Source organism: Mya arenaria, chromosome 4 (assembly GCF_026914265.1).
Source record: "Mya arenaria isolate MELC-2E11 chromosome 4, ASM2691426v1".
In the NCBI taxonomy this organism is placed as follows: Eukaryota; Metazoa; Mollusca; class Bivalvia; order Myida; family Myidae; genus Mya; species Mya arenaria.
The window spans coordinates 46,066,894-46,211,072 of NC_069125.1; the positions used below are offsets into that span (position 1 = coordinate 46,066,894).

At 35.5% G+C, this 144,179-nt stretch overlaps 9 protein-coding genes across 28 annotated transcripts; 3 read left to right on the top strand and 6 right to left on the bottom strand.

The window, feature by feature from the left end:
• Positions 1-13,608: 13,608 nt before the first annotated feature.
• LOC128232977 (GPI ethanolamine phosphate transferase 1-like) lies at positions 13,609-33,438 on the bottom strand. The gene is made up of 27 exons (XM_052946804.1): positions 33,251-33,438; positions 31,182-31,458; positions 30,609-30,730; positions 29,241-29,339; positions 28,305-28,408; positions 27,871-27,995; positions 27,414-27,544; positions 25,295-25,414; positions 25,070-25,110; positions 24,792-24,851; positions 24,219-24,367; positions 23,884-23,905; positions 23,343-23,479; positions 22,903-23,078; positions 22,577-22,649; positions 22,138-22,231; positions 21,668-21,760; positions 21,142-21,233; positions 20,369-20,416; positions 20,099-20,168; positions 19,751-19,859; positions 18,840-18,942; positions 18,168-18,414; positions 16,918-17,069; positions 16,466-16,541; positions 16,123-16,239; positions 13,609-15,572 (listed from the first exon to the last, which is right to left on the bottom strand). Exons 2-27 carry the CDS (start codon positions 31,406-31,408, stop codon positions 15,429-15,431), a joined length of 2,931 nt encoding a protein of 976 aa, XP_052802764.1. The 5' UTR covers positions 31,409-31,458; positions 33,251-33,438; the 3' UTR covers positions 13,609-15,428.
• Positions 33,439-41,674: 8,236 nt separating this feature from the next.
• On the bottom strand, positions 41,675-57,739 carry LOC128229818 (cilia- and flagella-associated protein 251-like). Of its 6 annotated transcripts, none has more exons than XM_052941638.1 (24): positions 57,332-57,739; positions 56,792-57,052; positions 56,452-56,606; positions 55,753-55,899; positions 55,077-55,180; positions 54,565-54,679; positions 53,710-53,868; positions 53,144-53,312; positions 52,657-52,689; positions 52,078-52,168; positions 51,731-51,868; positions 50,514-50,699; positions 49,712-49,851; positions 49,151-49,290; positions 48,584-48,757; positions 48,163-48,306; positions 47,864-47,946; positions 47,473-47,706; positions 46,898-47,026; positions 46,118-46,135; positions 44,111-44,216; positions 43,844-43,934; positions 43,389-43,526; positions 41,675-42,169 (listed from the first exon to the last, which is right to left on the bottom strand). In XM_052941638.1, exons 1-24 carry the CDS (start codon positions 57,594-57,596, stop codon positions 41,955-41,957), a joined length of 3,435 nt encoding a protein of 1,144 aa, XP_052797598.1. In that variant the 5' UTR covers positions 57,597-57,739; the 3' UTR covers positions 41,675-41,954. The 6 variants fall into 6 exon arrangements, with proteins under 6 accessions (XP_052797598.1, XP_052797599.1, XP_052797597.1 ...); XM_052941639.1 differs by lacking the exon at positions 46,118-46,135 and adding an exon at positions 45,810-45,821 and having other exon boundaries at positions 56,452-56,609; XM_052941637.1 differs by having other exon boundaries at positions 56,452-56,609.
• A 4,508-nt stretch (positions 57,740-62,247) lies between these two features.
• On the bottom strand, positions 62,248-66,921 carry LOC128232216 (ketohexokinase-like). Of its 5 annotated transcripts, none has more exons than XM_052945650.1 (8): positions 66,894-66,921; positions 65,692-65,981; positions 64,744-64,860; positions 64,349-64,492; positions 63,999-64,071; positions 63,687-63,813; positions 63,237-63,351; positions 62,248-62,983 (listed from the first exon to the last, which is right to left on the bottom strand). In XM_052945650.1, exons 2-8 carry the CDS (start codon positions 65,790-65,792, stop codon positions 62,698-62,700), a joined length of 963 nt encoding a protein of 320 aa, XP_052801610.1. In that variant the 5' UTR covers positions 65,793-65,981; positions 66,894-66,921; the 3' UTR covers positions 62,248-62,697. The 5 variants fall into 5 exon arrangements, with proteins under 5 accessions (XP_052801610.1, XP_052801608.1, XP_052801607.1 ...); XM_052945648.1 differs by having other exon boundaries at positions 66,836-66,906; XM_052945647.1 differs by having other exon boundaries at positions 65,692-65,845; positions 66,756-66,903.
• Positions 66,922-67,673: 752 nt separating this feature from the next.
• On the top strand, positions 67,674-71,514 carry LOC128232029 (vacuolar protein sorting-associated protein 29). Its single transcript, XM_052945369.1, has 4 exons — positions 67,674-67,761; positions 69,052-69,243; positions 69,477-69,712; positions 70,716-71,514. The coding sequence occupies exons 1-4, from the start codon at positions 67,759-67,761 to the stop codon at positions 70,831-70,833; spliced, it is 549 nt and encodes a 182-aa protein (XP_052801329.1). The 5' UTR covers positions 67,674-67,758; the 3' UTR covers positions 70,834-71,514.
• Positions 71,515-73,596: 2,082 nt separating this feature from the next.
• On the bottom strand, positions 73,597-99,834 carry LOC128229969 (serine/threonine-protein kinase PRP4 homolog). Of its 8 annotated transcripts, none has more exons than XM_052941902.1 (14): positions 99,662-99,834; positions 97,381-97,547; positions 89,092-89,200; positions 87,394-87,443; positions 85,249-85,274; positions 84,746-84,877; positions 84,296-84,433; positions 82,756-82,867; positions 81,722-81,852; positions 80,810-80,824; positions 80,329-80,497; positions 78,796-79,217; positions 76,687-76,722; positions 73,597-75,051 (listed from the first exon to the last, which is right to left on the bottom strand). In XM_052941902.1, the coding sequence occupies exons 2-14, from the start codon at positions 97,491-97,493 to the stop codon at positions 74,363-74,365; spliced, it is 2,142 nt and encodes a 713-aa protein (XP_052797862.1). In that variant the 5' UTR covers positions 97,494-97,547; positions 99,662-99,834; the 3' UTR covers positions 73,597-74,362. The 8 variants fall into 8 exon arrangements, with proteins under 8 accessions (XP_052797862.1, XP_052797863.1, XP_052797868.1 ...); XM_052941903.1 differs by lacking the exon at positions 99,662-99,834 and adding an exon at positions 99,318-99,362; XM_052941908.1 differs by lacking the exons at positions 84,296-84,433; positions 99,662-99,834 and adding exons at positions 84,052-84,066; positions 99,120-99,310.
• An 8,538-nt stretch (positions 99,835-108,372) lies between these two features.
• On the top strand, positions 108,373-117,484 carry LOC128232599 (vacuolar protein sorting-associated protein 37C-like). Of its 2 annotated transcripts, none has more exons than XM_052946259.1 (5): positions 108,373-108,496; positions 113,379-113,588; positions 114,303-114,474; positions 115,199-115,281; positions 115,748-117,484. In XM_052946259.1, the coding sequence occupies exons 2-5, from the start codon at positions 113,412-113,414 to the stop codon at positions 116,042-116,044; spliced, it is 729 nt and encodes a 242-aa protein (XP_052802219.1). In that variant the 5' UTR covers positions 108,373-108,496; positions 113,379-113,411; the 3' UTR covers positions 116,045-117,484. The 2 variants fall into 2 exon arrangements, with proteins under 2 accessions (XP_052802219.1, XP_052802218.1); XM_052946258.1 differs by having other exon boundaries at positions 108,383-108,637.
• Positions 117,485-122,006: 4,522 nt separating this feature from the next.
• Positions 122,007-127,595, bottom strand: LOC128230000 (derlin-2-like). The gene is made up of 6 exons (XM_052941969.1): positions 127,404-127,595; positions 124,505-124,570; positions 123,875-124,042; positions 123,278-123,473; positions 122,960-123,050; positions 122,007-122,615 (listed from the first exon to the last, which is right to left on the bottom strand). Exons 1-6 carry the CDS (start codon positions 127,491-127,493, stop codon positions 122,498-122,500), a joined length of 729 nt encoding a protein of 242 aa, XP_052797929.1. The 5' UTR covers positions 127,494-127,595; the 3' UTR covers positions 122,007-122,497.
• Positions 127,596-130,119: 2,524 nt separating this feature from the next.
• Positions 130,120-136,048, top strand: LOC128232332 (sin3 histone deacetylase corepressor complex component SDS3-like). The gene is made up of 9 exons (XM_052945829.1): positions 130,120-130,257; positions 131,195-131,261; positions 131,414-131,561; positions 132,300-132,359; positions 133,086-133,215; positions 133,974-134,072; positions 134,925-135,093; positions 135,394-135,478; positions 135,855-136,048. The coding sequence occupies exons 1-9, from the start codon at positions 130,188-130,190 to the stop codon at positions 135,948-135,950; spliced, it is 924 nt and encodes a 307-aa protein (XP_052801789.1). The 5' UTR covers positions 130,120-130,187; the 3' UTR covers positions 135,951-136,048.
• Positions 136,049-136,535: 487 nt separating this feature from the next.
• LOC128230466 (amiloride-sensitive amine oxidase [copper-containing]-like) lies at positions 136,536-140,524 on the bottom strand. 3 transcript variants are annotated; one of them, XM_052942742.1, is made up of 3 exons: positions 139,801-140,524; positions 139,258-139,339; positions 136,536-138,755 (listed from the first exon to the last, which is right to left on the bottom strand). In XM_052942742.1, the coding sequence occupies exons 1-3, from the start codon at positions 139,839-139,841 to the stop codon at positions 136,656-136,658; spliced, it is 2,223 nt and encodes a 740-aa protein (XP_052798702.1). In that variant the 5' UTR covers positions 139,842-140,524; the 3' UTR covers positions 136,536-136,655. The 3 variants fall into 3 exon arrangements, with proteins under 3 accessions (XP_052798702.1, XP_052798700.1, XP_052798701.1); XM_052942740.1 differs by having other exon boundaries at positions 139,796-140,524; XM_052942741.1 differs by having other exon boundaries at positions 139,258-139,349; positions 139,796-140,524.
• Between the last annotated feature and the right edge of the window lie 3,655 nt (positions 140,525-144,179).

A 144,179-nucleotide genomic window follows, 5' to 3' on the forward strand; every position in this document is an offset into this window, starting at 1 on the left:
TCAAAGTATCTTGGTATTCGGTATCCGGACTCTAATACAACGTGTTACATGTCGCAGAGATTAAAGTATCTTGGTATTCGGTATCCGGACTCTAACACAACGTGCAGCATATCACAGAGATCAAAGTATCTTGGTATTCGGTATCCGGTCTCTAATACAACGTGTAACATATCACAGAGATTAAAGTATCTTGGCATTCGGTGTCCGGACTTTGATACAACGTGTTACATGTCACAAAGATCAAAGTATCTTGGTACTCGGTATCCGGACTCTAATACAACGTGTAACATGTCACAGAGATCAAAGTATTTTGGTATTCGGTTTCCGGACTCTGATACAACGTGTTACATGTCACAGAGAACAAAGTATCTTGGCATTCAGTGTCCGGACTTTGATGCAACGTGTTACATGTCACAGAGATCAAAGTATCTTGGTACTCGGTATCCGGTCTCTAATACAACGTGTAACATGTCACAGAGATCAAAGTATCTTGGTATTCGGTATCCGGTCTCTAATACAACGTGTAACATGTCACAGAGATCAAGTATCTTGGTACTCGGTATCCGGACTCTAATACAACGTATTTCATGTCATAGAGATCAAAGTATCTTGGTATTCGGTTTCCGGTCTCTAATACAACGTGAAACATGTCATAGAGATCAATTATCTTGGTATTTGGTATCCAGTCTCTAATACAACGTGTTACGTGTCACACAGATCAAAGTATCTTGGTTTTCGGTATCCGGACTCTGAAACAACGTGTAACCTGTCATAGTGATCAAGAATCTTGGTATTCGGTATCCGGACTCTGATACAACGTTTTACCTGTCATAGTGATCAAAAATCTTGGTATTCGGTATCCGGACTTTGATACAACGTGTTACATGTCACAGAGATCAAAGAATCTTGGTATTCGGTATCCGGTCTCTAATACAACGTGTTACCTGTCATAGAGATCAAAGTATATTGGCATTCGGTATCCGGACTTTGATACAACGTGTTACATGTCATAGTGATCAAGTATCTTGTTATTCAGTATCTGGACTTTGATACAACGTGTTACCTGTCATAGTGATCAAGTTTCTTGGTATTCGGCATCAGGACTTTGATACAAACAACTTGTAACATGACATAGTGATTAAGTATCTTGATATTCGATATCCGGACTTTGATACAACGTGTAACATGTCATAGAGATCAAAGTATCTTTGTTTTTGGTATCCGGACTTTGATACAACGTGTTACCTGTCATAGTGATCAAGTTTCTTGGTATTCGGTATCAGGACTTTGATACAAACAACTTGTAACATGACATAGTGATTAAGTATCTTTATATTCGATATCCGGACTTTGATACAACGTGTAACATGTCATAGAGATCAAAGTATCTTTGTTTTTGGTATCCGGACTTTGATACAACGTGTAACATGTCATAGAGATCAAGTTTCTTGGTATTCGGTATCCGGACTTTGATACAACGTGTGACATGTCATAGAGATCAAGTATCTTTGTATTTGGTATCCGGACTTTGATACAACGTTTGACATGTCATAGAGATCAAAGTATCTTGGTATTCGGCATCCGGACTTTGATACAAACAACGTTTGCATGACATAGTGATTAAGTATCTTGATATGCGATATCCGGACTTTGATACAACGTGTAATATGTCATAGAGATCAAAGTATCTTGGTATTTGGTACTAGGACTTTGGTACAACGTGTAACATGTCATAGAGATCAAAGTATCTTGGTTTTTGGTATCCGGACTTTGATACAACGTGTAACATGTTATAGAGATCAAATATGTTGGTATTTGGTATCCGGACTTTGATACAACGTGTGACATGTCATAGAGATCAAAGTATCTTGGTACTCGGCATCGAGACTTTAAGGCAACCTAAAAACATGTAACATAGGTAAACTTGAGTACGACAAAACATCATAAAATCAAAAACAAGTGAGTAGATATGCCGAGAGTCAAACATAGAATTCAATTTTAACTTGCAATGTTTGCAAAATTTACCGTAGTGTACATAAAACTAACAAGGAAAAGTATTATCCTGGCGCTTTTAGTACACAATTCAGAGTGCGAAAAGTAGTACCAAAAGAGATCAAGTTTACATGTTTGTAGTAAATAATATTATGCGACGCATCGCAGACGCCCATGGTACACATCAAACCCTTCAGCTCTTCAGCCCTTCAGTGCTTTGATAAAAATGTAAGAATATTTTTGAAGTTCATAATTTAGTTTGGTAGCAATACACATATAGAAATAAACAAACAACCATGACTTAGAATAAAACAATGAGGAGCAAGTTGTTTTTCTATCCAATCAATACGACTTAATAATTTATTTCATTCACACAAGACATAATATTATGATGGATCAGAAAGTAACCGACTACGTGTGTCCAAGTTCTCTCTGTGTAAATGATAAAAAACTTTGATTCTATCATGAGCAGTTTCCAATGCACATCTAGAAAGAAACTTGCACACTGCAGTTTTGAGTCCTTAGTCTTAACCCAGACTTATAATTGAACGTAAGCATGGGCCTAGGACTAGACGACTAGAATGTGACCATACACAAACAATTGTTTCAAAATAATCAGCTAATACATTTATATTTCGGTTTATTCACAGCAGTGATACAGCCACTCAAAACAGACTTAACACGATTCAATAAAAAAATCATAGTTTGAGTAATAGGTGTAACAAAATTCATTAACTCGAATAACATTTACATGCCCAGTCCGCCACGCGCGACTCTTCTAGAGGAAGTGTGTGACAAACGCAACTACTCGGCAAATTCCTGAATAGCCCTGATCCTTGAGTGTAAGAAAAGCAGGGATGTTCCGAGTGAAGGCACGTGCGGCTTGTGCTATATAGATCTTAAGAGAGATCAAAATGTAACATATTCCAAACTGGAAGCTTCGATTTCGTGCTGAAATTTAATTTCCCAAGCGTAAAATGTTATCGTTTATTTACTGAGAAGATTATTTCAGGCTATATACTTAACTAAATAGCGCGAGTATTTTGAAACTCAAGCCCCTTATACTGGATCAGCTTTCAAGCTGGGCACCTGACAACATGCTGCTAAGTTCCTTTCTTTCTCGCGTTATGATACTTTGCGAACTAACAATTCTTAAAAGGCGAGGAACGGGTAAAATTGCTTTGGGCAAAAATTAATTGCACGACGCCATCTAAACTTTATTCTTGTTTTAACTAGCTTGCTCTGATTTCATTAGTTTTCCTCACAAAAGTAATTATTGACTATTTATACAAAAAAACTGTTTGTGTTCATTTCAACAAAAACATTTCAATCCTATAAGAATGTGCACACAATTTAAGATCGGAAAATTATCATTATCATATTAGTATATTATATGATTGCTGAATTATAATGACAATATATAAATTTGTTAACGTTGATGTCAGACTTAGTTTTGCAAATTAAATTTCAATGCAATACCAAGAGCTGACGATTGGGGTCACATTACAAATTCCGTTACGTGAGGATGGTCACTTTTGAAAATGATGTATGTGGTCACAATGGTCATTTATTCCACTGGTATAAGTGGTGAAGATGGTAAGTTTCCCCTATATTATATGGGTTGGGTGGTCACTTTTCTAAGTGGAACACCCACGTGAGAGTGGGTCAGTAAATTTACAAACACAGTCAAAAATATTTCAAAAATAAAATGTTGACGAAAACATACATCGTTAAGAAAAAGGAAGCACTTATGTTTCAAACTTTTTTCTGTTTCAATAAGATGTATGCACTGATGCAATCACATTAATGACTTCTCTCCTCTATAAGAACAGCCTTTTATATCGCAAAGCAGTTAAATCGGGATATCAACAGGGTGTCTATGTTGATTTGGACAAGAAACCAAAATGATCTTTCGGCTGCCATTTTGACCGAAGCCAGTGAGCTATCTAGTATGTACAACAGGTCGTCTTTTGTTTCGGACAGTAGATGTAATTAGTTATGTGCTAATGGTACACTTGTTTGATACTTGTATTTAACTGCTGGTATGCTTTTTAAATGAAGTACAATTTGTTTATATTATGTTTAAATTCAACATTACTTAGATTTTAAGCTAAAATCGATATTATTAAATATTCTACAATATTTTATATTAATAATTTTTGAGGACGCGGTGTGTGAACGGTCAAGATTATTTTGAACACGTACTTTGGTATAAGGAGAAGTCAGGGCAATTCTGATCTTATGACCTGAAATTTGCTGGAGCATTTGCTTTAGGATATATGGAGCATACTTTTATACAAGATATATGAGGATTTTATATTGCAATGTACAACTATTATCGAATCTCAGTTCATTTCTCTTATATAACCTAAAAAGTGACTCGGAGTTTAAAAACCCTTGTTTAACATGTTAAGGATCTCAAATGATTCATCAATTAGAAGCATTGCTACAAACGATTGTCGGTCAAACGGGAGAAAACAGAAAAAAAGAAGCGATCAATGATAAGTAATTGAATAAAACGCCAAAAAAATGAAGACCTACTTTTGCACCATCTTGAACTGTTGAAGATTTATGACTCCTCACAGCCCATAACCTTCAAACCAGTATTTAGCTTCTCGGTGCATGAGTAGTCGTATAATGTAAAATGTTCACGATATAGCCATTGTGCTCAAACCCCGTTCAACAGCATTATTTCCTCCAATAAGCAGTCAGATGTTTTGCGAACAACAACTGGTGGAAAAATAGAGAAATCAGACAATGAACAGTCTTTATCTAATGGCTCGAAATCAGTCGTTGGATGTAATTTAGAACTGATTGAATATATTTCTACTGATTAGGTAAGTTAGTTTTTGTCGATATTATCTTAAAGCTCATGGAATATATTGGAACAATTTAATGGAACATAACAGACATAGAAACCCCTGGGGTATTAAGCAATACGATTATTTTTATATTTATCAAATATCATATTGTTTTACTTCTGGATCGTTGATTTTAATAGACAGATTGCAGAAATCGATGCCACTAATATTTGCAATAAAAATTATGTGAAAGAACATTATTATTCATATATTCATTCCAACGTTCAATTTAAGAAAATCACTTTGTCTGAATTTGAAATTGAAATTTCACCAATCTTTCTTTATGTCGTCAATTATCGACTAGAATGCAGAATTTCAGATTTACAGAAAACCATTTTCGTTTCAAAGGAGTGTTCATAAACAGCCCTACAGAAGAAAACAAGTGCACGCCCGAATACTGAGATTGACATTATTTTGTTCCTTCCAGCGTCATCTGGAATTGTTGCAGATGTACAGGATTTGACCACGAGTTGTCATTTAATACAATATTTTTAAACGAGTTCATGTTGTTAGTAAGCGAGCACGATAAGTACACAATTTGATGACGTCACACTGAGAGTATTCATTCACATATATATTCACAATATAAATGTCTGATACGTTATCTTACACATGTGTACGATAAAAAATATTCGTAATGGGTATATTACACGGAAAACAAGGGTAAGCATGTGATAAAAATGACTCATCAGTCAGCAAAAGAGTTATTAACTTAACGTCATTATTTAAGAGTAGAAAATTTATGTATAGGGCGCCATCGCGATTGTTCAATTTATTGTGGATATGTGCCAAACCTGGTTGTACGGAAAGAAATTAGAATTGCAGATTTCATCCGGGTTCCCGGATTTGTGGAGATTGGCATGTGACACCGACCTAACATTATATATATCGAATTGTGTTACAGCGTTTACTTTTCTTTTTAGCTCTCAGATTTACAGTTTAACCCTTGCAATACGAGAAACGGATGAATGTCAATTCTTTATGTTGTCATGGACGACGGTTCATGTCCTTCACGCGGGCTATATTAATGCTTGCTCGGATTTCACTTTATTTTATCTGAAAAATATTCATTGGTTATTTATTACAAGCAATGCAAATAACCTTAGAGTGATGATTGTGATCATTTCAATTAACTTGCGTGCTGAATAATCATTATCATTTAAATGTGTTGCATTATTTGCTGAGTTCTTATGGAAAAATACCTAAGCATTCATTAAAACACAGATCAAAACTTTAGATTCTTCTCATGCTCAGCGTTTATTTTTTTAATTAAACAAGGCCATACTATTAGAACGTGAATTGTTTAACATTGCTAAATATTTGTTGTTCGGACAGTTACTTTTCCAAATGCAAGATTGTATCTGAGATGTCGATGGTCATCTTTCCAAATATATTAAATCAGTTTTTGGGTATGGTTAATTTGGAAAAAAAATGTATTTGATCCGGAAGGTCTTTGTTCTTAATGCTATAATGTGGTGATGCTGGTCACTTTCAAAACGTGTGACGAATATCCCTCGAATACTTTCGAACTGTCTATCTTTCCACAATATAAATCAAATTACTTATCAATTTCCTGCCGAAAGAACGATAACTATCGACATGTTGATACATCGTATGGTACTCGGTATTTTTATCATCTGGTGAATGTCGAAGAAATGTCTGAGTTTAGAAAGTAACAATATATTTCGTGATTTTAAAGGTCTGAACTACGTCGTAATGAATCCCTTCATAAAAACAAATCAATTAGAAACGTACAAGGCTTAATAAATTTTAAAAGATAAGGTCGTACGAGAAACAGTTATTCTGAAGTTCAATTAATTAGTTCATCGTTAACAGATTTACGAAATGTTGACGCATAGGTTTCTTTTTAATCTTTCTAATAGAAACATTGAATGAGGCAAATTAAAAAAAAAATCAATTAGATATCCGTGTTCAAAGTAGGTCAAACAACATCTGGCATTGACATTGATACACCAAAATACCATGGTGATTTAAACATACCATTTTAAACTTTGACTTTCCTTTCATATTTGCAAAACTGTCTTTCAAAGAGTAATATGTAAATTCCTTATGCTTGACCAGCTTTCAAGCTGGCTCTGAGTTATTCATTTCAATCAATTCAAATAGCCTAACTGATTTGGTCTATTATGCTAAGCAAGTTTAATCATTTAATACGGTGGACAACGTTCAAGATATTAAAAATATCATTATCATTGTTTGCTTAAGTTTTATGGCAGTTAGTCAATTGGTAACTGTTTATGATGGACCGAGATTTGCAAATTAAGTAACAAGGGCATACTATTTCACATAGGTTGGGTCGAAAATTAAATGCGGTCACTTTTCCCAATGTTATGATAATGTGGTGAGGATTGTTTCTTTTCCAAAGGCTATTCGTGGTTACAATGTCACGTTTCCAAATGATGTTTTTAAATGAAATAAGCTAGTTTTAAAATAGTAACTAATAAGCCTATATGTACAAGGACATAACAATTGTTACATCCAGCCGGGATTGTCAATAAATTTTTGACAAAAAAAACAACCTTCAAATACAAGACGATTGACATGCATTAAATACGAAATAGAGACACTTTGGGGTGGCGACGAACACATTTTACGTTTTTACTGCATCTATAAGATGGTCGTTCTGTTTCCCATTGTTTGTATAAATTTACTGCAGGAAAAGTCTTATAGAACACAGATCAGCTTAATGTGGAATTCAACATATAATATTTGACGTTGATATGAACAAGACATTTGCGTTGTTGAACCTCGTTATTATTTTCAAAGACAGTGAGTTATCTAGTTTGTAAAACATGTCATTCTTTTGTTTTGGACAATACATGTTATCATTGTTTGCACCCACCTGTGGATTATGGAGAACCGAGCTTTATTCAAACGTTCACCTGTTAATTAGTCGGCGCCCTTCTGTTGGCGCCCAGAAGGGCGCCGACTATATTTGATATTTCTGTAGAAATTAAGGACTAGTTCATAAATTGCTGAACAATGCTTTCAATAGTTTCCACGTTGCATGATAAAATATGAAGTTTAGTTTTTTATTAAATTTTACACTTTAATTGATAATGAAACCTTAAATTATAATAGCCCTGCTGATCATTATGAAAATTTTGATTTTAAATACCAACTCAATCATAACAACTCGGCCATCTCCGAGATGGATACAGGCCGAGGTGCTCCGATTGATATCAAATAGATGAAGGTTACACGGTACTATTAAAATATGCTTTATGTTTGTAAACCTCCTACGCAGTAATCTCCCTTGGTGACAGCAAAAATGCCGAGTTTTGAAAAATTAACCTTGAGCTTAATTGTTTGTTTTGAAAATGTCATTCGAAAGAATGAACTCCAGATAATTCCCCTTTGATGTATAGTATTTTTTATCCTCGTTCTATATACTCATATGAGTGAAATGTGTTACAAAAACTTATACAAAATATAAAGCAAGTAATTCACATAACATGCCGGTACAAATAAAAGGTGAATTTCATGCTATTGAAATCTATGTATTAGACCATTGACTCTATTTCATCCGAAGAAACGAATGTATATTTTTGTTATACTTTAGTTTAAATCGGAGGATTGGCTTGGGGAAAAAACCCAGAATATCTATAATTCCGGGCTTAAACTATTGCAACAATATTATTAACCATAATGTCCTTCGAGCATATGTACACCCAACATCAACTTTTTTCTTGTATTCCCTGGTGCAAATGATACATTTTTGTAATGTGTATTGTACTATCATCAAAAACATGTGAATGTTATTGATATAGTTTAAAAGCACACCATCGACATGACATTCCCTGCGGTAATGAGAGATATAATCATTTCAATATAATAACACATCGTTTAGTGCGACAGAGACTGCTGGATATGATGTTTTTCATTTTTTCTGAAAATATGGCCTAATTGCAATGTGTGTGGAGAGAGAGAGAGAGAGGGGGGGGAGGGGTAGAGAGTAAATAATTGCACTGAGGCCGAAGTATGAGCAACTCATTACAGCACGTTGTATGTATGTTTGTGTTTGACTGAGGCAACGTAAGAACAAGTCTCAAAAGTCAAATTATCCTGGAATAACGGTATGAGATAATTCGGATAATTTGGGGCAATATACGAACACTCTACCGAGGTAAAAAATATTTTAAAGAAAACGACATTCGTGACATCGAGGCAACGCAATAGCATGTTTCCGATGTCATTTTATCTTGATATAAACGGTACCGAGAATTTTGGCAAAGTATAACAATTAACGATGTCAAGTTATAAATGGCATTTACGGTTTCGCGTCACAAATATACGGAATGAATGATTCATTGTTTATAATCTGCTGTTGACATTTGAAATTCACCGCTTTCTTTCAAGAACAGGGTCTTGAAAAACAACATAAGAATACGGTTTTGGGGTAGCGATTTCTTAAATGTTTTGAGTATTTATAATCAAAGCGCTTAAAGCGTTGAACGGCTTTCGGCCTGCAACATTTTGTGAGTATAGTCATGTCATTGAAAAACATAATCATTAACATAAACATCTAAAGATAGTTTATGCTCGCTCATTATTTCCTTCGCAAAAACGTTTAGAGATTTATGTTGATTCTCAATTAGATATGTAGTATAAGTCACTTGAAATGTGGAATACGACAAATAGTAACTTATAAGGTATGGAGTAATTCTCAATATAATATAAAACCTTATCTGGAGCTTTGGTTTCATAAATAATGCACTGCCACAGATAAAGCATTAAGAAATTTTAGTAAAATCTACTCTACACTTCAACCTTGACTAAGGCGTATTTAATTTACTACCAGGCTATGCCAGCTAAACCAAATGCATCCAAAACATACACTGGACATATAAATCAGTTTAATGTTTAAGGGCTCTTTCTACAACGCCATATACCTCTGGATCGAATCACCCACATACTATATATTCCCTGTATGTATTGATGTATCTTAATATTGCCCTAAACCTATGTCACTCGTGGACAAAATGAACAGATATATATCAGTGGTTTATCAATATGCATATGGATTATGCTACATGCTCATGACTTTGGAAATTAAATTATTGAGACAAACTGTGAGAAATATTCACAAACTTTCCGTTTCATTCGGCATTACATGACTATATTTGACGCAAATTGTAGCAGGTCGATAGCCTGTCAACGCTTTACGCAATTTTATTTGAATGGTTCAAGTGTATAATATACATTTAGTAATGGTAAAAGGTTGTTAGTATGTACCTACACAAGAGAATGGTTTATGCGACACACATTTTACAAACACAAGTACAAACTAGCAATCTAAATAAAAAAATATCAATTAAGAGCCGATTCAGGCAATTCAAATCAGAAACTATACTATGTTCCACTAGGTTGTCGTGCGGTATGCTTCATTGTTCTCGTTTGCCGTGAAATTGCACACAGAGCGGACAACTAAAAGCTGCGACGGATAGTGTTCCACTAGGTTGTCGTGAAGGATGCTTTATTGTTCTCGTTTACAGTGACATTGCACATGCAGGAGACGACCTTAAGCCGCGACGGGTAGTGTTTCACTAGGTTGTCGTGCATGAAGCTTTATTGTTCTCGTTTAGACTCTTTAAACTTTAGAGTGACATTGCACACAGAGCGGAAAACTAAAACCCGCGACGGGTAGTGTTCCACTAGGTGGTCGTGCGAGATGCTTTAGTGTTATCGTTTAGAGTGACATTGCACACACAGCGGACAACTAAAAGCCGCGACGGGTAGTGGTGCGGGATGCTTTATTGTTCCTATTTAGAGTGACATTGTACAAACAGCGGACGACCTTACGGCTCAGTGGGTATTGTTTCACTAGGTGGTCGTGCGGGATGCTTTACTGTTCTCGATTAGAGTGTAATGGCACATACAGCGGACGACCTTACGGCTCAGTGGGTATTGTTTCACTAGGTGGTCGTGCGGGATGCTTTACTGTTCTCGATTAGAGTGTAATGGCACAAACAGCGGACGACCTTACGGCTCAGTGGTTATTGTTTCACTAGGTGGTGTGCGGGATGCTTTACTGTTCTCGATAAGAGTGTAATGGCACATACAGCGGACGACCTTACGGCTCAGTGGTTATTGTTTCACTAGGTTAAAGTGCGCGATGCTTCATTGTTCTCGTTTAGAGTGACATTCCACTTACAGAGGACGACCAAAACCCGCGACTGACAGTGTAATCTAGGGCACAGGATGCTTAACCGTTCTTAGCTAATTATTGCGCTCAGTAAAAACAAAGACAAATGTAAAATATAAATTTAATTTGGCCGAAATAATGGGCTGCTAGATTGGAAATGAAATTAACATAGATATAAAGTTTTGTCAAAAGCGGCCAAAAATCCTCCATGCAAGGATACACCACATCAGAAAGCATAATAAAGTGAAAAACATAATATAATATTCAATATCCTTAAATAAAAGAGGGAAGAAAAGGGTTAACTATGTAAGCGAAGATAAAATTGAGAAATTGTCCGACAAAAAGAAACAAGAGATGTTTGTCAAACATTATGCCCCCCCCCCCCCCCTTAGCGCCATGTTGTCAGGATTATATGGACAATTGAATGAAATATGCATGGACCGAAATGACAGCAGATTTGTTGCTGTTTTAAGATTATGACCATTAAAGTGTGAGGATAAAGTGTGTTATGACCGTCATGACCTTTGACTCTATGAACTCAAAATCCAGAGTCATTAGCTGGTCACCAGAAACCTAAATGTCAAGTTTGAGGGCCATGGATGCAGGCATTGTCAAGTTATCAAAAGACAATTTTTTTTCGTTCAATGTCACTGTGACCTTGACCTTTGACCCGATGACCCCTTAAATCATAAGGGGTCATCTACAAGTCAGATGCAACTCCAAGTCAAGTTTGAAGGCCATGGGTTCAGGCATTGTTGAGTTATCACTCGGACAACCTTTTACCATTCAAGATCACTGTGACCTTGACCTTTGGCTCTATGAATCCTAAAATCAATAAGGGTGATCTACTGGTCAGGCTTAACATCCATGTCAAGTTTAATGATCATAGGTTCAGGCATTGTCGAGATATCATTGGGGGAAGATTTGTTAACTTTTTTGCATTAAAGGTTACTGTGACATTGACCTTGGCCTGATGATCCCCAAAGTCATAAGGGGTCATCTACTTGGCAGGCCCAACCTTCATGTCAAGTTTGATGACCATAGGTCCAAGAATTGTCGAGTTTGCTTTCAAGGTCACTGTGACCTTGACCTTTGACCCCTAAAATCAATAGGGGTCATCTACTGGTCAGGCCCAACCTCCATGTCAAGTTTGAGGGCCATGGGTGCAGAAATTGTTGAGTTATCACTTGGACAACCTTTTATAATTCAAGGTCACTGTGACCTTGACCTTTGGCCCAATGACCCCTAAAATTAATAGGGACAATCTTCTGGCCAGGCTCAACCTCCAAATCAAGTTTGAGGGCCATGGTTGCAGCCATTGTCAAGTTATCACTCGGATAACCTTTTACCATTCCAGGTCACTGTGACCTTGACCTTTGCCCCAATGCCCCCTTAAATCAATAGGGACCATCTTCTGGCCAGGCCCAACCTCCAAGTCAAGTTTGAGGGCCATGGGTGCAGGCATTGTTGAGTTATCAATCTGACAACCTTTTACCATTCAAGGTCACTGTGACCTTGACCTTTGGCCCAATGACCCCCAAAAACAATAGGGGTCATCTACTGGTCAGGCCCAACCTCCAAGTCAAGTTTGAGGGCCATGGGTGCAGGCATTGTTGAGTTATCACTCTAACAACCTTTTACCATTCAAGGTCACTGTGACCTTGACCTTTGACCCATTGAGCCCAAAATACAATAGGGGTCAGATACTGGTCAGGCCCAACCTCCATGTCAAGTTTGAGGGCCATGGGTGCAGGCATTGTCACGTTATCACTTGGACAACCTTTTACCATTCAAGGTCACTGTGACCTTGACCTTTGGCCTGATGACCCCCAAAAACAATAGGGGTCATCTACTGGTCAGGCCCAACCTCCATGTCAAGTTTGAGGGCCATGGTTGCAGGCATTGTTGAGTTATCACTCGGACAAGCTTTAAAATTATTTTACCATTAAAGGTCACTGTGACCTTGACCTTTGACCCGATGACCCCCAAAATCAATAGGGGTCACCTACTGGTCAGGCCCAACCTCCATGTCAAGTTTGAGGGCCATGGTTGCAGGCATTGTTGAGTTATCACTCGGACAAGCTTTAAAATTATTTTACCATTAAAGGTCACTGTGACCTTGACCTTTGACCCGATGACCCCCAAAATCAATAGGGGTCACCTACTGTTCAGGCCCAACCTTCATGTGAAGTTTGATGACCATACGTCCAGGAATTGTTGAGTTATCACTCGGACAAGCTTTGGTCTACCGACGGACCGACCGACCGACCGACCGACCGACATACCGACATGCCTGTGCAAAGCAATATACCCCTCTTCTTCGAAGGGGGGGCATAATAAAAGAATCGGGCGGGAGGGAGGGAGAAAACACACGTCCGAACCGGATTAAAACTAGAGAACAAGTGAGAAAGGCGCCAAAATAAAGAAGGGCGGACAATTAAACATTCGGCGCTAAGAAAGAGTTCCCTCCCTTGATAATTATTAAATTTTCTCAAAATTAGTTACATTAGCTTACAAAATAGAAACTCAGCACAAAGTATAGAAATGTCGATAAGGAAAATCGCTAAGATATGACAACAGCGTTGAAAATTCATTATAAAAAGTTTATTATTTTAAATACAAAACTAAGACAAATAGATTTGATAATATCAATGACTCATCAGTTTCGCATATTGGGATATATACAATTTCATCATGCAGTCATGTAGTCATAATAAAATAAACAGGGTTAGGAATGTTTTTACTCAAAAGTGAAGTCATATACAAATGGACGGAGGTTTACTGTGTGAAATAAAGATTCATACAGGGCTTTATCGAGCAAGATGTATGTTTGAAATGGAATACCCATGGATTTATAATAAACAGTACAACGACATTTTCCCCTTTCCTCCGCTTACAAATGTATAACAAAAATAGTTGAACCATTAACCGAGAAACTTGGACTGTCTTAACAACGAGTGTATGGCAACAACTGGTATCATCCGGAAAATGGGTTGAATACCGAGCGTGTATCCATCATTTAATAAAAATTTAAACTTGCATAATCAAAGAAACTTGGTGTTCGCACATATTTGTGGGCCAATGACAATCGAGGAATTACCCTTCATACTTTAGCTTCATATTAGGAAGAGCAGTTATGGCGGTGAATACCAATTTATTTTCGTAGAAATTGTTTTGTCTTTACAGTCGTCTATTTTCCATAGTTCGCTGTTACATCCAAATTTTGTTCGACCAACAATTTGAGTTTATTTGCTATTATGAAATATTAATAAAGCCGCGACAATTTACCATCGCATTATACACTTGTTATTTAACTTTCGCGCCAAAATACCACGTGACTACCTAGAGGGCGGAGCTAATGAGTTAAATAAGTGCGAACACCAGATAAGTTTGGCGTTCTACAGAAAATATTGCGAGCTTTATCGACCTGCAGCCTCGCTGCGCTCGCTCCATTTTCTGTAAATCGACAAAACTCCAACCTATATAAATTATAAAATGAAACCTTTCCAGCCAAACGATTTTTTGTTCAAATATATCTCATTACAACTAAGAATAAATTTCAAACAATCGTTCTTACGATACGCTCTGTAACAAGATGGTCCCAGTGTATAAAAGCGTTAAAGGCAACATAAATACTATCCGGGCGCTTTGAGTTTGGCAAAAGCCAGTGTGCGAAAAGTAGTTCCAATATTCAAGAGTTAATGTGCTAAATGAGTTAAAGTGCTTTGATATAAATGTTAGGATATTAAAACTATGTTATTTGGTTAGGAAGGGAATGCACAAATCATACAAAAGTACACAAACAAATATGAATGAAGGCCCTAAATATCCACCTTTCATTTAACACGCCCCCATAACATATAATCAGTGTATTGGAGCCAAACTTTATCGAGTACCTGGAAGGGCACATGTTTACAAACAGCCACAAGTCTGACTCAGACTCAGAAAAGCAATATTTTAAAAGACACAAAATAATCCATATTAAATGTTTTTACATAATTTATGTGTAAATGACGATGAACCGTTCAATTAACATCATCAATGCTTAGCTAGGAAGAAATTTACAAATTAAGAGTATGGAATCTTGAGTATGAGCTTAGACTTGAGACTGTTAAGAAAACATGGACACAGGGCTAGCACGTTAGCAAACAAAAATCGTTTGCACGGTACCATCTCTAAAAACAGACATAACACAATTGAATAAATTACATAGTTTGAGCACTGTGTATAACAAACAAAATCATTAACTGTCATAACATGTCCATGAACAGTCTGCCACAAGCAATTCCTCTTAAGGCAATGTGCGACAATCACAACTTCGCGGAAATTTCCGGATTGGTCCGGATGTTGATTCTTAAATGTGAGTTCCGATTGAAGGAACGTACGGTTGGTATTATACAGGTCACCTGTCAGACCTTAACGGAGGTGAAAATATATGAGATCCCGAACTGAAGGCAGAAGAAGGCGCCAAGGCACTGCGTTACCACATAATGGCTCACACTCTCCCCCACAAGTGTCCATCCTCCCACGTCCGTCAACCACAGGAAGTTCACCTGGAATAGAGCAATTCAATAACTAAGAACCCGAAGTATGTAAGCACAGTGGTCAATTTTCTGAAACAAGGCTTGTCCTTTGAAACAAGGCTTGTCCTTATTGTCATTATAGAGTATACAGTACCATTGCGTAAGGTAGCAGACATAAGTGCAAATGTTAGTTTAACGAAACACTGCGGGTTATCAAACAATTGATTCACTTCATGGGATCTATACAAACAGTGTACAATGGAAAGTATATTTGTCTTTGAACACAGGCTTATAACTAAATCTCAGAATCCACAAGCAATTGTCCACGACCGTTTGTTTGTTTCGGTTAAACAACGGAAATTAAAACTCTACAAGCCCAAAATAATTTGAGTCTTGCTAGAATTCATATGGGTTTTACCATTGGTCTCAAATAAGTGGAATGAATGTTAAAAAGATAAACTATTTGCAATGAAGCCAAATAGGAGAAAACACGAACGCAGTGAGAAATTTTCAGCTGTTCTTCTACACAAAGACGAACTAGAAAATACAATAGCATACATGACGGACAGAATATACTTACAAATACGAATGCATTTATGATGAGCATGAGGATAACGCTGCAGTTTTTAATGGAGGTAAAAGTGACCATATTGACCACTCGCAGAAAACAGCCCATTGTTATTCCCGGTATTATCAACTGAAATAAAACACACGAAAAGGTATAAATAACATGAACTCTTTTGACATACAGTTTGCGGTCTGACTCTTTTATTTAAATCACACAATGTTTACATACATTTTCCAATATACAAAATTTCAAGGTTTACTTTCTTTCCAGGAAAATTGTATTTGTGAAAAAAAATGATTACTAGGTTGACTCGCGTAGACGTCTGGAATGCCGCAAGTTATTTTATAAGCCTTACCTTGAATACCATTAGGGGACCCATCTTTGGAGGATTCTGTAGAGATATGAAGCAGAACACATCTTGGCAGTCAAAACTGTTAAAAAAATTGTTTTGTATTAGTAATTCGCAATAAATTTACAAAGTATATGGAAAGGACCCAATTCTTTTTCGGCTTACAGCCATATTGCATGATAAATTTAAATCAAACAGTATAAAATAAGTCCATTACATCAACAGCAGTAATGCTATTTTGAAGCAGTTGAATGGCTATTTAGAAAGCTTACTGTCGTTGTCTGAATTATTGGAGATCGTTCTTCCTAGTAAGATAAACCGACGATATAAATAGTTACAAGACTCATTTTTAAAATTATTTTGGTTGGCAAATGAATAATTTAATCAATTATCATTTATATAAACTGAAAATCCAGAAGAAAGATAAACACTAAACATTTTTACGGGTTTGTTTCTACCTAGCTATACTGCACACGTTGCCGGTTCCGAACAACGTGGCTACACCAAATACAAAGAAGAAGAGCTGCCTGCGGACGTCTCCCGTGGTGATCACGCGCTTCGACTGCATCTCCGTGCCCCCTTCGTCTGGGCTGAAGTTAAGGCTCGCCCACTGAAGTAAGGTAGTGGGGTGTGATTAGAGGGACTGCAAAACACTACACTTTTGCGAAAATCAATGGAGGGCAGTTACATAAGACTTCTGACAAAAAAACCCGCAGATTTTATATACAAGTTCAAAAATTGATGTTTTATGCCTATTTCTTAAACCGTTAGTAACGATTTAAGCCATAAAACATTAATTTTCGAACGGAAATATGAATATCTGCGATCTGATCTTTTGTCAGCAATATTAAATCATTGGTTTGGAGATACTTACGCAGAAATTTGCTTTTTCCAAGACAAAAAATAAAAAAAAATTGTAAAATGGTAAATCTGTGAGAGTGCAGCTTTAAAGTGTGATATTGATGTACAGGACACATAGTATGTGTGTGATTTCCACTGTAGAGATATGAGTAGATTCATCCAAGGTGAACGGTTATGGCATATACACAGTCACGAGCTAAATGTTTTATGGGAAAAACCCGTACACGTGACAAGAGATAGTTTGCTAATTCACGGTGTAACGAATAGACACACATAGGTTTTCGCAACAACTAGAATAACGAAAGGATAAACAATTCCAGTTACAGTCAAACCCAGTTGCCTCGAACTCCCACGGACCGGCAAAAATACATCGAGCCTCGGAAAATTCGAGCCAAGCGGAAATGCTTACATTTAGTGTAAATAAATCGGTTCCTAACATCCAGTTCGAGCCAACAATGAATTCGAGCCAAGCGACTTCGGCAAACGGGGTTCGTCTGTATCTTGTAGTTTGTTTGAACGATTAAACTTTGAACTCATACTAAGGTTGATATGGGGTGGAAAAAATGAGGTGTGTTTTTATACAAATATTTTGTATTAAAGTATGTTTAACGAGTATGCTTATAGGAAAGAACTTAATATCACATATCAAGCGTAGAAAAATAACAAAATAGCATTGCCACATATCAACGCATGGAAAAAAATACATATCTACGCAACATGTTTACTTTGTTATGTTTATCAACCACATAAATATTGTTCTAGCACCACCTTAAAAAAATACTTCAATTATTCAAATATTCTGAACTCGCAATATGACAGTACTGCTAAAGTTAAAACAAGTTCGTACCTCAGTGACGGTAGGCTCCATGATGAGTATGTCATTAGAGCGCGTGTGCTTGTGGTGCTTTACAAACGACTGCCCATTGAGGCCTTGTTTCGCACCCGCAGCCCCACCCTTGCTGGACACCCTGTTGGCGGGTGGGGCAGAGGAGGACCGGGGAAGGAAGATGGGCTGGGATTTGGTCAGGTTCCGCTCTACTTCGATTAACAGGTACCCGCTCCACAACACGAAGAAGTAATACAGCGTCTCCCACGTGACAGTGGTCAAGGAAATAACCCACGCAATCAATAAGTTAAAACAAAACTTTACACTAAATCGATAAAAGTAAATGTATAAAAGGACCTGATGCGTTTTAGCCTTTTGTAGGATGAGAAAAACTAACAAGAGTACCGTAGACGGGTCAACGCTTGTCTGTTATTCTCAGTCAATCAAGGAGCATTTTTCAACATAACTTATATTCAGACGGTGTTATGGAACTTGCTATGCGTGTGAGCATTGTCCTTGTGAATATGTCTACAAGTATCGTGTAAAATGATAAATTTGCATTCTTAACGGTTTTCCAGTAACAATCAACATTGAATGTTATGTGCGCCGCCGAAGTCGACACAAATAATATGACAGTATCTCAAGAGTTTTACAAAAGAGAGCTACAAATAGCGCTGTATTTTGAAAGGATATCCAATGCTGAGAAGTATGTATGGTGAGACCATGGCAAAGGCCACTGCAATCAACCGGCTTTGGACATCTGTGTTGACAAAAACCGGCTCCACGAGGGAAACAACTGGAAAACAGGTAAACGTAGTTATAAATGTCTATAAGTATGCTAGTATTTGACTTAATTTGAATTAGAAAGAAAGAAAGTATACTAAAGAAACTGGCAAGTCCTTTAATAGATCATTGCACTTCATAACATCATTTTCTTTTATATTAAGTTACTATTTATTTTATAGTTTTCGATATGCGAGTAAATTGATATATTTAAACACAGAACAAACAGGACCAAGGGACATGAGCGACAAATCATATATATCGTAAACTCGTGAGCCCTCATGTTGCAAATGAGTTTATGTTTTGGCCAAGAACTAAAAACTAATGAAAAACAGAAGTGTTTTAAAAGGAAAACCTGACTCCTTATTGCATCCGAGTTTCAGAATCGGGCTCAGAAAATTGAAGGCTTCATTTTTCAAAATATGTATAGATATTATAACTAATCTTGAGAAAAAGATTTGTTCCTGATTGTAGAACAGATTATTTGTAACATACAATATACATCATGTTTGAGCATCTTTGCTCATACAATAGCATTTTAACAACAACAACAACAACAACAAAATGCCAAACTGTCTCACTCTCAGATTCAAAACGTTAGTGGAATTGGCCCAATCATTTAGATTATGAAACAAGTTGCAATGCCATGCACATGTAAACCAACACATCGTCGGATACACTTCCGGTCCGCACGGCCATCACGAGCTTGTGACGCTATGAGTGACAGTATGACCCGTTTTATGACTCTCCATTTATGGAGGATGGGATGCAGATTTCCGACGACGAACAAAACATACTTCAATAAAACTTGGCTGAGTTACCGAATATAGTCCAGCTTGTGGCCTGGTTGAGGAGTGGTGTCCTTATGTTGAGGTTGGAGAGATAGGCGGTGTAGTAAAGGATAAACGTCGACAGCACCATCACACATATCTGCAAAATATCACACAAACACGAGTTTAACATTGAGATTAGGCTGGACACAATGAAATAAGTTTTATTCTTTGAAACAGATAGTTGCGTCTGGTTGGTCCCTTTTGCTGTATGTACAGACGAAACAATGGCTATACTTATGACAAAGAATATCCTCATAATTATAAACATTATTTTAGTAACTATAAACGCCAGTTTAAAAGATGTGAAAGTTTTAACTATGGGCTTGATAGACTGACCTGAAATATTACGAACTTCGATGACAGAAACTTTAACCGCCTCGCCTTCACTGTAAAGTCTGGAATTTTCCTGAAAATGTTTTTGAAACGTTTTCGGTTCCAGTGCCTTCAAAATAACCACATTACAACAACGAAAACTGGAAAGAATAACATTCCAGATACTGTTATACATTAATAATAAGTTGATATAATCTATAAATACTTATCAAAAAAGTTATATATGTGCTTGAGTTAAAAACGAGTTTGTTCTGTTGTGTTCCGTAATCTTACCAATATAAAATTGAAGCTGTTGATACGACTAGGACTGCACCAAAGAGTCTAAAATAAATAATACACATTGATACATCTATAATAATGAAACGTGAAAACAGACCGAAAACGGATTTAGAGAAGATATAGGTACAGAAAATATTTTTTTCTGAACAATTTCCATTTACCTCGGTTGTACTTACTTTCTTCATTGAATCATACACGGATGAATTTAGATACACATGTACTTGAATTCCGAATTTGTTGTATTGGAATGTACACCTTATGCACTAGTCAATTGTAACCACGACCCCCCAGGTCCGGGGGTATACCGGGGATAGCCAGGAAAATGGGCCGTGTTTTTACCTTTCAGGTGGCCCCGCAGTGCCGGATGAATGCGGTGGTTTTGTCTTCGCTTTACATATAGCGGGGAATGGGCCTAACCTAGGGTCCCTGGGGGGCGGGGGCATTTTGCGGGGATTTTACCTTCTGTTCGTCCCCGCAGGGCGGGGATTTTAGCTGGGGTTGGCTGGACCAAAAGTCAAAGTCCCCGCTATTCCCCGGATCTGGGGTGGCCGTGGTTTCAATTGACTGGTGCATTACCGGTCCACACTTAAAGTATTTGCAATTTGGCTGAATTCGTAAGCATTTCGACTTATTTATTCAAAATGCACACCAACTTGCTTATACTTGCAAAACTCGCACTACATTGTGCATCTGAAGGTTATTATCTTAATTGCGAAAAGATGAATAAGGCAACATCAAACTCAAATGTTCTTCTACTCGTGACCTACACAAGTTCGTAGTTGAGATCCCTGGTACCCACGGGCCGGGCCACCAACAGGATCATGACTGTTATACACGCCGTCCACTTGACCATCAAGTCCTGCAAATACAACAGTCAGTTTGTATAGAAAACACGAGTGCTTATGGCGGTCAAACACACTGCACGTTTTTCTACCTTGAAATACAAATACAAAGGCAGCAGGTATGACTAGAATTAAACCGTTATACATATCGTTTTTAAAAGTAAGTCCTGTTGTTATTGTATGATTAACATTATAACTACCGTGTTGTAACTAATTGTCAACGTTGTATTGCTTAAACCAATTTTTAAGTTATTAATCTTCGATTGGATGGAATTTTAAATGAAGAACAAATTTTTTTATTGATGATACAGCTCGGATTTAAAAGCTAAACACTTAATTTTAAAATTTAAAGAACCAAAACACTTTGTTGCAGTTATTGAAATGTTTAAAGAACACATCATGCAGCATTGAAGGATGTTGTACAGATCTAAGAAAGCATTATGAAGCATACCTGGTCCAGTTTATTGGCCTTGCCCTTGAACAGCCACGCCACAAATCCAAACATGCATATGGATATAATTCCTCTGTAGTACAACCCATACGCCTGCAAACAACGCATTGGAGTGTTCACAAAATTATGATCATTACATAGTCGATTTGAAATACACGGTTCGATGTTAAGCAATATGGAAACCTCGGGCTTCAGTAATAAGGCACGAGGACTGATAGATTTGTATACTGAGTATTTGAATTACGACTGAGTTATACAAATATTCAAAATTAGTCAACGATACCAAATTGAATTTAAATGTCCAATACCATGTTGTTACAGTACAACACAGTACTGTATATTGTATAGCATATTGCTTTATATATCTAATTAGAGTGGAAATAATATAATCTTTCATATCCCCTAAGTTCGAACGCATTTCTCTTCATGTTTTGTACACATGTATTTTCGTGAACTAAAAATTGACCCACCATCATGACAACCGTAATTAAAGCCGCAGCGAAAATTCCTGCCATTTCTTTTTGTTGTCGTAATATTGGCTTGATGTCACCGATTTCATACCATCTGCAATGACAGAATATGTATACATGTAACCACCCGAACTAACCACAAAAACAAGGGACTGAAAGTGGAATTTACCACATTTTAGCCTAAAATGTTATAATTATGGGAACTACTTTTATGCGCAGTCACCCATATTCGCTTAGGTATAAATCCGATCTGGTCATTGTTCAGTTTAATTTCGTCCCGTCCAGACGTCCAGTATTTGACTTAAAAAAATAATGTTGACAAAACAATGCTTTATGTGTCCGATACTTGTAATTATTGACAGGGTTCCGGGGATTAAACTTTTAGTGCGATACTTATTACCATATGGGCTACAGTTCTAAGGCAGGACAATTAACGTACTTGATTATTACAGCCGTCCATATGGGTAGAGGAATCATATACTGTAGCACGTGGGTCCACTTTGTCGTTTGAGCTGAAACAGTAAATCACGGGTCTGAGTTTTGGGGAAAAAACGACTGCAGAACCATTCGATATTCAGCTGTGTAAATCGTTTGATAAATGATATTTCACTTGATTAAAACATGGTTGCACACTTAACTGTTCGCATTAAGAGGACATTAGTGCATGTATTAATACACCTTTATGTAACATTGTTCACATGCCAAATTACCCATAGACTGATGAATCGTTTGCTAAAAAATGAAAAAGTGTGTCGAGGAACTTACAATACAAGAATATAAGTTGAAAGACAGCGAATGCGGCAGCGCACTGGAGGAGGATGTTTTTGGTGTTCTGTGCGAGGGGTGAAAGGGCCGCGTTGTCCTCCCAATGCATCTGGGCCTGCAGCAGGTGTAGTACCAGCACTATGAACCAGCCAATCATACTCATCGCCACCGCAAACCTGGAAACATTGCGAAACATGACTGAATTATATAATTTAGTTTATGTTTTAGTTGAACAGCTATGACCACCACCTTGAAATAAGACTTGTCCAAAACCGATTCCTTAAGCTATTCGAGCATACCATAAAATGTAACTGCCAAGGTCTGAATATCGGCGCTGATATAAAGAAATGCTTGACAGATAATGTTGCACATAGACTCCAGATATACACTAGAAATGTTCGTAAATGCTCTATAGAAGAACATGGATGGCCTTGTCTTACCTAAGTGTTTGTGTGTTATAGTGTTGATAGTGGCGCAGTCCGTCTACAGCAAGTTGTATTTTCTCTCTGGTTACTGAGATTGCCTGCTGGTATTGCTTGGATGCTAGAAATGCCTCTATGTCGGTCTTTATGGACGGCTGAAAGAGAAATAGTTCATTTTACAACGATTGTGAAAAATTATAACATCAAGATATTATAAACTCTCGTTCGCACTGTTACGTGAGAGTGTGGTCTTGTGTTGTGGGGAAATCCGGAGTACCCGAAGGAAACTCACTTGTGCGGCTTAGTTACCACAAACCAAACTCACAAGCGCCCAGGGTCGCCTAAATGAAAAGCGAGTGCGCTTACCAATGCACTAACCGGATAACTTTTTCTAAAGAATTTAGAAGCTGAAAGAGGGAATATCATATACATACATAAGTTAGTATTGTATATGTGCAAACTTTCAAGAATTGAAATTGTTGCATTTATTAAATCATTTTTGTCTATGTTTATATGTGACAATTTATTGAAAATTAAACATAATAATAGCTAGACTTACAATGAGTTCTGTTGTCACTTTCCTGCAAAATATAAACATAATCATTACAGTACATGTAATCTGACTATCAACAGTCTAAAAATTAAGGAAGTTACAGCTAATCAAATGACTAAGAGCGGTAACTAATAATTAAACAACCCCTTCATCAAATATACATAGTATGGTCTTATTTTAAAAGTGAGGCCAGCGGACTTATAACTTACAGTATATATTTATTAGCTTGATTAAAGACATTTATAAAATCTCAAGCATTTAAGAAGAATTAACCCCTGGTTGACAGAGAAGATAAAACTCCATAACGGAGAACACAGTACACCAGCCAACGAATCACTCACCCGTACGCCCGGAACTTGAAGGCCAGTAGGCCGTGGTAGATGTCCCGCTCCACTGCGACAAAGTTGTCGAGCAGTTGTTTGAGGTTGGCGTACAGCACGTGCGCGCGGGATTCGTCCGGGATGTCCAGGAACTCGTCGGGCACTGGCATCTAGTAAAAAAGTATTTTAGTAGCTTATTAAATCATGTAAATGTAGGTTGTAATTTATAATGTCTGAGGTTTGCGACCAGCGGTTCGCCATGTCCGGGTACTCATCGGCAGCTGGCATCTAAATGTAGAAGTGTTGGGGTTGTGTTTAATTGGTTTCTTAAGTCGAGTCTTACAATTATCATAAAGATGTAGGAAATACCATCATGGCATCCTAAATCAAGCTGTGTGTGCTTTCACTGTTGCAATCTAAGTTCGGTTTGTTTGTATTTCTATAAAAGATAAATAGTAGTATGTGCTTATATAAAACGAAATATAACTACCACAGTTTCTGATTTTTGGTAGCAGTTGGATGGTTTCATTGCTTATTACATTAAACATTTGTATCATATTTGGATATCTAGTATAGTTCGAATATTATACTTACCACGGCGTTTTGGGGAAATGGTACGCCGATCATTGATGCTAGCAGTCCTGCCATCTTTCTCTACAGAGGAAAAATACTGTTATTTGATAGTTTATTCAGAATTGAGAATATCATGAAAAATTAAAACGTCCGTTTCATTTGTGACTTTCAAGATATTTCTCATAAAAGGTATAAAACAAAGGTAAGCATCAATTTACACATATTCGTAATATGAAGTGAATAAATGATTGTAACAGTGACCTGGTCAATGTCCCTGCGTTAATTAACACAACACTTACCTGGTCAATGTCCCTGCGATACCACTTGTCAAGGCCCCAATCTGCACAAAAAACATCACTCCGTGTAAAATATAATGTTCAAGAACGTAATAATATTGCCGGTAAAATATTTTAATCAGATGCTTAAAAGAAGAAAAAAAGAATTTCCGGCAATTATCTGTGTGTCTATTATATTTTGTTAATCTGCTTAAAGCCGCAGTTTTAAAGGAATCTAGAAATCGCTACCTTGTGAGATGGTGTCTTTGAACATGTCTAAGCGTGTTTCCGGTGCCGCCTTCTGGATGCCAGCGCCCCAGACAAGCAGCGGACACTGCACTTCATCCGGGGAGCCGTCACCGTGTGCTCCTGAAAGAAGAAATTTACATATTTAGTATTGGTTCCTGTGCGACCTTCTAGATATCGGCTGCCAAGTCCACTAACGGACACTGCACTTCGTCCGAGGAGTCGTAACTGTGCACGCCTTCTAAAATTAACGGTAATAGGCTGATCATTTAACACAGACACCGTAAGATTTCATAGGATCTTGAATCGTATCAAACATGAGGATTGTCAATAAATATCAATTATTGTTATGTCAAGCGAAAGTTGAGTTGAAACCAGTTGAGCTGAGTTGAGTTCATTGAAATGCCTATAGCCGTATATGGCATGGTAGATATGTTAACCTCTCCCTCAAGAGGTCGTGGGCTCGAGCTCTACCAGGGACACATTGTCATGCCCGCCAGTGTCTTAATAGTACTAGGGCCCTGATTACAGTCTCGAGGGTGAATTCAGACCCAAGACATAAAGTTGAAAATCTTCATTCCATTTTAGCATTCGTTTAAGAATTGAAGATTATTTTTCTTCGTTCCATTGATGTATTAAGTGTCGGGGGAAATACACCTAATTTGCATAAACACCGAATACTTATAATTACAACTAAAAAAATAAAAGATCATTTTTTGCTTTTATCCAAGAACCGCAATTCATCACTCGATAATTCCAAGTAGCATGTGGCCTTCCTAAACGTTTGAATAAATCATTGACTTGGAGACACGTGGAGCTCAATTTAGTAACTTTATTTTAACCCCAGTATTAAGAAGGAAAATGCACATGTTAAATGCGCTAACTAATGAAAACAACTTTCTACTATGACGTTACGTCATAGGTTGTAAAAAGAAAGTAGTCCGGTTATGAATATTGCTAACACGAATATTTCATGGGGATACGAATGAATATCACATAGGTTGATTTAAACATTGACTCGCACCTGCTCAAAGTTGTAATTATTACACATCAAAGCATTGACGGTAAACTCTGCTGAAATATTTTACAAATACAGTCCAACCGCGTTGGCTCGAATTCGCTTGGCTCGAACTCCTCGTTCGCTCGAACTAGATGGAAAGGACCGAATTATATATACTGAATGTAAATTATCCTGCTTGGCTCGAATTTTTCGAGGCTCGAGTTATTTTCGCCGGTCCCTGGGAGTTCGAGCCATCGAGGTTGGACTGTAGAATGTTTTACTATTGTTAAATTGACACTCTTATTCAAAATCAATACAAACCTATATTTTGAGTGATAAACCTTTAACTACTTAGTTAATAATGCATTACTAAAAAATATTAAATTCTGAAAACAAGATTGTAACCATATAGTTCATAGCTGAAAACGCAAAATATTAAATGATTGGTGAATACTAAAATATTTACAGTGATTTACTATCGTCGCATAGGTTAGAATACTGTGTTTTCTGCACTTTTCTTTCAAATTAAACTCGGTTTCCTTCATATAAGAACTTATTGACATGTATTTACTCTTTTTGGTATTTTTAAACAATTGTATTAATTGTGGAAAATCTAATTTGGGAGTAAGAGTGCATCTTTAACATATCCTTTTTGTAAAAGAAATGGAACAAAGATGACTGTTCGTTCATTCACGACTACATCTGAGTCCTTGTCTAGATTCAGGCTGTCTGAGTCTAGACTCAGACTTGAGACTATTCGTAATCATGGCACCTGGGGCAGTGATTACGAATAGTCTCAAGTCTGAGGGAAGACTCAAGACTCATAGTGGCAAAACTTCATTTTATTGTAATTTTCCTTCTATCAGATCATTGATGGTAAAAATTGCTAAAACATATTCATATTTGAATGTTTTACTATTCTTAACATACTTTTTTGTAAAAGAAATGGAATAACTGTGAATTTTTGTTCCTTCATAAAAATGCTTTTCTGAGTCTGAGTCTAGACTTGGACCTGAGACTGTTCGTAATCATGGACACAGTTTCAATCCAGGAACCGGACTCAAGTAAGATTCATATTAGCTGACAGCTGCCTTCCCAATCCAACTAAGAACCAATGCATACCCCAGTCGTTCATGCCGTGGTCTGAGGTGTAGAGGTAGGCGGTTTTGCCGTCATGGTTGAACAACTCCTCAAACATCTCGACTGTATGCCGGATCCCGCGGTCCAGGAACGCCACGTGCTGCAGGTACTCACTAAAATACACGCAGACGCGCCTGAAGGACTCTGTTCCTTGATTATTTCAATGTTAAGCGTTTAATCATTGAAACCAAAATAACAAATAATACATAAAACAGATAATTAAATCGGCAGTGTTGCGATGTGGTATGAGCAGTTTCAAACTACTTATCATTGCGAAACGTATTTACTACACAAAAAATGTTCTTTAGTTCATGAAAACTTTGCTTCATTTTCATATTCCATGAACAAGAACATAAATTTTACAGTAAATGCTGGAGGAAGATGTAGTAATACTGTATACCCCATGCATAGTAAATGTTGGGATAAGCCACAATCTTACGGTGATTGGGGGCGCACGATGTAACCGGCGTGGTCAATGCCGCCCAGGTGGAGGAAGAAGAGAAGCTTGTCCTGGTCCAACTTTTTGCGGAGATCCTCGTCCGTCTTCGCCTGATCCATGAATTTCTGCAGACCGAGGTTAGAAATTTATAACATGTATTGACATTTGTGGCCCAAACTTTTGAAACGTTTGATATGCAAATATGTCTGTTTTAATAAGGGTCAGCCTCGATTAAGTGGGGGTCGACCAGATATCATACCTTAATTGGTACGAGAAACATTATTCCCAATTACGCCCAAGTGAGGCTCAAACCTCTTCCTAGATCATCATCCTATCCGATGATTACCAGAGTGAGAGTCGTTATTTTGAAGCATATTGACATAGAAAGGCAACTCGTGCCGGGTTTGAAAGATTATTTGGCTGATGATTCTTACCTTGACTTCATCGAACACCCAGCTATCCATGTCTTTTGGGTCGATACCAGCCAAGTACTTCTGCTCGCTGGGGAACTGCTCAGAGAATATCCTCTCCGGGTGATCTACAAAACATAAAATGAACGCTTTTATAATGTCTATGTAATGACAATGTACATGTATTTGCTAACGATCCTTAGAAATTAATACACATACAAAATGTAGTATACACGGGTTATGCAACAACACTTATGCACGAGCATGATGTGCAATAATAGTAACTCTTGCTCAAATAATGACAGTTTCGGTAATTTCATGATCAAAATGTACTTTCTTTCTCGCACTAAGTGAAATTTAGATCCGATCATTTTCTGAACTTGCACTTTTGCAAGAGACTCGTTCACGTTTAAAATGGCCAGACATTGGAAATATAAATTTCGTGTTAACTGTTAAAAAAATGTTTGTAGCAATGCCAATTTGTCGTTAAACTTTCAAATTAGATATCTTATGTTCATATTTATTTAAAAAGGTAACTGAAAACTCTTTATTTACCGAAAAGCGTTAGTTACACTTGAATTAATTTTGGCTTTGATTTCCAAAATGTGTTAAAGTGAGCATCTGCTAGATGCTGTTTGGTGTCTGTTCATTGAAGTCAGTAATTTGACTCAATTTCATCAAAATTGCCAACATGAAATATATACGTTCTGCAGCAGTGTTTCAAGTGTTCTTGCCGATTCTTAACGTTTTGAAAATAATGTATCATAATCATTTTAAAGTGAGGAACCATGTTTCGTTTCAGATCGCTCATACTGAGGCTTTTGACCTTGGACTCTGCTCCAGATACCAAATGATGTTGACCATTTGGCCATTAATATGAATATACTTCAAATTCGTCAAAAGCTTAAATGGTCAAACAATACAACTATGGTGAAAGTTTGCCATTGATAAGTTACTCACAGTCTGCGACCTTATTAAGGAACTTGGGTGTGTCCCAGGTCCACGTGTATCGTGTCTCCGCGAACACCGTGTCAAAATCGATAGCACCGCCGCTGATGTCTGCAACAATAAATTATCATTCATACTTTATAATAACGTCTATTTTGACCATTGAAAAAAGAGTTTGGGTAACTGTTTCAACCTTGTTCCCATATACAAATAAAGCGTTATTAGATGAAAGGAAAACCACAGGAATTTTACTGTGGTAGTAGATTGTTTATTATAGTGACATGTGTATCATACAAATAAATAACATAATTTATACAGTGAGAGTACACCCGGCCCCATGGGTCTATAGGTCACCCGGCCCCATGGGTCTATAGGTCACCTTTAAGAGTGCGTTAACATAATTCGATATATAAGTTACAAATGATTTTCAAACATATATAGTAACAACATAAGATATAATTCACGATTCAGTTATGTACATAGAAAATAGGCAGAATTAAACGTAAGTATTTTAGAAAAAAAAATTGACTGTGTGTGGTCTGAAATTATATATGAAAGTAATTATATCACCAAATACTGACAAAAAACCCAATTTCGGACAAAGACATGGTCACTAATACTATCATTAAAGAAAGCACACGCACTAAGGACTTGCCCAAAAATCAGGTTTTCTCTGTTTTCTTTTACAAAACCGTCAGTATCTAAACATACTGTACATTTTTGATAAGCTCCATCTATAACCTTTGCAATGGTATACAACACTTGACACTTCTTTCGCAAATCAATAAGAAATCGAGCAAATAATTAATCCTGTCAGTGCGATTTTCAAACGTCGGAAATGTTTATAGGACAGTAAAACGTTGTGATCAGAGTCAAGATCATGCACAGGTGGCATATAGCAACAATTCATGGACAGTCCGAACCATATATAAACAAAGTTTGGTAAATGACTTAAACTGGTCAATAATGGTCATATTCCTCAGAGGAAAAAAAGACAACCAATGTGCATAATACATGAATGAAAACGAAGTTGTTATTACCAAAAGCCATTGCGCCGACAGTGTGGAAGCACACACTACTGGAAAATGGGAGAGCAAATATTGTATTTGTTTTTCCATTAACTTCAAATAATCTATCACATCAAAGTTCGATTAACGTTGAAACCATCAACTTGAACTGATCTGTGACATCAAAGTTCGATTAACGTTGAAACCATCCAAGATGTTCCAAACTGCCATACATTGTTGCTATAGATCTCGAACCTGTGACCTCACGACATTCTCCTCAAGTTGGGGTTTGTCTAGAGGACCAGCACTGTCTAAATATGTTCTATTGTTCTCTTAGGGTGATAGTATTGAATAAATTTAATTAAATGCGTACCTTTTGCGACGGAGGTTGGGTCCTCGAAGAATCCTGCGGTCATGGCAACGTGTCCAGGGCGGGTGGCAGAAGGCATACCGGTCCAGGAGACGCCCCATGAGCCTTTCTCCTCACACACAGATCTGCGGAGAGAGGAATAACTTATGGGAGGGACGAATACAGAAATTGGTAAATTGTAGACTCGTATCTTCATAGTATTTTCTACAAAACGTTACATAGAGCACTGGTCTATTAAAGTGTTGATATTGAAGTCAGGGGACAGTCAACCCGAAATTTGCACTTATTAGGTTAATATTTTAGGGGCCAAAGAAATCATAATAACACATATAAAAGAATGTGTGCTAGTGGCATATGCCTTCCCATTTTGGTTTGACCAATTGAACAAAAACAGTTGATATGGTAGCCGGTGATACGTTCAATGATATGGTAGCCGGTGGTACGCTCAATGAATACTCCCTACAGTTTGTTTAGATCTTTTGAAGAGGATATTCTTGTTAAAACACAAGAGGTCACCAAACAACTAGGTGAGCATTTAAATGGTAGAAAATGAAACATAGGGAACTGAATAGATACCTAATAAATGGTGCTGGCGTCGAGCCATCTGGCTGCAGCATAAGCATCTTGTCCGCCCGGAGGCCGTCTGCCACTATGTAGACGACGCGCTTGGCGGGCGGCGGGATCGGTGAGTTGTGCTTGGTGGAGAGTGGCAGAATTGTGGTCATGAAGTAAATGTCAAACACGGCGATCATCCAAGCGACATGGAGCAGAAAGCCCGCGGTGATCAGCTGCCAGGCAGACATCCTTTTCTACCCTGGCTGGAGATAAGGGTTGGGGCGGGATGTTTTTTTTTCTGTAACGATCAATAAAGGGTTGATATGAGTTGATATTAATCGTTTGAGGTCGATGTTCAAAGCGTAGAGGTGGTGGTGGTAGTAGTAGTGGTGGTGGCGGTGGTAGCGGTGGTGGTTGTGGTGGTGGTAGTGGTGGTGGTGGTAGTGGTTGTGGTGGTGGTAGTGGTGGTGGTAGTGGTGCCGGGGGACGGTGGTGGTAGTGGTGGTGGTGTCATTGGTGGTGGTGGTAGTGTTAGTGGTGGTGGTGGTAATGGTGGTGTGGTGATAGTGTTGGTGGTGGTAGTGGTGTTGGTAGTGTTGTTGTTGTTGTTGTTGGTGGTGGTGGTAGTGGTGGTGGTGGAGGTGATGGTGGTGGTGGTGTAATAGAAGTAGAATTAAAAGTAGTAGTAGTTGTAGCAGTAGTTGTAGTAGTAGTAGTAGTAGTAGTAGTAGTAGCAGTAGCAGTAGCAGTAGCAGTAGCAGTAGTAGTAGTAGTAGTAGTGTAGTAGTAGTAGTAGTAGTAGTAGTAGTAGTAGTAGTAGTAGTAGTAGTAGTAGTAGTAGTAGAAGAAGTAATAGTAGCAGTAGTAGTAGCAGTAGCAGTAGCAATGGCAGTAGCAGTAGCAGAAGCAGCAGTTGCAGTAGTAGTAGTAGAAGCACGTACTGTTTATTTTGGTAGTCAATTTTTGTTGATGCTCAGTCTTTGTTATTATCCAAAGCCAATTAAAATAAATGTCTAAATACAGCTGTTAGTGATGTTAAAGTGGTTCAGGTAAGTAAGTTGTTTCAAACCTTTTCCTTAAACATATTAAGTATTTATGAATGATCATCGTATTTAAAATATGTTATAATTGTCTTAGTAATTTAGCCTATCCATTTCTGTGCTAACTCAAAACAGTCGCGTTAATAGAACATATTGGAACATTTTTGCATTGTCCAATTGGGATTGGGTTCAGGATTTAGTACAAATGGGTGGATTTTGGTGCAATTGTTTAAAACAATTTTTCTTTTTTTTTATTGATTGTAAAAAAAAAACGGTTCGCTGTTCGCTTCGGATTTTATGAAGAATGATAATATTGTATTTATTTTATTCGCTAGTTCGCTCCAATATTTTTGGCAAAATCCATGTAACAAAACACTATTTTGGTGTGGCCTAGAGATATGTTTAGTTGTAGAAAAAATGGTTGAGGCGATGTTCTGTTTAAATAACCCTATCAATAAGCGAACTTCGTTACAATAGATATTTTATGTAGTAGTGTCTCCTTTCATCCATGTTAAAGTTGATTCACCGAAAGTACATAGCAATAACTCGTATAGTGTTATGTATGCATTACACTAGTATTTAGTATGATCTTTTTAAAATAAGAAATATTATGGTATGTAACGTTATTATTCCAAATACTTTCAAATAAACGAACATATAGCTCATATCCAGTATAATCTCCACTAATCTTAAATTCTATATATCGAGCGTTTTTTTATCATTGATATGACTTACCTTGAAGATAATGAATGACCTGAATGTTAACAGTTGTTGACAATTTTTGTGGGAGCACAGAAGATTTTTATAGTAGACGTTTCACACAAAAAATGCTTTTATCTTGACCTCCTTGTCAATCATAAAAGTTAATAAATCACATCAGTTGCCATGAACGATTGCTACCATGATAGGCAATGATATATCAAACATTAAAAGACTATGGCCTTATGATATTTTCCTGCTTTCAAAAAATATGTCCGAACAGGTTGTGTATACCTTAATACTTAAGCACTATGCTTTGATAAGAAAAAATAGTACAAGAAAGGAACTTACCTTTGAATAGGATTGTCACACTTAATTTAATCAAGTGAAAATCTATCATACAATCATATTCCACGTGGCTGGCGAGTTAAACACGATAGTATCCAAATTTAGCACACACACAATTCATCACATGGTTTCCATGTTAGGAATACCCTGATATTTGATATGGTAGGTATTGAAGTGCTTAAGTAAGGCTATATGTTCAAGCGTCAGGGTCTGCTGGTTTATAAGTGAGCCACCTTATGTACACAGGTAGCAAGTCTAAACGTATTGATCCGCACTATCCAGTATATCAACGGTGTGCTTCTTAAGCTCGATAGTCCGTGTTTGAAATGCGCTATAAATAAGGGTATTTATATTGTTAAAGCGATTAAAATCAACGATATTTTATTTGCAAATTACTGAATTCTGCTTTTGTTCAACGCTTTCATTGTTTACTCTTCGACATAGTCGACATTGTCAGGGATGTACATTTGTGGTGCAAAAATCTTTTACAATAGCCATATATAATTCTAGAATCTATTGAATGATTTATTCGATCTGGAATTGGATTTAAATCATTAATGGCGAATGATTAAATTAATGTTTGTAAAAATTTGTGTAAAAAACACTGCATGTAATTGATTGAATTTAAAGCTACACTCTCACAGATTGAACGTTTTGACAGCTTTTTTTATTTGTTGTCTTGGAACAAGTCAATTTATGCGAAAATGCGTGGAAACCAGTCTTATCAGTCTGCTTACAAAAACATTAGATCGCAGATTTTTAAATTTGATGTTTTATGCATTTTTTCTTAAACCGCTAGAAACGCTTTTTCTGATAAAACATTAATTTTTCAACGGAAAAATGAAACTCTGCGATCTGATCTTTTGTCAGCAGTCTTTTATCACTATTTTGCAGATATTTACGCAATAATTTGCTCATTCCAAGTCAAAAAAAATATTTAAAAAAATCATGTAAAAACGATTAATCTGTGAGAGCGCGACTTTAAGGGCCGATTGCTCAGAACTTCGTTAAAATTAACAATGTTTCATTGTTTATTTCAAATGCATAAAAACCATAGGCCCATGAGCATACAAAAATTTTGCTTTAAGGGCCGATTGCTCAGAACTTCGTTAAAATTAACACATATGTTAACCTCCTGGTTGTTTAATTTAATATCATTACTTCTCTGGAAATTTAATGGCAGCTGTATTAAGGAAGATTTGAGACATCTGTTTCAGCTGCTCTTTCTCTCGCAATATTTGAGTACATCATGAAACATTTCAGAATTAAAAGTAAACAACGATGTTGTTAATTGCCCACAATGCAAAAAAATAAATTATTAATGTCAGCTGAGCAGAATACTACACAAATTAAACTTGCTAAATATGTATATCTTTCAACTTTAAGACGAGAAAGTATCATAAACCAATAAATGTTTATTTTATTTCTTTTTTTCTTGTATTGCTATTATTGCTTGCTTTGAAACAATGTTTTTTTGTTTTTATTGTTTTTATTTTTTTCTTCTTAAGTCTGATCAGTGAACTAAAACAAATAATAATTATGCTCTGAACAGTGGCCTAACAACGATCACTTTTCATCACTAACATACCCGTTACTGTCAAAACATGCCTGACCGCATTAGCGAGGGTGGTCAATTTATAGATATTGTTCTGTAAAGGATTAAGTTACGCCAATGTTCAAGCAATTTCACGTTAATGATTACTTTTTTACGTGAATTATAAATATCCTAACAGTGTCATTAATCTGTGTATTATAATATCATGCTCTTCTCATGTATGTAAATAAATGTTACCGCCAGACGTAAAGGCGATGAACTTGAATGTTTGTGCTAATAAACTATTGAATTGAATTGTTAAACAGGTTGGTAACTTAAACAAAATCATGAACAATCGGCCCGAATTATATTCATTAGGCTTTGTTCATCATCTTAGGTTATTCTTAATGATTTTATTAAGTATAGTTTGTATGAATTAGTTAAATAGCTATTTCTGGTTTGCTTTGTTTAACTTTGAGCAGAAAATACGTATGTGTTAATTGGAAATATTGTATTGTGCTAGATCTTAGATTATAATTAATAACTAATTACAATTTGTAAAATAATTGTCAAATCGGCATAAAATAGCCTCTGGCCATTAATATCATTAATATTGCAGAGACATAATTATAATTTAAATTAGTTTCAAAGTTTATTGGCAAATCGACATACGTGTACATGTAAATAAACAATACAATACAATACAATACAATACAATACAATACAATACAATACAATACAATACAATACAATACAATACAATACAATACAATACAATACAATACAATACATTCCTCCGCCGCCATCCACGGCACTAACCTAGTATTCTCTCTTTCATCCTGATAGGAGTAATTAACATTATTATAAACAAGAGCATTGCTATTGTACAAGGAAAGTATTTCCTAAATTCATGGCTTTTTTAATGTAGCTTGCTAGCTTAATAGTTGTTTTGCTTAACATTACATAGTCATTTAATATCATCTTTATATATTATAATATTCGTATACTAGCACGCAATTGTGCCACAGCTATAATAATTTGTTTCTAAATCGGCAGCTTTTGTGTTAGTTAAGAAAAAAACAAGCACCTATAACGTTGATTAGATCTGTTGAAAAACATAACATAAACTATATGCATTAGTCCCAAATTATATATAAAACTAGATTTCGATCTTCGCCGATTTAAAATTTGATTTTAATGTATAGATCCACTATAAATCATGTCGCATACGTATCATTTCTGATAAGTTTTAAATGAAAAAGCCTGGCTTTAAGATTTGCTACATTTGATTTCAAGAGTTTGTGATAAATACCAAAAACACGAATATCCGGGTTTTTTACAAAATATATAGATATGAAACGAGATAACGAGATAATGACTGGGGGTCTTTTACATGATTGTAAAATATTTCACAGTTAATATTTGACGTGTTTCAGATTCATGGCGGGGTATTGTTGCATGACTTTCAGGGAGGTTTGTATACAAAGTCAAGCAGGCCGAACAGACATTAAAAAGATGACACCAGTGGCGTAGCTACATATAGGCCTTGTAGGCTTAGGCCTACAACTTTTTTGAAAAATGACAAAATTTAAGTAACCCAAAAATGCAATAAAACCTAATAGCTATTCAAACACTTTCAACAAAAGTTGATGGGTTTTTTAACCAAAGCAAGCTCGGTGTAATTATTTAAACTACGTGCAGGGTGTATTGCTTGATTGTATTGTTATCATTGCAAATATAATAAAATGTGTGTAATGTGCGAATAAAATTCCAAAAAGTACGTAGAACCATTGGGCCTACAAGTTGTTTTAGGCCTAGCTACGCCCCTGGATATAACATCGAATATTCGTTCTAGAATTTTTTTTGTTTTTGTCTTTAATGAACTTGTTTAAACGAAAGCAAATGTTCGAATATTCAGCTTTAAGAACACTTTTGAAAAATAGGATTACCTTTTTTCGAATGAATTCAATGAAAAATAGCTAAAAAAGGTAAAAGAATGGTACACTTTGACTAAAAACACAGTTTCAAGTCTACTTTCACTTTGTAAACAAGGAATCGTTCAGCTTATATATTCAATAACTTTTTTGTTAAGGCCTCTAGAAACATAGGTTAAAAAGCTGAGAGAAGCTTACACGTGTGACCTCAGGGTAGGCGTATTTATATTGCGAGAAAATTTATATAACTCACCAGGTAAAAATATCCTGCCGGAACACCAAAATCCCTTCGAACACCGCCATTTCATTCTGCATCACACATTTCCCTCACTTAAAATTCGGAAAACACAAAACACGTTGGACCCCCTGAGAGTATAAGATAGGTTTATCCCGACCCGAGCGTATGGTGTTTTGCGGAAACGAGGTTTACACGAGCGGCTATGGAAGATGCCTTTTCTCCCACCTCAGATAAACAAAATGAAGCAAAAATGTATTTTTTGCTGGAACTCTGTTGTGCGTAGTGAAAATAAATGCGTATGAGTGTGATAATTCGCGGTTGTAATGGATATGCGCGCAGTGATTCAGATCATTTTAATAGTCAAATCTGTCTTTAAAGATAGAAGGATTATTTCTTGAAAGGTGCGTGAAAACTTTTTTATGGAGACATTTGAAGCGAGAAATGATTAATTAGCATTCTAAATATTGCCACAAGACAATGTTTCTAAGATGCTACAGACGACAGTCTTCAACAAGGGAGGTAATTACAATGTAATGACCATTAAAAAGGAGTTCCATACGGGTACTTGTTTTATCTTTGCCCGTGGGTAAGATAGGAATTACTAGCATGGTTATTAAATTTTGGATCTACTTATCTGTGGTGGGAGAAAAGGGTTTTATTCCAGTTTCGCTGTACATGTATATCATATGCAGTTAAGCGCGACATTACGATAACGAAAACCCAACACTACGACAGTACGATGATAATGCGATATACTATCGTGTTTTCACCATCGTACTTTCGTGATTTTGCGTTTTCATCATCGTATTATCGCGTTTTCATCGTCGTACTGTCGTGTTTTCATCATCGTACTTTCACCATCGTACTATCGCGTTTACATCATTGTACTATCGCGTGTTCATCATCGTGCTATCGCGATGATGAAAACGCGATAGTACGATGATGAAAACGCGATAGTACGATGATGAAAACGCGATAGTACGATGATGAAAACGCGACAGTACGATGATGAAAACGCGATAGTACGATGATGAAAACGCGATAGTACGGTGATGAAAACGCGATAGTACGATGATGAAAACGCGACAGTACGATGATGAAAACACGATAGTACGATGATGAAAACGCGACAGTGCGATAGTACGATGATGAAAACGCGAAATCACGATATTACGATGGTGAAAACGCGAAAGTACGATGGTGAAAACACGATAGTTTATCGCATTATCATCATCGTACTGTCATACTTGTTTTACAACATTGTTTTACAAACTAGACCTCGTACTAATTATATGAAAGCATCGTTTACATATTACAGCAGAATTGTTTGGAATAATATACCTTTGGAAATACGAGAATCAAAAAACTTTAATACGTATAAAATAAAGGTCAAACAGTACCTCATAGGAAACTTGTGATTATACAAATTGTGATGTTTTATTCATAATTATATTTAACTGAGAGTATCTGTCTAATATTGATTCAACATCATCATCATGTCATCATATGCATCATTATCGTCAGCATCAACAGCATACTTATAATCATCATCATCATCGTCATCGTTGTTAGCATCGTCTTCATGTTTGTCTTATGATTATTTGCCATATTTTCATTCTGTTTCAGAGGGCCATATCGAAAATAAGATTCTGTAGTTTTGTACATGATCTTAATATGTCACCTTCTTAAAATAAAGATATTATTATTATTATTATTATTATTATTATTATTATTATTATACAATCGCGTTTTCGTTATCGTACTGTCGCGTTTTCATCATGGTACTGTCGCGTTTTCACCATCGTAGTTTCGTGATTTCGCGTTTTCATCATCGTACTTTCGAGTATCGCGTTTCAGATCAACACTTTCATAGGCGATGGCCCCTAACGGCATTCCGTACATAGTAGAGCTGGTTTTATTGTTTTATTAAAAAGTAATATGCGTAGGTCAACTGGTAATGGTAGACGATTGGAATTTCGGATCAGGCTATTCATTGCTCGGATGGCCTGAAAAACTTAATGTTAAAATCACCAAAGCTGCATGTATAACTATTTTGATTAGAAAATTTACCTATGTAACACTGAATATCAAAATATAATGAGTATATTCAGGCGCAATGTTCCCAACACCACATACAATATCCGAATCTGTCTTTACTAGGTCCCTATTAAAGAAACCCAAAGTACTAATTTGCAATCAGTATTTAAAGCTGCACTCTCACAGATTGAACGTTATGACAACTTTCTTTTCTTAAAACGAGCCAATTTATTTTTTAAGTGCATGGGCACGAGTTGTATAAGACTGCTGACATAAAATCAGATCTCTGATTCCACCAACATTGAAATAATCTAATGAAACATTGTAATCGCAATCACAATTTTTAAACAATGAACTATTTGTTGGTTTATTTCCTTTTCCGTTCAACTTAGAGTTGTATGCATATCACAAACAGGTAGAAAATCCGTAGTACATGTATATGGATATCGATTAACGAACAACTCGATATGTGGGCTACTAGTGCCTTCATTTTCTTTAGACAAACAACTACATGTATTATGCATGTAACCGTCAACTAAAAAAATCAAGTGGTATCGATTTAAGCACAAATCGCTAGGCCAGCTTGTTTTTTTTCCGCAATCCAGTCAGCTATTACCTTCAATTCATAGTGCATGCCTTAACACATTATGCTTTCGTATTTTGGTAGTAACTTACACTATTATGGATATTGTACTGATATAAATTTGCATTTACGAAAAAATCTTAGTTTGATTTATGCACATTCAATTCATAAACCTGGTTTGTATCATAACATTTTTTACGAGAGCGAGATATCTACAGATACACAGGTATTATAGTGGTTATTAACTAAATAAGGCAAAATATAGTTTGGTAAGGGTTACATTCTTTTCAAAAACAGGAAGGGTAGGTTGGAGTTTTATTTGTTTTTCGTTAATTTTTTTTAATTAGGCTTTATATAGGAACGTGATTGTCATCATTGGAGAATGGTGTTACAGTAATCTGTATAAAGCATTAAAGTGTTTGAACTACATATTAAAACCAACGCTAACTGGCTATGAAATCGGTAGAGTCGGTGCCTTTTTCGAACCAAATGCATTTGTTTAGACTTAAGGCCAAAGGTACACTTGGCCACTGCTGTCACAAAAGGGGTCATAGATCAACCATGCTTCTCCTTGCCTGTCTAGATACACGTGGATGGAGTATCGGCGAGCGGGGTGGGGGTGAATGGGTATTTCGATGACAGTGTTGTCCACGTATGTGATGTCCTCGGGTACTGACGGAGTACAGGTGAAGCCGGCATCATGGACGCGTTTTGGATCAGTTTCACGCTCATCGGAGGGGGGGGGGGGGCAGAGCCTTGCGTTTACTGCCCATTAGTGCGGTACGGTTGGGGGTCTCAGCGGCAAGTGCCAAAAAGCTATTAGGCGTTTTAAATAATGGTTGATTATCACATGGGCGGTGCGTGCTTATATAATTGTTTTGAAACAAAATAGTTAAAAACTTATTTTAAATTGATAAGAACTGTTTTTAAAACAGTTCGGAGAGATTTTGCATGTATTGACCAGAAACATTGCTCATTTTTCCTAATTGAAGCGTTCATGCGTTTAAATATCCTATAATGAGGAGGCCAGGGCTCGTTTAAATAGTGTTTCTGAGTTGTAAACTGAAATTACCATTGTGACATATTGTCTTTGCGTTGCGCTAGATTTGTGTGATTTAAACATGTTAGTGTTAATCTAATCTTTTTTTTAAATAAGTAACCTAAACTAAAGAAACAAAACACCCGGAAAAAAACGTTTTACGACAATTTGTAAATGTATAGATTGATATAAATCAGTCCGCTTTTTACTTGTTTCAGTACATAGCATTTTGTGTTATGCTTTATTGAGGACAATAGTTAATGTTATTATTATATATAAAGTCAGCATTTCAGCAAAATATGGGAACATGCTTAAGCACTTAAAGCTGCACTCTCACAGATTGAACGTTTTGACTTTTTAATTTTTTGTCTTGGATCGAGCCATTTTTTGCGAAAATCCATGGAAATCTGTCATAAAAGACTGCTGACAAAAAATAAATCGCAGATTTGTATATTTAAGTTCAAAATATGATGTTTTATGCATTTTTCTTAAACCGTTAGTAACGGTTTAAGCCATAAAACATTAATTTTCCAACGGAAATATGAAAATCTGCGATCTGATCTTTTGTCAGCAATATTTGTTATATCATTGGTTTGCAGATATTTACGCAAAAATTTGCTTGTTCCAAGACAAAAAAATAAAAAAATGTCAAAACGTTCAATCTGTTAGAGTGCAGCTTTAATTGTTTGAAACAACATAGCAATTCGATTTTCCAAGTTTTTAGCTCAGTCTTATTTAAAGAATGACATCTAGAATTTGTTTAGCATATTTCTCGAAGAGTAATTTCTACTGCTACTTTCTATTCTACAAACCATGCTATTTAAAAACTGCTTTTCTGTTGTTGTAATTTCGGGCAGATGGTCCAAACGCTATGCGTCCTTGGCCTGGCCTAACGTCGAAAACGGTCTGGACTTTTTATACTCGATGAAAACACTAGATATTTAATACCAGTAAGTGTTCTAAGATCGCCACAACTTTAACCACAGAGTACAGAGACTTGCACTAAGTCAAAACATGTGAAGTGGAACTGGTAGAAAGTACTAGAAACACAGCTTAATTAAGTTGATGTTTTATTTAGTTTGTTTCAATGCAATACACAATAAAAATAAATAAAAAAATAACAAAACAATATACAAATACCATCACAGTTTCTTAATATATAACAAACATAAACACTGTTTGAATCATAGTTTTATATAAAATGCAACATGACATTCTCGGGACACATATAGCAAACCTATTACAGTTTATTCACAAATGTTTGTAGTTTGCTTTATTCATTTTAGAAGTAGATTATACTTCATTCAAAGTCAAGATTTCATTTTCCTCTCCATATATTTATTCATGCTTTCCCCTGGCTGGAGTCCTGGTTCATACCGAAGCCCAGAACCTCGTTTGCGAACATTTCAGCTGTGATGTCAACGGGCAGGTGGTCGCTGATGACGTCACCAGCGATGTTGGTGTCGAACTCCTGCAGCTCGCTACTTCCACCTTCCGCGTGGTAGCCTAGCAACGTCATCAGGTACTCGGCCAGTTCGTATTCCGTCATGTGCTCCCCTGAAAACGTAAATGTATAATGTATATAACTATTGTTTATCAATGTATGTATACAACTTGAAAAATTACGTCATAAATGATACTTTAGAAGGCAACATTTTGCTTCGAATGATGACTTAAAACAAAGATAACTTTTCTTTCTCTTCACCATTTTAAATGAAACAAAGGACAGCCTATGCCGCTTAAAGAGCCCCGCCTTCGTTGTATTACCGGAGTTTGATTTGGTGATTAGTTTTCTCAAACACTTCGACAAACCTGTTTCCAAAAAATGTTTTGGCAGTGCTCCATCAGGCGGCGGTTTTGTGAAAAGGATTGTCGAAGTAATTGAAGAAACTAAACTCTAAATCAAACTCAAGTTAAATACCGAAAGCGTGGCTATGTTAGTGGCGTAGACTGCGCTATGTTTCTTTTAAAATGGTGAATAAAAAGTAAAGTTATCTTTGTTTAAAGTCTTCTTTTTTTTTGAAGCAAATTATTGCCTTCCGACGTAGCATTTATGACGTAATTTATCACGTAGTATACACACATTGTTTATACTCATAAAGCATTTTAATGTTTTGATGAAGTTTTCACAAAGGATTAAGTAAACGCAAAATGAAGTATCGTCTAATAAGGACAAGGAATAAACCCAAATCATTATAATGCCCATCTTGTCATCGCTTTCATCGTCGAGGTTTCTTAGACTGTTTTAATCTGCATTCATTTACAATCTTGTAATGTTGTATGGCAACGAAAATTACAATTGTTTCAAAGGGTACGTTATGATTAGCGAATGAAATACCGGAGGCTTATTTTTAACCACACATTTGAATTTTGATTGGATTAAGGACAAAGTATTGATTATAAATTCAATTCGGCTACCATTCAATACGAACGATAAGCAGATTATCTCCTATTAATAGAAGAGTATTACTCTACTTACGGGTGAAATGATACGCGGCCCTTTGGCAGCGATGGAAATACTTGTACGGCTTAGTACTAATATGCTGTTAAACACACAACGTAATATGCATATTGTATGATTGTTGTTAACACACACACATGTCATCAACATTTAGGACTTAGTGGAAGAGTTTATCATAAAGGGAATATCCCAGCTCATGGGGAATAAAAGGGAAATTGGGTCGACATCAGGACTCCTAAAAAGAGCAGATTGTGGGCCTTGTGACGACTGAGAAATGGATGATTCCTTCCATTTTTAACTCCTCCCTTTACCCACCTTTGGTCTGTAGCATCTCCAGCAGGTCCCCGCGGTTGATGGCGGGTCCGGCCTTGCCCGCGGGCAGTCCTAAAGTCTCGAACGCCTTCACGAGCCGCTCGGGCGACAACCCGAACGCCGGACGATGATTGATGTACACTGAAATACAAGGGAACAGGGATAGGATGTTTGTTGGTAAAGATCAGTAGGAACGATGTTACACACATGGTGTGCCGTCATTAAAGAATAGGTTCTTAATTCCAAATACACAAAATGCAGTGATATCAACCCATTATTGACTCCTTAATAAAATATTACTTTTTAATGGGTATATTCATGTAGTGTATTCGTTGAAATATTAAATAAGCCATGGAGTAGAGGTTGGAACCACACCACTTTAATATTGATACGTGTATCTTACAAGCAGATGTGAAGGAGTTAAATTATTGGAAAGTTTGGGTAAAAAAAACTCTTACATTTGATGAACTCTCCTAGATCGATGGCCTCCACGTAACTTCCCGTCTCGACATAGCGGCTAAATTTCACCTCATTCAGCATGTCCTCGATCTATAGACATAATCATTGAAGTCGTCATAATTACATCCGAAAACATTAATAATTCTACCCCGGCATATCCCTTGTATGCACAGTACTAGCACATACTATATTAAGATTTGCTGATTACATGTGTTTGTATGATGTTTTATGCAACAAACGTCGGACCTGATAACACCCAGTCTCACCTCTTGTTCTGATGGGTAGAATCCCATGGCCCGCATGACGAAAGGGACCTCGGACAGAGGGATCTTCACCGACACCTCCCGGGAATCCATAGCGTTCACGCCCTGGCTGTAAAACATACACACAGGGTCAATTCGGGGGTATGAGGGGGGTTCATAGTTGTATTGTGCTTGAAATATTAATTAAAACTCCCTTACGGGCAGATATGGGAACTGAAATATGGTTGGACGCACTTATTATATTAATCAATTAATTCCCAAATATTCCTTGAATTGTTCTTAAAGCTCAAGGTCAGTTCAATAGGTGACGTTCTCAAATCCATTTAAAGGCCTATGATTACTGATATAAAGGTAATGTACAACTGGTCATATAAAACTGCAAAATACGACTTGAATATAGTAAATCATATTTTCATGTAAATTAGCGACTATGAGAATTAACCTATGTTTTTGTATAAAATACAAAACTTGAGGTATAATGTGGATACGTGGTCAGCGTTAATATTAATGTTATGTTATGTTATGTTGGTGATTACTGCTTACACCTCTAATACAAACGTTGTGAACATAAATATAATACGACTTCTTGACAAATAAGCAAAGTAACAGAATATATAAAAGCATGTCTGTTAAAAGCACAAGAATGAGGAAACGAGACGCAGCAAAATGTAGAAAAAAACATTTGACATCGACCCTACGATTTTATTATGCCCCCACAAAGTGGCGGCATATAGGGTTGCCCTTGTCCGTACGTACGTACGTACGTACGTCCCGAAGATTGTTTCCGATCTAATTCTTGAAAACCGTTTGTCCAATCCTCACCAAACTTTAAACACATGTTTGTGACCATAATATCTTGATCAAGTTCGATAGTCATGGAAATCGCTTTAGTCATTTAGGAGTTACGGCCCTTTTTTGCCAAAAATTCCCGAAGATTGTTTCCGATCTAATTCTTGAAAACCGTTTGTCCAATCCTCACCAAACTTTAAACACATGTTTGTGACCATAATATCTTGATCAAGTTCGATAGTCATGGAAATCGCTTTAGTCATTTAGGAGTTACGGCCCTTTTTTGCCAAAAATACTTCAAAAATATATGTTTCCAATCTAATTCTTGAAAAGTATGTGTCCAATCCTCACCAAACTTTACATACATGATTGTGACCATAATATCTTGATCAAGTTCGATAGCCATGGAAAGCGCTTTTGTCATTTAGGAGTTACGGCCCTTTATTTGCAAAAAAAGACTTGAAAAATACGTCCCGAAGATTGTTTCCGATCTAATTCTTGAAAACTGTTTGTCCAATCCTCACCAAACTTTTAACACATGTTTGTGACCATAATATCTTGATCAAGTTCGATAGCCATGGAAATCGCTTTAATCATTTAGGAGTTAGGGCCCTCAGATTATCCTGAATAATCATTATGGCTTATTTTCTGTGACAAAAAATCGAAGTGGGGGCATCCGTGTCCTATGGACACATTTCTAGTTACACATAGTTTATCTTTAATCACACATTTTCATCAAACTATACTGATATGTACACGTTTCTTAACAACTGATACAAATACACATGTTTAGCCATTGTCGACATAAAATATCTAGCTCTTTTTTAGTTACGGTATATGTAAGAAACATCTTTTTTTAAGTATAAACAGATACAGAGTAAAAATAAAACAATTCTATGCACACTGAACAAACCTGAGAATTTCACTGTAAAATGTGGAAAATACATGTACGATGAACAATATATAAAGCAAAATGCATTGAAACATGCGTGAATGAGTTTGATGGCAAACCAGCAAATATATGGGCGTGACAAGCATGTTGGTGGTGCTGACCTACAGTATGACCGTGGACAAGCATGTTGATGGTGCTGACCTACAGTATGACCGTGGACAAGCATGTTGGTGGTGCTGACCTACAGTATGACCGTGGACAGTGTTCGTGTTCAGTACTTTCTGTTATAACTATACACATATACAACACAATAGGATTTTGAAACAAACCTTTCGTCTAACAGGCGTCTTTTTAAGAAAAGAAAATTAATTGTATGTATTTTTATCACAGATGTTCTTTTCAATATTTTCATACAATTGCAAGCCTACCATCTACAAGAAACAATTTTTGTTTTTTAAAAAGTGTTATTACAATACTGCATGAAAAATGAATGCTGAACTCATAAATTGACTCATAACATCTTTTCAAAGGATGTCACTTAGGATGACACATGTAAGTAACCATACATGTCACGAAACAAACTAACATACTTTAACCACAGGTATATCAGACCCCTAAAACATTGCAATCGGACACAATAAAGGCTATAGAAGAGGGCAATAGGACTCAATTAAGGCTACAAGGCTATATCAGACCCATAAAAGAGGGCAATAGGACTCAATTAAGACTACAAAAGCTATATCAGACCCCTAAAACTTGGAAATCGGACTCAATTAAGGCTACAAAAGTTTTATAAGACCCCTAAAAATTGCCAATGGACTAATTAAGGCTAAAACAGCTATATTATACCGCTAATACATGGCAATCGGACTCAATTAAGACTACAAAAGCTATATTAGACCCCCAAAACAGGGCAGTCGGAGTCAATTAAGGCTACAAAGGTTAATATCAGACCCTTAAAACTTGACAATCAGACTCAATTAAGGCTACAAAAGCTATATCAGACCCCTAAAACTTGGCACTAAGGCTCAATTGAGGCTACAAATAGACCAATACTGGCTACTGTCTTGGGAGGGAAGTACATGAACATTTCTTAGCCCTGTGCGTACCTGCGTATCTGGGCGTAGTAGAAGTAGTCCTCGAGCTCCTTGAAGAGCTCCCCCTCGCGGCCGCCCTCTAGCAGCCCATAGAAAGGAATCAGGTCCTCTCCACCCAGCGAAGACTGGCCCTCAAGGGCGCTACAATATAAAGGATATATAGTTATGAGCTACAACATGCACACTACATATTTTAGTTCGATATACACACAGCGGTTCTAAAGATAATCATCAGTATCCGGATGACAATCTCGGAATATATGGACACATTTATACATGTCCAATAGAAGTTTGTTATAAACTGAGTTGTACTTTTCTGTGCATTAGTTATAGTACACATGTATCTCATAAAGTAAACGATCTTTGATTTGGAAAATGAAATCCCTTTCATATTGAAATGTGTGTTTGTATTCACTGAGTTATTTGTAGGCTAGTTATTTGATATCATTGCTACCGCAGGTCATTTTTAAACTAGTAAGTGTCAAAAAAGAAATAATAAGCATTTAAATGTTTGTTAGTATTTGTTTGTGGGTATACAATACTTGTAAAAGATTATTATTTTTTTCGTAACAGGTAAATGCACATACTTGATATTAATCTCCCACATATGAACGGTGGCGTCAGTTCCACCAGCAGTGAAGAGGTAGCGGCCGTCGTTGCTGCACACCATGTTGGCGACGCCGCTGGGATGGCCAATAAGTGCCATGGCATTGTGGGGGTTCCCGTCGAGCGGCAGGATGTTCATGCCGACCTTGTACTCCGTTATATACGCAACGTAACGCTTGTCCCGGGCAGGATCTTTGGTCGGGATTACACACATTCTGAAAATGAAACAAAAATAATTTAAATCCGGTTTAAACGAAAATGGATAAAGTGAAATTGTGAAAGCATTTGAGAGTGCAATGGTTACAAACTTAATAACAAAATGCCAAATACTATACAAGTCAAATAGGTACTCGTATGTCCATAGAAGCTTACTTTTGTACTGGAGATCCGTATGTGGGTCCAAGTAATGTCTTTCTGCACATCTTTGTTGTTGCATTATATAACTTGAATTTAAACTGAAAACAAAAGCAAAGCATGTATGTTAAATACCGTAATGCAAATATTCACCAGAGTTACAATAACACAATGAACCCCATGGCATCTTTGGCCGTATTTTGAAAATGATTTACAAACATTTGTCAAAGAAAACTTCACTTACTATTACTAAGTGGTGATGCAAGGTAGTGGTTTATATTTCAGCTAAAACTATTGTCTATCATGACCATATGTACCTGATCGTTCGCGGTGACTATAAAGTGCTCCTTGGTGATAGGAGGGTACCAGGTCATACACTGGGGCACGGCGCTCTGCTCTATACGGTCTGAGCTCGCGATCTGAAGGTCGTCCTTGCTGCTCCTCTCAAGGTCATACTCAACCTGTAGGTGTGAGGTGGACAAGTAAATATATATATTGAGTGATATAGATATGGGTCCACGGCGCTCTACTCTATACGCTTTGAGCTCGCAATCAGAAAGTCGCCCTACGCAAACTTCGGGAGACAAAGGCGTGCTAAAAATCAGATAATTTCAAAATGGAACATCGTTTATTAGTTAAAGGACATTCCTGAAAAAATGGTAATTCATCATCATACCTTAATTCTTTAACGATAACACTGTATTTATATACTAGCATGTGTATTGTTTAACGTATTACCAGAACTCTGTCAGTCCCCAGCGACAGCAGCCTGGGAAAGTCCGCATCCAGTTGTATTCCGAACATGATCTCCTTGATTGGCTTGTAATGGGCGCGGTTACGTCCCAGGTACACGTACGGTGCCACGTGCACGCCATGCTGCCGCACGAACACGGACACCGTGTATTCAGCGTCCTGATGACAAAAAATGATCATAAAATGTGGTGGTTATATACTTATACTGTTGTTTACTCTGCCTAGAAAAGACCTTGCCACTATCAGGAATTTAGTTTATATGTAGAGGCAAGTTGTGTGAGTTGTTGACCGATTGTTAACATGTTTACAAAAAAATCACAAATGAGTGTTTAATAGTTTGTGAACTTCATCAAAACTCGAATTTTCTTAAAAATTGTGTATGATGATATGAAAGAGTGGTAATCTTCAGAAATAGAACGTCAGCTCGGGTTCTTTCTCAAAATCTCTCAAAAAGGACACCAGTACTCGTTTCTGGCCAAGAAAATGACATACAAGCTTTCAACTGCCTTCACAATCGAGCTTATATATATATATAAGGTTAAACCAACTTACAGCAGTGGCGAGGTACTTGGAGTCATGTGAAAACTCAATGTGTGTGATGGCGTCCCGAGAGTAGCGGAACGGCTCCTGAAGCTCGTCTAACAGAGTGATAGAGTCCAGCACCCGCACACTTCCATTCATGAAACCCACCGCTGTTAGGAAAAGAAACAATAAGAGAGTCAGTAATACTTAAATAAGTTAATTAATTGTTGTGTCATTTGTAGCGTATTACAGTCATGAACGCTGGTACCAAGAGTCTTCTGTCTTTTTCTAGTCTGTCAATCAAAAATCAAAGTCCACAAATGTTTCATCCAAAATTATCGGATCTGCTACAGGATATAGTTACATGGGTAACACCATGATAAAGGCTCAATGTTGACAGTTGTACATGTAAAAAAGGCTTTTCTTTAAAGTTGAAAGTTTTTACGCCCCTAGCCCTATGACGCAACTGACATCGTCCACAACGAACATGCAAATACCATGACAATACTATCACATTTTTTTTACAATAAAGCAGAACAGCTCAAAATATAAATAATTAAGCACGGTATTAGTGCTAGATTGAGTACCTACCCAGATATGCGCCATTTGGTGAGTATGAGCAACAGCGAATCAGGTTTCCGCGTTCAAATGTTCGAGACACCATCACCTGCTTCTTTTCATAATTCCAGACCTTGAGAAGACCCGAATAGCTGCCAATAACAACCGCTGGCCTGAAAATGGAAAATAATTATTATCGCATGTACACACAACCTCCACACAATCGCCAACGCTTGTTGAATTTACCATGATGATGGAACAGAGCAGAACTTTTTAATGATTTATTTTTACACATAAAATAACGCGTACAAAACAACTATGGCATATAGGGTCATTGTAGCAGGCCATCGCCTGCACACACAGTACACCGTCTGTCTACACTACATGTCAATAGTAATCTGATGAAGCAAGAGTACTTGGGCTATCCAACAAAGCTAAATGTGTATGCTTGAAATCTATCGATATCGTTTTAAACATACTTAATTGAATCTAATTGGTAATCCCAAGTCAAAACCTACCTACCAGGCAATAATAAACTAACAAACAATGACAAAAATGGAACATTATTCTTCAATTCAACCTTTTTGAGAAGTTTACAGTCTTAGATCAGAAAAGCAATCTAAATATTTTAAGTCAATATAACTAAAATGCTTGTATACACTTGAAGGCTCATAGGTTACTCGAGGTAACTCCTACAATAAGTTCTAATATATTGATATAATCAGATTAGTGTCATAAATGCAGCTTTTTTTTTTCAAAATATGTTGTTTTTAGGGTAAAAAAACCTACTGGCAAAATGACGCTAAACTAAGAAACAGTTTTGAAGCAGCCTTACTGTGTGGGATGAGCGGCGAGTGAGTGGATAGGACCGTCGTGTTCCCGGTGGATGACCTTGACCGCAGTTCCGTCTGCCGTTACGTTACCAAACACCGCGATACTTGAGCCCACCACGAAGTCTCTGATCACAAATTGGCGGGCCTGGATCGTGGCGTCTGGCGGGTAATTTGTGCCTTCACGGGCACTACAATACAGATAGCATATATGCATTCAATATGCGAGGAACACGGTCCCTATATCATGGAAATAATAAAAACTTACAGTTTGATATCATGCCTTTTAGTATCAAAGTAGATATCATGCCCTTCAGTAGCATAGTTAATATCATGCCTTTTAGTGGCACAATAGATATCATGCCTTTAAGAGGCAAAGTAGATATCATGCCTTTAAGAGACAAAGTAGATATCATGCCTTTTAGTGGCACAGTAGATATCATGGCTTTAAGAGGCAAAGTAGATATCATGCCTTTAAGAGGCAAAGTAGATATCATGCCTTTTAGTGGCACAGTAGATATCATGCCTTTAAGAGGCAAAGTAGATATCATGCCTTTTAGTGGCACAATAGATATCATGCCTTTAAGAGGCAAAGTAGATATCATGCCTTTAAAAGGCAAAGTAGATATCATGCCATTTAGTAGCACAGTAGTTTTCATGCCTTTAGAGGCAAAGTTGATATCATGGCTTTAAGAGGCAAAGTAGATATCATGCCTTTAAGAGGCAAAGTAGATATCATGCCTTTTAGTGGCACAGTAGATATCATGCCTTTAAGAGGCAAAGTAGATCTCATGCCTTTCAGTAGCATAGTTAATATCATGCCTTTAAGAGGCAAAGTAGATATCATGCCTTAAAGAGGCAAAGTAGATATCATGCCTTTTAGTGGCACAGTAGATATCATGCCTTTAAGGGGCAAAGTAGATATCATGCTTTTTAGTGGCACAGTAGATATCATGCCCTTTAGTGACACAGTAGATATCATGCCTTTAAGAGGCAAAGTAGATATCATGTCTTTTAGTGGCACAGTAGATATCATGCCTTTAAGAGGCAGAGTAGATATCATGTTTTTTTGGGACAGTAGATATCATGCCCTTTAGTGACACAGAAGATGTCAAGCCTTTCAGTAGCACAGTAGATACATGTATCTTGCCTTACAGTAGCACAGCTATTTATCATGCCTTTCTGCAAGAATTGAGTTTCTAGGATTATAGGGATGACTTACATGCCAAGGAAGTCAGGATTGAATGCGAAGGAGACTGCAGAGACAGGCCCCAAGTTCAGGTCCTGATACCAGTGGACCAGCTTCAGGCTTTGGTCGAAAAACTTCACATGACCTGCTACATCACCGACCACTATGTACCTGAGGGAAAAAGGTGTGTGATTTTTTTTTGGATATGACATTAACACAGCAGGAATAATCATGCAAGTTAAAGTTATTAAAAAATATATTAATTTACAATGAAATGTTAACTATTGTGCTATTATTTGAAAGTCCAACACACAGCGTTGCACATTAACAACTTTCTGCCACAACTTATGTTGTTAACAAATGATTTAATAAATCAATACTTGTCTGTGGTTGTGATGACGTTGATCCCCCGCTCCTGCAGCCTGATGATCTTCAAGGCCTTCTTGTTGGCAGAGGGCTCAGAGCTGATCACTGGAATAAACAGAGCACAGTACTATTAAAAGCCATCCTGGCAACTCAATATACAAATATGATATAAACTGAAATCAGAAAATGTAGCTATGACTAATAGTATAACAAATACAGTTAAATATTATAATTGCAGCAAAATATTCATTACCCAAATGCATAACAAATTCTTGGAAAAGTTTCTACAATATAGGAAATAAAACTAATATTTTAATCATGATATTCAGTTAGATATTAAACATAAAAGCAAAATATAAAACTAGGACATTATCATAAGCACATCTTGACTTTACAAACAGATACATGTACAGCAAAATGACTTTCAACTCGAACAAACAGATAATCTCTCCATACAATAATTGGACAGAACATATGGTTAGTTCCACCTCACTCTGTTACAGCGGCAGTTTACATGTACGCAGCATTTAGTGTGTTGTCCCTTTACCATCATTCTTAATTCAGCACTTGAATGTTTCAGACATGGACCTTACCTTCATCATTTCTATATATTTCTTCCATTTGTTCTATTTAAGAACAAATCAAAATAACTTAAATAATGTTCATCCTACAAGAGCAGTGTACAAATAAATCTTACTAGTTACATGCCTTTTTTCAAATGTATAAAAATATATGATTTATTTTATTTGACATTCCTAATTGCATGTACGAGTATATTTATAAGGAATATTATGTAAGTTGGTGGTTCTACAGGGTTGAATTACTTTGAGGTCCTTGCATTAAGTCCATATGTGTTGATCTATCTATCCTAGTAGCACTAGGCTACCTTGTGATAAAGAATTAGAAAACACAGAGTATAATACAGATTTTTTTCCGGTTTCCATGCTTTAATTCATGTAAAAATATTAAAAGCAAATTTAAATTAAAAGTATGAAATAAAACGTTTACCAGTACTTTGAGTTTATCAAAATTGACTAATTTAGCTGGTTAATCACACAATGAACAAGTTTAACTTATTACCTTTTGTAACAGGTTTGTTGTTATCCCAGACTACAAGGTTGCCTATGGAGGTGGCTGTAAGGGCGCGTGAGCTGTTGGCTTGGAAGATGGACTGGCTGTAGCGGCCTACTTGCTTGTTAAAGTCCTGGTCAGTCAGAGGCGGGGCAAAGTACTCCATGTGACCATTGCTCTGTGTGTGGGAATATTCGTAATAATATTTTAGCTTATAACAAATATGTCTGTCATGGAGTTGATCAAACTGAATTGATAACATCCAAATTAATTTCTTTATTTAAAAAGTGACATGTAAGTTTAATAGATTAAATAAGCAACAAATTCAAAATTAATTGTAAAAAGGATATGATAACTTTAAACATTGCACATCATTAGTTGCTTTTGTACATGTACAAAGTCACCATAGTAATCTATATGTGTGCAACCATGTTTCTTAAATGTGCATTTTGACCATTGTTGGTCTTTACCTTACTATCCATTCCCTGTCATAGACAGAGTCCTGCCACAGTTAAATGGTATGATATTCTAGTGCAAACCTTTGAAGTAGACAACAAAGTCTCCCTCCAACTCACCCAGTTATAGAAGACGACCTGTGAGTCACTGTTGGTGACCAGGTAATGAATGTCCTGGGGATTGAACAAGATGAAGTTCTGAACGCCGTAAGTGGACTTGAGTTCCGCAGAGCAGAGGGGCGTGTCCCCATCCACTGTCCAGTCCCAGATCGATAAAACCTGCAAAAAATATACATTGAATTGTTCAATATATTATGAATAGTTATTCCTTCAAAAACATTAAAACATGTACATTCAGTACAACTGAATGTGTAGAACTGTTTCCATTGTATTTAGACTGTAGTTGACAGTAACGGCTAGTAAAACACGGTCAATGTGCCCTAGCATCAGGTAAAGTATGCTTCTATTTCTAATAAGGAAGAAGATTGCAAATGAGAGATCATCATAGTTATTACTTGTATATGAAACTAAAATTCCACCGTGCCTGTAAATTACTACCAATTGCTATGTGTTCTACAACAGTTTGATTGAATCTCTTGATAAATGTATACTAGCAGAAAAAAGAAACTGTGCATAACACCAAATTCGCCAAAAATGATGTCAATGCGTTCTATGATAACATGATATTTACATGTACCTCATTAAGTTGATACTTAAATGTAATTGTAGTACAGAAAATAAATTCCTCAAAGCATGTGACAATTTCATAATAAAGTTATCTTTAAAAAATTGCTTTTGTTTGGTAATTTAAGAACCAGCGTCTTTGGCATACACAGTTTCTTTATCAATTATTTATACAACATTATGCATGTTTTAAGTGGCACCACAAGCAGAGGGTGCTTCATACCTACATGCTTAATACTAATATACCAAGTATGGAACAGAAATAGAGAAGTAATACAAAAGAACAATTACCTGTGATTTAGCAGCACTGATAGTGGCGAGGTACTTGGCGTCTGGAGTCATCCCCACAGCAACCACGCCCCCTTCATCACTATTACTTGTGTCAAATATCGTCTGGATAGGAACGCTGGAAACAGGTATCGTTGCGTATATTAAGTACTGATTTTATACACTATATTCATTACTTTTTATTCTTAAATAACAAAATGTACATGTAAATGTGGAGGGAGTCTCTACTCCATGCAGTATCAGTTTGTGAAAGTTCCCATAACTTAACACACTATTATACATTCATTCTACTTGATTATGTAGTAATTGTAATATTAATACATTTAACTTCAATTATACTTGCACATTGTCAACAATAGAGATATATAAGTTAATGTAAATCTTTTAAGCAAGTCAATTGTATGATAGTTACAGATATAATGCAATTTCCACCACTGAACAAGCTAACAATTCACTTTGGCCTCTAAGGACAATTACTTTCATCAATGGTAACAAAGCATTTAAACACAATGTACCCTGTGTATGTGTCCCATACAATGACCATGCTGTCTTTTCCCCTGTCTCCTGTCACCAACCAGCGCTTGTCCTCGCTAACACATGTACAGGTGATTGGGTTGGACTGTACATAGAAGATAACACATATACACTGTATATTTAAAGGTAATATATTCACCAGATTCCTGCATAACAACTGTCAAACTGTGCAACTTCAATCAAAGTTTGTCTTATCCAAATTAAGCAAGTTTATAATCTATTTTTTCTGTTGTCTTTTTGTTAAATAAGTACTGTAATGAAATATACACTAAAACTTGTTTTCATTTATTCAATTTTTGAGTTTTTAAGGTATTTAGAAAATGTACACTAAATATCACATGTATGTGCAATTAAGCATAATAACCAAATAAGTTTTTATCTTCCAACAGATGAATATTGATTTCAAAACAGTTGCCTTCAATTATAAAGGTTTTCTGGTTAATACCCTTGCTTATAATCAAGGTGGACAGGTTTGATTACAGGCCTGGGTGTATATATGAGTTACGTTTGTTAACAAGTCTCCAGATACTCCAGTTTCTCCCTCATCACATTATCAAACTCTGGTACAAAATCATGCCAATGAGAGAGATTTAGCATAAGTTGATATAACTTTATTCACAATCATTGCATAGTTTAAATCAATATATTTAAACTTACATGTCCCTGCAGTATGTGTTGTCTGTTGCTGTTGAAGTCATAGAGAATGCCGACATGGGCACATGTGTACATAATAACTTTTCTTGTATTGTCTGTGAGATTCAATACTCGGACATTTCTATTCAGGCCAAATGACCAAATGATGTTCTGAAAAATACAAAAAATACTTTAAGACTGACAATTATCTTAAAAACATTCAAATTATGTCTGCTATGAAAGTCCAGAAATTACATTGTATTTTTCGAAATATACAATAACATGCATTTACTGCATTAACATCTACAGGCATTTTCATGACCAACGAAAATTTAGAATGAAACAGTTTTCTACAAGTGATTAAATAGCCCAATAATGGTCCTATTGACAGATCATTACACATCACCTGCCACACTGACTGAATAAATAATCTATTTGGCATTTCTCTACCCACATTTTTATGTGTACGCTAAGGAAATTTATTGTGTTCATTTAAACAGTTCACACATTCATTTAAACATTTGGGGAAGGGTGTTCTGTGTTGTTTTATTCATAACTTCTTAACCCCATAATTCCATAGTAAAACACTTATAGCCACAGGAGAAGTAGGAAACTACAGTATTTATTTACTTTGGCCCAAATGCAATGTGTCAATGATACTTTTTAGTGAATTGATCCATTTTCATTCTTGGTATTTTCACATTTGAAAAAATAACCCCCTACCAATGCAGCATTGGACATTGTTCCCTCCATCTCTGACTCTGGCCTATCTGGAGATGGTATCTGTGGGGCATCCGGTATCTGAGCCACCTCCAGTGGACCTCTCTCTGTCGGCTGGCTCTTCAGGCTTGCCTGGGAGGATGGTCGAGCATCAGTCCCTGCTGTGGAGCATATAGCCATATATAAAATGTACTTACGCTTAACCACAACCAGTATGTTCTATGTACTTTGAGAGAACAAACTAGGCATTTATAAAGTGTTAAACTTTCAAGATATTTATTTTTACTTTAAAGAGAGTCAAAAGCATGAAACAAATCCAGTTAAAGTCACAATGTAAACAAACCTGCAGGTGGCTGCTGTTGTTCTTGTGTTGGAGATTTACCACCAGACTCCTCTTGGGCTTTGTCAACCTCTGTCTGCTGTTGTTCACCTTCAGGTGATGCTCTCTCCCCAGCTTCAGCAGGTTCTGCCTCAGCTTGTTGTTCATCATCACCAGCTTGCTGTTCATCTTCACCTGCTTGCTCTTCACCCTGCTCCTCTTGCTGAGCTTCTTCTGTCTCAGCTGGAACTTCTTGTTGTTCTCCCTCCTGTTCTTGCGTCTCATCTTAAAATAAAACGATATTGTTTTTAAACACAGTTGGAGTTTAATTTTCTCTTACAATTTGCATAATGATTTGATGACAGTCTTCATAATTAAATGCACATATATGTAAACAGGAAATGAATTTAATCCACTATTTTTAATTAATTTATTCTACCTCCACATTCATCAGGCTGAACATTATTGCCAGTGGATAGCGCTATGAAATACTATGAATGCTTTGTTGTATCAATTGAGTACCAGGTACCATACAGGAGTTTAAGTCACATTTATTGAACCTACCAGTTCCATCGTTGGTTGGCTTATCTCCATCTGTCTGCTCCTCACCACCAGCATTTTCATTCACATTTTCAGCATCACCCTGGCCTTCTTCGGCTGGTTCTGGGCTCTTAGATTCCTGTACCTCTTGTGCCTCTGGACTTTTTGACTTTCGACCTGCAGCATCAGCTCTTGTTGGAGTCCCTGGAGCATCTGTGGTTTCTGGATCCGCAGGCTGGGGAGACTCAGGTTTTGGACTTCCAGATTTCTGACCTTCCTCGTCAGCCATAATGCACTAATTGCAGTAAACTCGGTTAAATTATAATAGAGAGATAGCTTATGTTCAAACTTATTTAGTTTTTTTCTAAGAAAATGAGTTAAATGGAAATCTAACTCCTTAGCAACTCTGTTTACATTGTCACCAGCGAATGCCGTAAGTGAATAGTGTGAAACACTAATGTCGCAAAAAGCAAATTAATGCCTTCAGTCAAAACGTAACTTTGCAAACGGCATAAGTTAATACGGTATCTTTTAAGCCAAATGTATTTACCCCATTTAGGCCAAACAAAATTACCTGTGTTTCCGGTGACCCGACCGACCCTATGTTTTCCTCGCTGATCCTAATCTTTTTTAAGACATAAAAGTAAATATATTTATATATATATATATATATATATATATATATATATATATATATATATATATATATATATATATATATATATATATATATATCGTGAAAAAATATATTTCTTTAAATATATCGTTATTTTTTTCGTTGTTTGTCTTTCAATGTCCCCGGAGAATAAACTTTCATTCCTGATTATGTATTACCGAGACGGGAAAACAAAATGGCGGAGGGCGGCGAACCCTGTCCGATATCTTCTAATTGGCAAGCGCATGTTTACGGTCCAAACACGTGGTTGATCACCGGAGACATATTATGCTGTCTTTTTAATGAAAATATTTTTTATTATAGTTCGCGGTGTTATTTATCCACCCATGTCCAGAATAAAACTTACTTTTTTTACGATTAGGCTTTGCGTATACATTGTATCATGCAGGCTTCTTACGATTAGGCTTTGCGAATTCATGCAGGCTAACTGCCAGGTTCCAATACACATTTCATTAATTGTTATATTATTTATTCGCAATTATCAATGGTTATTTATTTCGCCTTATTTAAGTCCAATCAACTGAAATCCAAACAAAAACTTGCGAAAGTTAACAACACATTTATTGGAATGTGTCGGCTGCAGATCAAACGGTACAATTTGTGACGTCAGAGCACGAGCGGTGATAAGATCAAAGGCGCATGGCTATGGTTTGTATCTAATTCGGTCAGTCTGATACCGTATGATCCCATTTGATTGCCAGGATTTTGCCTAGGCTGGTACGAAAATACCATACGATCGAAAAAACAATAATCAATTATCGTCGTCTGTGAATCTTAAAACAATGACCGAAATGTTTGAATTCACTATAAATATGAATGAATCTTTGATTGTAGTAATGTACGAAAATATGATAGTAAAATAAATCCATATCCGCGTTTACTTGTTTTTAGCTCACCTGTCACTTTGTGACAAGGTGAGCTTTTGTGATCGCCTTTTGTCCGTCGTCCGTCGTGCGTCGTCCGTCAACAATTTACTTAAAAGACATCTCCTCCTTAACCGCTGGGCCAATATTAATAAAACTTTATAGGGATGTCCCTTGGGTGGTCTTCTATCAAAGTTGTTCAAAGAATTCAATTCCATGCAGAACTCTGGTTGCCATGGCAACCAAAAGGAAAAACTTTAAAAATCTTCTTCTCCCAAACCACGTGGCTTAGGCCGTTGATATTTGGTAGGTAGGATCACCAAATGGTCCTCTACCAAGATTGTTCAAATTATGGCCCTTTGGTCAAAATTGGCCCCGCCCCGGGGGGTCATGGGATTTCTCTATATGTTTATAGTGAAAATTTAAAAAAATCTTCTCCTCTGAACTTACTTGACCTAGAGCTTAGATATTTGGCATGATTCATCGTCTAGTGGACCTCTACAAAGTTTGTTCAAATTATGGCCCTGGGGTCAAAATTGGCCCCGCCCCGGGGGGTCATGGGTATTTTCTATATGTTTATAGTTAAAACTTCAAAAATCTTCTCCTCTGAACTTACTTGGACTAGAGCTTAGATATTTGGCATGATTCATCGTCTAGTGGACCTTTACAAAGATTGTTCAAATTATGGCCTTGGGGTCAAAATTGGCCCCGCCCCGGGGGGTCATGGGTTTTCTCTATATGTTTATAGTGAAAACTTCAAAAATCTTCTCCTTTGAACTTACTTGGACTAGAGCTTAGATATTTGGCATGATTCATCGTCTAGTGGACCTCTACAAAGATTGTTCAAATTATGGCCTTGGGATCAAAATTGGCACCGCCCCCTGGGGGGTCATGGGTTTTCTCTATATGTTTATAGTAAAAAAAAAATCAAAAATCTCCTCTGAACTTACGTTGCTTAGAGCTTAGATATTTGGCATGATTCATCGTCTAGTGGACCTCTACAAAGATTGTTCAAATTATGGCCTTGGGGTCAAAATTGGCCCCGCCCCGGGGGGTTAGGGTATTCTCTATATGTTTATAGTTAAAACTTCAAAAAACCTTTTCCTCTGAACTTACTTGGACTAGAGCTTAGATATTTGGAATGATTCATCGTCTAGTGGACCTCTACAAAGATTGTTCAAATTATGGCCTTGGGGTCAAAATTCATCGTCTAGTGGATAGGTATAGGCATAGGTAAAACCATATATAAAACTTTGCAATAAGTGGTCCAGTAAATCTATCTGATATGTAATGACTGTTGTAAACTCCTCATTGTGCTTTTTTAATACTTACAACATTCAATATTTCATACAAATAGGGCATTTGAAGAAATAATGTCATCTATATTATTTTGTTGCAGAAAGCTACTCATTGATTCAAGAATTAAACATATGTGTTACATGTATCATATTTCTGATGTAAAACATCATATTTCTATAACTGCATAAAAATACCAAAATGTGTGCAACTTACTCTACCTTTTTTTTTGCTTTTTGTTACGCTACAATAATTAACACATTTTTAAAAGATATGTTACTGCCAACACTTGTTATAATACTGAGTTCATTAATAAAAGCAATTAAACTAATTCTTGTTGTTCATTCACCAGACTCCATGTTATCATCACTGTTCAACATACCATCCTCTTACTTGATATACTCCATAAGTCCTAGCTTATTCCAGACTTCTAAAAAACCTTAACTACTTTGAACCATCCAGATTTCTTATCAAACCAATGTGCAATATATGATAGGTGAGCAATTCAGGGCCATTTGGCCCTCTTGTTTATTAACCTACCTCCACTTGAAGGCCTAGTTTCAGGAGCTCACAGTTGACAAGAAATTCGGGGATTTTCCTCAAGCAAATTAAAAACCTAGTTGATAATTGACTGTTTGACAAGAACATTATCACAGATTTGTTGAAATTGAAGTGCTGGAGTTTTCCTATAAACCGATCACGACTTATTAACGAGTATTGTATACCAAAAAACACCAGATTTCATGGGCAAAATTGGCGGGAAAATACGGAAGTCGAAGGTAAGGAAATGATTTCAGACATTAAATAATGCTGTTTTATCAGACTTTTTGTAAATTAGGAAACGCGTAGATAAAACATAATTGATCTGATGCAACAGAAAATTGCATGATATGGAAAGTGTAAAAAAAAAAAAAATCCCGACCTACCGACCCTATTTTTTTTAGCCATGTTACCGGAAACACAGGTATTTTTTTGGCCTTATTGGTGTAATAACAAGTTGTACTGATTCTCTCTGCATTTGGTTACACATTTGAAATCAGTAGGTCACACCATTAAGGTTATGATTTGAAAATGATCCAACGCTTCTTCCGCTGTAGTGCCACAGAGGTGGAATTGGACTTTAAGAAAGAGTATGGTCTCGTTTTCAAGTAATTTCACGACAGAGGTTTATACGGCCAGTAAAATTTTAAAAAAAAACACTTAGATTTGACTAAGTGTTGTGATTAATGTAAAAGTTCTGCACAAAAATAAAAATATGATCGTCTAGTTCTTGCATAAATTGCTATATAGATGATTGCATATAGAGCTTATGTTGACAACGTAAAAATCAGGACAAGTGTTATCGTACCGTAGGTTAAGCAATTGCCTCCAAACTATGAAGCTATTTATTGACGAAAGATTGCCTTGTTTCACATTTTAGAACTTTTGTTTGCTTTACTCAGTAACCAATGTCTATTTTTGTTTACGTTGTGGTTCCAATGAATAGGTTGTGGTGCCAATTAACGTACATTGTACGTTGCTGTGCTCCTACATTATGATCTAGTCGGAAAGGCGAAAGGTTGCCTCATTACGCATTTTAGAAAAATAAATGTTATACTTGTTCTTCGTAATCGTAATAAATGTTCTGTTTTCTGTTCTAATAATATAAAGTAAAATCTTAATGGTTAAGAATGATTGATAATAAAGATATAACTTCTGGTCATCTCACTTACTTAGAATACAACCTCATTGGCTGACACATTGTCATCGCAAAATCTGACGCAGGGTGTGTGCATCGGGTGAGTGGCAGCTATATATATAGTCCGCGGACCTTTAAACACCAGCAAAAGTTGAAATTTATAATGATTAAGCCTAGTACTTAATGATTGCCTATCTGCAATTTCTATTTAACATTTTCAACTGATTGACTCTACAACAGAAGACGAGGTGGGGCATTTTTAACGCATAAGAAAATGTTGTTGCTCCAATGAGTCCCCGCCGTGAGTTGTGGTTAACTAGATAATAAAAGTACTTCAGCAGGACCCTTATTACCCGAAATGCTACACTGGTCTAGTAGGATATATATTTATGCAACGTTGATAATAAAGAAAGTAACTAAGCCAGTATCAAGACAAGTAATGTCTTTATTTAACACCGATGATATAGCCGTGCTAACACCTGTCTATACAATATATGTATACATATATTTCTGATTCATTATTATAACTTCGTGACTTGAAGATACATTTGAAAAACAGGTTTTTAAAATTGAATAATAAACATTTTGATCGTCTCAAAAGATGTGGATCACTTGTAGTTCAGTTCCAATTATTCACTCGCACATTGCATAAAACGATAAAGTTTGGCTAGCCCTGAAGGTGAGAGGCTGAAAGTTTTCATTATGTACTGGGAGAGAGAAACACAGCAGACAAACGTATGTTCTCAAAAGCACAAACTGAATCGGCTTTTTCCTCCGATTGACAAATTATTATTTGTATAGGGTGTGGGAATGATTGAATGGATGTGGTCAAGAGTAAGTTGCTGTAAAGTAAATGAAACAGTATGGAACTCTTTATTCATTTCTGATGAGTTCTAAAACTGTCTAGTTGATTCTGTAGACCTTTAATGCCCTTGTTACCGACCATGCCGCACTTCGTTCCAGCCACCATGCAGCCGAACCGAATTGCCCCACCTACGTCTAAACCGCTACTGAGCGCAAATATCGTCGCTCCGTTAAACGTATCACCAGCCGCTAGCGTATCCACCACAGTTTTTGGAGAATACACTGGTGACGTTATGACGTCATCTGAGCCGGTCTTTGCCGCGGCGCCGTCATCACCCCACGCGCAAATTACAGTCCCTCTGAAGCATAGACATAACACCTACAAATACCACCCACGGGAGAATTTGACAAGAAATGGACAGACCCTAAAACGTGTCGTTTTACCTATTTGAAACCTTCATTAATTACATAATTAATGGGCTCCTATGAAAAACATCATTGCCTCATGAAAAACAATCTTAGCAGCAAAACTTAGAGAAATCCTTAATGTCTAATACAATTTAAGTTCGTTACAGATATAATCATATACAAAATGTACGCTCAAATACAGACCCTGGTCTGCAGCTGTGCATGAAGCCCCGGGCGGCCTCCTCCTTGTTCTGGTACCCCCGGGACACCGCCAGGTCCTTACTAACAAACACATAGTCAACCTGGTCCAATAGACGACCTAGAGATAGAAATAGTGTATGTAGTTAATTGTAGTCAATACATGGTAAGACGTTGTGTCAGTTAATACCGTGACCAGGCGCACTAGACGTGCTTGGACAGAGTTATTTTTAATTACATGTATATGCTGTCTATCTAAACATTAAGGCTTAAGGCTTTGGAGACACATCGTGCCTCTGACATGAGGGTCTAGTAAGACAGAATGGCTGCTTCTGGTAACAACTAACTGTGTAAGATATACATACTGTAGTTTGCAGCTTGGGGTCATACCAGATGTTCTAAACAAATGGAATCATTGTTGTTATACATTGTATACAATAAAACGTAATATCTTACCAAGGCCAGGTAACCTGGGCTTTTCGAATTCAAGCGACGTGGATACTCTCTGGTCAGTGTTACAGCTTGTGTTATATTCCTGTACACGCTGTATCATTTTCTCTATTTCGTCAATGTTTTGCCTTCCCTTCAAAATTAAAATGAACAAATTAGTAGTTACAATAATGAAGCATGGTTAGTTTGAACAAGTACGATATGGTAGTATATTCGTGAATGTATACACATGCAATTTCAAAAACATGTTCATAAAACGAATGGAACATTTACTTCAGTGACTGAATTTTCATAAAAGAATTTGAGCGTTCAACTTACCTCGAAGTGAATCCATCTGTAATTGTGTAGCTGAATATTTTGGAAATGTTCCATCTTCAACTCAGGAACATGGCTGTAAGTTAACAGATATGAAGACTTACTAGTAATTATTATTTAATTATTATTATACTTATATGCATATTGGTTCCATTATACCAGTTAACCATTTAATTGTCTAATATCGGCCGGTATCATCTTGTACTTTATTATAAGCATACATGACGTTAAAGGTAATCTGAAAAAGTACGGCTCTTTTGTTACTGACATCGTAAATATCCGTATATATATATATATATACAATGTATTTCTTAATGCAAAGCATTTTTTGTATGGTTTTAAATGTATCTTACTTGATGGCGGCCATGATAGTTCTAGAGCCGTTCTGTCGATTGATTACGATGACGGCTACAGCACCCTTTACACCCGGGCTCTCCTCGTACACTGGGCACTGGTCCGCATGGATTCCATATGCCGCGAAATCGTCCGTCAGAAACCTAAATATTATTACAATTTACATCAGAATCATTAAACACGGGTTTTTTCCTGTCACCACTGTGCTTGTGTTTGCATCAGCAGTTATGAAGACACTTATCAGTGGCATTTGATTACAGCGGTTAACTCTACACATACGCCAGCTTATGTAGCGTCAAGTTAGTTCTAAATATTTAGATGATTGCACGTTTATGATTATGCATGACAAGTTTACTATTTTCAATGGAAATCATAATTTAAACAAACTACTTGCTTGTACTCTCTACCGCGGACGAGTGTACCGAGGAACTCCACATTGGCTCCCAGCAACGCCAGTGCAGAGGAGCTGTTGGAGGCATTACCACCTCGCTGCCAGTAGTAGTCGGCAGACCTAACGAAACGTGTCTAATAAGTTCAACATAAATGTAAAAAAATGTTGTCAAAAACATAAGCATTTAAAAATCAACAACAATGTTCATCTCAATATCGACGGTCACGCAAACAGAGAAGAGCGAATTGTTTGATGTTAGTATATATACACAAGAAAAAATAAAACTATTCAAAAAATTATGCTATGAAAAAGATGCCTGTAGTTGTTTAATACGCAGTACAATACGTTGCTTGTACGTTGAATGAGATTGATCTGTTTTTGGTTAGATGTATGAGTTTCAGTAAGAAAATAAAGACACCATCCGCGATGTGCATAACACCAAATTTGAACATTATGCTATTGCAATAATTTTAGAATAATTCGAACGAACGCGTTAACATGAATGCTTTTTAATTATGTATTTGCCAAATTGCGCGTATCTTAGCATACATTAGGTATTTGTGCACTAACACGAGTATGATGAAATACATTATATTACCTTGGAGCAAAGTACCAATAAAGTACTCCTTAGAAAAATAGCTATGTATTGTGACAAGTCTTTAAAATTAAGAGGCTCGTCAATTCAAGTAAATAAATTTTATGCAATAATCACACATAACAGATTAAATTTTCCTCCTTTTTGTATTAATGTTATTGTGTCTCTAAATGAGGTACAATAAAACAATACTGATATGTTGTCGTATTGTCATCCATGCTTTCATTGTTCGAATATTAAGTATGTTTATAGTGTACATCATGGACATAACGGACATCGTTGCCATTTAATCAGTATACAAAATGTGCATAAATCGGGCGACTAATTAAGTCTTTACGAATATGAATGATAAAAACCTTTGGTCGGTGTCCTCCTTTGGGTAGTGATCACAAACGTTGATGATATCCGCACAACACAGACCAACACATAACACCCGACGAGACGTTTGCTGCTCCATATTCAAATTAGTTCACGTTAGGGTATACTCTTCGATCCTCGGCATTTCATTTCCTTATCAATATCAAACATAGATGTACATGTACACATGAAATGTTCCAAAAACCAGGTCATGATATGCTATTCCATGTTGACAATGTCAGTTGCGATGATAAGATGATAACCACGTTGCAGTCCAAGTTCAGATCGACTGAAAATACACCCTTACTTTATTCAAAAATTTACATTTGAATGCCTGAAAAAAATCCTATGTGTACGCAGTGTAGACCAATAAGGTATCTCCAGAAAAAAAACACTAAGATTTCACGATATTTATATAGACTTTTTTCAACTTATTCCTAAACATGCATCAACTCACTGTTATGCAGAGGCAGTCAAATACAGAACATTACCGTCAATGGAACCAATTCATTGCAGGTTTGATAACTGATTTCGAATGATGCATTAGATCTAATGAACTTGGACCTGGGTGATTTGCATAAACCTTAAAGACGTTGATATCCTTGTGAAAAAAACGAACGAATTTTCACCCTAATCAGTCGAGTCAATGAAAGAAATGTTGAAGCAAAAGAAAGTCTGGACCAGAAACTCTGAAACAACCTTTGAAGCTGAAACTGCTTAATGTTAATGCTACTATGACATGACCTTGGCTTAATACTAGTCCACCTAAATCAGTAAATGGACGTCATGGAGTCTTTTGAGGATGTTTGTACTTATAGAGTGGGTACGCAGGGCATCCCTTTCCCCGACTGTGAAAAAGGTATAATTTCGCGTGAAAAGTAATTGCAACCGGCGTTGAAATTTAAGGTACAGCGGTTGATAGTGCAAGTAGTTGTTCATGGACGCATTCTGTTTACGATTTTTTATTTGGCAAATCCTGGATAAGAATAATTCCGTATTTTAGACAAGGCGGTTTATAGTCACAAACAAAAACTACCGCAGTACGTATAAACATAAGGCTTACTCAAAAGTGTTTGAACAGTTATACTGATGAACAAGTGTTTTAATAGTTAATCTGATGTACAACGTTATGAGATTGCTAACATGTAAGTCAATTTTAACAACAATTTCTTTGCCAGGTTTTTGACAGATATTTGTTTACAATATTATCAAAGGCGTATCTGTTTCTAAGGGAAGTAACATATTTTTTGCGGAGTTATATCTGCCGGGACCCAGGAACGCCGAATACGGTATTGGCATTTTGTTTTGGCATATTTTTGTGAATAAAGTGTATATTCTGATTATGATTGATCCCATCAAAATTATGTATATTTTGTTAGTGCACATTATTTATGAACGATTGAACTGTTATCATCAGATAATTAGATAATTTAATCCAAGATTTTAGAAAACTTGTAAACTTTAAAACGTAATATTACCAATGATCAGAGAAGTTTACCCTTATACACTTAAGGATAATTTTCCACAAAATACATCTAAAGTATGAACGACATTTCTCTCAAATTATATTAGAATCATCTATACATGACTTAATAAGAAGAATATTCCAGGACATTCTAAAAAAAATGACGCAAATTGGGTGAAGTCAGTGGGTCAAGTAAGACCGAAACATCTTTAATATTACCAATAAAACCAATGATCAGAGAAGTAAGTCATTATATGCTAAGATAATATGATTATATAATAAATACAATAATCAGTTATCCAAAAACATTAATATTCTAGAAGCTAATATATAGCACTGACACCTTTAAAATAATTAGATTAACTAAATGTATCAGAATTATTCTGTTCAATTTTAAAGATTATTATAGTTGAGTTCCAACTTTGTTCAAAAAATGTTGTGTAGACTGTAGTTCAAACGCGAGATCAATTTTAATATACCGTACCGGGTTTTCCAATAAGTGGTCCCGGCCGTGTTCCGGCAGATTGTTTAACAGGCCATGATGCTGTTTTCACGAGACATTTTTTATCAATGAAAGCGGAAGTCATTTTAGGATAACAAAATGGTAAAAGACATTATTTTGCCAGTGTTTTCTTCCGAATATCTTGTTTAATTCCCTTGGTTAAAACCGTTAAAGACGAACAACACAATGTTGATTTCATACAGCAGTATTTCATTAAATTTGAGAACAAATCCTAAAAGTGAAAGGGGGTGTGTCACAGTCAAACTCAAAACTTACTTTTTCATAGATAATTTCTATTAAAACAACAACTGTTAGCAGTGCCACTATCATGCATATATGGAAGGAAACTTGCTTGATATTAACAAGCTCCATATTATGGTCTTTTGGCAAATTGAGGGCTATATATAAGGCCCCATTCCCCATGACAAGTAATTCCCCCTTTTCCCCAAATTTTGTTGAAAATATTTTACATTTAGATCTAAATGACCTAATTACCAATCTACTCTAATAGCTATAGAGCTGCGTTCTGAATAATAAGTAGCTTGCTCTGCAATGAGTATTTATAATAATGTTTCCTGTTGATATAGAGCGAAAAAACTGGGTTCTTATATTATTTAGCAATTAAAATCATAGAAAACGCAATTATTTTAATATTGACGAGTTACAAAATGCAATGTAAAAAGCAGAATATGTAAATAGTTTCAGAATGGTTCATTCCTTTCAACTTTCTTTTCTTTCCTTTTTAAACAGTGTTTTTTGGTGCAATTTACTGCCTTCCAAAGGCTGTTTCCCTTGTGAAAAAAATGTCAATTTTCCCAAAAATTTATAATTTTTTCCCAATTTGATAAAGGCACATTATGTTAGTAAATAATAAAGCAATGAATTTCTTGAAAAATAAACATAATGTTGACAAGACAAGTATGCATAAAAAGGTCAAATGATGTATTTTTGCCAATTTATTTGCTATTTTGTTTCTTTCCCAATTTGGACTTTTTTTCTCAATTTGCAAGGCACAGGCGGTAAAAATATTTTTTTAAAAACACTTTTAAAAGCTCTCTTGTGCGTTCATTTCTAGGGAAAATTTGTATTCCTAATTGTAGTCAAAATGCTGCATTTATTCCGATCAGAACTTTTCAAATTGGTAAAAAAAAAACCCGCTATAGCTACTTTTTCCGATTGAAATACTTTCCCTTCAATTGAAAATTATCACAGAGTCTAAGTCTTAAGATATTTATGGTTAGTGATACATACTGCTTATAGACATAACAAGTCTTGCCGATGCATACATACATTATCAGTTATTTGATCAAGGCATTGGCTCACAAAGTCTCGATAGTGGTGGAAAATAAAATGCATTGGAATGGTATTTTCTATTCATTTCATGTATTTCAGCTTGTTTTAGTACTTGGTGACCTTCACATTCCCCATCGCTGCTCGGGGGTTCCTGGCAAGTTTAAGAAACTGCTGGTTCCTGGTAAGATTCAACACATTCTCTGTACCGGCAACCTCTGTACCAAGGAGTCATTTGATTACCTCAAAACTCTGGCTAGTGATGTCCATGTGGTCCGAGGTGATTTCGAAGAGGTAAATGATACATGATTGTGTAAATTTTCATTTTATTCTGAACCAGTTACTGTGCAAATTGCATGATCATCTTATTTCTTAGTTAACAATTTGAGAGTTAATATGCAGGACTTAATGTCAAATAGCAATAAGAACTTTATTTTTTATTTTCATTGGATTTACTGATTATTAATTGTTTGTTTTATATTGGGTCATATTTGTATAAACTAACTAGCATCTATCATTACTTCTAGAACCTGAACTACCCAGAGCAGAAGGTGGTAACAGTTGGTCAGTTCCGTATTGGGATGTGTCATGGTCACCAGGTTGTGCCATGGGGTGATACTGAGGCCCTTGCAATGGTCCAACGACAACTTGATGTTGATATTCTCATATCTGGACATACGCACAGATTCGAGGCTTTCGAGCATGAGAATAAGTTCTACATTAACCCCGGCTCAGCTACAGGGGCTTATAATGCATTAGACAGGTAAATTATAGAATCGCAAATGTTGGTCGGTTGATCTGTGAGTGAGGTCATGAACTTGAAAATGATTTGACCTACATGTAGCTAAACACCATAAATGTTCTGTTGTATGTTCTCCTTGACCAGAAGCTGACCTACTATTATTTTTTGAGGTCAGTTGGTCAAAAGTCATAGTCAACACTTAGGAAACTTTGTATGCACAATTTGACAACTGTTCGAACTAGGACCATAAAAGTTCAGGGAAAGGTTGCCATTGACTAGTAGATGTTACCTATTGTTTGAGGTCTGTAGGTCAAGGTCACAGTTAACTTCGTAAGATTTGTTGTTAAAACAAGAACTCAAAAAGGGTTAAATATGTTTCCCCTGACTAGAAGATAACCCCTTTTATTCACTCATATGCATCCTAGTTATTGAGGATTGTCCTTGCAACATGGTATGATCCTCACTTCACTCACTACTCTCATGATTGAAATGGATACACTCATGTTGCAGCACTGTTAATAAATCCAAGATATCGGCCTGTATGTGCAGTTACTATTACTAAGAAAGCCATTTCAAAAAGACTTTTACCCCTGTTTCGCAGAAACTAAAGACGTATGATGGACAAAACGATGATTGTTTTGCCATCTGATTTGATTGTTCAAATCATATGATAGGATTTGGGGCATTACTTACCTTGCACATTTTGGTATTGTGTACGTGAAGAATAATTCTGAAATTGGTGTTGAGAGCTTTAAACTTCAGCCTGTTGCACAAATGTAAAGATTGTTTTATGCTCAGACATTTGCATAAAATATATTCAGAAGTACCTTGAAATGAATATAAATGTATTAGGAAAGAATTTCAAAAGGGGTCCAAACCCTTTTACCATGATTTGAGCATAAATCCATAATACTTAAACAGTTATTTTTCAGGATTGACAAGTTTTATTTATTAGAACCACTGTAGTGACCAATTGTACTGTTTTTACATATATTTTCATTGTCTAAATTGAATTCCATTTCAGTGAAGTAGTTGCGTCTTTCGTCATCCTGGACATACAGCAGTCAACTGTGGTTGCATACGTGTACAAACTGATCAATGACGACGTTAAGGTTGAGAGAATAGAATACAAGAAAAACTGACACTCACTTATTTTAACTTTTCGTTGTTAAATAAAAATGAACAAGTACTAACATGTGTACTTTATCATGGAATCTATTATCATGAATGTTATTGAAACATATGTCACTTCATTACCTTACATCATGTTTAGTGTTCTGGAATATGTGTGACTTAGAATGTATATGACTGTACAAACTGTATTGATATATAAAGAGCAGGTTAACCTGTATTTGAAAAGGCATTAATATAAATTGTTTTAGAGTTAACAATGATACATTCATATTTGGGACCAAAGAAATTTTTGATTGAAATTATATTTTGTCCAATGGGATGGAAGCGGAGATAGTTGATAGTGGTTTTTTATCAGGTCAATTGATAGATATAAAAAAGGGCTGGGTCAGTAGACAAAATAAGTTTCAAACATTAAACTGGTAAGAGTTATCAGTATACCTTTACCAAATAAATTTGTTGAGTGTCTGTGTCACTCCAAAATGCTACTTAAAACCTTTAACTATTACATGGCAAGCTTTCTTTTAGGTCAAGATTTGTAATAAAACTTATGCATTAAAAACTGCAAAATGTATCTTCATGTAAATTAAAAGCTTAGAAAAGAAAGCATAAAGGAATGTTTTGGATGACTTTGTGTTTTTATATGAACATATGTTATTGATAGAATTGTGCAATAAATAAGTAGAAATACTGATTGTGTTAATGTTTGCACAATTTTGAATGGTTTGTGTAGCATGGCAGACACAAATGGATAATGTAATTTGACATTGGCATGGTCAGTATATGTGTGGGCAATATTTATTGGGACTTTCTAACTTGACAGTTTTGATGATTCAATCCAATCAATCATACCTGTGGACACTTAGTAATCAACATAGCGGATAAAGACTTTAGCCTCAGATCAATTGCCCTTTACCTGTTAACTTAGTTTTAACATATTTTGAAGTAGGAAATTAAAACTGCATGCATAACCAGACTCAGTGCCACTTTAAGGAATAGCTCATTAATAGCACATAGTTACTTTGGAGTTATTGCTTTTTAATTGTCAAGTCAAACTGTGATGAAATTTACATTGCTCTTTAGCTTGTCTGTCATCCCTCTGCCCCAATGGATTCCCATCAAAAACATGTGCCCATGGACCTCAAACTTGGTAGGTTGGTCATGACCACAAGATAAACCCTATTGATTTTGAGGTCAAAGGTCAAGGTCATCGTGATTTTGAACAGAAAATCTGTTTCTGATCAATAACTGAAGAATACTGGGGCCTAAGGGACCTCAAACTTCATAGACAGTTGGCCATGAAACTTGGTAGGCAGGTTGGTCATGACCAGTAGATGAACGTTTTTGATTTTGATGTTAGTCACTCAAAGGTCAAGGTTAGGGTGACAATGAGCTAAAATTGGTTTCCGATCAGTAACTGAAGAACACTGCCCTGAGCGACCTCAAACTTGGTAGGCAGGTTCGTCATGACCAGCAGATGAAACCTTACAGTTGTGAGGTCAGTGAGTCAAAGTCAATAAACTGATGAACACTAAGGCTTAGGAACTTCAAACCGGTCCTTGGAAGATAGTTTGAAAACTACCAGCTGATAACCACTTTTGATAATGGATACCAGGATTTTAATATGGCAAACATGATATAGCCAATTACATGTACCTACATGGTAGTTATTTTGTTTTCTCTTGAATATAAAATGTTATAATATTTTTTTATACCATTTTTTTATTCTAGGTTTTGATTTAAAAATTAATCCATGCCAAATATCTCTTAAATGTCAAGTGTTGACATACATAGAATGGCTGTCCCAGTTAAAAGGTAGAATCATTTTCTAATTGTAACATTCATATATGCTGAAACTTGAGAATTATAATATATATTTATTTGCACTATGTAACAAAAAGTAATGAAAGAGGGACAATTGTATTACTGATACACTTGCGCTCATGTACAGCGTAGAGTGAATTACACTCATGTTTAAGGAAACATTTGTCTGGTAAATCCATGTATACATAATAACATTTCTATATATGTTGTTTTTTTGCATATTTTGTCATATTGCTGGAAATACTAACAATGATGACATCATAATTGTAAACATCACACTTTATTTGAATGTTAATAGTGAGGGTTTTCACCATAGCAATGTCAGTTGCTTTCGTGGAAAAGGTGGACCTTTAAAGAAAATACTGAGCGCTGAACTGCAATAGAATTGTGTTACCAATTAAGAATGACACCTTCTGACACTTTAAGATGAAAAGTAGGATAAGAAATAGGAATGTATCCAGGCGGCTAATAAACAAGTGGCATAGCCAATTTTCACAAGCATGTACGAGGCACCACATGGACGACGGCCTTACTGCAACGTCATTGACAGGAATAAAGAAAATAGATGACATGTACTGGCAAACAGTAACAGCTTAATAACTATTCAAATGAACTAGGCCACTGGGAAGTTATGACACCAAAATAGGTTGTAATACTTCCCACAAAACTTTCCACAGGTCAGATATAATGATGTGCCTCTTGGCTCTTAAGTTGACAATTTATGTACACCCATGTACATGTATTATTTTTTTTCTCCATAGTGGCTTTGTTTAATGGCAGTATTAAGTTCTATACTGGCATCCTTACAATTTATAATGAAGTACACATGAATTTATTGCATTGTGCACATAAACAATGTCGTTAAGTTTGGATCAATACCTTTTATCCTACAGCAACTATTTTACATCAAAGACGCTGTATTGAAATTACTATCAAGAAAAAAAGAACACTAATGGAAAACGAGAATTTATTGAGTAGAAGCTCTAGCAAAACCATAACAACCAATACGGAGAAATGACAGCTCTATACTACTATCTGTTCTTTAAAAATATATGACATTCATTTTAATTAATCTCTACCTTAAATTTATAAAATAAGAAGAACTAAAAGTAAAATACTTAAACTTAACAATATAAACACAAGATTTCATTAAGACAATAGAAGAGATACACACAGGTAACAAACACAAAATCACAACAATAACGCTTCTGGAAATACAAAATTGGCGTATCACAAAAATAATGCTTTTTGGAAATACTTAAAAGGCGTACGAAATGATCAAATATGTTTCTTTCATAAAAGATAAAACAAAGAGAATCTTGCAAGAAACTTAGCTATTTGATATATCACTGTCGTAACAACATCACTAAAGATAAAGGCCACAGTGTACAATGGCATACAATGTCTTAATAAAATTAACCAAACATTTACTGGTAAAAATCTATTTGAAAATGTAAATGCCTACTTTCATTTCCCATCTTTTCAATTTGACACATGTACCAGAACAAAAGCCCGAAATCAGATCCCTTATTTGTTCCAGTAAATATGTGCAGTGACATCCATCATGATGTGAAGGCAAACAACGACTCTGCACAATCAGATATTCAGAATTTATAGAAAATACAAATGAGGCACAGTGATTAGTGTAAAAGATTTTAATTAATTAACCTACAACCACATTTTTATTACCAGTTTAAAAATGACCTATATTTATTGTTAGTATTCCAACTTGTCAGGATCCTTAACTCTCCGATCTTCAACGTCCTCGTCAGCTTCATCAAAGGAGTCTTGTCTGTTCAGCTTGTTCCTTACTCTCTCATCGTCAACATCAGTTTTGTCATCATCAGTCTTATTCATCATTCTTTCTGATTCATCTTTATTTGATTGTTCTTTTTTCTGTTCAGAGGTATCATCTTCTGCCTTACCATCATCAATATTGTCAACACTTTGATCTTTCTGCTCTTTTTCAGATTCGAATTTCACTTTTCCATCCAATTTAGCTTTAGCAAGTTTTGATTCATCAGTCTCTTGTTCATTGGCATCTGACTGTCTCTTTTCTTCTCTATCTGTTTCTAAATTTTTGTTATCTGATTTGGCAACTCCAGTCTTCACCTCTCCTTCAATGTAACCAGTGCTCGGAACGCGGTGCACTTTGACGTCATCTGTCTTGTTGGAATCGTTCTGGGAACTTTGGGAAGCATTCTGTTTGGCGCTGGCGGTGCTCTTTCTGGATCCTTTGCTTGTGACGCTAGCCCGACTGTTGATGCTCACTTTGCTGCCCATTTTTTCGTTCCTGACAGGGGCGGGTTTGTTGTTCTGCTTCACTTGTTCAATTTCATCTACCTCCTCACGTTTCTTTGTTTTAGTTTGCTCAGAATCACTAGAAGCGGATGAGGTTGTGGAATCTAAAACAGATGGTATAAACATTATTATCATTTCTTCAGCATTATCAGCACCAATTGTAATAAACTTAACATAGAATGTCTAAAGAACAGTTCATATAATTGTCTACTCCAATAAATCAATGCAAAGTACTTCAAATCAAACACTCATATGTTTTAGAATCCTATGGAATTTTTTTCTAGCTAATAATTTAATGGAGTGCACCTTTAAGAACACTGTCAATGGCCTATCTCCAAAATATCTCAGTAAAAAAGATGGGCTTGTCCCCGTTAATTTTCCATGGTTTAATAAGAAACTCTATTGCACATGTAATGACTTTTAACAGATTTTGCGTAATTTGAATGTCAAACTAAATTACACAACTGTTCTGGTATAACTACATATTAATAAAAGTTTATTTTTTCCAAGCACGGTGTACAAATTATGTCTTGTCCAAGTGTTGTTTAACTTGCAAACAAAATATGTCTTGTTTTGACAGATACCGGTAAGTACTTAATTCAAAAATGTGAAATGCATAATAAATTATGTGCTATAAAATATACAAGCAATTATAATCCATAACCACCTGAACTGTTACCTAGACTGTTGCTGATATAAACTGATATCACCCTAATAATTCCAGATATTTCCACTTTGAAATCTCATTACTTGCAAAATAGAGTTACCATAGCATTCCTAGTAAAATTCTGAGCTTCTTGACTCGTTCTTATTCCTTTTCCTTATTAGTTTTCAATGTAAATAATTATTCAAAGGAATTATTCATGAATGTAAAACAATGAAACAATCAATCTCTCACTGCAGAAACTGAATTCTGTGATATGTTGACAGTTGGCAAGCTTGTTAGATCACTAGAAATGCATTAATTGTTTTAAATGCTTTACATACGAAGATATCAATAATGCGCTTCCGTTTTTCAAAACACACTTAAAATTGGCCCATATTTAAGCTGAAAATGAATGCTGTCTTCTTTTTTTTAAGTTAATCATTATGATAAATATCTGTTAGACTTAATGAAATATAATAATCATATTAAAGAGCCATGACTGTGCATTAAAGACAAATAGAGAGGAAAATTCGCTGAAGGTATAAGCATCATTATTCACATCAAAGTTTTATTTCACCACAAGACTGAAAGTGATTTGGTTTTAATATTCTATGTAACATGTGAACATATAAGGCCAGAGAGTTTTTAAAGGTAATCAACCCTACCCACCATGCAATTTTGTCTTCAACCCTATCCCAATATTTTTTATATGACAAAAATTAAGTTTTGACAATAAGTCAGGTCAGAAAATTGAGGTAAAACTGTGTCCAGATTAAAAGTACTTTAATTTGCTTTTATGTCAATATCGTAGGGAAAAAAGAAATATCATATGCTCCAACTGCACCATTTCTGACTTGAATTGTTAAAAAATTCACAAAGGAGTACCCCCAACTCCCCCTGCCAACATTTTAAACCATATAAAGTTTGGTTCCGAGGGAGGGGCGAAGGTTAAATGTTGCGCCCCTAAGTTATGCTCCCTCTAATGTCAATTCCTGGATCCGCCCATGATGAATATCCTGATAAGAATCTATAAACATTTCCTCTGGCCTTGTGATATTACTCTTAAACTTCAAACACACAGTGCATGTAATACCTTTATTTGGGATCTGCTGATATAAAAGTTCGTCCTCTGGAGACATAATTAAAACATCAAATAGATTTGTAGAAAAGATAATTATTTAAATACCCATATAAAACACATAACACATTGAAAAATTATACATTTGTGAAGAAAATAGCTATGGAAATAATAGTGATAGTGATGCTGTTTGCATACTATTGATGACTTATAAGCCATGTTTTTCCTTGTGAAAAACAAACAAACAAAATAACAACATCATTATGTGATTATGGAGAGCCTAAAGCTCCAAGAACTGAAATGAGATAGTGCTTGCTTTTACACCTAACGTGTTGTATGCTTTAAAGAGACTAGACAACAGATGATACAATAGCAAAAAAGAAGAAAATTGTCAAAAACTTATATAAAATTGATATCATTGTGTACAACACATTGTATCTTACTTACTGATGTATCACTTTGCTTTACAACACATGTGTCTTTTGCCATATTTGCCTTCATTCCAATTTAAAATTTACATGGTTTGTCTACAACATTAATACAAGTTAATTTAAAAATAGTATCGGTATATGTATGTTTATTTCACCTCCCACTATAGTTTCTGACCTTTTCATTGGATAAGAGAAGTCACATGGTGACCCACTATTTTTCTATAGTTGGTCAGGCAAGTCAATAGTCGACAAAAATGGCCGCCATTCATCCATTCTTATATTATAGTTTTAACATTTTTGCTCATGAGAGGTGGTCGATGAAATAAATCAACTATTTGGTCTGTTACTGCCCACTACGAAAAAATGGGGGGTCTGTGAAATTTATAGGGGGACTCGGCTAACGCCTCACCCCCATTAATTTCACAAACCCCCCATTTTTCCGTGGTGGGTCAGTAACAGGCCAAATAATTTATAATCACCAGCCTCATACTTGCTAGTATTGACAATTCAGGCTTGTTTTAAGGAAATACTTATTTGCTGATTTGAGACCATCTGATGTCTAGTACCTTTACGGCCAAAGATCATATTATTATTTAAATTTTTTATATTAACTAATAACTCTTTTTAAAGCACTTCCATTCAGATAATTTGAGTAATCATTCGTTATATATAATGCAAATCTATTACAGGAATATAAATAAGCATGCTATTTTATGTACATGAACTATGTGTTAGAAAATACTTGGTGCTATTTGATCTATTAATTTCAAAAGGGTCTAACTATAAAAAAAATTTGCGTGCAAAGTCAAAACTAAATAACCCTCAGTATTAAAAACTTAAAACCCTTAAACCTGGATGAAATACACTTACCAACTACAATTAATTGGTGTTATTATCTAACAAAGAAAACATATATCTTGTTTGTTAATTTCTTACAAAGTAGAACAGGTACAAGAATAGGTTTATCTGGGATTTTCAAAGTGTTTCAATTCAAGTTATCTCCCATCTCAATAAAATCAGATTACCAATACGCCCTTCATGATGAAACAGCGTGATGAAATGATTTTAACATCATGAAATGGTTTAAGTGAGATTGAAATATCTTTAAAATTGTTTTCTAAGAAAGCTGTTTTCTGATAACTGGTAGTGATTCATTAAAATTATTAACTTTATTATCTAAAATATTTTATAGTCAAAATAACATTTCAAATCTACAAGTGAACTTGTAATTTCACTGTTAACATCCTTGAAGTTAGTTTTATTAAAGATCTTATTCATTGAAATAAATATACTGTTTTAGGAAAAAAAATATTGGCTTTAATATTACTCAAGAGAAGAAATAAAAAGTGTAAGAGATCAATTTAAGCCACAGTGACAAAACAATCACATGAGCTTTGTAAAGGGACCTAACTTATCAAACGTTTTCACAAGACAGTGAAAAGAGTGAATTATTACTGGATGCAAATGTGACCTTTTATTGTAAGCTTATGTCTTTAGCCAGTTAAGGATTTGGCATAAAAACAAACATTAAGGTTTTTGCATAACAATGCCAATGACGGAAATGTTGCTGATCAAAACATTAAGGGTATGGCAATCCATTTTTATACTTCAGAAAAAAGATGACCTAAAATATTGACTATCATAAACCCCTTTCACATTCAGGTATAATATTTAGACCACTTCTTATACATACCTTTATCTATGTCATCATGATGAGGGTGACCCAGTCTGGACTTGGGTCTGTCTTTGCCTTCGATGTGCCGTTGAACTGGTGCCACCTCCGACTCCTCTTTGTCACCCGCTTTCCCAGCATGCTTCGCGGAGGATGCACTAGATGCTCGACTGCTTGCCTTGGACCTGAGCGACCTCTGGCTTGGGGTCCTCGACCTTGTGCTTGTCGACCTCGCAGAGCTCCGCCGGCTGGGACTTGGAGAGCCATAGGGTGACTTAGGTCGGCTGGGTTTCTGGTCTGCATTTGCCTGTCTGGTCTCTTCTTCCTTTGGTTTCTGCTCTGTTTTGGTCTCGCTCGTTTGTTCTTGTCTTGTTTGGCCACGAGATGTCTTTGGTCTTTCTTGTTGTTGCTGCTGAGATTCTGTTTTCTCCTGTTCATCTTGCCTGTAAGAGGGAGACAGCATGTATTTCTTTATTTTACCATGAGCTGAAACAGACTGCCATATAACCTGACGAATGCAATACTGTATCTCTTCTCATTTTGAACAAGGGGTAATAACTTTGTGAATTGGGTTTTAGAAACAGTTTTGTGGTTATCTACTATGATGCCCATTGTGAAAACAATCATTGATCCAATTATAACCATTACAGAAACTTTAAGCCTTAAAACTATATGCAGAATATTATATGGGTTTGATAAACATAATTATGCTTCCTGAGCACTTCTCATCAATAAGATCTATACAAATATGAAGCTAAAAGTAATTATCTGAAAAACTTTTGGAGTTATGCTCCGGACCTAAATTAAAGATGTAGATGAACAAAGGGCAATAACTCAAAAAACTATAATAAAAATTGTAGCCGGAGTTATGGTTTTATGTGCACTGCACTTATCCTTTTAAAATATGCTTTATCTTTACATGAATTTTAAAGTCAATACCTCAAAAGCTTTTGGAGTAATGTTCTGCATATAAATAAAGCATACTGGTAAGTAGAACAAAGGTCAATAACTCAAAAATTAATGCAGGCATATTAATAGTTCCTGTGTACTGAACTTCTCCTCAATATGATCTATCTGTATATAAATTTGAAGTTGAAACATAAAAAACTTGTTATTTGCAGGACAAAAATTACGTATGAAAATAAACTAAGGCAAATAACGAAAGAAATACTGTATAAAGAGTCAGAAAAAAGTATTTCCTAAGCACTGCACTTCTACTCAATAAGATCTATCTGTTTATGAAGTAAGAAGTCAATACATCAAACACTTTCGTATTAATGCTACAGACAAAAATTAAGTTAAGACATGAACAAGCGGCAATAACTTAAAACAATTGCAGTCAGATTAAATATGATACCTGTGCACTGCACTTCTCCATAATATGATAAATTTGTAAATAAATTCTGAAGTTAATCTTTTGCAGTAATGCTCAGGATGAAACTGCTTTGGAATAATCAAGTCTTGCAGAAACTCTCACAAATACACAGTTTTACACAATGATTGCTAGCCAATCAACATTAAAGATACACTGTCAAACCTTTGATATGACCTTACCTAGACTCTTGTTTTGCAGTGCTCACCCTGCTGCTGGTTGCACTCTTTGACCTTGACGAGTAGGCTGACCTTGCCCGCCGATCTGAAGGTGACCCTGTGCCATATGTTCTGTCCTTGGCACTGTTGATATACCTCATGTACCTCTTGTATTCTCCTGGCTCATACTTTCCTTGAATGTACAATCATTCCAAATGCAAAACCAAGTTTTAATAAGCATGTGCTTATTCAAACATTTATCCTGATCTTCAGCGAAGATAATATACAAACCTTTCATACAATAGTTGCGAACATTAATGGTCTTTTTGATGATGAAACATGAAAAATGAAACATAATAATACTGCTAGTTTCATTAATTAGGCATCAATAAATGGTAGAAGAACCAATCACTATAAACCTCATCCAGTGCCCTTTCACCTGTTTGCAAATATAACTTGTGAACCCTTCAAAAACACAATGCTGGTGAGTGCAAAATTAAATTACCTCTCTCTAAATCATCTGCATTGATTAAAACACATGGCATTGAAAGCAACATAATTTAAAAGAAAGTCAATATCTTGGTAGAACTCATTTTGATGGGGCAATAACATTGATGCAAACATTAGTAACACGACTGTAAGATATAAAAACAAGTTGGCCAAGATGGCCCTTTATCGCTCACCTGATTGGACAAAGTGTTATATTGATCTGACAACATACACCTTCCGACCATATGCCGCAGGTGAAACTTCAATAGGCTTATAAAAACATGATTTGTTAAAAATGTTACAAAGGGCCATAACTCTTACAATATTTAAGTTGGGGTTGTATAACTGGTCAGAAAAAGCACATTGCTACTGCGAACAACTTTCTTGGCCTCCAACTCCTGGCCACAATTTCTCGAAACTTCTTCAGCTGAACAGGCTTAAGTAGCTTATTTCAATTAGGGAAAATACATACTTAGATTGAATTTTGATAAATGAAAAATAGTTCATTGTGTTCATAAAGATAATTCCTATCTAAAGTATAAAAACTCATAACAAGGTTACGCAATTTACGCAATTTATAGAAAACGAAAAATAGTGAGCTTAGCTTGTCCTGTTATAGGGGACTTAGAAGTTTCAAGAAATTGGGACCAGGACATGTTCTGGACATGCATGCACTCGATACTCCACAGGACTTATACAGTAGCTTGTTTGTGCTTGTTGTTATCTTACAACCCTAACACCACCTACCTATCTCCAGGAGTTTCTGGTATGGCATGGACTGGATGAACAACTCAAACAGGACCTGATTAATCAGGTCCTGTTTGAGTGTTCATTCACTCCGTGTCATAGCTCCATTTGCTACTCCACAGGGCTTGTACTGTGACTAATATTTGCTTATTGTATATATGATCACATCAACCTGACATACCTTTCTTTGCCTCCATCTCAAGAAGTTTCTTGTACTGATCCTGTTTGAGTTGCTTCATCCGATCCATGCTGTAGATACGCTCTATACTCCACAGGTACAGCTTCTCACCTGCGCTCATCTCCGAAAAGTCACTATATTACACATGAGAAGGTAGTACTAATGGGTTATAATAAGGGTATTGATAATGGTAACATGTATCTAGTTTTATACTAAAAAAAGAACAAGTAACAAACACCAGGTTTTCTAATTTTGTGAAAAGGGAAGGTTTGGGCAAATTCAATAAGTGATGGGTAAGAATATAGATGGAGAAGAGCAACTCATATATACCCATTTTGACCAAAGACCCTTTTGTGTGACCTTGTCCTTTAACGTACAGACATGAGTTTGCTGGTTACACACAGTCTTGTCATGATCAAATGTGAATGAAGTTATTTTGAATTCCCCAAATGCATGACCAAGTAACAGTCTGGGCAAATATATAGATTTTTGAGCCATGACCTTTATACCGGTAATTGTGACCTTGATCTATAACCTATGTACATGAGAGTAGCTTTGGTGAAATTCCCAAATGCATGGCCAAGTTATTGTTCAGCCCTGACAAGCCAACATACAAGGAATCTTGATAAATTATCCAAAACAGTGACCTTGACCTTTGACCTAAATATAATGGCTCTTGCAATGGACACATTGTTAAGTCAAGGTGAACATTTGTGTCAAATTATTTCAAAATCTTTTTTGCATGGTCACGTTACAGTCTTGACAAACCAAACACAATTTTTAGAACTGAACAGAACAGTTTTTTATTCATGTAAACTGCATTGTTTCTTGTGACATACAAAATTTTTAAACATTTAGACGTTTGACACTTAAGTGGACACATTTTCTAGTAATGATGAATATTTGTTCCACATTATTTTTAATTCTCTCCAATGCATGACGAAGCTACAGCTTGGACAGGTCAAAAAGTGTTTGTGTAGGGTAGATATAATTTTTTAATTGCCTTTAAGTGTAAAATAACTTAGCACTAGCCCAACCTGAAATATTTGGACGGAGGCATGGAGATCCTGCTGACTGCACGTGTTTCTGGGTCGTAGGTAGGAGTGGACCGGCACATTGCATGTCGATTCCGGTTCACTGAGGACTTCGCTGTAACCATAAAATAAAGTTTAAGCCCTGGCAATTAACACCTGTTTATGATTTACGAATACATATATTGCAGTCTTCCCTGAAAAGTGGGAAACAAATAAAAATAAAATAATAAGCGAAGGAAGAAGTTAAATAATTATATTTTGTTAGTTTGGGCACATTATTTTATTTTTGGATTGAACAGAATAGAAAGTAACGTTTTTCAGAAAATGAAATCTTTTCTTTTATTCAATTAAAGGCCTTAATGGAAATCTGCATGCATAGAAATCGCAGAAATCTTAAGAATATTTATTACGTTAGATTGCCTTATAGTTCGCGATCTACATGTACATGTATTATAATACAAACTTATCTTGGTTACTCTTATAACAAATAAACTTTAGCTCATCATGCACTTAAAATGTTCCTAATAAATGTTCACTTTAAAAAGGCACTACCGGGTTTTAGTTTCAAAACACTCAAACAAACTTCATTGAATTCTGATTAATCTGTATCGACTCTACGCACTCTTAAATAAACATTATAAAACAAGTGAAACCTTTCTAAAACAAACTTACAGATATCAATAATAAATAACAGAAGGACTACTTGAGGGAAATCTAAATACCACGTCATTCATGGCTTTAAAAAAAGATAAAACCTCCTAATATGGTCAATCATTACTTACAGGCATTCAAGTAGGCACCTTTATAATTAAAAGATAAGACATAGAGTGGTTCGTAAACAGTTATATATGTCGTAAATAAGCTCAAAAGCAACCATATCATGCTTCCTTGAGATGTAATAAAGACATAAAGGCAACATAAGCTAGATACAAGGTGTTGTGAACTTAAATGTGTTACGAAGTTGTGCTAATATAAATGTAGGAATTGCACTATGAAGACAATGTAAACATATGCGCAAAATCTAAGTAACATTTCTTATTAGATAATCTCATACATGTAGGGTACAATGAGATGAAAAGTGAGCACTGCAGTTCAATAAAACATGAGTATACCAAGACATACAGTAAAATTCAAACAGCATCCAAATAAATAACAGTCAAAGGCCCAAAGAAAAAATATTCTAAGATTCCAGTCCGTTTTTTGAGAGAAAATATTAGGGAGGTGAACTGATTCTATTTATTTTTAATTCCAAATAAAGAAACATATGGTAACCCTAATTTTCAACCACTAACTACTTACCAATAAGTCTATTGCCTTGAAATAAAAAACAAGGAAAAATTGCAACAGACTAGCCAATTGACTGACTGAACAACAAACTGACCACAGGGTGATTCCAGTATACTTTGTTTGTCAGGGGTTTGAAAATAAGACAGGGATTGGTACAGATGGGATTCAAAAATATTTTTTCGGGCCTTAATGTAAATATAATCATGCACTGACAAAATTTAAGACATAAGAAAAAGCAAGCACACAATACGTGCACCTGTGTACAAGTTTTGTTTAGGTGACAATCGTGGACTCCTGGCTGAACGAGGGGTGGACTTCTCCTTCACAGAGCTAGGCCCGATGGTGGACAGGTCAAGGGAAAGGTCAGAATCGGCTAACCCAGACCTTACGGAAACTTTGGTCAGGGAAAAAAATAGGGGTTAATCATCTAAGTGGGTTCACTATCACCAGCAAAAAAAAAATCCCATGGGTTCACTGTCGCCAGCAAATATGCTCGAATGACAATGTTAACATAAATTAATGAAACATATATATAAACAATAAAAAACAATACATTGAACATTTTTCTTAAAAAATCAAATAAGCCAAAAGCATAAAATAAAAAAATAAAAATCTAAACTGAATTATAAGAAAGATAAAATAACATGTTGCACCATAGAATTATCTTATCTATCCCAAAAGATACCATAAGAGTAACAACCCTCACCGATCAGCGCATTAGGAGGCCGTTCACTCGAGTTGACCCATTCCAGGTGGGATCGAACTGTGGGTTCAAACTTTGGAGAACTTGAGTCCAAACAGCGGTCATGCCACTCTGGGTGAAAACGGGGGCTCTTTGCTGTAAAATATATAACAGGGGGTGATTATAATTCAGTCATCATTTAAGAGGAACATTAAGACTTTGGTATGATTCAATTACATATTTATTAGGTAGTTAACAATAAACCGTTCAGTTGAGTTTAAATAAATAACACAATAAATTACTCTTCACATTGCAAAAATGTTTATTTTGTAGGCTTACTTGTGATAATGTTACCAAATTAATATTAGCATTTTAATAGCTTAAATAAATCTTCTCCAGGACTCATTTATGATTTAGATAAAGTCCATAGCTGGCTACACTAACATTTTATAATCTGCTCAACCTTTAATGTTTTATTCTTTACCAAAAGTTCACAACAAATATTTGGAACAATAAAATTGAATTACCTCTGTGTCTTTCAGGGTCGACATATCTGCAAACACAAAGCCAATCATGTTACCATTTTACCATGTCATATGTTTTCATATGCCTATTACGCTTACCCTTTATGTTACAGACAGAATCAAAGTCTGTCAAAATGCAAAAAAAAACATATTTCAGACATTTCAGAGTGCTTACTAGTGTCACAGCAAATTTTTGCCTCAATTAAAATGATTTATCGCAATCCAATTTTCTTCTCATCAAATAAAATCACCAATAAATTCTGGCGTCAACAAACAAAGATAATGCTATCTTCCTGCAGAGATAAATTGATGACACTCAGACAGATCAATTAGGTATGGTGAAATGAAAACACAGAAATTAATTTCAATAAAAACATCAATACAGATATACATCAAGTAAAATATAAATTTAGAAGCAGGTTCGCTTTTTTCTACACTAAAAATTCATAAAGATCACATGAGAGTGTTACCAACAACACTGCCATTGCTTTAGCAGTTCCTCAGCTTAATTGTGTTCTTCAAACTACAAACAAGCGAACAACATCATCATCAGGGGCCTTATGAAATATCTGTCGATTTAATTTACTTTTAAGCGTTAGAAATCAAAGTTTTTAGATTGGACTGTAAAACTAAAGATTGCTTATTTGAAAAAGCACTTGTCTCCCCCATGTGTGATTGTAGCTGAAAAATAATCAATGATGGACATGAAATTTGTACATTTGGACTGGAGCCGAACCAAGATAGGGTCCATCTACGGGTCATGACCAACCTTCATATCAAGTATGAAGTTCCGGATGACCAACGACTCCTTTTTCATCTGAAGGTCACTGTGACCTTGACCTCAAAATCAATAGGGGCCATCTTCTTATCATGACCAACTAGCATACCAAGTATGAAATTCGAGGGCTCAAGTGTTCTTGTTATTGAGCAGACATCGTTTTTTCAACTCAAAGTCACCGCAACTTTGACCTTTGACCTGATCCCAAAAGCAGAAGGACAATTTTCTAGTCAATACCAACTGGCATACAAAGTATGAAATTCCCAGGTTCAAGTGCTCGATCTTTAGTTATTGAGCTGAAACCATTTTTTCACATCGAAGTTACCACGACATTGACATTTTGATCTCAAAATTCATCGGGGTCATATACTAGGCATGACCAACTTGCATACCAAGTATGAAGTTCCTGGGTGCAAAGGGTTCTTTAGTTTTGGAGCAGTAATCATTTTTTAGCTAAAGATCACAGCCAACCTAGCGTTTTCAACTGAAGGTCACATTGACCCTGACCTTTGACCTACCGATCTCAAAACCAACAAGACTCATCTTCTGGTCATGATCAACCTGTATTACAAGTATGTTCCTAGGTGCAAAGGGTTCTGTAGTTTTTGAGCAGAAATCATTTTTCAGCTAAAGATCACCGCCAACATAGCGTTTTCAACTGAAGGTCACACTGACCTTGCCCTTTGACTTACTGATCTCAAAACCAATAGGACTCATTTATTGGTCATGACCAACCTGTATTACAAGTATGAAAACCTGGGTCTAAGCCTTCTTTAGTTATTGAGCAGAAAAGAAGTGTGGCATACATACTGACTGATGGATGGACGCCTGGAAGGATTGATGGACAGACTGATGGATAGTGCAAAAACAATTTGCCTCCCCCAAAAAGGGAAGACATAAACAAATGGCCAATACACGGAATAGAAACACTGAGGGGTGTCTTAGGACAAGGAAAAGAACGATATTGAATATAGCCCAAAGTCAACCAACTTGAGGATGCCAACATTCATCAACCTTCTGAGTCGATGAATGGCCATAAATGAATGAATATTTTAGGGCAAAGTTATGTGACTGGCTACACATGGACATGTCATATTGAATATTTCAACCAAGTTTCATGTTCATATTGATAACAGTTTTCAACTTTTGACCATCATTCAGGGCTTTACATAACAACAACAATGTCAACATCAACAATAACTAACCCTACACCGACAGCAAGGTAATGAAATAAACTGGACTTTTTCCTCAACTATCAGACATGTTAGACAGGATTTAAGACATGAAAAGCCCAAATTTTGATGACAAAACCTGGACTTTTATCTTCAGCACTCAGACATGTTAGACATGATTTACAGACAAGAACGAACCTGTCTGGTTTCTTTGGGCCGGTGTAGTAACCACGCAGTCTTGTGGAGTTCTGAAATAACAAAACAATGCTTGGTAAGGTGTATGATGGATGATAAAAATCTTTCAAAATATAGCCTTTGTTAGTTAAAAGTAACAGAAACCATTTCAAGCATTATCCACTCCTTCGCACAGGGTGCAGAAGGTCAAAATGTCAGTATCAGTATAAAATTTGTGACCACTGTGCACAAGAGCGTATTGCTTTTTTGTAAAGATATAGAAAATGACAATCATTGCTATCTGTTATCATAGGAAAAGTATTTGAACCCCAAATCATATTTTTTTTTACCAGTAACATTAAGGTATCTGAAATCTGAATGAAAACCACTAACACAGCCTTTCCTCATACGGCATTATAAATGAACATGTTTCAATATATAAGGTTCATTTACTAAAGTACAGTACCATATGATCAATGATTAAGATTCCTTAAAAATGTAAAATACTTTTTTAAAACTCTGCTAAACACAACTGAAACTAAAAACTTAAAAGTATAAAATACACTATCATGATTCAAGTGTGATTGAACAGCAGTAATTTTCAAACTTCCTGTACTCAGTCACATCAAATCAATATTTATAAATTGTCCAGTACTAAACAACAGGGTAACAGAAGTACATATACCCGGTAGCTTTTGACTGAAAATACTAAACAAATATAATATGTAAATATATATGTTTAATGTAGCTATATACAGCACTATCCTGTAAAAGTCAACAAATCATCACTTCTATGTTCATCACTAAAGACAAAACAAATCAATTGATTTTAAACATAACCATAATTATAGAGTCAATAAAGCATGCAATTTCAAACTATTATATAAATTGGTGCAATTTGATAACTGCAATTAATCTAATTATGCTACCCTATGCTGTCAAACTATTACAAATTTCCTTAAATGTAGATGTTCTAATATTTTCAACAAGAGGGCCAAGAAGGCCCTATCTTGCTCGCCTGATTGGACAAAGTGATCTTAAGTTATTGATTGGAAAACATACTGGACGCCGCCCACCAGGTGAAACATACATCTCATTTTTTAAACAGGCATATGAAAAACATGTAAAAATGTATTTGGTAAAAAGTTATGAAGGGCCATAACTCATACAGCACATTGTACTGTAAATAAGATCATGCAGTTTGAAGTTGATCTTAAATGATTGTAAAACGATAAAATAATTATATAAAAAATGATAAAAGGTTCACCTATGAAAATATTTTGAAACTAGGCTAATGGTTTCTGAAGAGGAAATTTCCATATAGATATTTAGTGAAAAGTAGCCCTGCCCCTAGCAACCAAGCTTTTTCATAATCAACATGGTATGAATTTGAAAGAGGCTCACCATAGGAACATTTTTGTGAAATAATTTTGGGCCAATAGTTTCTGAAGAAAAGATTTTCCACATAGACTATATTATAGTGAAGAGTAGCTTGACTGCTCCTGGTGTTTTTTTATGAATCAACATTTGATAGAGGATAACCTCAGGAACATTTCTGTGATAAGGTTAAAACTGTCCCAGTGGTTAAAGGAGGAGAATTTGTTTGAAGGACAGTGTTGACGACGGACGGATGGACAATGACGGACAACAAGCAATCACCCATTCACAATAGCTCATGCTGAGCACTTTGAGCACTGAAATAAAATATAAACTTTCTCTGACCTTTCCATATTTGTTGTTGAGAATGATGAGTTTTGTGCTGGTGTTGCTAACATCATATGCTCGTGCTACTGGACTGTCATGCGGCCATTCTGTACCATTAAAATTTGTTCTGAAAACATAAAATTAACATTTATGTGTAACATTAAGTGCTTTACAATTATGGTATTATGCAACTGTTAAACCAATGTTTTCATTTTCAGCAAATGTGCTGCACAAGACTGTCGCAAAAAATAAAGTATGCAGAAAAAAACACATTCTTATCAAAAGAAATCATTGTTTCAACAGACCGAAACCTATTATTATATCCAATACATAATATACAGAAAATGTGGCTCTCATAGAAATTACAGCTAAGACTGTGTGAATTGCACCTCAATTAAAAAATTCACCCATATTTTACAAAATTATAAATTTCAGCAATTATTATGAGGTTACACGTAAAAGCTTTGTAAGGGACAAGTGCATAAATTATGTGATACAAGATGAACACCAGGGCAATGCCTACCTTCTTTACTTTTAAACTGGAAAAACTATTGTCTATCGTATTAAAAAACTTTCTTTCATAGATCAATGCTACAAAAACATATACAAAACACAAAGACTTTTCTATCAATCGATGATATTTCTTCTCACTCAGTTAAAACACTAAAATTTAATAGTTGTTTACACTATTAAACCTTCTTAGTATTTTAAAACAAGATTATCATGAGAAAACAACCTCTTTTTTGACGAGCGCCTCGCATTTAGTGCTTGAGTCTCAGATGCCATAACTGACCAACTTGACACCTTGGTTACTCTGTCTTTGATGGAAATGTCACACTGTTTTATCTCATTTAACAGAGACAAACAACAGTCTAAATTGTCATGAAAAATAACAATAAAGATTGATCCAAAGCGTAGAATATCCTTTCAAGAAGATTATGTAGAAAACATGGCTCTCCAATTACAAGAAATGAAATAATTCATAAATGTTGAAATCTGTTTCACAAATAATCATTGGTTCATAGATTATCCGTTTAAAAAGCTGAGAAACGATTAACGATGCGCATTTATCCACCAATACTCTTTTTGAAATTCCACAAAAATAATATGGTCTTTATTGCTATGGCAATTATTTCAAATTTCACGATCTCCATCCAGTTAATTGTCCGATTAATGTGAATCTGCAGGAAACACTAGTCCCATGCCAAGTATATCAATTGCTTATCCAATTCTCTAACAGAATAGCAGGACCAACAACCTGGGCTAATGCCATGTTTGGGTATAATTAATCCATTGGTCGTGCCCATGTTTTGAATCAATCACTCAGTGCGAGCATGATGTCCTAAGTGTTATGGAGTGAAAGGATGACATCGGAGGCTAGCCCGATGGATATTGATTCAATGACTTCAATAGACATAGATATAAAGATATTTATGCTGCTATTAACTGTTATATCAATTATTTATTAATAACCATAAATATATACATCAGATATCAAAGAGTTCTTTTAAATGAGCCGATGTTTTAGAAAAGATTGTCAAAATTAATTCAAATATTCAAATTACAGCGTTAACATTTTAATCAGCTCAATAAGTACCAGACATTCTTGCAACTTTTAAAGCCTGCGACTGCTTAAAAGTAATGCAAAGAGATTTGAAATAAACGTGTTCTTCAACAAAAAAACATCACTTTCAGAATCACTGCCGTCTTTTATAACAATTTAATGCATTATTGCCATAGTGGTATGTCATTTTTCACATGATTAAATAATCACTTTATTCCTTTTCAACATATCAATTTACAATTTAATATAAGGAAAATGATCATGCAGCTAAAGTCAGATTAAAACATGTACAGAGATATATCAGGGAAGTTCAATACATTTTTTTTTAAATCCCTAAATCTGTCTGATAAGCACAAAAGCTTGATACAATTTATCAACATGGAGCACATTTGGAGTATATGGAATCTAGTTTGCAATACTTTCAAAGATAATTTTGATGATAAATATCCTTTAAGTTATGATTATTGGCAGAAGGTCTTTATTTATATCAGCTATACATAGAAATGAAAAACCTCTGTTCAAATGTAAAATTTGCCACTTTCTTATAGTAAGTGTGAGATAATTGTTGAATCAATGATTGTGTGATCATTTGGAAATGTTTGAAGAATGATTATTTTTAACTTGTTATAATGGCCATATTAAGGCCATCAGTTCCACTGAATTTCAAAACAGACTCGGTCATTGGACACTTATTTAGTTAGTTGAATATTATCATTTTTTCTAACATAAATTGTAGCTTTCCTTTGCCCAAAATGGCTTTGATTTTAAGATCTATTCAGTCTTATACAATATCCTTGAACAATGGTGCAAAATATTGGATTCAAGTGGACATTTGAAATTCATCCCATGACAAACTGACTGATGTAGCATATGCATGGCAATAGATTAGGGTACACACAGGCACCATTGCAAGATTGACTGTTGCTCAATACTCATTTATTTATACCTCTGGGCATATAACTACTTTCATAACAGACAAAGTCATTAAAGGAATGTAGCCAATTGTCCAGTAATGAAAGTGTCATGTTGAGTTTTGTCCTTTTACATATCTCATTTATCTGCCCCTGAAATACATCTCAACTGGGAGATTTAATCCCACAAAGTAAAACAGTTATATTTTAAATGCCATGCTTCAATTTTAGCTTGTTTGGGTGAAACCAACTTTTCTTGTATAATTCCTTGTTTATGTAACCGGAGACTAAAATAATAATATTATAATTCTCCAGGTTGAAGTGTAATCAGGGTCAGACTAATTCTCCAGGTTGAAGTGTATTTAGGGGCAGACTAATTCTCCTGGTTGAAGCATAATCAGGGGCATACTAATTCTCCAGGTTGAAGTGTATTCAGAGCAGACTAATTCTCCATGTTGAAGTGTAATCAGGGCAGACTAAATCTCCAGGTTGAAGTATAATCAGGGGCAGACTAATTCTCCAGGTTCAAGTGTATTCAGGGCAGACTAATTCTTCAGGTTGAAGTGTAATCAGGGGCAGACTAATTCTCCAGGTTCAAGTGTAATCAGGGGCAGACTAATTCTCCAGGTTCAAGTGTAATCAGGGCAGACTAATTCTCCAGGTTGAAGTGTATTCAGGGCAGACTAAATCTCCAGGTTGAAGTGTAATCAGGGGCAGACTAATTCTCCAGGTTCAAGTGTATTCAGGGCAGACTAATATTCTCCAGGTTGAAGTATAATCAGGGGCAGACTAATTCTCCAGGTTGAAGTGTATTCAGGGCAGACTAATATTCTCCAGGTTGAAGTATAATCAGGGGCAGACTAATTCTCCAGGTTCAAGTGTATTCAGGGCAGACTAATTCTCCAGGCTGAAGTGTAATCAGGGTCAGACTAATTCTCCTGTTTCAAGCGTATTCAGGGCAGACTAATTCTCCAGGTTGAAGTGTATTCAGGGCAGACTAAATCTCCAGGTTGAAGTGTAATCAGGGGCAGACTAATTCTCCAGGTTCAAGTGTATTCAGGGCAGACTAAATCTCCAGGTTGAAGTGTAATCAGGGGCAGACTAATTCTCCAGGTTCAAGTGTGTTCAGGGTAGACTAATTCTCCAGGTTGAAGTGTGTTCAGGGCAGACTAATATTCTCCAGGTTGAAGTGTAATCAGGGTCAGACTAATTCTCCAGGTTGAAGTGTATTCAGGGCAGACTAATTCTCCAGGTTGAAGTGTAATCAGGGGCAGACTAATTCTCCAGGTTGAAGTGTATTCAGGGCAGACTAATTCTCCAGGATGAAGTGTAATTAGGGGCAGACTAATTCTCCAGGTTGAAGTGTATTCAGAGCAGACTAATCTCCAGGTTGAAGCATAATCAGGGTCAGACTAATTCTCCAGGTTGAAGTGTATTCGGGGCAGACTAATTCTCCAGGTTTAAGTGTATTCAGGGGCATACTAATTCTCCCAGTTAAAGGGTATTCAGTGGCTGATGAATGAGTTATTCATTTATTGGAATAGACAAAACTCAACATGATGCTTTCATTACTGCTTCCAAGGCTGTTAACCATTCATACAAATGCCATTCCATGTCATTTGTACATATATGCTAACATTCTCAAAGTATGTGAAAATGCTGTCTTTCAGAACGATTTAATGCATTATTGCTATAGTGGTATGTTATTTTTTTGCATGATCAAAAGAGCACTTCTTTACTCCTAGTTAAAATTTTACTAATTTATAAGGAAGATGTTTACGCAGCTGAAATCAAATTTCTAATTAAAACATTTATTGAAATATATCAGGGAACTCCAATTTTTTTTTTTTATTAAAACCCTAAATCTTTCTGATAAGCACAAAAGCTGAATACAATTTATCAACATGGACCACATTACGAGCTCGAGTATATGGATTTAGTATTAAATACTTTTAAAGAAAAGGTTAATGATAAATATCCTTTTAGTAATGATTATTGGCAGCAGGTCTCAATTTATCTCACCTAAACAAAGAAATGAAAACCTCTAATGTAAAGTTTGCCATTTTCTAATAGTTTCTCTGAGAATATGGCCAAATCAATGATTGAGTGATCATTTGGAATTTTTTTAAGTGTGATTATTTTTAACCCACCTTAACAGACCACATAATTTGAAAATAGATATAATAAATGGCTCACTGGACACTAAGTTAGTTCAATAATATGTGAATTTCACAATATAACTTGTAGCTTTTTTGTCCAAAATGGCCTTTATTTTTAGTTCTATTAAAACTTACACAATATCCATTCAATTGGACATTCTAAATTCATCCCAAGACACACTGGCTTCTGTAGCATATACATGGCAGCATGAACAAACTCAACCCAGCAACATTGGTGGCACCATTGCAAGAGTGACTGTTGCTCAATACTCTTCACATCTTCAATAGCCATGTACACATATGGTCATCAAACTACAGGAAAATACATTTAATAAATGCACTCAATGCTTATCATGACACTTTCATTACTGTTTCTACAGCAGTTAAATCAATCAAACACGTTGCTCATCATTTGTGTTCATGCTAATTATATTCTCAATGTATATGCATTCATGAGTGTGTAAAAATGTGCCTGAATTTGACATGTTTGCTAAGTAATGGTATACAATGGTAAACTTTTTTAAAATAGACAATTTGTTAAACATATACACATATAATTTTTTAACTGAATGACCCCGCTATGAAGGTGTTTGCTTTATCTGATTGTCCACACTTTTGTAACCAATGGTGTATGTTGAGGTAGAAGTAGTCAGAATGTCCACACTTTTATAACAAATGGTGTATGTTGAGGTAGAGGTAGTCTGACTGTCCACACTTTTATAACCAATGGTGTATGTTGAGGTGGAGGTAGTCAGATTGTCCACACTTTTTTAACCAATGGTGTATGTTGAGGTGGAGGTAGTCCGATTGTCCACACCTTTATAACCAATGTTGTATGTTGAGGTAGAGGTAGTCAGATTGGGACACACTTTTACAACCAATGGTGTATGTTGAGGTAGAGGTAGTCAGATTGTCCACACTTTTGTAACCAATGGTGTATGTTGAGGTAGAGGTAGTCAGATTGTCCACACTTATATAACCAATGGTGTATGTTGAGGTAGAGGTAGTGAGATTGTCCACACTTTTGTAGCCAATGGTGTATGTTGAGGTAGAGGTAGTGAGATTGACCACACTTTTGTAACCAATGGTGTATGTTGAGGTAGAGGTAGTCAGATTGTCCACACTTTTGTAACCAATGGTGTATGTTGAGGTAGAGGTAGTGAGATTGTCCACACTTTTATAACCAATGGTGTATGTTGAGGTAGAGGTAGTCAGATTGTCCACACTTTTATAACCAATGGTGTATGTTGAGCTAGAGGTAGTCAGATTGTCCACACTTTTATAACCAATAAAGTATGTTGAGGTAGAGGTAGTCAGATTGTCCACACTTTTGTAACCAATGGTGTATGTTGAGGTAGAGGTAGTCAGATTGTCCACACTTTTATAATAAATGGAGTATGATGAGGTAGAGGTAGTCAGATTGTCCACACTTTTGTAACCAATGGTGTATGTTGAGGTAGAGGAAGTCAGATTGTCCACACTTTTACAACCAATTGTGTATGTTGAGGTAGAGGTAGTCAGATTGTCCACACTTTTTTAACAAATTGAGTATGTTGAGGTAGAGGTAGTCAGATTGTCCACACTTTTGTAACCAATGGTGTATGTTGAGGTAAAGATAGTCAGATTGTCCACACTTTTATAACCAATGGTGTATGTTGAGGTAGAGGTAGTTTCGTGTTATAAGCTCAAGTCCATCTCTAATTTTCTTTTAGACTTGAATATAATGCTAGTTTATATCAATGCTGACATTATCAGACATTGAGAATGACATTTAAATTATGGGCAGAGTAATATTTGTTTTTGGCTCTCATATAGCAGCACCACATACGGAAATTACACCCATGAATGAAACCATGATGAACGATACTGACAATTTCCTAGCTGATACAAATTTAAGATAGACATGTAATGATTTGTTTAACAGAAACAAAATATCTTTTATCCTGTTTGCCAAAACCTTACAATTCCGTGAATGAAAGAGAAATATTTACACAAATCTGCAATAGAAATGTAAATAAGAAAAATAAACAGTCCTTCAATGGGTTTTACATTTCTTTTATAATGTTTAATGAATGATTTCACATTTTTCTTTAATTTCATTTAATTTTATTTAATAAAACTATATAAAAAAGATTTTTTTAAGTTATAAAAATTATTTTTCTTTATAAAGATTCATTTCAGAAAAGATTTTTCTACAATTCTGTATTGATAAATCACAGCAGTTATAAGTTAAGTTATTTTAAATCAATGTGTCTTGGGGGGAAGAAGGGGGGGGGGGGCATGGTTGTTGAGGGGGGACCACCAGTTTGCCTGATTGCAGTCTATCAATGGGGTTCAGATTGAGACATCATCATATTCTAAAGAAAATTTATTCATAATAAACCTTTCGCATCAGTTAAGTCAAAGCATATTTAATAAACCCCCTTTGCGCCATATTTTACACATTCCAACTTATTTTGTACTATATTTTTGCTTTTTGTTATTGACATCAATTTTTTGATGAATTGTGTTCAAACTGATTGTTTGACAAAGAGACATAATTTCTATTCAAGCCTCATATTTATGAAGTCTTAACATTTGGAGAATTTTCTTTATCATCACACAATTCAAATAATCGTGAGGGCTCTGCTTGACAGTTTTTATTGTGCATGTTTAATTTTTCCTAAACAATTTTACTTTGATACATACAAATTAAGCAAATAATTATTTTTTTCTTAAGGTACCATTTAAAAAATATAATTGTGTTTAAAACTTGAAGCAGACAAACCAGAAATAAAATATCTAGTCTAAGAAAAGATACAATAATAGCTCATGTCTCCCTTCTAAGCATAATATGAGAAAATATTCCATAAAGGATATCATTTTTAACATACACATTTTACACTACTGTTTCAGTCTTTTAGAGGGACACAGTTTTTCTGGTTTCAACAATTTTCTTTCAAATTATGTTTAAGTTGAGTCATTTAACTTACTTATATGATATATGATCAATCAGCAACTTGCAAAAACTCAATTCTAAAGAAAACTGCAAATCTTAGTCTAAAACCATTCAAGTTTCAATAGCATTACTCACGCTTTTCAGTGAAATAGTGAAGCATAATTTTGTCACATTGAAATAGGCATTTCGTTCAAATTTCACACAACACTTTATTTTCGATGTATGGCCTTCTTTTAAATATGAACAGATCTCTTTAAATTGTCAGAGACATGTTATGTCATTTTTTTGCTTTGTTTTTATTGTGACATCTAATAATTGCCTATATAAGTCCATGAACAGCAATCCATTATAAGTTAGTATTTTCTGTTTATGCCAAAACTAACTTAATTAAAATAAATGCTTAACTCTCACTCAGGATGGTGCCCTATACAGAAATAGACTGGAGTATAATGTTTAATGTCTACATTTATTTTATGGTGTAAAAAAGAGGTCACTTGATAATAAATATGTTTTTCAGTCCCATTTTTGGAAAATTATGTGCAGTTAATCTGATCAATAAAATATCAATTTTGCCTCGAGGTTTTTCAACAATGATCAATCTATTGAATCCAAGACCATGTGCATTTGTCAATGTCAATTCTGAAATAAAATAAAAATCACCTGACTATTTATGCCACTCCCAGTTCCCCTTTTCTGACTAAACTACATGCACCCCTCATTCTCTCCCCGTCTTACCTCTTATATCTGTTGTCCAGCTCTGCGGGGGTAACATTGGGTGGGGTAGGGGTTGACTTCCTGTTGAACCCTGAGGCGCTGAAGATAGAGCCAGGAACCAGACTGCTCATCATCTTGACTGGTTATCTGTTTCCAGCGCAAGCTGACAGCAAATACCGTATACCAGTCTGGAAAAAATGAATAGAATATATACTTTTTAATTCACAGTTAAAAAGTTACTTTTTTTCATACTTTGCAGATGTTGAGGTCTTTTATAATTATTCTTAAAATGTCAACTTAATAAAAACAAAAACTTGGATGGAAAGTAAAAAGCATTAGCAAGAAATAATCATTTAGTAAAACATTTTTAAAATCACATGTTAAATATTCTTATTAAGCTATTATGTGTGTCTGTGATAATAATTTCAGGGTACAAATAGAGAAAAATGTATACTTCTATGTACAGACAATAATCTAGTTGTGGGCCTTTCATGACTCCAAGGCGCGTAACTAACTAGGGCTAAGCAGATCAATGCCTAAGGGGTAGGTGTGGGAGGGGGTTGCCTCCCTTAAGTTTTTATTTCAAATTTGTGGTTTTTGGTATGACAAAAACTTCAACCTGTCAAAATTTCATTATGCAACTGCATATTTGCGTACAGTCAGCTACACGCTCGACTCTCTTTTTTCCATTTTATGTTATTTATTTTGAGAAACACAAGAGTCGTGGATAACTACCCTTTGAAAAGCTTAGTAACAACAGTATAGAGAGATGACACTTTTGAAAACTTTGAGGCAAAGATATTTATGCTTATGATTATTGGAATCGGAAAATATACACCAATGGTACGATGTAAATTTGGTGACCCAATATGGAAAAATATGGGGTCACCGCATGACGAGTCCTGGAGCAATGGCGTTGTGTCATTTATGTTGGAGGCGTGGTATTGTATTATAACCATCTAAGTATAATTCAATTAAAAACATTCTATTCATTGAGAGTATACACTCAAATAACTTGCTCATTTTCTCACTTTTAAGTCCTACCAGTGACAAAAATACAGTAATGCCTTTCTTTTCTTCTATTTAAGGGAATATTACCATATAGAAATACCACCTCACAGATTCCTTTATTTGAATTCACACAATGACACCAAAGGAATCTTTTTAAGTAATTGTAAGTTTGAATTAACCAAAACGGCTTTATATCATATACATTAGTACAAATAGTGAATGTTCTATATACACATGAACTAATGCTCTTTGAAAGTTCCCAGGCATATTAAAAGTATTAAAAGGCCAATTTTCTGCATTCTGAATACCCTTTATATCAAGTTAAAATGCAGTAGCCTAGAAAGCTGTATAAGCAAATATAGATTTTTACCATACTGTTATTTATCTTTGTTCAAATAAAATCAACATATTACAGAAACGCAAACAAGTTGAGTTTAGTTAATCATTTTTAGTTTTTTTTAAGTGTCAATAAAACGGAACAAAAATGATAAAGAAATGCTTTTCTCATCTGGGTTAATTATAAATTACAACTAAAATAACAGACAATAATTCATTTTTCAGCTTAACTGTCAGCTATTTATCGGTTTTAGATTTTTGAGCATTTCGTTTATTATTGTAACACTGCAACATGTATGTAATTCTACAGTTTTACTTTACTCGCTTTAAATGAGCTATTTCAGTCTTTGATAAATAATATATTTATATTTTTCTAAATTGTTAAATGTTTATAATGGTATCTACATGTATACCTTAAAATTTTATTATCCACGGTACAATTCAAAAAGTATATAAAAACACTTAAAATCCAGCTTTTTTTCAATTCCAATACAATCATACAAACTAAGGTCCAGTTACACAATATTTCACTTTAAACACTTTAATTTATCAACAAAACATCTATATTCAAAACATAAACCTTTACATATCTGAAACAAACTTATGCATACAAACAATATCCTTTCTTAACAAACCTCTACGAAATATCACTATACAGTAAGTAGGTATTGAAATGTTAGCACTAAGCAGTCTTATTTATTAATCAATATGTCTTCAAACAAATCACCTTAAACTTAACAATGTCAGTTCTCACACAAATGCATTGAAGATTAACTGCAATTGGATAATCTTACGATTGTTTATATCTTAACAAATTCGATGAAACCTAATGGTGCATAGTTAAAAGCACATATCATTACTTCAAAAAGATCAACGTGTGATAACAAAATAACAGTAAAATAAATAAGTCAGAAAGCATACAGCAAACATTCAAGAAAGTGACTGTAAGTCTTACTTTTAATTATTTATAATCCCTTATTAAAACTTGTGTGTAGAATCTTGACAACAAAATGACATTTAAAAGTCCATGTTAATACTGAAGTTATCTTAAACTTTCATTATATTCCTATCTTTCCGACCATAGTTACCATGTATAGAGCATTTTAATGTCGCTTAAACAGAAGTATTGAATTTTTATTAAACGATTTGGAAAGAGATATTCTTCTTTCCTATTTTACTGTAATGCACATTGTGCTATGCCAAATAGTGGTTTGAAAGAAAATGTTGATTTTGCTTTTACCAAATCTAAGTTCGCAAGTCCCGGATATAAAGGAAATCAAAACCTCGATCACTGCTTGACCACTTATGTTATGAACAGTCTGTTAAGATAAAATAAATGCTAATTGGGATTTTTAAAAAATAAATAAACTTGTTGAAGAAGTCTTAAAGTTTAAAAGTGTACTCTGCCAAATTCTGAAATTAACATAATGCAACAGCCAATATTTTTAAAATTTATTTAAAGGTGTATAACTCAAAAGACTGTGTTATTAAAAAAGAACACTGAAAGACCTTATACCCATCAATTACGGTAAGTTGTAAAAGTATTGTTTTTTTTATTTCTTTCATTTGCTTGTTTTATAATTGATTAAGAGCACCACAATCAAAGTCAAAACTTGCCATGACATTTGTTTCTCTGTCAACCAAGTCAAAGGGCCATAATTCATCAACTTTTTAAGCTAGAGTTATGGGCCTTACTAGTGGCGGGTCTGTAGTCTAGTGGTAACACACTTGACTGTCAATCCAGGGTTTCCAGGTTTAATTCCCGGTCACACCACTAAACAAATACTAATTGTCTTGTGGGAGAAGGAAGTTATTGGCCTTGCTTCACAAGTACATTTTTAAGCTGTAAGTATTGTTAGATCTACTTCAAGAAATGTTAAAAGAATTATTGTGCAAAGTTACAAGGACGTATGGTGTTATGTGGTTAAAAATAGAGCCAATTAAAAGACCACTTTTTTAAAATATGTTCATAAGTTTATCATGTGTAACGCTAATGTGAATCTGAAGGCAAACGGAAGAATATTAAATTAATTTTGGTGAGGAATATCGGGTTTCATTTAAATAACTTTACACTAGCAATAAACTTTTAAGATAAAAGCAATAGTCATATATCATAGAACATAATTATGTGTTTATCTGTTACTGTTATGAAACTACAGGTATGTAGGTATTGGATTAAAATTTTATCAATTTACATTACCTGTTCTTAGATTATGACAGGCACTTATAGGTTTAAGTTTGGGGGCCACTCAAAATATGTTTTGGATTCAGTTTTATTTCCTGTGAACAGAATTGTTAAAAAAAAGTAAAATCCTGCTTGCCTGTAACAGCCTACGCTTTCAGCACTTTCATTGGAAGGCTAAAGTTTTGCATGCCATCAATGACCCTTAGGCTATGACAATAACTCTGAACCAGGTGAGCTACAAATCTAATTGCAATAATGTTTTAATGGTCTTTTCACAGCCCACATTGTTTAAAACAATACCTTGGAAGCTTCCTCAAGTGATGCCATTGTCCAGCAGGAGTTGGTTCCAGAATCCAAGTACATCAGCACTGTACAGACTTAATAATGTCAGCCTCCTGGGTTTTGGACCTTAATAACAATGGTCAAGTTAACAGTCTGATTTCTTATCTCTGAAAACTAGAGTAACAACTACTTTTTAATGGTTATATTTGGCAAGATTTCATTTAATTAATCGCAAAGTCAGGAAATATACTCCTGTTCTTGAACATGCTGATATCACGCTGGTGCAGTCCTCTCTGAAATCTCTTTTTAGAAATTAAACATTCACCATTGATTTTAATCCTGTACTTGATGGAAACAACATGGCAATGGTCCACACATCCCACTAGAATTCTATAAAATCGGTCAACCCAACAAAGAGCCAGTGGTCAAATTAAGCAGGAGCTGAATGTGACACAAATGGGAAGTGTACATCATTCCAAGCTGACCAACATAACTATGAAGTTTCATGTGTGTAGGTGCAAAACATTTGGAGGTACATGGGACACAAGATGTTTTAGATCATTAAATACTAAGTCAAGGGCCATAACTCTTGTTAGACTGAGTGAAATGCGACAGAAATGGCTGGTGTACAACAGCCCATTCTGACCAACATAACTATGAAGTTTCATGTGAGTAGGTGCAATACATTTGGAGGTACATACAACAGACACAACTCCTTTAAAGTATAATACTTGTGACAGAGTAAATAATTAATGATATTTTGATAAATACATTAAAAAAAATGTATAAAACATAAATTTTTCTTGGTCGGCATTTCAAATTACAAATTCGTATGAAGTATCATAGACATATTATAAGTAGTAGAGTGATTTTAGCTAGCAATAAAGAATTGTCTATCTTTGTGTAAACTATTGCTTGGACTGTTTTTGAAACTGACCTTGTGGTAATCCAGCATAATATCATTGCCAGAGTTCACTGACATGTTCAAGATGTTTATATGTTGAAGACATTGACCAGTGATGAGTATAACCTAGGCAAGATCCAGGCCACACCACTGGCTGCCAGTTAGTCTGTGTACGGTAGGTGTTTGTCAGGTTTTGGTAGGTTCTTGGTGCTCATAGCCCTTGTAGTTCAGGCAGAGGGTCCAGTTTTCAACAAAGCTGGTTGTTGTCAGCCCTCCATGTCTGCTAGATGATGCGAACAGTTCCAAGGTTGCCTATGTTGATAAATTTGCCAACATTAATTTTTTATACATATAAATTTATAATTTATACATGTAGAAAAGGGGACCCCATCATCCTCCATGTGGAGAACAATTTCCAGCATATCCATTTCAACTCTAGGCATCTACCTGTCCATTACCATCAGTTTGGTAGGTCTGAATGTGTGCTCCAACCACTTCCTCCTCCCAATGTGATAGATCTCCATTTTCATCCAAGAACTACAAGATTCCGTCTGCAGTCAGTGTGATTCTCAGGCAATGCCTCCGGTCATTGCATGCCAGCCCAGTGAATGGTTAATGCGTAGCCCCTGCCTGTCCCCAACCTCCATCATCCCCATGACCTCAAACAAAACTCCCCTCCCCCTTCATTTCCATGGCTGACTCCCGAAGAACAATCATTTGTGCCTAATGCCAGTGAGTTAAATTAGAACAAGCCCACAAGCCAGAAAGAAGCAGTCTAAGACGCATACATGTACTGTAAATTTCCTCAGGTGACCCTTTTCCAAAATTTCAATATTGGACAAGGCTGCTTATGAGTAAACATTTTCCCATGGCTATAAATAAAGGGAACTGAAACTTGACAGAAATGTAGATCCCTTGAGTGGGGCTGAATCTGACAAAAATGAAGTATGGCATCCATGGGAGTAGCTGAGCCTAAAAAAAACTTGTAGGCGCGATGGTTCTATGTAAGATTTGAGACTTTTATAATTATGTAAATTTCACACAGTTAGTAATATTTGCAATGAAAACTATAAAATCAAGCAATTACATCCTACACTTAGTTTAATTCAACATCAAACTTTAAAACATACTTTTGAGTAGTTCAAAGTGTTTGGCTAGCTATTAGTTTTGCAATTGTAACCACGGCCCCCAAGGTCTGGGGGTAAACCGTGATAGCTGGGGAAATGGGCTGTGTTTTTACTGTCCTTGTGACCCTGCAGTGCCGGGTGAATGCGGTGGTTTTGTATTCACGCCAAATATAGCAGGGGAATGTGCCTTACTTAGGGTCCCTGGGGTGCAAGGGCATTTGGCGGGGATTTTACCATCACTTCGTCCCCCAAGGGTTTTACCAGGGCTTGGCTAGACAGAAAGTCAAAGTCCCTGTTGTTCCTTGGACCTGGAGGGGCCATGGTTAAAATTGACTGGTGCATTTTAAATGCATTTTTGGGTTATTTAAATTTTGTCATTTTTTCAAAAAAGTTGTAGGCCAAGGCCTTCAATGCCTATATGTAGCTACACCACTGGCGTCACATAAAATGCCCGATCGGAATTTGTTAACCCATCAACTGAAAAAGAAAAACATGTTGTTTTTTATTGAAACCCACAACTGCTAGAGGAAATATTACATTTACAGATTACATGTCCTAAAGCATTTAAGCTTAAGATGCCTATCCTCGACACCGGACCTGATCCAGATCCAGAATACGATACGCTAATAACTCGGCCGCGTCACCGATAATGTCAACGTTCTCGTGCATATGAGGTCGTCCTTACGGACGCAAACCTGAACTTTTAAGTGGATAAGGGATACTTAAAGACCAATTTGGAGAATATTCAACATTTGTCCGTCCATACCAGTAGCGCTTGCATACGTAGTTGGAAATCTGAGTGTGCCCTTTATCTATTATCAAACATGATTACTTCCCTTTAACTGTTAGTATTAATATTTTTAATGAGATTGCGTACTTTTTCTGGTTGATGTGAGTTCAAGCGTGTTTAGAAGTCATTCATGTATGTGTCATAAGAATACCAATTAAATAAGTGTTGCGTTTCGAATGTTATATGTTCTATACATAATAGAGTATGTTATTTACAGCTATGCCTGTGGTACGGTGTACAGCCAGTATCGGCTACCAGATAAATCGGCCCCTTACCAAATCGACCCCTAGTTGAAACAGTTACCTTTTCGGCTCACTACCAAATCGGCCCCATTCTGAAAACGTTTCGGCCCCTGATTACGGAGACGTTTCGACCCTTATTAATTTTTTTCTAAATAACAAATTCATTTTTTATTTGAATAGAAGTTGTAATGAGGTATGATGCTATATATATATAAAGGTATTGTATAATAAATAGATTTAAAGAAAATATCTTTATATCTGGTCACAAATATATATAAGAACACAGATTGTTTTATTAAAAAACCGAGTCATGCCAAGTAATACCAGCCAATTTTTACACTTTTCATTTCTACACGAGAGTCAATTTCAGCTACACATTAACCCTTTATTGACCTAGAATCTGACCATGTGTTTAATCATGTTATCATATCTTGGGAGTTGCTGTAGTTCGAGTCAAGATTTGGAAGAATGTATTTAATTTTGCCCAGAAAGACGTGAAGAAGTATCAAGTGTTAGACATAATTACTGAGTACTTAATTTAGTAAAACTTATTATTTACTTATTCTTAAACAAAAATATGTTGTTTTTTAATGAGTAACATTATTTTTTTTAGACATATGACAGATGTTAATGAAAATGGTATGCTTAACCAACCGTTTTATTTGGAATGAAAATGTAACCTATATTACATTATATATGAATCTGGCCGTCTCATAGGTCGAATTATATTTAAGGCTAGATGCTTTACTAAGCGTATGGATATTGATTTTAAAATGTCAGATTTATTGGGTTCGCATTTTTTAACAAAAACACACACTCTTATTATTCACTTTTAAAGCTTTGTTGTTGTTGTTTTTTCACTGTAAAAATATTGAGTTCGTAAGTACACGTATACACCATGGAAAATGGAAAATACAAACGAAAAAATACATCACATTGGCGAAACTGAATCTCCGAATGTTAAATTTACTTCAATTTTGTTCATATCATCATGAACACATTCTGAGGCGTTTAAAATGCATTTTCGTATAACTGATTGCGATTTGTTTTTTCAATGTTTCAATCTAGAAAAATGCTTAGTTTTGTGTTCATCTGGCATTGTCTTCATACCGTGACCGGTGAAGAACATATTTTGACTCACATAAAATCACGACAATGGTCGCTGTCCTTGAGTAACTCCTTCTCTGTAAAATATTGACACAACCCCACACCCCAAATAATAACATGACTCCCAACGATCGTTACTGTAAATAGGTATTTAACCCCACCGAACAGAACCGTCTATGTTGGTCATTTAATACGTGTGCTCTTCAGTCTTAGTAATACAGGTGGTAATGCTGCAGCTATTGCTGTTGATACTACCACTAATGCTTCTGCTATTGCCACTGTCTACACCACCGCCACAACACCACCGTCACCACCACCACAACCATCACCACCACCGATGATGATGATGATGATGATGAATGATGATGATGATGATGATGTTACCCCTAAAACTACTGCCGCTCCTGCTGAATTGTTGTTGTTGTTGTTGTTGTTGTTGCCACTTCTACAACAACAGCTACTACTATTCCTTCTACTAACTATCATATAACTACTACTGATGCTGCTAATATCGGCTAGCAGTTAATCAACTATATGTTGCTGTGAATGAAGGAACTAAGCTTTTTGTATCAATGTGAAGACCCTTCATTTATCTATTTATAATGAGCGCAAAGTACAATGAACCCTTAAAGGAACTGTACACCAGATTCGCCCCAAAAATGTAAAAAAAAAATTGTGTCGGAGACCGGGTTCAAACCCGTGTCGCCAAAATTGCAGTCCAGCGTCGTATCCACTGAGCTACGACGGCTTACTCTATTAATTACATAATTAAGCTATACACGTACCTCGGTTATATCACGTGATAACACCGACTAGCCAATCACGCATAAGGAATTAATTCTACCTGGTAGACATACCCAGTAATCTTTTTAATGGAAAAATACGAAATAACTGCTAAACTTAAATAAATTGTAAACTATGTGGTACTTCAGTTAGTAAGTTTCAATGCATTGTACACATCGATGCCAAGTTTATGTCAGTTTTCGACAATTTTCTTTTTTTCCCGCTATTTTATCATACGGAGTACAGCCCCTTTAAGTAGATTTTCGTCATCCATAGATAAACGACTCCCCGGTATCATTTTATTAAATACACATGAGTCATATCATTTTGAGCCGGTAGTCGATAAGTTTGACTGGGGTTCGTGATTCTATTTGGGTCAAAATACATCCTCACGCCGGCCAGATCCTAATAGCCTCTTATAGAACAATACCGTAATCAAGTTGTTAAATTGAACGACTTGATTACGGTATTGTTCTATAAGAGGCTATTAGGATTTGGCCGGTGTGAGGAAAATATTTAGCTGTTGGGGAACTAAGAAATATAGTTAGTACATTTGTACTTGATGTTTTCAATCTTTAAACATAATTCAAGAGTGTGGTTTAGATAGTTAAATATTGTTATCAAGGAGATATTCATAAACAATATCAAAGATGTAATGCTTAGCTTAGTTAATTAATAATTATACTTTTTATAGTTAAGAAAATCATGTCAATACTTAATAATAAACTCTTATTGATTGTCTTTGTTTTATTTTTGACAAGTGTCGTAATAAACAAAATGAGATGAAGCGTTTAACCTAAGAAACATGGACGTTAGAAAGACTTTTTTCCGAAAAAGGACCAAAATCATTGCTCCCCTGAATTTCATGCTGGTCGTAATGACCATTAAATGAAATGAATTAGCTGTTACAGCAGATAACCGATAAAATTACATGGAGAACCAAGTCAGCCCTTTAACCCTTAGCACAAAACCACTGAATGGAACATTATGCATATGGTGCTAATATCCAGGTACATGCTGGCATACAGGGGTTCCTTCTTAATCGAAAATTGGATAGGATTTCTTGGCATGTAAAAAAATAAATCATTAAACTTCCAAAAAAATCTTGAAATAATCTTGAAATAATATACATAAGCATGTTGCTTATGATTTACAAGAGGTATAATGATATGTGTTTAATATCAAGTCCAATGTCTAAAACTGTATCAAACACATATCACCCGCTGTAGATGGCACCAACATTTCTCAAAAACTCCTCGCACGTGCCCTCATGCGAGTCATATGAGTCTAACTCATCCATAATCCTGGCGTCAATGTCTACATAACGCTCTCTACGCTGACGGTCAAGAACACTCAGAACATCGCGTACTGGTGACTGAAAATAAATAATAGAGGAATACGAACACATATAACATATATTCTGTTCAAAATATGTTTGGTTCTTTTAAGATTCACTCTTACTCTCAAATAAGATTTACCAAAATTTATACAATTGTTTTGATATGTCGATAACTTACTAATCTATACTAAATATATATATACATAGTGACGTTATTTTAGTTTATACTTGCATCGATAGGTACCAACCCTTCCCTCGTTCCATTAGCACTACAGGGCTTGCAGACGAACTGTACTGAAGTTAACTCTTTCCTTGCTTTCAAGTAATATTCTCTGGGGATGCCTTTTAAGATGGATAATAATTAATGAAAAAACGAAAACTGATAGTTATAAGAGGTTATTTTTCTACCAGACAGACGGTCTTATGGCGAATTGTCACATTCCACAGGTGTCAGACGTTGGAATTTGTGACACTTTACAAGTTTACAAGTTTATTCGTCTACACTCAGGTCACCAAAAAAAAAAATGATAGAAAGTACACAACTAAACGTTATCATTATTCTGTGCATTTTTATATTTAAAATTTAAAGGGTACCTACTTCTTTTAACTAAACTAGATTTTTTTTAATTCTATGCACAATGTCAAACTTTAATATGTATTGAATGCAAAACAAATATTGAAATAGGGTATATTTTTTGTGACAATATTGAGAGCAATAGTATACCTCAAATAAGTACAAAATAAATTGATGGTGTCTACAAAACATTTATATTGCTAACACCTACCTGTATCGCAGACGAAATGGGGACGAAATGGCAGGGCCGAAACGTCTTAGGGGCCTATTTGGTAAAGGGCCGATTTGTCTCGCTCTCCCCAGTATCCGATACAGATATTTAACTTCGAAAAAATAATAGTATGAATATGAACTTCCTGTTATTGTTTGGGTGACATTTCACAATTATTATCAAAACTTCATTAACCATGAGAGACACTCGTCATTAATAAGGAATTCAGATATATAAATGTCTCCTGTAAGTGCTCCATTCACTACTGATTCAACCTTTCGAACTGTTCAATAATTAATTAGGAACTTTGGGGAAGTTAAAAAGTTAGGAGAGGAATACAGGTTAGACTTAGAGCCTTCATAATAGCACGGACCTATAGTAATACAGGTAAAACTCGGCACATTTATTCTTTGTATTACTAAGCTTATTTTAGGCATGACAGCTTAAGCCTTGCACAGTACAGTAAAACTGCAGTCGTTTGAACAGGCGGTTGTTGGAAAACTGGCAGTCAGTCGAGGTTGAAGCTTAGTCCCGAACATTTTTCCTTTTATTTTCATATAAAATATTCTGACGCTGGATCGCAACTTATATACTGGTTGACGGTACATTTCCGAACTGGGCACAAATCCCTAACACCGGCTAAAACACGCGTTTGTTTACCGTGATCGATTATTCGATGATCTAGATCAATACAAAGGCTTGCATTGGTCACACTTGCGAAGTTTCATCTTGTTTTGTTAAGTCTTTTTCTAAAAAAATGCCATTCAATGTTCATACCTTAAAGATCAAGGTGTAGCACATGGGGGAATGACGTCAGAGGGCGCACGCGCATCTTTAGGTTTTGCAGTTATGTTGACCTACATTCAAGATATTCATAAATAGAAATCACGGTTTACATTCGAAGCGAATGTTTAGAAAAAAACATCGGAAACAATAAATCACTTTGCAGCTAAGTGTTTATTTAATGTAGCATACTTTTTAATTATAATTGTATGACCATGTATTTTCGCTTTTCAAGTGTTCGGTATTTGTGCCCTCCATAGCATAATTTTAAGGGTGATTTACTGTCCATAAAATGAACAATTTTCGACATAAAATTGATGAGATCGTGAATATGTACTTTGACAGCTGTTTTCACATGAACCAAAGATGTTTCATATGGAATTTTAACTTACTACAACAAAAACTCTCCAAAAAACTGAAACTGAAACTGATTTATTTCATTAAACGCCTATTTCTATATAAATATTCAATGGCGTTGTACACAAAATACCAAATATAAGAATCACAAATTATAGAACAAAATCAAACACTGAGACATATACCATATAAAACATGTCAAACGTAGGTAGCAAAACTATAAAACAATAAGAGAATTATTAAAATATTAACAATTCACGATACATACTACTTCTAAAAATTTAAATAACCTGCTTTAAAAAATGGATCGTTGTGACTAAAATAAATTTATACATCGATGCCACGAATAACAGAGGCTCGAATCAGCTGAATTATATTAATAAAAATAAAAATAAATTATACATGAGCTTGATTAAGATGATAAAAGTACACTCAACTTAAGACTTTAAACACTTTAAATTACAATAAAAAATAAATCAGGATTCTAATAATTCATATAAATATCACAGAACACAAATAACAGAAACACAGATAAGTCCAATCAGTCTATCTTCTATTAAAACCACAGTATGAACAATGACTAGAAAAATGCATAAAAATCTCTAAAGAAGTGAGTTTTAAGATTCTTTTTGAACTGTTCTATGGAAGACGAGTTCTTGACGTGTACAGGCAGTTTATTCCAAAGAACTGGGCCTGCTGTAGCGAAACCCCGGTCAGAGAATGATTTTCGCCTATTAAATGGGACATCGTAAATAAGTTCTGACGTAGCAGAGGATCTCAAACCGGCACGTCGATGCATTTTTACGGTCAATAGTTCCGTGAGATATGATGGGGCATTTCCGGTTGAACAATTAAACATTAAACACAGTACCTTAAATTGAATTCGTGCTTTAACTGGCAGCCAATTGAGCTCGAATAACGCGTCTTTAGCACTGTCATATTTTCCACGCTGAAGAACAAGTTTCGCACACATATTTTGTATACGCTGCAATTTATATAAATCACAATCGGCTATTCCGTAAAGTAATGCATTACAATAATCGAGATGGGAGATGACAAGCGACAAAACAAGAATTTTGGTAGCGTCTACGGTCAGATATTTACGGATACTTTTAATCCTCAGATAGTTAAACATAGCACTTTTACACTTAATTCGAATATGTTCTTTAAAATTTAGAAACTGGTCAAGGTAAGCGCCCAAATATCGCACAACTTTCACGGACGGGATATTGTCACCTACAATGTTGATTTCAGTTGTGCAACATTTATTTAGTTGAGAACTATGTCCGAATAAAATAAACTCTGTCTTCGATGTGTTCATCTTAAGTTTATTCGCGTTCATCCACTCATTTATTGTGGTCGCACACTCTTCAAGCTCTTGTATGGCACTGTGCTCCTCAAGCTCCGAGGCAGGCCGGAAACGCTTGCCGGCAATATGGTCATCGGCAAACCCGTACACGGAAATTGACGGTGGAATGACGTCAAACAGTGTGCCAGCATAAGTGAGGTACAGCCAAGGGCCGAGGCAACTTCCCTGAGGAACACTGCATTCCAGTGACCTCGAGGATGACATGGCGGCGTTGACACTCACACGGCAACTTCTGGGACGCAGATACGAATCGACCCACGCCAAGGCCGAGTCAGCAATGCCATACTGTTTGTGGAGGACATCAAGCAGGATGCTGTGGTCTACAGTATCGAAGGCGGCGCTGAGGTCGAGTGCAATCAATGCGGTCACTTCCTGTTTCTCCATGCCGTCCAGCAAGTCGTTGACCAATCTGACTATTGCCGTTTCACACGAGTGATAGCGTCTATATGCAGACTGGTTCACCGGAAGGAGACTGTTGGCTTCGACGTGCTCATTTAGTCTTAGTAAGGCTGCCTTTTCAGTCACTTTTGAGAGGAACGACAGGTTACTAACAGGTCTATAATTAGATAGATGAAGCTCGAGTCCCGCTTTCTTCAGTAGTGGTCGAACGATAGCCTGTTTCCAATTGGATGGAAATACACCTTCTGCTAGTGATAAATTGACAATTCGCGTAATACATGGTAAAAGTTCGTTTAGAAATGACTTCAATATATGAGTTGGTAAGATGTCAATGCTACAAGACTTGGTATTCAGTTCACTTATAATTCGCTTAACGTCCGTTTGCGAAAGCTCCTGGAAACTGTTGAAACACAAGGTGTCCTTAGGAATAGGCTCAAAACACTGGTAGTCATTGAGTGCATTTCTGATAGTGGCAATTTTGTCCATAAAAAAATCTGCGAATTGTTCAGCTAACGTTGTGTCGTTCACGGCAGAGGGCATTGGATTTTCAGATTTGGTGCCAGTAAGTTCGGACACTATACGATACAGGTGTTTGGTATTTCCTTTTGCGTTTTCAATTTTGTCAACCATGACTGTTTTCTTCTGTTTGCAGATTTCATAACTGTACAAACTTCTGATTTGTTTAAAATATTCAAATTGGTCCTGTTGTCTGTACTTCCTCCAAATACGTTCAGCTTTACGTAAGGTACGCTTAAGCTTCATGATGTTATCATTGTGATCATTATCTCCAAGATAATTGTAAAAAAAATAAAAAAATGTTCGGATTTGTGACCTTAGCCAGTAAGCACAAAACCTTATGATTACCTCAAGGTCATAATTTCACACATATACCTGAAAGCATTGTCCAAAATAAACAATTGTCAGGTGTTAAATTTTCAAGTTGTAAAAATGCAGTGACAGATGAAAAAGAATTTGATAGGTGTGAAACCCAATTATTACCGTTTACGCATGACTGCTAATACTTTATGAGCATTTCAGATGATAGTTGTGAACATTTAATGACTATGAGCATTTCAGATGATAGTTGTGAACATTTAATGACGAGAATTTAATCATAATTATTCTTATGTTATTGTTTTTTTAAAAGCAACTTTTATTGGTTTTTCTTTTACATTTTCACATTTAGTATACTACAGCTTTTGAACATATGAGCAATTTCCACAACTCATTACATAATCCATGCCAATGTAAACTAACAACTTTAAAGTTAAAATTTATGTTGTAAGTAATTTCATAACAGACTTAAATGGAAACTTGGGTTGTTCAAATCATCAGATCACTCAGTGCCCGGCGTCCTTGAGTGATCGCCGTTTTACTGTAGTAAGTAAATACTGACCAGATGGCGTAGGGCTAGAGCTAGAGGGACTGTTTATGGGGTGAGGTTGTGTGTCCAAGTCAAACTGAAGAAGTTGATAATGATATCAGTAGTCCCTTGCCTTGAGCTTGGCATAAGAAGGGAAGTACTGGGAAAGTTTGAATATAAAGAATATGTTCTGACCCAGGAAAATTGTCTCCCATGATATGGTCCTTATCACCAGCGCATGCAAATGACCCAGGGTTCTATTCTAAAACAGTAAGGGTGTTGCACTGGATGTATCTCATGGTAAAAAAACCCCACAAAAACATTAAAATTGAATGATTTTGAAATCAGAATTTCATGGGTTAATAAGACTTCTCACGCAGTCAATATGTATGTGTATCAAACTTTTACAGAGTAGCACAAGTTGGACTAATAAAATGTACATGGATTGCTATGCAAATCTAAATTTACTAAATATATTAGTCCATCATATGTCGTGTCTAGATGGGTAATTTTACTATCCTGTAAATGAAAAATGTTTGGCAATTATAAGGCTATTCTGTATTCAGATGGCCTTGTCATTGGGCTTTTTGGCCAGCACTGTAGTGAGGTAGGAGATTGAATGTTGGCTTTTGGAACAAGTCAAGAATTCAGTGCTGAACATGTAGTTATATTATCTGAAGAAGAAAAGGTAGTTATAAAGCTTTTTCTCGTTAGTTTTTTTTTTTATAAAATCACAATTTGGGAAATTAATGTCCCTGAACTGTAGCTTTTATTAATTCATATAGAACACAAAAATACAGGAACATTTCTTGATGTATTTTACAGTGTACGTGTTTATATTTAATTTATATTTTCAGCTGTGATTTTCTTGGCCTGCCACATTGTACACTATGTACCGAGACTTCCAGCGTACAGATAGCAACACAAGCGGTGGTTGCGAGGCACCACGCTATGTGCCAGATGACACAGAAGCCTCCGCCCTGTTGCAGTACTTGTCTCGGGAAGAACTGGATGACTACATTTCCCACCCAGAGAAAATAGATGCAATTGTGAAAGACTTACATCAAGTAAGACCTCCTTTTATTAAATTGAAAAATTTATGCTAGTTACACTAGCATAATAAATGCTGAGAGTGGTAACCTAAAATTTGATAATAGAACTTTTGTTATAATCACATCATGCACATGGCAGAATTGACTATTTGGCAGAAAAGTACCAGTATTTAAATGTGTATATTATGCACCAGTCATTTGTAATAATGCACCCCCCCCCCCCCCCCCCCCCCCCCCCCCAGGTCCGGGGGTATACCTGGGATAGCCGGGGAAATGGGCTGTGTTTTAACCTTTCAGGTGGCCCCTCAGTGCCGGGTGAATGCGGTGGTTTGTCTTCGCACAAAATATAGCGGGGAATGGGCCTTACTTAGGCTCCCTAGGGTGCAGGGGCATTTGGCGGGGATTTGACCATCAGTTCATCCCCGCAGGACGGGGATTTTAGCCGGGGTTGGCTGGACCATAAGTCAAAGTCCCCGCTATTCCCCCGGATCTGGGGGGCCGTGGTTACAATTGACTGGTGCATTACATTGCATCCAAAAATGAACAAGCAATATATACCCTGTATAAAAGAGTGCCAGTATCATTTATGCATTATAACTACAAGTATATGTTTGTCATTTCATTAATTTTGTGAGATTTTTCTCGATTAAAATGTTTATTAAAATTGAACAAACTATGATGTTGTGTGTGTTTTTGGAAATGAAATTTAAACTCTTGCCTTTGTTTCAGGTAAAAAAGATTCAAAAAGATCGAGATACAATTGTGGCTAAAAATAAAAGTTTAGCGGAGTATAATATGAGTTTACAGAGGCCATTTGCTGATCGTAAAACTGAGGTTGGAAGATTATATGAGGAAGTGAACAGTATGAAGTTTTCGTTGGGTACTGATGTGGCCTCATTAGGTAATAGTTTCTTTAACTCTTACTCTGACATAGAAAACCTGAGTGCTGACATAACATCTTGCTAGGGACCCCAATTTTTAACTTGCTATGCCTCCCTGGGACCAAAATAAACTTTTGTAAAGTATAAGCCCTAATATAATGGGACCATATAAATAACATAAAGTTTTCAACCAAGATCATAGATGGTCAAAGGACCTTTCCTAACGAGAACTCTATGAATAAAAAATCATAAATTTAAGTATACTATTACATCTCTTTATGAGTATAATGTTGGTACTTTAAAAAAAATTGTAATGTATAAATGCATATATTTTTGTAAAATTATTTAGTGTATTTTTGCTATTTAGTTTAACTTCATAATTATTGGTTTATAGGTTAGACAGTTCGTGTTTCGCTGTTAATATAAAACTCTTAAATATTTTAGCATTTGGAATGTACAATACATCATTTAAAGTTAGAAATACTGACTTGGATCTGTTTCTACTAGTCTATTACATTTGAGTAGATCAATAGTCTGAATCATACTGCCTCTCTGATATTTCAAGGGGTTCCACCTTGGTGCCTTAGCAGGGCGTTTACTGGGTTACTGATTTGCATATAGAGGCGGAGCTTCTATGCTCACAACATTACAGTAACATTATACATTGAAAAAACAAACTGTTTTGGGATATCTGTTTTACACGTGTTTATTATCGTCACGATGATGTTTTTGTGTGATTTTCAGAGTCCAAGACAGGGCGCCAAACGCACGAGACAATGTTAGCAATCTTCCAAACTCAGGCAGCCTCATCAGATGACCAATCAGAGGTTTGTTGTGTCTTTTTCATATACTGTATTCATTATGATTAATTTTGCTTATCCAACTATTCTGCGTATTTCATAAATTCAAAATAACTGATAAAAGTACTGTTGATTGAAAGTTGAAATTGAATTAAAATTGAAAGTGTTAACAAAGAATTGTTTTTAGAAACATATTGAGCTCTATGAATTGCCTTGTAACTGAAAGCTTGGATGACCAATATTTTTATTAATGTATTATTGTATATATATATATACAATTCTTCAATGTTTAAATTTACATTCTGACAGTATTTTTTTCTTGTTTTTTAACCCTTTTATTAAAATAATTATATTCAGCAAAAGAATTCTGTTACAAAAGGCCAATATTAACAGTAGTTATAACATTAGAAGGTGAATAATAATGTTTAAATGATTATGTTCAAAGTTAAAATGCAAGGACTTAAAGACTGACAGTTAGAAATTTCATTTTCAGGCCATAGCAGATGAGTTTTGCGGTGACAATATGACTTTAGAAACATTTTTGAGTCAATATGTTGAAAAGAGAACTGAGGCGTACATAAAACGTGCAAAACTGGAGAAAGTAACAGACTTGTTAAGACAAGGTAGCTCCACAACAAACAGCACTGCTCCCTACCCCAGCACAAACTATTCCCCTAAACCCCAGCCAGCGTCACCGGGATATGGGACTGTGAACTATGGATCTGCCCCGTACCCGAGTTACGGAAATGTTGGAGGTTCAATGCCAATGCCATCTTCGCCTTATAGATGAGGCTGGATTGTGTTACTAGTAGGAGCGTTAACTAAATGTTAACTGTTGTTAGACATTTGTATTGTTACAAAAGTATGTACATGTACATCAATGGTATGCATTGTTTCGAACAATTATTTATTTTTAGCGCAGTTGACTGTGTTTTTAACTGTTTCAGAAGTTTTGCACCAATGCCTAAAGTGGGCTGATTTTACAATCGGCATCCATTGTTTACTCAGTTTTTACTGTATCAGTATACTTTATAATTATGAAGAAGAAGAATTTTCTTATTAATCATCATTTTCATGTTTAACTGCAGAGTATCATCAGGCTGTATAAGTTTATACACCCAAATGAGCATGATAAGAATATACAATTGCTCATTACACAATCTCCCCATTATGGATTATTAAAATAAAACTCTTGTTAAATAAAACTCTTGTTTTAGAATACATGCCTTTTCTGTATCTCTGACATTTTGGTATCATTTTTAGCTGGCGAGTTTGTCAAAGCTAAAATATGAGGTTACTTGTATTGAATTGCCTTGATGTTGTCAAATGCTTTAATCTTGGCCATACTTTAAATGACAGTCAGGTAATATAGCCACATAGTATGAAACTTGTAAGGTAACCATAGGTTACCAATGGTAGTACACACAGCTTTAATTATTGTAGAGTCATGTCCCTTGATTCAGATCTACTTGGAAAAAGGGACAAGCACATCCACTTGGTGTACTTGATCTTTTTTCAGGACTTACTTTATGCCTCTTATTGAGGCAGCTGTTATGTATCTGTGTGTTCACTAGGCAGATTGCTAGTGTTTAATGTATAGGTATGTCAACCAAGCTTTTTGAAGGTTGACCGTTGTGTAAGCTGGCAAACTTGTTATAATGTACATGTATGCTGAAGTATCAAATTCCTTATAATAAATTTCATGTGTTATATCTGCATCTTTATTATCATACAAAAATATACTTCCATTATAAACCATTTTAACTTGCTGGATTCTGCAAATTGTATGTAACACTGCATCAACAGTAGTTATTTTTTTAAACAAATTAAAAGCAACATTGAATTCGACATTTGTTTGATAACATGAACAACTATCAGGACTTGAGAAAATGATATAATTAAATAACTTGTTGACATCTGTTTCTCACCTACTGATATAAAATTTGTGCAGGACTAAGATCCTTGAATGAAACAGACCCTTAAGTATATCCCTTGCAGTGTGATGATGAAGCCCAATTGAATGTATGAGTTTATTTCAACATTTACTTTATTTCAGCTCCACATTGTTTTTTATTGAATGTCTGTCTATATTAAAAACATGTTTTTTCAAATGTTTTGAGATACATTGTAGATACAAATTCATACAATCTTGATGACTTAACACAGTTGCTTTGTATGGCTGTTATAGTAATGTTGATATTTAATGTCAATAAATGATTTAATTGAGAAATTGAGACTTCTGCATTTACCATTCCCCCACTCCATGACCCACACTTTAAAACGATCCCAAGACTGAGTTTTAAAAGCATTTTCCAATATAAAAACTTAATAGGTAATTGTGTTAAACAGATTACCCAAAGAACTGTGTAACTAATTAAAAGATATTTTAGTGACAACCTATAGAAATGTTCATGATCCTTTGTGTGTTTGAATAAAATTGTGTGTTTGAATGAAATAAAATCGCAGTCTTGATTTTGATAACGAAACTGAAATCATTAGTAAACACACAACTAACTCCACCTAAAAAACGAAAAATAAGTATATATTTTCATTTTTACACACCCAATGGTTTTTGCAATAAGTTTTTCAAAATACTCAGCAGGCAATGTCTTCTCCAAGTTTCTTCCAGGATTTTTAGCTCGACTATTCGAAGAATAAGGAGAGCTATACTACTCACCCAAGCGTCGGCGTTGGTGTCACACCTTGGTTAAGGTTTTGCGTGCAAGCAGACATAGGTTAATATCTCAGCAACTACTTGAGGTATTGCATTGAGACTTTATACAATGGTACTCAACCATCCAACCTACTTAATTAACCAAGTAAGATAACTCTAGTTTGCATTTAATGCAAATAATAGGCCTTTATTATTTGACTTAGAAATTCTGGTTAAGGTTTTGCATGCAAGCACACATAGGTTAATATCTCAGCAACTTCTTGAGGTATCGCATTGAGACTTGATACAATAGTACTCAACCATCCAACCTACTTAATTAACCAAGTTAGATAACTCTAGTTTGCATTTAATGCAAATAATTGCCCTTTATCATTTGACTCGGAAATTCTGTTTTAAGGTTTTGCGTGTAAGCACACATAGGTTAATATCTCAGCAACTACTTAAGGTATTGCATTGAGACTTAATACAATGGTACTTAACCATCCAACCTACTTAATTAACCAAGTTAGATAACTCAATTTTGCATTTAATGCAAAATAATTGCCCTTTATTATTCGACTTAGAAATTCTGGTTAAGATTTTGCATCTAACAACATTTAAGTCAATATCTCAGCTACATCATGTATTGCATTGAAACTATAGATATGTATTCCAAACTATCTAACCTACTAAATTAATGAAGTAAGATAACACTTTGATGCAAATTATGGGCCTTTATTATTTGACTTATAAATTCTGGTTAAGTTCTTGCATGTTAGCACACATAGGTCAATATCTCAGCAACTACTTGATGATACTTTTTACAATGGTATTCAACCACCCAACCTAATTGAATAACCAAGTTAGATAACTGTATTTTGCAAATAATGGCCCTTTAGTATTAGATTTAAAAATTCTGGTTAAAATTTTGCATGTTACAACATTTATGTTAATATCTCGGCACATCATGTATTGCATTGAAATCTAATCTAACAGTGATCCATGCATGTTCCGCCAAAACTTTTCAATCCTTACACTGAAAAGCGGCGGAATAGTCGAGCGCTGTCTCTGTGACAGCTCTTGTTTTTTTTAATTTGCATGTCATTTCCATTAGCCTGTTGTGAACATCTTATCATCGACTGTCATATATGTTATCAAATAACCTGTCTGAATTAAATCTTGAATTGCAACTCCTTGGTGCCTGCACATTTATTTCACTAGGTTTTTATCCAATGCCATGTGAGCTTAGTAATCACAGTCTTGTATGTCAGTCAATAAGCTTCTAAGAAACTATTTCTAAATTTGTGGCCTTTTTAGCTCATTTAATAATGGCAAATTATAATTTTTTGTCTGTCCATTGTTGTCATCAATTGCTACAGAAAGTTCTCCAAAATTGCTTGGCCAATTTTATACAGACCTCACAGAAACAATCCTTGTGTGGACCACTTTGACGTTGTTTTAAAACATTAAATCCCTGAATAACTCAGATTGCCATGACAACAGAACGGAAAATCAATAATTTACGCAAATTGGTATAAAGTGCTGGTCTGATAAAAAAAATGAATTCATGATTTGTCAGTACATGTTTCTTTTGAATTTTTGGAAACATTTTCAGTTACAGTCAAGGTGAGCATGATTGCATGCTGACAATGACACCACAAAACAGACGAAATAAAACTATTTTTCAATTTAAGTTCTGCATAGAATTTATTTCTTTGACAAAATTGCAAGGAGACCAAGGAAGAGTAATTCATGAAATGTTTGGTTAAAGTAAGCCAATTTGCTTCCACAATTGTACTTGTACTTCAGGCAGAATATCATATATCTCTCAATTCATGCTCATACCTCAATAAAGTTAAGACTTTCATTGTTACCTGAATATTTTCTGATATTGCAAAAATAAGAGTTCAGCATGTACAATTCTATGAACAACTTTGCAAGCAGACCACCAAATGGTGATTTCTTAAAAATCAGCCAATTGCTTAAAGCCTTACACAAAAATAGATCAAGAATCATAACATAATATTTAAGCCAAATAAATGAGATTTACAACCAACTTGTGTTTTGGCAGTTGTAAACATGACTACCAAGTTCTTCTTCCAAATAGGTACAGTCCACACTCGTGGTGGGTCGTCGTACTGTGATCATCTGAACAAAAAGCACTGCAATATTGTGGCAGGTTTTCAATGACTGACAGATAACTTCCGTCTGTGTCCCGTACCTAGTGACGAAACGATTATCGAGTACAATCGATAAATCGTCGCTGACAATGCTCTGTCAGCTACAGTCGATAGCGGATGTCCAAAATCGATGTCGCTAATGTTTCTTCCGGTTACTACATATTGTGTTTGTTTAGTGGTCAGTCGAGTAAATGTCAATTTTACTTTACGGTAAATTCTCAAGTTTATTTTCCTCTTACACAAATGCTTAAAAACTTACAAACTCTCCCAAAATTACATTTTTTTTAATTGTTTATATATTTCATAAACCTTCAATTACCTGTCTCTATGGTGTAGTTGGTCCGGTCTTACCTGCAAATACCGTGGATCACAGCATGCAGTTTGTAGGTAGCTAATTTACTTTTTTTGTGAAAGTTTAATGAAAATAAGATAGTCTTATAAAATGTTCAATATAACGGGTTATTGAATGTTAAGCTGGTTCACAAATATTAAATATGCTTCGACATGGATAAAATGCTAAGATAACTTACTTGGTGCGGTGTACATTATTTTGCAATTCATGTGCAATTATTAAGTATATGTTGTGTTGTTATGTTTTTTCGTTAAGTTATTAAAGACAGAAAAAGGTTATGGAAATTTACTTACTGTTGCAATATAAGTATCCATCATGTGTTTCCGGTATGGATAGAAAAATCCGACCCGAGGGCACTTGCGCAAGCCGGTAACGAGGCTTGCCGAGTTACCGGCCACGCAGCGTGCCCGAGGGTCGGATTTTTCGATCCGGACTGGAAAACATGATTGATATTTTTTCTTGCATATCTAAATTAATCAATTTGTGGAAAAAATGATGTTGAAAACGAACTTTTGTACAATAACACCAAAAAGCGTGTGCGACGTTGTTTACTGACGTCATACAGCGCAGTTACTAAAAATAGCGTTTTTTTACGATTATTTATTTTCAATTTTAATTAAAAGTCTTGCAAACATATATATCTGATAGCGCTTTATTGAAAAGGCATAATTATTTTTTTCATAAACCATACAATAAATGAAATAAGAAGTGGCGCGTTGTTACGCGTGACTCATCTTACATGGGGTATGTAAGATGGGTTTTTCCAGCACTGGTCACATGACCGGAAACACACGTCCGGTATGCAAGAAAAAAGCATCACATACTGATTCCAGGTTTAAGCATTTAAATGATCATGAAGATACTATGTATACAGTATGTATTCCTTACTAATATTATGAACTTAATTCGATGATTATCCGATAGTAAATCGAAATGTTTGGTCGATTCCATTATCGATAGCAAACAGGGTCCGATTTTTAAACACTACCCGTACCCGCCTATAGGTGGTAAAGTCCTGTATGCAGTATGCATATTTAGGTTAATATAACATTTCTATAGCCCTAGATTGGTTAAAATGTACATTTCTTAAAATATAAATCAGTAGAAAATATTTTTCTATTTTACGAACACTTAAAAGGCATTGTAATATTAAATGAACTGTTACTTAAAATATTCAGTTTCATCTATTGTTCTTGGAAACAGTGACATTGATGCTAGGGGCCCCAAATGCACTCTCATGGAAGGTCTCCACATTTCCTATATACTCTTTTTCTTTTATGGTAGCTTTATAATATATATACATAAACCAAGCTTGGTCACAATATATCAATGGTAACTGAAGTTATCCAGTTTCATAGGAAACTTGACGCCACCTGCACAAACAACAATGTACCCCATTCTATTAACCTGGTTTCACTGAGAAAACCTGGTAATAATATTTTCCAACAATGGGCATTCAATATCTTAACATTCTTCATAAACTGCTGTATTAATTTGAAAATATTATTTCAGGCAGCACAATAATGATAACACTTAATAATCTCCTTAAAATATTTGAACCAACTAATAGCTTTCTTGTTGCTTTATATTAACAAAATCAAAATAATTTCACAAGATATAAATACAAATGCAAGCACACATACATGTACATAATGATACTCAGCTCTATGAATTACTATATTTCCTTTGCTCGAATGAATGTATCAGATCATCCTATTATTTGTATACATCAAAAGTTGCCACAATTCCAAACCCGTTGAGAATGTAAGTTTTGAAACTAAAAAACCATCACCTAATTATAAACACCCTTGGCATTCTGTAGCAATGATAATTGTTGGATCACAGCTCAATGCCCCTCCCCCCATTAGCATATCACAAGCAGTAGAAACCATTCTTCTTGTTTATTGCATTGCAATGAACATTCATCAGTCATTATTTCATCTTTTTTTCCCATTCAATTCTGAAATCAATTCTGGCAGTTTGTAACATTGTCACAGGATGGCAGATTGCAGCGATCCCGAATCAACAACCCCACCCATGTTCCCGCCCATAGGGGCCTCAATCCTGGTGGGGCTGTTCCCCGGCCACCTGCCCTTCCCCCCAGTTAAATCCACCAGGGCGCTCCTCAGGCAGGGGGTTGTAGTTAGGGTCATCTTGACGGTCAAATATGTATGTTCTGAAATGATACAAACATAATTATTTGTACCACAAATTTTACAAACATACTTCAACAAAAACAGGTTGCTTTACTTTTATTTTCTGTTTAAACATTATGTTGTAACACCATTTACACACCATTCACTGTACAGTTTTGTAAGTTATACTTTTTAAGTTTAAACTCGGGAGTACAACATAACCCAAGCCAGAAAAGAAATGCAGATAGGGGTAATTGAACCTTATCAGCCATTACATAAGCTTGTTCTTAATAATAAATATTTGAAAGTATTTTTTAAATGTACAGTACTACAAAAACATGCATAAGCAAACATAATACACCATGATGGCAACATTAAGACTCACAAAAATCTTGGAGTTTTCAATATTCTTAATCCACCGGGCTGTTGGGGGAATACATCTTCCAGAAAGTAGTATACATGACCAACGGCTATCCCTGAAATAGAGGAAAAATCGTACAATATCTATTGATAGAGTCTAGGAGTGACTTAGTATGTAGCAGTATATTAATAATATTTCAAGATAATATCTGGCTAAGGCTTTCTCAAAATTCCAAATCCCATATTGATGCTTCATGTAACATCTGTGAAAGAATGTGAAGATTATTATAATTACAATTTCAACAAGACTCAGACAGTTACAATTGACCTGTTCAGAACTTACCCATTAAGTCTACTATAACAGAGTTTCCAAGCAGTAATGAAAATGCGAGCAGCACCCAGGGTAGATATGGGGCCTGGAAGTTCATGAGGCCAAAGAAGTTCATTCTCACATACGGATTTCTGCGACTCCACACATACACTAGCATTATAGTAAATGCACTGCCCAGAAATACGAGATTCACAAACAAGGCTACTATCTGACAACAAAGGTTAAGGAAAATACTATCAATTGAAATATGATCAATACATCTAGTGGTTATTGACTTTTTCTCTTGCCTTAATAAAAATAAAAATGAATAATAATTTATCAGATTAACACATATATATTTTGAACAAAAAGAACAGATACCTGTGTAGGGTAATAAACAGATATCAATCCTAAACCATAACTGATCATTCTTAAAATGATGAAATCTTTTAAACTGTTTTTATCTTTAAAGATTTGATATACATTCAATAGATCTATCAAGTGCAGGTTAAGCCTTCTTTCATTTGTGTGAAGCTTAAGCTTATTTTAAATAAATAATTGTATTTAAATATCTGAAACTTCTTTGAAAATACAAATGTATGTGTACCCCTGGCACATAACAAAGGATACAGTCATAACCACTCCTCCAAAGAGAAACATGAAGAAGAAATCAGCTGTTTTCCCTCTGAAAGACCCTTCCTCCAGCATCCTGCAGTATCTGTACGTGAAGATTAGGTTGAAGAGAAAGTTGAAGCCGATTGGTCCAAAGTACAGGAAATTTGTTACCAGCCTCCATAACTGAAATACAAAAAGTAATGTTGCAGTTCAACTCAAGGCTTCAAACAACAGCACTGCAGAGTGAATACAAACAATCATATGTTTCTCCCGCCAGCCTAAGGACAAAATTCGACAACTGTTACAAGTCAGAGTTATGGGCCTGGATAAGCATGTGCATGTCTCCCACAATAGTGTGTATCAAGTTTCATTTGCATCTTTATAAAGGTTTTAGATTAATGGCCAAAGTTGTGATTGCCAACGTTGCTTTCAAAGACACAAAGGCTATGAAAATACCTAGACATTTTTCTTTCGAAAGACAGACCAACTAAAAATAAATTACTAAATAACGTTAACTAAAGATTACAACTATTATACTTAAAATTTTATACTTGACATACTGTACATGTAGCCATCATAGACAAAAATACAAGAGGAACATGAATGTATACAAGGTTGTATAAAAAATAAGTATCACAAATGTACCTGGAAACGCTTGAAAATTAGCTCTTGGTTGAAGTAGATTTGGAACGGTGTTACAAAGTCCAGTTGCTGAAAAGATATATAAAAGAGGTGTAATTATTTTATTATTTTACCCCACATAGATTGTGTTATGGTTCTGCTCTGCTTCCAAGATATTATAGTAAACCTTTGAGAAAAGTGTGCTCACTGCAGGCTTCAACCTCTAGAACAAGATCACTGGTATTAATGTAATATGGAATAATATGTCAATTAAAATCAACTTAAAATCATGTTTTTATTTATCTTCAATAAAATTAATTTTTAATTAAATGCTACTTTTAGAGGAATTATGTTAATTCATGACTTTTCATGAATAATCCTACACATTTGATATATAGAGAGATTATGGTGGTCATGTTTATGATTTACTTTTATTTCATGGTGTCTTTTACTTGACCACTGACCAGTCAAGTGATTACTTTGGAATTACTGATTTCCCAAACAAGTTTTGATGCTTTTCTCATTAGTGATTCATTCTTTTTTTTAAGTAACCAATGATTACATGTTTTCACGAGTGTTTAATGGACCAGTCAATTGTAACCACGGCCCCCCAAGCCCGGGCAAAGTCCCCGCCCTGCGGGGACGAACTGCTCGTGAGACCCCCGCCAAATGACCCCGCACCCAAGGGACTCTAGGAAAGGCCCATTCCCCGCTATATCTGGTGGGAAGACAACACACCGCATTCACCCGGCACTGCGGGGCCAGCTGGAAGGTAAAAACACGGCCCATTTCCCCAGCTATCCCCGGTATACCCCCGGACCTGGGGGGGCCGTGGTTACAATTGACTGGTGCATAACCTATGATAGTACTTTTCCTACTTTTTGACCAAGAATAATTTGGTTTCTGGTGTGAGCAATTCAAACTATAAAATTATGTAAAGTTCATTTATTTATTAGTAAGGAGAAAGTCATTTTTAAGGTATTTGCTTATTTTCTTTTTTTCTTATTGTACTGGTTGAGAAGCAGTTTCCGACAGTTTTTATATGTTTTTATTGAATTATTTATATGTGTTTAAATACCTACTAAAATTGTTCACATTTTAGATAACTACAGCTCAAGCTGCTATTGTCGATATATTTTTCACACGTGTGACGTCACATATAGTGTATCTAATAGGGGCGCAAAGAGGGTACTTACACTGTTCTGATTAGCTTGTGATGAGAAGCAGTTTCTGACAAATCGAATGCGGGGCAGATTTAAGGTGCCTTTTGTGTGTTTTTATCATCTGTTTATTAAATATACTAAATATAAGGCTGTAATAAGAGAAAAAAAAAAAATCAGCATTTACGAAAAAATTTAACCATTAAATTTATGACAGTCAATTCATACTCGAAATCAGGCAGACACTGAATATCAATGATTCTTTTAATCATTTCTGATAGAAACTTGTGTATGAAAACATTTAAGTGGATCTGGGTGCAAACCAAGCATGACACCAGTGTTTACAAATATGTACCGAATGATCATCGCTTGTATAAGTCAATTTAGGAAAACCTTGTAGCTATTCATAGATATGCAAATTAAGTTCACACGCATGCGCAATACGGTGCGCGTCCCGATCCCCCACGTGCAAGTTTGTGTACAAAATGAAAAATACACATTAAACATTAAATAATATTGAAAGTTACTTTTGATTGCCTAGTTACCATATAGTAGAATTACAGTACCTTTTTTATGAACATCTAAAGAAAGTACGCGAAAAAGCAATTTGTAGGAAACTGCTTTCCGTAGGAAACTGCTTCTCTACCAGTATTGCAATAAATTACTGAGATTCAAATAGTTGTTATTTGATATTTAGTATCAATTGCTGGAATTAGACATGTCAATTTTTTTATTAACATACATGTTATAGGTTATAAAAGAATAAGCACGGTAGAAACTATTGACGAGTGTCAGAGATGGTTTTGTAAGTCAATAAGTATAAAGTAATTGGAGCTCTGCAAAATGGGATGGCCTGTTAATTGACAAAAGCAGTGCATTTATTAGGACTAATAAGGTACTTGGAATCAGGAGCATTTCCACATGCAAGCACAGGCCTAAGGAATGCAATTAAAATGATGAAGTTCATCATCATTACATTAATTATTTCTTAATTACAAGGTAGTCTAAAATAATAGACGTGTTATACAGGATTCTTCCAATCCCTAACGTCTAAACGGGAATGTGCAAAAAACGGGGGTGTTTAAAAAATATTGAAATTGTTTTAAGTGAAGTATTTTATGGTCGACATTGATCATAAAGAGTTATATTCATATTTTACCATGTACGTGAAATGTTATTTTGCACTAAACAAGCATTTAATGCATTAAAACAAGTTGTTTACCTTTCCAATAAAACGAAAATTGACTGACACAGACAACAATTATGCGAAGGGGAACAACTCGATACAATCGTAATAACATGGCCTCCTCCGACAAAGCTTTCGAGATAGACCTTGTTATACAATCGTAACAACTCGGCCATGGCCGAAATGTTCCAAGCGATTTAAAACCGTGCCCTAAAGCCTTGCAGGTGCCCTTCATATCGTTATGTGTTGACAGAATGAAATGAAGAAAAGCCGTCAAACTCATAATTATTAGTTGGATATTTATTATTTGTGTACAGAACTAATATAAAATAACATTATCTGGTAATATTTCTTGTTTTTATGATATTTTAGAGACGCTATATGCTTTAACCCGGAATCCTGATCGGAACAACTACCCACTTTTGATACTAAACAATTTGTACGTGAAGGATTTGCCATATCAAAAATCTAAAAAAAATCCTTCAACGTACAATTATTTGGACTAAATTACAAGGTTACTGAAGGTGTTAAACTTAAAGTTAACAAAATTAAAAAATAAATGTATAAAACAACGAACCACTGCCAATGTTGTCAAGACACACGCTGTCGTGTATGTCCGGGTCATTGGTGGCATCTGCATGTACTCTTGTTGAAATGACTGTGCCATTTTGATTACGGTGAAAGCGAGATGAGACGAATACTCGAAAATTAAAATTGTGTTTGTTTACAGTCTCATTACCGGAAGTTTTTAATGCCACGTACTGTTCTGCGCATGCGGAATGAATTTGAGATAGTCAACACTTTCATTTGGTAAATAAGGTGTACGACCCACAAATAAGCTACTGTAGTTCTATTATATCTCTGTTTACCATTACGTTAACTTTTCCTGCGTCGCAGTGTCATTTTATGTCCTCATTGAAATTACGTGTACAGTATTGTTATTATTGAAATAAACATTTAATCTTTAACTGAGTTTTATAAATATCCATATAGTTTATACCTCTAACAATATCATCTCAGTATACTGTATAACCAATATTTGTATGCAAGTTTATCAAATAACAGTACCTATACACCTTAACTGTTTTGAGTTGGTCATGCGTAAAAACTCTGTCATTATTCGTTTGACAATTGCTTTATAAGACGATAACATATATTGCAGTTACGTTATTATAATTTATTCTACAATTTCATCATTTATTGTTTTACAATTTTATCATTTATCATCTGTATTGAACCGTTTATGACTTTAAATGAAATTGTATTGCCGTCGACAGAATATCATTATTTATGTATTATATTAATATCGCTTGATAAACATATGATAACAATACATATAATACATTATATATTGCAGTTTTCCGTCTTCTATGAACCCTAAAAGCTATTCTGACAATACATGTCTGGTTCCATGATATAAAGAAATCGATAACGATGGATATGATATAACATAGGTGCAAACAAAAATTAAAATATCTAACATTTTATTTATAAATGAAATTTTTCACAATTCTGTGTGCTAGCATCTTAAATAGAGTGTCTATACCACTATTTAAACACAAACATCAAATTTCATTCATACAACATACAATTATAATCATTTTCACTTCACTCATTATAACACATTTGACTTTACTGTGCAGTATGATCTATAATATATATGTGTATATGCATTTCGTTTTTTTATTATATCTTTACTCAATAGTTATGTGTTGCCCTATGAGTATTTTTTGTTAACATCTCGTTTCAAAAATCACAAATAATAGATGAATTGCGAGTGTTTAGACATTCATGCACTCAGATAGATGCAAACTAAGATTTATTCGGAAATGTTTTGTTTTAAAAACTTTCCGCTAATCTTCATACACCTTATAAAAAACTGAATACATTTCTATGAAAAAAATATTACTGCACACGAAGTTGTTAAAGGGACTTACACCAGATTGGCACCAAAAAAAGTTTTTGTTCTGTAACGAATCTCAGGACAATTATTTAATGAAATGTTTTACTCTTTGATATCATAATTGTAAAAAAAACATACCAAAATGTAAAAAAAAATCGAGTCGGAGACCGGGTTCGAACCGGTGTCGCCAAAATTGCTTTCCAGTGCTGTATCCACTGAGCTACGGAGGCTTACGTTTCACTGCAGGAATATTTAAGCTATATACCTAACATGGTGATATCACGTGATAACATCGATCGACTAGCCAATCACGCATAAGGAATGAATTCTACTAGGTAGACATACCTAGTAATATTTTTTAATGGAAAAATACGAAAAATGATTTAATTGTAAACTATGTGGTACTTCCGTTTAATTCCAATACATTGTACACATCGATACCAAGTTTATGTCAGTTTTCGACAATTTTCTTTTTTTTTTCGCTGCATGTTTTATCATAAGGAGTATAGTCCCTTTAAAACCTTATATGTGATCTTATTCATAGCAGAGAAGAGATATCTACATAGTTTTATAGCTCATAATCATGACAATAAATTTCTGTATCTGTATCTATTTACGGTGTAGGACCTTTCCAGGCTTAATTTGCACACCGGGAGACGGCGCTAGTAAAATTGGAGGGCAATCTTGAAGCCATCGACTGTGTTGCCTGGACAAAACTATCTTCCAGTTGGTTCCACCTTAAAGTTATTTAAAGTCTTTTTGTACTATTTCAAAGTCCCTCGATCAGGCAGCTATATTTCCTGTATAGTAGGCAATCGTCCGCATAGAGGCGTACGTGTGGTGTAACTGACAGTGGCAAATTATTTGTGCCACAGGAATAATAGGGGTCCGACGACCGTGCATTGGGGAATCCCAGAGCTAACAGTGGCTTCGGAGATGTTTCAATATCCACGACGACCTGCACATATGCCACTATGTCAAAAATGTACATAGCCACTAGTATACGTGAGCCTTCTAATTCTATTTAACTTTAAATCTTACTTGAATGGATTTATTATCTTCTAGGTTCTGTGTTGCATTATTGATATGTTTTTTTTTATTTGCATTCGCGAGCTATTGTAGTAGTAATTTATGTTTATCCGACGTGAAATAAGTTTTCTTGCATCTTGCAAAGATTGCGAGCACTGATATTCCTGGAGCCAGTTGTTTGGTTTTTTAGTAATACATTTTAAATATTATCAGGATCAGTAGCTTTTTATGTTAAGCATATATAAAAGGTCATTTCTTTACACCCTTAACGAAATGTTTGTGCAATGGCACGTAATGAGTAATATTACTAAGACAATAATGAAAATAATTGTTGTCTGTTTTAACATTTTTGCTACTTTTACAGAAAATATATTTTCAAAACACGGAAGTAAACAATATTTGGCATAAAGTTGTAATTATTATTTAAAAATGTTGCACGAGCCAGATTTTGACGACTTGGACAGTAATGATTTTACAGATAAAGAACTTTCTGATGAGGGTATGTTATAAACAACTTTTAAATTTGTATAAGGATCAAGCACGAATCAAATGCAAATTCTTACTTGACCGGAACTGTTTTAATACATCAGACCGAATTATTACTCTAGCGCTTGGCATCGGTATTTTATATCAGACCTGGTATATAAAATCCAGAATAATTTCAAGCACAGTAAGCATTTTTCTAGGGTTTGGCACAAGTGTCAGTTGCGTTGACACGACCCACTCTATCCCCCCCACCCCCTCTTGAAATAAATCGAAAAATTAGTCAAAAATGTTTTTTCAAGACTAAAATTATTTGGAACATAACCATCACTCCCTAAAATAATTTTGGTTCTGAAAAAACGTAAGACTGATTTTTATTAAAAAGGTGGTGTGGCCATAAAGTGGGTCATGTCAACGCAGCTGCCGTCAGTGGTATAGGGCTTGTTGGCTTGTGCTACTTTTGACCACAGTTACCAGTCAAGCTACATGTTACTGTACTGAGTGATTTGGTCGATAGGTTGATCTCTTGGTCTGAGAATTATAAGAAATGTGTGCTTGTACTTTATGATGCACAAAATAAACAAATGATCCACTATTGTTTGTATTTTTTTACATATTATTTTTTTAATATTTTACACAACTCTTGATTATTTACATAGGTGATTGGTAATTGTGACAAGCGTTGTCAGTATTTCATATGTTTTAATGTATACATGACTGATGATCTAATTAAGTGGATTTTAAAATGTTTGCTAAATGGGGGAGAATAGTTCTTAATTAGGGTGCAGTTTCCCCCCAAAGACTGTGCCTGGCACTTTTAATAGGATATTTATGGTATATGTAGTTTTTTGACCTGCTCATAGCCAAATATAGCACCATATCCACATGAAGTTGATCACACAATTGTTTGATTTTTCCTATGAATTCAACTTGCTTTAAACTTCTGATTACAGACACAGAAGATGCAAGTGAGACTGATGTGGCTAAGCAAGAAACTCAGTATACAGAAATCAAGGAACAGTATGCACCTTTAAAAATAAATATCAGTTACATATAAATAAGTTAGTATTAGATGTACTTCCTTGATAATTAATGTCTATAGGATATAAAAAAGAAGAAAATAACGTTAGAATACAGTGAAATAGATAACTCAAATAATTGATCTTTTGTAGAATGTACCAGGACAAGCTGGCGTTCCTGAAGAAACAGTTAAAGCAGCTTGAGGAGGGGACACTGCCCGAGTTCCTCAAGCGCAACAAGAAGATTGACCAGCAGTACAGAGAAAGGCTCAAGTACATGGAGGTCTTCAAGGAATATGAGGTACTTGGCAGATCTAAATCATCAGTACTAGACTTCATTTTAGGACTCATACAGTTATGAATATGATGTACACAAACTTTTCACTGACTTAGGAATAATACAATGTATAATAATAATAACCTACTGATAACTAGCAATGTAAAACCTAGGTATATTTCTAGAGTAAGCTACAATGGTTTTATGCTGGGTGAGTCTATGGCATCAAGTCTTTGATATTAGCCATCTATACTGTCGGACAAAAATAATTTAGAGTGGAACAATTTTGAATAGAACAATTGTGATCACATGCAATGTAAAAAGGTATTTAGCATAAGAGTTATGAAGGGTGCTGAATGCTGTCTTTTTTTTTCATAGCAACCCAAGTCATGGAAAAATACTTTTGCATGAACATGAATACTTATACTATGGCTTGGCTTTAAAAAAATTATCATGACATTTTACCAGTGCAGGCCTTATTGGCTTGTGTTAGTTTTGACGGCTGCAACCGTCTGTTCTCATGGAGACCAGCATGTGTACTTTTATTATAGTTTTTATCAAATCTTATGGTGATTATAAATACATACAAACTATACATGTTTAAAAGTTTAAACCAAATATTCATTCAAATAAACACTTGCTAACTTTTGCTGTAAAACTTATCATATTTAACTTCTTTACAGCCCGATAAAATGTGTTATTTTTGTCTCTTATATAGATGCATGCGTATCTCTGTACTGCATTACCATTCATAATTTTCAGTTGGAGATTATAGAAAGAGAATTCAAAAAAGAGAAGAAATTGTCAACTAAGGATTTAGAGGTTGGTAATGGTTTTAAATTAGAAAGGCTACAAATACATTGGTGTTCAAAGTCTTGTTGATTATAAAAACATGAAATAAGCATGAGCCTTTCTGTTGTTGTTTTTTCAAAGAAGCAAAAGGTTTGGCTGTTGTGATAGCCTTGTTTTATAGTATATACAACATAAATTATGACTTCAGGCTATGAAGCGTTTCAGCTTTATGATTTATTGTCTTTGATTTTACTGTTTTTACAGTATGTTGCCCAGGGCGTTTTCTTTATGCAAAAACTAGCCATAACCCAAAAATGTTAAAAATTATGAATATTAAAAAGAAACTTAGTGCACATGTTGCAAAATACTAGATGCACATGTGTAGTAATGCCCATAACTTTAGCTTTATTGACGGTTAAGTTATGTCCCTTGATAGATTAAAATTAGCAATGACAAGCAAGGCAAATTACTCTCACTCAAAAAATTGTTGTTCCCCTGTGTCGCTGAATAGAATTGTTTCATTAACTTATTAGCCAAAAATATAAATTATGATTTCAAAGTATGAAGAATTGAATGCATTCTCAGCTTCATGATTTATAGCCTTGTGCTTCTATTTTTTTACAATGTGCAGGCTCTTTTAAATTGTACCCTCGAAGTTAGTTTTAGCTGTTAAATAATTAAAATCAAATGATAACCCAGTTCATAACCTTGCAACTGAACATAGAGATGATCTGATATTATCTAATCTTATTTCAGGAGAAGAAAGTTGACTTGAAGGAGAGCCTGATTGCCGACCTTGAGGAGAAGAGAAGGAGTATCGAGTTGGAGCGCAGCCAGCTCGAGCTCACTGGCGGGCATTGTAATTTCCTCCTGTCTACATCACTAGGTAGGTGTTTTGAGGAGAAACACAGTCATATTGAGCTTAGGAGACATTGTTATTTCCTCAAGTATATATCATAAGGTAGGCATATCAAGGTGAAATGGGCGGGCACTGTAATTACCTCTTCCCTACATTGCTAGGAAGGTGTATCAATGTGAAACACAGTGGGGTCAAGCTCATGGGCGGCACTATAATTTTCGCTTCTTCATTACAAGGTATGTGTATCGAGGTGAAACAAAGTGGGGTCAATCTCATGGCGGGCACTGTAATTTCCTCCTGTCTACATCATTAGGTGTGTGAAGGTTAAACACAGTCAGGTCGAGCTCATAGGCGGCACTGTGATTTCCCTTTCTCTAAATTGCTAGGTAGGTGTATCAAGGTTAAACACAGTCTGGTCAAGCTCATAGGCGGGCACTGTTATTTCCCTTTCTCTAAATTGCTAGGTAGGTGTATCAAGGTTAAACACAGTCAGGTCAAGCTCATAGGCGGGCACTGTTATTTCCCTTTCTCTAAATTGCTAGGAAGGTATATCAAAGTGAAACACAGTCAGGTCAATCTCATAGGTGGGCACTGTAATTTCTATATGTATTCATTGTTTGGGGAATATTGTAATTGTGTCTTTTTCAAGGTGATTATGTTTATACATGTACCTGTATTTCTATTTTCCTTTAATCATATAATTCCTATAAATAATCCTTCTTTGAGCCATTGCATTTCATGTGCCTATATATTCACAGCTTTATCATTTGTTTAATCCTTTTCAGACGTTATAGAAGCCAAACCAATGTCTACACGGAAGTTGAGACGACGGCCCAATGACCCAATTCCCATACCTGAGAAACGGAGAAAGCCAGCTTCACCTGATATCCTTTCAATGCATATATTATGTTCACTGACTTTAAACAAGTCAATATCTTTATAAATATTTATGACTTCGGCTTTTTTGTTGTGGTTTGTGTTGTTGTTGCTTTGAATTCATAATAGCTTGAGTGTCACCTATGTCTTCTTGTCTATATTGACGAAAGATAACCATAGCAGTTGTATGTTTGCATCCACGCGTCATGGATTCCCTGATTATGCTGTTCAAGATATTGAGGATTATAGGTATTTTCCATGGCCACCCGTGTAAGATTATATATATAGTCCATGGCCACTCCTGTAAAAGAGGTTCATCCCAACCTGGGTGAAGGGTGATTTGGGAAAACAAGGTTTACAGAGAGGGTTGGGATGAATCATACACGAGAAGACATAGCTTAAGCTCCCACCTCAGTTAAACAAAGTAAAGTAAAAATGTATTTAAATTTATTTTCTACATGCATGTTTAGAGAGATTTTGTCTTTGACCGTAGGCAAGATAAGGATTTCAAGCATGGCCAAATATTTGGGTCTACTTATCCAGGTTGGGAAAGGACATTTTCTTTTTTTATATGCCTAAAATGGGTATAAAATGACAGTTAATGGTAGCTTTTTTTTATAAAAACATGCCAAACCGAATATTGAAAAATGAAATTGATGTTTTTACTGTTTGAAACAGTGAAATATTAGTGTTATTTTACTGATAAATATCTATAATCTATCAAAAAGCATGTAATAAGTCTGTGCTCTTGTTTTCTTGTCAGATTCTTGAATGTCAAGGGTAAGGTTTGACCTTCTTTAAGGTTGATCTAATTCCTACCTAATTTCATTGTAACAGTTTGATGCCTTAACTGTGTGTACCTCAGATCAACTTTTACCTAGATGACGGTGATATCATGGATGACCTTCGGATCATCAACAAGGTTGGAGGAAAGCCCCTGGGCCGTAAACCCATTCCCACTATCGGGCCCATTGACATTATTACAGACGTGAAAATAGAGGATGGACGTCTCTATTACGACAAACGATGGTACAATTTACTTTGACAAAATAACAAAGATTGGTTATAAACATACATGATACGTGATAAATATATCACACTTTTTCTCTGCAACAGGCTATAAACATACATGCTAAATATAATGCACTTTACCCTGCAACAATTTTGTTACCCTGATGAGTGATTTTCATTTAGTAGTTAAAACCATTGCCAAATGCAAATAGAATAATTATAATTTATGATATATATCTCTTAATTTAAGGACTGCCAGTTGAGTACTTTAATAGCTTTTGCGAACTACAAGGCAATGGTTTCACTTTAACCCTGCAGGTTTCACCGTAACCAGCCTGTGTTCGTGGACTGTAAGGACGCTGGGAAATTCAGTGGGGTCATCACCGCCATAGGCACTCAGGAGGTGAATACTAGACAAAGTGCCATGCTGTTTGTTTTAAAATCTTTATTAATTGTTGAAATAATGCCGCATGTATGAAATAGTATAATATTTCCACTTTAATAAAGGGATCATCTTATATTGAAAAAGATGCAGTAAGGCATTATTAATATTTGGTTAGAACCTCACTGAACATATGGGTCAAATTTGCTGAAAGTATTAAAGGCCAAAGAAAAAATAGACTGCATAACCCTGCCATTTACATGCATATGAAATGATTTATTGCCACCTTTGAGAATTAAGGGCCAGCGCTCATCATCCATAGGTGTAATTGTAACTTTATCACTCATGTTACGTTTGTATGCAGAGTTAATCAAAATGTATGTGCCTGTTCTTGAAGGTGTGGATTCGGAAGACATCGGACAGCAGCAAGATCAAGATATACCTCAACCAGCTCCAGAAAGGAAAGTTTGTCCTGCGGCGTAAACAGACGTGACGTCAGCGCGGATCTGTTCATTTGTACATTCGTCATTCTCATTATAAGGCAGTCAGTGGGTTTTATGTGTCATTATAAATAAATGTCTTAAAATTGTTTTTTAATTGTCCGTTGTTTGTCAGGTGCCGGCTGCCATATCTGAAACTGTTTGGTAACACTCAGTACACTCAGCACCTCACTTGTTTAAAGATAGAATAAGTCTCGGTGTTATTGTTGCCAATGGTGTCGTCGTGGTGAAGTTCGTTTTGACATGACGTTTCCTTTCGTCTAGTAGATTTTTATCGTCGTGAAAAACATTAAATGTAGGCTGTAACTCGGAAACCATTTTAACGTAGAATCATGAAACTTGGTGCACTTGTTCGCAGACAATACTCGTATGAACATGTATATCAAATCCCGTCACACTTGCTTAACTATCGAACGCGAGTTTTCTTTTGCTCGACCAGTCGTCGTAAATCAGGATTAGAATGTTGATCATCAGAAAATGTGCTTAACTCGTGTAAATGTTTGGTGAAGGCTAAATTTGCTACATGATCAAATTACGTTGTTATGTATTCATGTATTCAAAGAAACATAACACCACCATACACAAGAAATACATATTTAATCATAAAACAAATCTTGCTTAGCATGTTGGTAACGTGAAATAATATGCACGACAAAACAGAAGTATATTATGAAGAAAATAGGAGAATCAACATTGGCTTAGTTATGTGGTATGACAGCGAATGAAGTACTGCACGTGGACGTGGATGAATACGGCATGCCTCCTGCTCCAGCTGGGCACATAGACCCAATAGTAATCCAAGTCACTATATCCTTGTCTGTTTGTCTTACGTCACTTACTACATTTGCTAGAGGTTCTGGGCCAATACTTGAGTCTGGGTTATCTTTATATGTTGACACAAGAAGGGGGTATTTTGTCCAATCATGGTTGTGCACATTTTGTGTTATGTCTCCTAATGATTTATCGTATGAGTTGTTTATTATTTGATATGATTTCGTTCTCCCACCAGATGAGTTAGTTGAATAAACTAGCCACATATTAGATGAATTATATCCATGTTGCATGCTGAAACTACTTTTATCAAAGTGATTTATATTAGCTATGAATGCAGCATCTCTCTCTTTCATTTCTGGGTCCATGGTGACCGGATTCTTTATCAATCGCACTTCAGAGATACGATTATTCCTTTTGCCATTAACGTCAATATCAACCTTAAACTGAAATATATTGACATTCACTACACCGATGCCACTGTTGATAATATTAAGATCAGAGTAGGCTGCACTTGTTTTCACTTCTGCGTTGAACTGGCCGTCATTGCGAAATGTGTAGTCAAAGATGTAATCAAAATCACCTAGCGACGCGATCGTCCTAACAACCAGGAAGTAGTCAACGCGCCCGCCGTAGACGCCTGGGTCTTCGCCAGATGTTGTGTAAAAGCGCCTCCTAGCGGGAATACCAGCGTTGTTTTCAAAAACACATATATGACTTGGGTACTCAGTTATTTTTGCGGAATTTACGAACATATCTGAGGTCAAGTAGACCGCTGTTTCTGGGCAGTCCACACCTCTAACAAGAGAGTAAGAGGATGCGCCAAGCGGCTGCCATGCTTGGAACACGTCCGGAAGCGAAACAAGCTGCTCTACACTGGCTTCGTATATGATCATGGACCCATCGTAAATTATATTGAACAGTTTAAGACCCTTTGATGCACTCATATGTAGATGGAACCTCCATCTTTGGTATTCAACGATCTGACCGTTGATTCGAAAACGCTTTCCTACCGGGTCGATCAACTTGGGACCTTCGAGCAAAATGCTGTTAGTGTATAGTGGCTCTTTTATAATTCCAGCATAAGTTGGTTCTATATCCCTCTGTCTTCCTAGAACATTTAACCTCATAAAGTCTTCGATAGTTGAATATTTCACACCGTTGTAAACGATTTGACTGACCTGCGTTTGTTGAGGATGTAAACTGTTTTGATAAATAAGAATATTAAATCCCAAAGGTTGCCTTGGAACATTTACAAAGTTGGTAAATAACTTGACCCAGACGAAACGTCTCTCATCATCGTTATAATTACTTTCAAAATACTCCGTTGCAATGCAGTCACGTGGCCGAGAGCACTGCTTTGTTGAGAAACCTGGCATTTCACCGATCAAGTACCCGACGGAGCTAAAAATTGTCTCCAGCGTATCCGACAACTGTTTCTTGTCAATCGCATCTATTGGTTTAGCTGAATATGAGGAATTATTATTACAGTTTTTGCACCCAAGATTTCGGAATGTCTTCGGCGATAGCGTCGGAGACACAATGATATCTTCCAGTGTTGGTGGAACTCTACTCCCGAAAACAACGGTGACTCTAGCCTCCCTGGATGGACGCTTCCCTTTGCCCATAAAATAGTTCATGACTTCTTGTTTTGGTGGTATGTGTGATTCAATCATATAAATATAATTACTGCTAACAGTTGCTTCATCAAAGTTAGTCAAGTTCAATTCTGGTTTACTCATAAGAAAGTCTAAAACTGAATGGTATTCACTGGACGTAAGGTCATCGAATACGTCTGGATTTGTTAGATCACGTGGGAAAATGACGTCATTAATGATGCCCGGGTTGAAGTCACAGTCCGAAATGCACGACCGTGTAACCAGGTACACTACGGCGCTGATGAGAGCCAACATGATGAACGCCAGGCCGATACTACAAAACTTGGCAACTTCGTATCGCTTAGACCCGACCCGAGACGAAGCTTCGCTCGCCCTCTTGCGGAGATACCCAACATTAAATTTTGAAATCTGAAAAAAGATACTCATTAACTTGATGAATGATAAAAAACAAAACAAAAAAAAACTATAATATCATATATAATTCAACAAAAGAAGGGGGAAATTGCGTGATGTATTTCACAAAAGCCAATTCATGCTTAGTGAATGGGAGTATACGAATGGGTCAGAAAGAAGAGCTGCTTATACAATGTTATAAATACTAGTAACTTAACACCGCATTGTGGCTTTATATCATTTAATATGAAACACGGTTTCGTTTGTCAACTGCGTCCTTTTTATTTAACTAAAGGTTGTTGTAATACAATTATGCAAATGAAACAAAGCACAGTGACATTCATGTGAACTCGAATAAAATCTGTTTTGGGAACGTCTTTCTATACATAGAAAGTAGGATGTATTGTACATTAAACCCATACATATTTTTAAAATGGACACGTAATGACGAATTATTTCACGAAAACAGACGAGGCCGATATATTTTTGTGCAGTCTTCTCATATATATTTACCTACCTCAAACACGGAAACCCTCGGAGATGGATGGACGGAGTACATCGATACCACCGACGGACGGGGCTTCTTCGAAAGAAGTTTCCTGAAATGAACTTTATCGCTTAACTATTTTTATTAGTGGCACTTTAGATCAAATTAACCTGACCATGGATTCTTAATAGTTCGAAAATCTGCACCTGACCTTTTTTTAATAAAGTTAGTAAATGAAATATATGCGTATAAAGTTATGCCTGTAAAGTTTGCTGTCAGTATTATCATCACCAACGCCATCGACGGGACCCAGTGTACACATTCAGTTATCACTACAGAAAAGGTCAGTACCAGGATTATCTGACGATGCATTCACACAGTTAGACCTTTAAGTTTTGTGTCAAAAACATTACAAGTAAGTATAAAAACCAAATTAAGAACCTATTTCAAGAGAAATGGGTCTAAGTGTCGTGCGAAAAGCAGAGAGCTAAGTCTGTTCGACCCCACTCTCGAAATATTTGTTATTTTAATAGAAACATAAAAGCTAGCCATGACCAGCTTGTTAAACCTGACTTTCCGTACTCTCTCTTCTTCCGCGCCCAGTTCGTCGTCATCCGATGACGTAACGACGTCGTCTTCTTCTCCTTCCGGCATGCGCACCTGTTCCTTGTTTAATTTCCTTTGCGCCATGTTTTTTTTTAATGTTTTTGTTCACAATCACGCAACACCTTTTTAAATCACTCTGCATGTGAACCACATTTCGTATGTACTAGTATTTGTGTTATTACATGCACTGCGTTGAAATGTTATTTTCTTTTGCGATACATAACTTGCAACAAGCTTTAATACTCATAAGTCCATATCGAACCTCACTGCCCAGTGTAAGATCATACTCCACCTGAATCCTCGTTGTAATTAATGTATGCTTAACAGGTATCTGTAACAACCTTCTTCCGTGTGTCACCAACATACAGATAGGCTAAATTAAAGAAGCGACACTACATCTAGTCTTGTCAAACCTCGCAAATGAATACTGCGGCGAGCTCATTTCCTGTGTCACCTTAATGTGTACTAGCTCACGTATACTATACACAATGTTAATGACAGTTATGGTTAACCTCATACAAACTGACTTTTGCTATAAATGAAATGTGTCCAGTTCATTTTTGTATTTACACCGGCTTATTAGAATCAAATAAACAAACAACTGCAAATCCAACGCACCTTGAGCTTAAACGATAAGAAATGCAAATACAGTAAGATCTCTTATTGTATAACTCAATGTCAAAAATGTTTCAGTGCCTAGCAAAATATGGGTGCATTCCTTGTATGTTCAGAAGAAAAATACCTTGGTGCCCAGTTAGAAGTATATTTCAACTAAATAATAATTGCTTACACATTAGATTTTCAATACCAAAACACTCCTCTTATAGTACAACGCCAAGTTCTGCCAATACTATTTAAGTCCAAACTCACACGGTTAATTCCAAGCTCACATGGTTTATTCCAAGCTGACATGGTTAAGTTCAAGCTAACATTGTTTAGTCCAAACTCACATGGTTAATTCCAAGCTCACATGGTTTATTCCAAGCTCACATGGTTTAGTTCAAGCTCACATGGTTAAGTCCAAACTCACATGGTTAATTCCAACAATTGATACAATCAAGTTATTTCTATTGATGTATGCAGATGATATTGTAATATTTGCCCAAACAAGTGAGGAAATGCAACGTAATTTAAACATTTTACATGACTATTGTAATAGATGGAAGCTATCTGTAAATAAGGATAATACTAAAGTTGTTGTATTTAGGAAAGGCGGTAGACTACCTCAAAATTTGAAATTCCATTATGGTGACTCAGAAATAGATGTTGTATCAAGATATTGTTATTTAGGTATTGTTTTCACATCTGGGGGCTCTTTTATGGAATGTTATAAAACACTATCAGGTCAGGCAAATAAGGCTATTTTTAAACTAAAAAGGTATCTTCAGAGTTTTGCCAACATATCAACTGAACATGTGTTAGATCTATTTGATAAATTAGCTAAGCCCATCTTATTTTATGGTTGTGAGGTCTGGGATTTTCCAGTGCCAACAATATAGAAAGAATTCATACAATGTTTTGTAAGAACTTATTAGGGGTTAAAACTTCGACACAAAATGATTTCGTATATGGTGAATTAGAAAGAATAGATTTGTTTTCTATGCGATTGACGTACATTTTAAAATACTGGTTCAAAATATTAGATTGCTGTGACAGAAAGTATTCAAAGGTTATGGGAAGAAAAATGGGAATAAAGTCAAAAAAATCGTATGACCGGCGAATTTCTTCGGGTTGAGTATTTTGAAGATGGATATCATGTCCTTAGATTGCGATGACTGTCAATCTGGAGAAGATCTTTTGAACTGAGTAATAAGATGATTACGTGACCCGGGTAGAGAAACGTTCAATACCATGTTAGTATATTCTACAGTACAAAGTGCATATTTAAAAAAAAATAAAAAAAAAATATTTTTTTACATATTCGGTATTATAATTTTAAGTGAGGAATTATAAGATTTTTTTTATTTAAAAAAAAAAAAATGTTTGAGTTTGAAAATCCGGTGCCAGTGCACCTGTTATTTGAATGTCTTTTGTACAACGACATACGATGTAAATACATTAAAAATATTATAGGGAGAGACCGAGCATGTTTAAGGCAGTTTTGTTGCTAAAGTCTGAAAATGCAAACATCTTAAACAATTTAGCTGTATATATATTTAATGCATTTGAAATAAGGAAAACGTATGTTCACGTATAAATTTCTAATGAGTAGAAACTATGTGTGCTTTCAGCTGTATAACATTTTCTTTGAAATCACAATGCATTTTATTTGGTAAGCAAAACAATACTAAGATCGACATAGCTTTACCCTGTAAACCCTCCTAATATTTCGTTTTCACTTTTTTAGTGGGGGTGGGAATGGGACATATTCATTTAAGTTAGACACGTTTGTACTTCTAAGAATATAACGCACAAGTAGTATATTTTGTAAAATAATTAAACTTCAATTTAATACATATCATATGCATGTTGTATTATTATATTTTGTAGACACTGTTGTTAATACTATGATATAAATATAATATTTCATAGTTAAGATAATTTATGTATTTATGATATGTTTATCAAACTCTCCTAGGTACAGCTGCTATTTATTTGATACAATTATACTTGTTTACTTGTTCGCTATTTGAATTTGAATTTGTATACGTAAGCTATTGTATTCGATGAATTTGATCACGGGTCATGTTGGCCTATTTCAAATCTATATTATGTGTTATATTTCCTTGAATAAACTTTCTTCATGGTTTAGTTCATGTTCACATGGTTAAGTCCATGCTCACTTTCTTAAGTCCAAGCTCACAAGTTTAAGTTCACGCTCACATGGTTTAGTACATGCTCACATGGTTAAGAACAAGCTCACATGGTTTAGTCAATGCTCACATGATTAAGTACATGCTCACATGGTTAAGGTAATGCTCACATGGTTCAGTACATGCTCACATGGTTTCTCCACGCTTACATGGTTTAGTCCATGCTCACATGGTTTAGTCCATGCTCACATAATTAAGTACATGCTCACATGGTTGAGGTAATGCTCACATGGTTCAGTACATGCTCACATGGTTACTCCACGCTTACATGGTTTAGTACATGCTCACATGGTTAAGTACATGCTCACATAGTTTAGTCCATGCTCACATGGTTAAGTACATGCTCACATGGTTAAGTACAAGCTCACATAGTTAAGTACATGCTCACATAGTTTAGTCCATGCTCACATGAATAAGTACATGCTCACATGGTTAAGTACATGCTCACATAGTTTAGTCCATGCTCACATAGTTAAGTACATGCTCACATGGTTAAGTACAAGCTCACATAGTTAAGTACATGCTCACATGGTTAAGTACATGCTCACATGGTTAAGTACAAGCTCACATAGTTAAGTACATGCTCACATAATTAAGTACATGCTCACATGGTTTAGTCCATGCTCACATGGTTTATTCCAAGCTCATATAGTTAAATCCATGCTCATTAGGTTTAATCCAAGCTCAAAGCACCAACCGAACATATAAATATGATGTGGTTTAGGTGTCCGTCTCTCATTCTAGAGGTCATGGGTTCGATCCACACTTTCTTCTCAAATCGACAAATTAACTTGAACCAGACATCACTTGCTATTGAGATTAAATCAATCATCTTTTAACCAATATATTTTGTATCTCAAATACGTTTCAATATGTTCTGAAATATCCTTAAAATAAGACAATGTCCAACATCCAGAACGCGTTTCCTTTATATACTGTCAATGTGACTTAAATCAAAGATAACTTTTATTTTACTACAACATTTTAAATGAAACAAAGTGCAGTCTATACCGCTTAAACAGCCCCGCCTTCGTTTTATTAACGGAGTTTGATAAGGTGATTAGTTTCACCAAACACTTCGACAAACCTGTCGCCGAAATGTTTTGACAATGCTTCGTCAGACGGCCGTATTGTGAAAAGGTTTGTCGAAGTGTTTTAAGAAACCAAATTCTCAATCAAACTCTGGTAAAAGACCGAAGGTGGGGCTCCGTGAGCGGCGTAGACTGCGCTATGTTTCATTTAAAATGGTGGAGAAATGGGGAAGTTATCTTTGTTTAAAGTTTTCATTCGAAGCAAAATGTTGCCTTCCGACGTAGCATATATGACGTAATTTATCACGTGGTATACACGCATTGACATAGTCTCAATCAGTAAAAGCAACTAAATACGAATGTTTTCTTCACACTTTTCAGTAATAAGAGACGATCATTTCATAGTTCCGCTCTCACATATACATCCGGAGTTCATTTAGTAGAAAAGAAACACGAACAGCTATTGTATTGAAATGAACTGGTGCATCCACACCAAGCAATA

Excerpts from the sequence above, each read along its gene's own strand:
- LOC128232977 (XM_052946804.1), bottom strand. The coding sequence starts at position 31,408 with ATGTCTGCCTGGCAGCTGATCACCGCGGGCTTTCTGCTCCATGTCGCT. Across the intron at positions 25,111-25,294 it reads CAAAGACACCATCTCACAAG|ATTGGGGCCTTGACAAGTGG; the intron begins GTAGCGATTTCT and ends TTTTTTGTGCAG. Across the intron at positions 17,070-18,167 it reads TGGAGCCTACCGTCACTGAG|TGGGCGAGCCTTAACTTCAG; the intron begins GTACGAACTTGT and ends ACCTTACTTCAG.
- LOC128229818 (XM_052941637.1), bottom strand. The coding sequence starts at position 57,596 with ATGGCTGACGAGGAAGGTCAGAAATCTGGAAGTCCAAAACCTGAGTCT. Across the intron at positions 48,758-49,150 it reads CCAAGTACCTCGCCACTGCT|GACGCTGAATACACGGTGTC; the intron begins GTAAGTTGGTTT and ends TTTTGTCATCAG. Across the intron at positions 42,170-43,388 it reads GGAGATGCTACAGACCAAAG|GGGAGCACATGACGGAATAC; the intron begins GTGGGTAAAGGG and ends TTACGTTTTCAG.
- LOC128232216 (XM_052945650.1), bottom strand. The coding sequence starts at position 65,792 with ATGGAGCAGCAAACGTCTCGTCGGGTGTTATGTGTTGGTCTGTGTTGT. Across the intron at positions 64,072-64,348 it reads ACTATCATGGCCGCCATCAA|CCATGTTCCTGAGTTGAAGA; the intron begins GTAAGATACATT and ends GTTAACTTACAG. Across the intron at positions 62,984-63,236 it reads ATGCACAGCTGCAGACCAGG|AGGGACTGTAATTTGCGCGT; the intron begins GTCTGTATTTGA and ends TCTATGCTTCAG.
- LOC128232029 (XM_052945369.1), top strand. Across the intron at positions 69,244-69,476 it reads TCCGAGGTGATTTCGAAGAG|AACCTGAACTACCCAGAGCA; the intron begins GTAAATGATACA and ends CATTACTTCTAG. Across the intron at positions 69,713-70,715 it reads GCTTATAATGCATTAGACAG|TGAAGTAGTTGCGTCTTTCG; the intron begins GTAAATTATAGA and ends ATTCCATTTCAG.
- LOC128229969 (XM_052941902.1), bottom strand. The coding sequence starts at position 97,493 with ATGATGAGCAGTCTGGTTCCTGGCTCTATCTTCAGCGCCTCAGGGTTC. Across the intron at positions 87,444-89,091 it reads TCAACAACAAATATGGAAAG|AACTCCACAAGACTGCGTGG; the intron begins GTCAGAGAAAGT and ends TTGTTATTTCAG. Across the intron at positions 81,853-82,755 it reads CCTCCGTCCAAATATTTCAG|TGACTTTTCGGAGATGAGCG; the intron begins GTTGGGCTAGTG and ends TGTGTAATATAG.
- LOC128232599 (XM_052946259.1), top strand. The coding sequence starts at position 113,412 with ATGTACCGAGACTTCCAGCGTACAGATAGCAACACAAGCGGTGGTTGC. Across the intron at positions 113,589-114,302 it reads TTGTGAAAGACTTACATCAA|GTAAAAAAGATTCAAAAAGA; the intron begins GTAAGACCTCCT and ends CCTTTGTTTCAG. Across the intron at positions 114,475-115,198 it reads TACTGATGTGGCCTCATTAG|AGTCCAAGACAGGGCGCCAA; the intron begins GTAATAGTTTCT and ends TGTGATTTTCAG.
- LOC128230000 (XM_052941969.1), bottom strand. The coding sequence starts at position 127,493 with ATGGCACAGTCATTTCAACAAGAGTACATGCAGATGCCACCAATGACC. Across the intron at positions 124,043-124,504 it reads TAATTTTCAAGCGTTTCCAG|TTATGGAGGCTGGTAACAAA; the intron begins GTACATTTGTGA and ends TTTGTATTTCAG. Across the intron at positions 123,474-123,874 it reads TTGGAGGAGTGGTTATGACT|ATAGTAGCCTTGTTTGTGAA; the intron begins GTATCCTTTGTT and ends CTTTGTTGTCAG.
- LOC128232332 (XM_052945829.1), top strand. The coding sequence starts at position 130,188 with ATGTTGCACGAGCCAGATTTTGACGACTTGGACAGTAATGATTTTACA. Across the intron at positions 131,262-131,413 it reads TATACAGAAATCAAGGAACA|AATGTACCAGGACAAGCTGG; the intron begins GTATGCACCTTT and ends GATCTTTTGTAG. Across the intron at positions 135,094-135,393 it reads CTCTATTACGACAAACGATG|GTTTCACCGTAACCAGCCTG; the intron begins GTACAATTTACT and ends TTAACCCTGCAG.
- LOC128230466 (XM_052942740.1), bottom strand. The coding sequence starts at position 139,917 with ATGGCGCAAAGGAAATTAAACAAGGAACAGGTGCGCATGCCGGAAGGA. Across the intron at positions 139,340-139,795 it reads GAGAGAGTACGGAAAGTCAG|GAAACTTCTTTCGAAGAAGC; the intron begins GTTTAACAAGCT and ends AGTTCATTTCAG. Across the intron at positions 138,756-139,257 it reads CGAGGGTTTCCGTGTTTGAG|ATTTCAAAATTTAATGTTGG; the intron begins GTAGGTAAATAT and ends ATCTTTTTTCAG.